This window comes from Rhinopithecus roxellana, chromosome 14 (genome assembly GCF_007565055.1).
Source record: "Rhinopithecus roxellana isolate Shanxi Qingling chromosome 14, ASM756505v1, whole genome shotgun sequence".
Taxonomy (NCBI): Eukaryota; Metazoa; Chordata; class Mammalia; order Primates; family Cercopithecidae; genus Rhinopithecus; species Rhinopithecus roxellana.
Window position 1 is genome coordinate 120,024,071 of NC_044562.1, and position 143,378 is coordinate 120,167,448.

The 143,378-nt window shown below is 50.7% G+C and overlaps 1 protein-coding gene and 1 pseudogene across 1 annotated transcript; both read right to left on the reverse strand.

The window, feature by feature from the left end:
• Positions 1 to 46,403: 46,403 nt before the first annotated feature.
• HS6ST1 (heparan sulfate 6-O-sulfotransferase 1) lies at positions 46,404 to 99,894 on the reverse strand. Its single transcript, XM_010363428.2, has 2 exons — positions 99,054 to 99,894; positions 46,404 to 49,755 (listed from the first exon to the last, which is right to left on the reverse strand). The coding sequence occupies exons 1-2, from the start codon at positions 99,578 to 99,580 to the stop codon at positions 49,047 to 49,049; spliced, it is 1,236 nt and encodes a 411-aa protein (XP_010361730.1). The 5' UTR covers positions 99,581 to 99,894; the 3' UTR covers positions 46,404 to 49,046.
• A 26,860-nt stretch (positions 99,895 to 126,754) lies between these two features.
• On the reverse strand, positions 126,755 to 127,147 carry LOC104662439 (annotated as a pseudogene).
• Positions 127,148 to 143,378: the final 16,231 nt, after the last annotated feature.

Consider the following 143,378-nt stretch of genomic DNA (forward strand, 5'->3'; position numbering starts at 1 on the left):
AAAACGCACCAATCAGTGCTCTGTAGCTAGCAAGAAGATTGTAAAATGCACCAATCAGTCCTCTGTGAAACACACCAATCAGCAGGATCCTAAAAGTAGCCAATCGCAGGGAGGGATTGAAAAAAGGGCATTCTGATAGGACAGAAACGGAACATGGGTGGGGACAAATAAGAGTAAAAGCTGGCCACCCCCCAAGCCAGCAGCAGCAACCTGCTCGGGTCCCCTTCCATGTTCTTTTGCTCTTCACAATAAATCTTGCTGCTGCTCACTTTTTGGGTCCATGCCACTTTTAAGAGCTGTGCTGTAACACTCACTGCGAATACTGTGAAGATCAAATACAAGATCAAATACGCGAATACAAGAATGCAGCTTCATTCTTGAAGTCAGCAAGACCATGAACCCCCAGCGGCAGGAACCAAAGCTCCGGATACCCTAGCTCCTCTGGAAGCTGAGGCGGGAGGATCACTTGAAACCAGAAGTTACAGCTTACCCTAAGTTTCTGTCACTGCAGTCTAGCCTGGGCCACACAGTAAGACCCTGTCTCTCAAAATGAAAATTAGCCTTTCTAGTGGAGATATAGTGGTATCTTATAGAAGTTTTTGTTTTCATTGAAGTTTTAATCTGCATTTCCTTAATGATAGTGAGATTATTTTTTCACGTCCTTATTTGTCACCTGTAGAGCATCTCTGGTGAAGTCTCTGTTCAAAACTGGCCGGGCTTGGTGGCTCACGTTTGTAATCCCAGGACTTTGGGAGGCCAAGGTGGGTGGATCACCTGAAGTCAGGAGTTTGAGACCAGCCTGGCCAACATGATGAAACCCTATCTCTACTAAAAATACAAAAATCGGCCAGGTGTGGTGACACGTACACGTAATTCCAGCTACTTGGGGTGGCTGAGGCAGGAGAATCGCTTGAACCTGGGAGGCAGAGAGGTTGCAGTGAGCTGAATTAGCACCACTGCACTCCAGCCTGGGTAACAGAGAGAAACTCTTTCAAAAAAAAAAAAAAAAAAAAAAAAAAAAAAAAAAAAAAATTGAACTGTTTGTCTTACTGTGTTGTAATAGCTGTATATATATATTCTAGATACAAGTATATGTTTTGGAAATAATTTCCATTTGTGGCTTGCTTTTTCATTTTTGTATTTTTTTTTTTTTTTTTTTTTTTTTGAGGCGGAGTCTCACTCTGTCGCCCAGGCTGGAGTGCAGTGGCACAATCTCTGCTCACTGCAAGCTCCGCCTCCCAGGTTCACGCCATTCTCCTGCCTCAGCCTCCCGAGTAGCTGGGACTACAGGTGCCCGCCACCATGCCTGGCTAATTTTTTGTATTTTTATAGAGATGGGGTTTCACTGTATTAGCGAGGGTGGTCTCGATCTCTTGACCTTGTGATCCGCCTGCCTTGGCCTCCCAAAGTGCTGGGATTACAGGTGTGAGCCACGGCGCCCGGCCAACTAGTTGTTGGTCTGTAATCCCAGCACTTTGGGAGACTGAGGTGAATGAATCACCTGAGGTCAGGAGTTCGAGACCAGCCTGACCAACGTGGTAAAACCCCGTCTCTACTAAAAATACAAAAATTAACCGGCCATGGTGGCGCATGCCTGTAATCCCAGCTACTAGGGAGGCTGAGACAAGAGAATCGCTTGACCCTGGGAGGTGGAGGTTGCAGTGAGCTGAGATCGTGCCATAGCACTCCAGCCTGGGCAACAAGAGTGAAACTCTGTCTCAAAAAGATAGAGTAACTGTAACTTTTTCGGCTGGCACCATCTTCCGGTGATTCGCCAAAATGACTAACACGGAAGGAAAGAAGAGAGGCCCCCGATATATTTTCTCTAGGCCTTTTGGAAAACATAGAGTTGTTCCTTTGGTCACATGTGTGTGAATCTATAAGAAAGGTGATATTGTAGACATCGAGGGAAGGTACTGTTCAAAAAGGAATGCCCACAAGTGTTACCATGGCAAAACTGGAAGAGTTTACAGTGTTACCCAGCATGCTCTTGGCATTGTTGTAAACGAACACATTCGGGGCAAGATTCTTGCCAAGAGAATTAATGTGCAGCCGAGATAACTTCCTGAAATGCGTGAAGGGAAATGATCAGAAAAAGAAAGAAGCCAAAGAGAAAGGTGCCTGGGTTCAACTGAAGTGCCAGCCTGTTCCACCCAGAGAAGCACACTGTGTGAGAACCAATGGCAAGGAGCCTGAGCCGCTGGAACCTATTCTCTATGGATTCAGGGCATCATAGGTGTTAACGAAACAAAAAGACCTCTGGACTGTGAAAATGTTTCTCTTCATCGAGTCAAAGTGTGGTATCCTTTCCCCCAAAGAAATATGTAAAGCAAATTTTAATTGGACCCTAATTCATTCTGTAATGTCTTTACTATCCAAATTTAATGTATTTCTTGCTGAAAGATGTGAGGTAGCTTATTGTGCAACAAATTACTCGACTGGTTAGAAAACGGTCAGACACTAGGCGCAGGGCACAGTGGCCCACGCCGGTAGTCCCAGCACTTTGGGAGGCTGAGGTGGGTGGACCACTGAAACCCCCATCTCTACAAAAAATACAAAATTAGCTGGGTGTGGTGGTGGGCGCCTGTAACCCCAGCTGCTTGGGAGGCTGAGGCAGGAGAATCACTTGAACTGGAGAGATGGAGGTTGCAGTGAGCTAAGACTGCACTGCAGCCTGGGTGACAGAGCAAGACTCTGTCTCAAAAACAAAAGAAAAAAAAAAGAAAATGGCCAGATATTATTTATGAAACATTTTTACTGGTTTGAAGATAGTCCCTCATGGGTTCTATCATGGAAGAAATAAAGTAATTTATAAAAATAAAATAACTATAGACTCACATGAAATTGCAAAATCAGTACATAGACTGCCATTACCCGTCCTCATCTTCCCTCAAGTATTACTACTTATGTAACTGTAGTATAATAGCTAACTCAGGAAACTGACAGGCTACCATCCTGGTAATTAGACTTCGGACCTCATTCAGCTTTCATCAGTTTTGATATGTACTCATATGTGTGTGTGGTTCTCTGTGATTTAATCTCATGTATAGAATGACCGGACCGCTGCCACAATCAATATGGAAGTATTTCATCACCATGAAGAAATTCCCTGGGCTACCCTTCATAGTTGCACTCACCTCCTGCACCCCGCCCCTGTCTCTCAGCAACTATTAATCTGTACTTTATTTCTATAGTTTGATCATTTTCAAAATGTTATCATACAATATATGAACTATACTAGAGTATGTAACCTTTTGCTACTGACTTTCTTCCTGTAAACACGGTTGCTTTGAGATCCGTCTAAGTGGTTGAGTGGATCAATAGTTGCTACTTCGTATTGCTGAGTAGCATTCCACTGTATGGATGTACACTCCATCCACAGTGTGTATCCAGAGTATCCAGGAGTGTTTTTTTTTTTTTTTTTTTTTTTTTTTTTGAGAGAGGGTCTCACTCTGTTGCTCAGGCTGGAGTGCAGTGGTACGATCTTTAGGTAGGCTCACTGCAGCCTCTACCTTCAGGCTCAAGGGATCCTCCCACTTCAGTCTCCTGAGTAGCGGGGACCACAGGGGCATGCCACTGTCACAGGTAGTTAGACAGGCATGGGTGGGGCAGGAGAGGACTCTTCCCCCACCCACTAGAAATGTCAGGTGATGGTTTGACAATATTCACATTGCCTTTCTCAAAATGGTAATTCGGCAGCCGGCACCAAAAAGAGACAAGCTCCCGCTGATCCACAGCTGTTAACATTAAAGTGTGAATTGAATGCAGGCACTAGGCAGAAGCAAAAAGGGCTTCCAAGGAAGTCTCAGGGATTGGGCGAGTGAGCCTGGGCATGCGTATTAAGAGACAAGATGGCTGAGTGTGATTTTCCAGGGGCCCTCCGCCAGAAAAGGGAAGAAGGCCTCAGATGGACACGCATGCAACTTGCTACTAAACCCACTGTGCGTGCTCGCCTCCCACGGGTGAGGAGGGCACTGCAGGCGGGCAGCCCACCCTGAGGGAAGAATCATGGGAAAGGAGCGCAGGATGCTGGAGGTGGGTCAGCCTATAGTCCCAGATGCAAGGTTCAGCACTGCACTTGTTCTTCAAGCTGCCTGCCTGGGTCCCTTCCAAGTGTACCTTCCTTTCTTTCCTGTTCTAAAGCCTTTTCAATAAGCTTCCACTCCTGCTCTGAAACTTGCCTCGGTCTCTTTTACTGCCTTATGCCCCTCAGTTGAATTCTTTCTTCTGAGGAGGCAAGAATTGAGGTTGCTGCAGACCCGTCAGGATTCGCCACTGGTAACTCAGCTGCCGGTCACCGGTAGCTAATTTTTGGTACACACCAAAATTACACCTGGCTAATTTTTGGTATTTTTTTGTAGAGTTGGGGCTTTGCATGTTGCCCAGGCTGGTCTCGAATCCCTGAGCTCAAGCGATCCTCCCGCCTCGGCCTCCCAAAGTGCTGGATTACAGGCATGAGCTACTGTGCCCAGCCTTATCCAGAGAGTTTTAAACCATTCACCCATTGAAGGAAATTTTGGGTTTTTTTTTTTTTTTTGGCTTCTGAATATTATTGTTGACAAAGAAAGTCGAACTCTGTAAAGTATTTGAAGACATTTATTCTGAGCCAAATGTGAGTGACCATGGTCTGCAACACAGCCGCAGGAGATCCTGAGAACATGGTCAGGCTACAGGTTGGTTTTATACGTTTTAGGGAGACTTAAGACATCAATCAGTACGTGTAAGATGTGTAAGATGTACATTGGTTGGGAAAGACGGGACAACTGGAAGTGGAGGTGGGTGTGATGGGGTGGGGTTCTAGGTCATAGGCCGATTGAAGGATTTTCTGATTGGCAATTGGTTGACAGTTTATCTAAAGCCTTGGAATCAGTAGAAGGGAGTGACCATCCCACTTCCAGGATGGCCTGAGCTAGTGTTTCAGGTTTATTTTAGAAAGCCCTTGGCTGATAGGAGGGGTCCATTCAGTTGGTTGAGGGGCTTAGAATTTTATTTTTGGTTTACATTATGAATAAGTTTGGAAGAACAGTTGTGCACAGGTTTTTTGTTTGTTTGTTTGAGACAGGTTCTGGCTCTGTGGCCCAGACTGGAGCACAACAGCACGATCACAACTCACTGCAACCTCCGCCTCCCGGGCTCAAGCAATCCTCCCACCTCAGCCTCCTAACAGCTGGGATTACAAGTGTGTGCCACCGAGCCTGGCTAATTTTTTTTTTTTTTTTTGTATTTTTAGTAGAGTTGGGGTTTCGCCATGTTGACCAGGCTGGTCTCAAACTCCTGAGCTCAAAGCTATCCGCCTGCCTCAGCCTCCCAAAGTGTTGGGATTACAGGTGTGAGCCAGCACACCTGGCCCTCTCTGTGCACAGGTTTTTGTGTGAGCATGAGTTTTCATTTCTTTAGGATAAATATCCAAGAGTGTTAGTGCTGGTTGTTTTATAGGTGCATGTGTAGTTTATAAGGTAAATCAAAAATAATATTCTAAGACCCCCAACCATGGAATAGACTTCCTCCTCAGCCAGAGTATCTAAAATTTAATCTGAGAGACTGGTTCAGGTCATGATAGGAAGTGGGGGTCAGACATGCTTCATTATACCTCTCTGGCATTCACATCAACACAGACCTTAAGTCTGATAAGAAACATTTACAATCTATTCTCTCTGAAGCCTGTTACCTAGAGACCTCATCTGTGTGATAAAACCTTGGTCTCCTCAACTCCTTATCTCAACCCAGGCATTCTTTTCTACTGATAACTCTTTCAACCAATTGCTAATTAGAAAAATTTTAAATTTACCTATAACCTGGAATTCCACTCTCACACTTCAATTTGTCCTGCCTTTCTGGATCGAACCAATGTTATTTCCTAAATTTATTTGATTGAAATTTCATGTCTCCCTAAAATGTATAAAACCAACCTACATCCCGACTCCCTTAGGCAACATGTTCGGGACCTCCTGAGACCCGTGTCATGGGCCATGGTCACTCATATTTGGCTCAGAATAAATCTCTTCAAATATTTTACAGTTTGACTCTTTGTCGACAATAAGAAACCGTTGAATTATTTTGCAGACTGGCTGTACCGTTTTCCATTCCAGTTTATTTGCTTCTGTGCCAGCATTTGGTATTATCCCAATTTTTTATTTGAACATTCTAATAAATGTGTAGTGACATTTTATTCTGGTCCCCATTTGCATTTTTCTTTCTTTCTTTGTTTTTTGAGAAGAATTTCACTCTATCATCCAGGCTGGAGTGCAGTGATTCGATCTCGGCTCACTGCAACCTCTGCCTCCCAGGTTCAAGTGATTCTCCTGTCTCAGCCTCCCGAGTAGCTGGGATTACAGGTATGCACCACCGTGCCTGGCTACTTTTTGTATTTTTAGTAGAGACAGGGTTTCACCATGTTGGCCAGGCTGGTCTTGAATTCCTGACCTCAGGTGATCTGCCTGCCTCTGCCTCCCAAAGTGCTGGGATTACAGGCAGGAGCCACCACGCTTGGCCCGTTTGTATTTTTCTAATGGCCAATGGTGTTGAACATCTTTTCCTGGGCTTATTTTCCATCTCTGTCTCCCAGACTGCCCATTTTCTGTTGCTTTAACAGTGTAGGGGAGCCCAGGGGAAACATCCCCTTTGCCTTCTGAAGGTTTGCTGAACAATCACTGAAATGAGGCAGATTCATAGGAGAAAAGGCACACACATTTAGGAGAACAGGCATACACATTGGTGTATCCATGGGAGCCTTCAGAACGAAGACTCCACCTCCCAATAAGGTATAGAAGCTTCCATACCATCTTGCAGTTACAATAAGAAAGGGAGCTTGGATCTTGGCAAAAACAGGTCCTGGGAGGGAGAAAGGAAGTGGCCTGGCTGGCAGAGGTGGGCTTGTTATGCAGATGAAGCCTTACAGGTAGCAGAACTCGGAGAGAATAGATGGTAAATAGCTCTGTTCAGACCTTTAAAGGTGTCAGAGTGAGTTAATCTCTCCGCGATCCAGGAAAGGGCTAGAAAGGGAAGGCCTGGCATTTAGTAAGATTTTATTCTTTTCTTTCCTTTTCTTTTGAGATGGAGTTTCGCTCTTGTTGCCCAGGCTGGAGTGCAATGGCGCAAACTCGGCTCACTGCAACCTCTGCCTCCCGGGTTTAAGCGATTCTCCTATCTCAGGAGTAGCTGAGATTACAGGTGCATGCCACCACGCCTGGCTAATTTTTGCATTTTTAGTAGAGATGGGATTTTATCATATTGGTCAGACTGGTCTCGAACTCCTGACCTCAGGTGATCCGCCCACCTCGGCCTCCCAAAGTGCTGGGATTATAGGCGTGAGTCACCGCACCCGGCCTTAGGGAGATTTTCTGCAGATGCAAGAGTTGCCCCCCAAAAGACAGTTTTGCAAGGCTACCTCAGCCTGCTGGCCCTGAGGGAGCCATTTCAAAATACGTCAAACAAATATATCTGGGGTAAAATATTTTGATTTCCTTTTACAGAATCCCTGAAACTGGGTAATTTATGAAGAAAAGGAACTTGTATCTTACGTTTATGGAGACTGAGAAGTCCAAGTTTGAGGGATTGCATTTGGTAAGAGTCTTCTGGCTGGTGGGGGAGTTTTGTGTCTTAGTTTATAAGATATTGGCCCATAGTTTTACTTTTATTTATTTATGTTTTAGTACTGTCTTTGTCTGTTTATGATTTCGAGGTTTCATAAAATGAGTTTGGAAGTGTTCCCAACTCTTCTGTTTTCTGGAAGAAATCATATAAAATTGGTGTTAATTCTTTAAATGTTTTGGAGAACATTCTAGTGAAACTATCTAACCATCTGGGCATGGAGACTTTTTTTTTTTTTTTTTTTTGGACAAGATTTTGCTCTGTCACCCAGGCTTGAGTGCTGTGGAATGATCTTGGCTCACTGCAGCCTTGACCTCCTGGGTTCAAGTGATCCTCCCTCCTCAGCCTCCCGAGTAGTTGGGACTACAGGCACATGCCATCATGTGCAGCTAATTTTTGTATTTTTTGTAGAGATGAGGTTTTTGCCATGTTGTCTAGCCTAGGCTGGTCTTGGACTCTTGGGCTCAAGTGATCCACCTGCCTTGGCCTTCCAAAGTGCTGGGATTATGAGCATAAGCTCTGGTGCCTGGCCCCCTTTTCAATTTCATTGAATTCTGGTTTTTTTTTTTTTTTTTTTTTTTTGAGACAGAGTCTCTCTCTGTCACTGAGGCTGGAGTACAATGGCATTATCTTGGCTCTGCCTTGGCCTCCCAAACTGCTGGGAATACGGGCAGAAGCCACCATGCCCCGCCTCAGCTCTTATTTTTATTTCCTTCTTTCTTCTTGCTTTGAGATTATTTTGCTCTTCTTCTCCTGGTTTCTTGAGGTCAGAGCTTAGATTATTGATATGAATCTTATCATGCTTTCTAATGTAAGCATTTAATGCTATAACTTTTCTTCTCAGCTGGGTGCAGTGGTTCATGCCTGTAATCCCAGCACTTTGGAGGCTGAGGCAGGCGGATTGCCTGGGCTCAGGAGTTTGAAACCAGAGTGGGCAACATTCTCTACTAAAAATACAAAAAATTCACTGGGCGTGGTGGTTGGAGCCTGTAGTCCCAGCTACTCAGGAGGCTGAGGCAGGAGAATCACTTGAACCCAACAGATGGAGGTTGCAGTGAGCCGAGATCACGCCACTGCACTCCAGCCTGGGAGACAGAGTGAGACTCCATGTAAAAAAATAAAAATAAAAATTTCTTCTCAGCAGTGCTTTAGAGGTATCCCACAAATTTTGACATGTTGTATTTTCATTTGAATTTAGCTGTATGTACTTTTTTTTTTTTTTTTTTGAGACACAGTCTTGCTCTGTCACCCAGGCTGGAGTGCAATGGCATGATCTTGGCTCACTGCAACCTCTGCCTCCTGGGTTGAAGTGATTCTCCTGCCTCAGCCTCCTGAGTAGCTGGGATTACAGGGGCTGCCACCACGCCCAGCTAATTTTTGTATTTTTAGTAGAGACAGGGTTTCACCATGTTGGCCAGGCTGGTCTCCAACTCCTGACCACAGGCGATCCACCTGCCTTGGCCTCCCAAAGTGTTGGGGTTACAGGCGTGAGCTACCGCGCCTGGCTATGTGTGTTTTATTTCATTTAAGGCTTTGTTTTTTGCTCACAAATTATTTAGAAGTGTGTTGGTTAATTCCCAAGCATTTGGAGATTTTTCCTGTTGTCTTTCTGTTATTGATTTCTAGTTTAAGTCCATTATAGTCAAGGAATATACTCTACATGATTTTAATTATTTTAAGTTTGTTAAGGTTTGCTTTATGACCCAAGATATGGTCCGTCTTGATTAATATTATATAGGCACTTGAAAAGACTGCATTCTGCTGTTGTTGGCTATAGGCTGTTTGATAAATATCAGTTAAATCCTGTTTGATAGTGTTGCTCAGTTCTTCCATGTCTGATATTGTTTGAATGTTTGTCCCCTCCAAATCTCATGCTGAAATGTAATTTCCAATGTTGGAAGTGGGGTCTGGTGGGAGGTGAATTGGATCATGGGAGCAGATCCCTCATGAATGGTTTAGCACCATCCCCTTGGTGATGAGTGAGTTCTCAGTTCACATGAAATCTAGTTATTTAAAAGTTTGTGGCATTGGCTGGACATGGTGGCTCATGCCTATAATCCCAGCACTTTGGGAGGCTTGGCAGCAGGATCACTTGAGCTCAGGAGTTTGAGACCAGCCTGGGCAACATGCTGAGACCTCATCTCCACTAGAAATCAAAAACATTTGCTGGGCGTGGTGGCGTGCGCTTATAGTCCCAGCCACTTGGGAGGCAAAGGTGGGAGAATTACTTGAGCCCAGGAGGTAGAGGCTGCAGTGATCTGTGAGCACGCCAGTGCACTCCAGCCTGGGCAACAGAATGAGACCCTGTCTCAAAAAAAAAAAAAAAAAAAGAAAGAAAAAGAAAAAAACCTATGTGTCATCTCCCTCCTCTCTCTCTTGCTCCTGCTCTGGCTGTGTGATACACTGGCTCCTCCTTTGCCTTCTGCCGTGATTGGAAGCCTCCTGAGGCCCTTACCACAAGTAGATGCTGGCACCATGTTTCCTGTACAGCCTGCAGAACTGTGAGCCAATTAAACCTTTTTTCTTTATAAATTACATAGTCTCAGCTATTTCTTTATAGCGATACAAAAATGGCCTAATACAATGTCCTTACTGATTTTCTATCTAATTTCTATGTATTTCCAACTGCAACTGTGGATTTGTCTACTTCTTTCAGCTCAGTTTTTGCTTCATGAATTTTGGGGCTCTGTTGTTTGGTGCATATATATTTGGGATTGTTTTCTTCCTGGTGGATTGATTCTTTTATCATTACACAATATCCCTCTTTTTTTCTAGTAATTTTTTTCTCTGAAGTCTACTTTATGTGATATTATGATAGTGACTCCTGATTTTTAAAAAATCAATGTTTGTTTGCTATTGTGATTTGAATGTCTCCTTCAAAACTGATGTTGAAATGTAATTCCCAATGTGGCAGTATTGAGTGGCGGGACCTTTCAGAGGTGACTGGCTCATGAGGCCTCTGCCCTAGTAAATGGATCAATGAGTTAATGGATTAATGGGTTATCATGGGAGGGAAACTGGTGGCTTTACAGGAAGAGGAAGAGAAACCTAAGCAAGCACATTCGCACTTCAGCCCCTCACCTTGTGATATACTGCATTGCCTTGGGGCTCTGTAGAGTGTCCCCACCAGCCAGAACACTCTCACCAGATGAGTCCTCTTGACCTTGGGCTTCCCAGCCTCCAGAGCTATAAGAAATAAGTTTTATTTTTTATAAATTAGTCAGTTTTAGATATCCCATTATAAGCAACAGAAAATGAACCAAGACGCATATATCTTTTTTCATCCTTTTTCAACCTACTTATGTTGTTATGTTTGAAGTCAGTGTTCTGTAGATAGCACATAGTTGGTTTGTGTTTTAAAAATCCCCTTTGCCAGTCTGTCTTAATTGGTGTATTTAAACTATTTACACTTAAAAAAATTACTAATATGATTTTTTTTTTTTTTTTTTTTGAGACAGAGTCTTGTTCTGTTGCCCAGGCTGGAGTGCAGTGGCACAATCTTGGCTCACTGCAACCTCCACCTCCCAGGTTCAGGCAATTCTCTTGCCTCAGCCTCCCGAGTAGCTGAGATTACAGGCGTGCACCACCTCACCAAGTTAATTTTTGTATTTTTAGTAGAGAAAGGGGTTTCACCATGTTGGCCAGGGTGGTCTCAAACTCCTGACCTCAGGTGATTCACCTGCTTTGGCCTCCCAAAGTGCTGAAATTCCAACTACTTGGGAGGCTGAGGCATGATAATCGCTTGAACCCAGGATACAGAGGTTGCAGTGAGCCGAGATCATGCCACTGCACTCCAGCCTAAGCAACAAAGCCAGATTCCTTCTCAAAAAAATAAAAAATAAAAATAAATAAAGTTTAGTGGTCAAGAAGCTTGTCCCAAAAGATATTATTATGTATATATTCAGATAAGAGAGTTAGGGATCATCTATATTTCTAATATTTCAATATTTCCAATATTTTTGAGTTTTTTTTTTCCTGTTTTTTTTTTCCTGTTTCCTTTTCTTGCTCGCCTCTGGGCTACTTAGAGGAGTGGTCTACATTACAATTTCCCTCTTTCTTTCTTTTTCTTTTCTTTCTTTTTTTTTTTTTAAAGGAGTTTGGGAGTGGAGGTTTAATAGGCAAGAGAGAGAGAAAGAAAGAGAAAGGAAAAAGAGGGAGGGGACTTCCAAGAGGAAAGGGCCATATAGTTTTTAAATTAGCTTTCTATGTATACTTTTTGTGTATGTGGTTGCTCTGGGTATGACAGTATACATATACAACTTATCACAGTCTATTGGTACTGATAGTTCACCACTGCAAGTAAAACATGGAAAACTTATTCCCATTTAGGTCCTTTTTTCCTCCCCACTTAAAAAATATAATTGTCTTAGTGTCACATAATGATACTTAGGTCAACAACGGACCACATATAAGATAGCTGTCCCATAGCTGTACCTCTTCTGTGTTTAGATATGTTTACATAAGCAAATACTGACCATTGTGCCACAATTGCCTATAATATTCAGTATAATCACATGCCATTACACTGTACGATGTTTGCACAATGACAAAATTGCCTAATGACTCATTTCTGAGAATGTATCCCTGTCATTAAGTGACACATGACTGTGTTTCCTGTACATATATTGAGCATCACATTAGATCGTTAAGTTTTGCTTCAGCCATCAAACATGGTATTAAAAACTATAAGGACAGCTTATTTTACTTAACCCTATTTTTTAAACCAACTTATTTGTTCTTTCTTTTCTTGTTCTTGTTCTTTTTTTTTTTTTGAGACAGGGTCTTACTCTGTCACCCAGTTTGGAGTACAGTGGTGCAATCTTGGCTCATTGTAACCTCTTGGGCTCAAGTGATCCTCCCACTTCAGCCTCCCGAGTAGCTGGGACTATAGGCATGTGCCACCACGTCTGGCTAACTTTTTTTTTTTTTTTTTGGAGATGGAGTCTCGCTCTGTTGCCTAGACTGGAGTGCAGTGGCACGATCTCAGACTACAACCTCTGCCTCCCAGGTTCAAGCAATTCTCCTGCCTCAGTCTCCCATGTAGCTGGGACTACAGGTGCCGGCTACCACACATGGCTAATTTTTGTATTTTTAGTAGAGACAGGGTTTCACCATGTTGGTCAGTCTGGTCTTGAACTCCCAACCTTAGATGACCCACCCGCCTCAACCTCCCAAAGTGCTGAGATTATAGGCGTGAGCCACCACGCCCGGCTACGTCTGGCTAACTTATGTATTTTTTGTAGAGGTAGGGTTTTGCCAAATTCCCCAGTCTGGTCTCAAATTCCTGACCTCAAGTGATCTGTCAGCCTTGACTTCCCAAAGTACTGGGATTACAGGTGTGAGCCACTATGCCCCACCTTTCTTTTCTTTTTGATGTTGCAGGATTCCTTTTGTTATCACTTCCTTTTTGTTCAGGGAATAACATTTTGTTGTTGTTGTTTTGAGGTGGAGCCTTGCTCTGTCACCCAGGCTGGAGTGCAGTGGCGCAATCTTGTCTCACTGCAAGCTCCGCCTCCCGGATTCATGCCATTCTCCTACCTCAGCCTCCCAAGTAGCTGGAACTACAGGCACTCGCCACCACACCCGGCTAATTTTTTTTTCTATTTTTTAGTAGAGACGGGGTTTCACCATGTTAGCCAGAATGGTCTCCATCTCATGACCTCGTGATCTGCCTGCCTCGGGCCTCTCAAAGTGCTGGGATTACAGGCTTGAGCCATCACACCCGGCTTGTGGTGTCTTTTTTTTTTGAAACGGAGTCTTGTTCTGTGGCCAGGCTGCAGTGCAGTGGCATGATCTTGGCTCACTGCCACCTCTGCCTCCCGGGTTCAAGATATTCTTCTGCCTCAGCCTCCCGAGTAGCTGGGACTACATGCGCGCGCCACCAAACCAGGCTAATTCTTGTATTTTTAACAGAGACCGGATTTCACCATATTGGCCAGGCTGGTCTCGAACTCCTAATCTAGTGATCCTCCCGCCTCAGCCTCCCTAAGTGCTGGGATTACAGGTGTGCGCCACCGCGCCCGGCCCTGTGGTGTCTTTTTAAAGAACAGAACTTGGGGCCAGGTGCGGTGGCTCACGCTTGTAATCTCAGCACTTTGTGGGGCCGGGGGCAGGAGGAGTGCTTGAGCCCAGGAGTTGGAGGCCACCCTAGGCGCTCTCACAGCTCACTGCAGCCTCGACCTCCTGGGCTCAATCAATCCTCCCGCCACAGCGCCTCCCAAAGTGCTGGGATTGCAGGCGTGGGCCACCCGCCCGACTAAAAATCAGTCTTTTCCTTTGGCTTCTGGTCTCTTCGCTCGTTTAAGAACCCCTAGCTGCGGCCGTCTGGACTTTCCCTGGTGCTGGTGGAAGTTTCTGGGGCGCACTCCCATACTGCTGCCTGGGGAGTTTTGCACCCCACAAGTGCGCCCCTCCCCTCCCCCGTGAGGCTGCGGGGCCGGCTTGGTTGTGCAGGGGAGAGGAGGCCCGAGGGGCCGCGCCCTGTCACCCGCGCGACCACCGCGGGCCGAGGCGGGAGCGCTGCGGCGGCTGTGGTGGAGTCACCTTGCGCTCCTCCTCCCTGCTCTTCCCTTCCAGGCTCGCCTGGGGACAAGGGCAGCCGAGCCCTGCGGCGCCGCCCAAGCGCCCGCTTCCTCGCCAGCGGCGGGTTCCCGGAGAGGCCGCCCCGCCCGCGCCCGCCTTGGCAGCCTCCAGCCCTCCCGGGTAGCACAGGGCGTCGCTGGGGGCTCCACTGCTTTAGGAGGCCGTTCTTGGGAGGGCCGCCCGGTTTAGAAGATGGGAAAGGTGCAGAAACAGAAGACCAGTAGACAATGTCCCCACTCGCACACAGCGCCAGGGGCCCTGCCCGCCCTGCACTTCGCGCTGCCGCGAGGCGACGGCTGCGCAACCTTTCCCGGGACGGTCTCGGGAGTGCCATGGGGTCCCTGGGGCTCGGATCCGGGCGCCCGCGCCTCCGCCAGGGGCGACCCCACAGCCAGGCTTCTGCTTCGGCACAAGACCCGCCTCGGCTGCCGGCCTCCAGCCCCCTTTGTAAATCCCTGAGGGCCTCGGGGTTCAGTGACAGGGCCCGGGGACTGGGGGGCGGGGAGAGAGGCCAGGCGGGGTGGCGCGGCTGCGCGAGGGGTTCTGTTTGGAGGGCAGGGCGGAGCCCTCTGCTGGTCGCGGTGGGGACGGCTGGCTCCCCTGCAGTCACCAGGCAGGCGACGCTGTAGCCTCGTCCTCCTTCCTCCCTGTGCAAAGGTGGGCTCAGTACCACGTGGAAATCACCGTGGGACAGGCACCAGGTGGGTGGATTTGAGAAGCTGCGCAGTGTCCAACATCCTGTTACGAAGGAATTGCAGGTATTTAAGAATGAAAGAAAAACGATTCTCTTTTCTGCTTATGTGGATCACTTTCTCAAACGCCAGCTAAGTAATTAGCATATACGTGCTTGTTGGGTGGCTTGACCTAATTACTTTTTTTTTTTTTTTTTTTTGAGACGGAGTCTGGCTCTGACTCCCAGGCTGGAGTGCAGTGGCCGGATCTCAGCTCACTGCAAGCTCCGCCTCCCGGGTTTACGCCATTCTCCTGCCTCAGCCTCCCAAGTAGCTGGGACTACAGGCGCCCGCCACCTCGCCCAGCTAATTTTTTATTTTATTTATTGTATTTTTTAGTAGAGACGGGGTTTCACCGAGTTAGCCAGGATGGTCTCGATCTCCTGACCTCGTGATCCGCCCGTCTCAGCCTCCCAAAGTGCTGGGATTACAGGCTTGAGCCACCGCGCCTGGCCGACCTAATTACTTAATAAACGCACCTGCCAGGTGTTGCCTGCCCCTAGGAGGCCCTGAACATTTTCAGATACTGAGGGCCCCATGAACTGAACTTGGGAACTGGAGGCTCCCAAATATAAAAATTAACATCTTCCGCAGGAGGGTGGCCACAGGTGTGTTTTGGCAGTTCCATTTTGTCAAGCAGGACACCAGAGGGGCCTGATGTCAGGCAGGAACTGGCAGGGGTGGATGTCTAAGCTACCCTTGCCCTGCTGAACCCTGATGGGCAGCATTTCTTTTCTGAAAGCAAAACTCAGAAGAATTCAGGCGGGGTGTGAGCTCACCCCTGTAATCCTAACACGTTGGGAGGCCAATGTGGGCAGATCATCTGAGGTCAGGAGTTCAAGACCAGCCTGGCCAACATGGTGAAACCCCATCTCTACAAAAATACAAAAATTAGCCAGGCATGATGGCGGGTGCCTGTAGTCCCAGCTACTCGGTAGGCTGTGGTGGGAGAATTGCTGGAACCCAGGAAGCGGAGGTGGCAGTGAGCTGAGGCCGTGCCATTGCCCTCCAGTCTGGGCAACAGAGACTCTGTCTCAAAAAAAAAAGAGAGAGAAATTCAGGTGTGCATTTTGTCTATACCCATGTGGTGTTGACCAGCCTGTGAAGTTTAGCTGGGCCTGAGAAAAATTGGAGAACCAACAGGACATGGATTTGCAGAAGGCTTCACACTGAGCTGTGTGGATTGTTTGGGGACTCCATGTGGCCAGTGATAGCCTGGCACAGCTGGAAGGCCCTGTGTCCACGGCACAAAAAAGCTTAGGTCTTCCCAGGGCTGGACATCAGGCCATGTAGAAAGCAGTTGGGCAGCATCTGTTAAAATTTAACATGCCTCTGTATTCCGGCCAGCAACCCAACTCTGAGCAACCAGATGTAGAAGTGAAGCACAAGTGGGTGGGGCTGTGTGCAGGGACATTACCATGGGGCCCCAAATTGGTAGCAAAGTGACTGCCTGTCACCCAGGGCTGGGTGAGTAAATTACAGTCACCCACAGCATGGAATATTATGCAGCCACAAAAAGGACCCAGTGAGCAGGCTGCGAGCAGTAGATTTCACAGGGATTTCTACAAGGCATCATTGACTGAGAACATCGTGATACAGAAAAATGTGTGAAACAGGATGCCACTGTGTAATGAATTACCTGAATACCTCTATGGATGCATATGTGTAGAGGTATATACACATCAATATGCACACGTGTGCTTGATTATTATATATAAGGATAAAGGAAAAATACAGAGAATAGATGGAATACAAATTAGGTTATTGATATAGGGTATGTGGGTGGTAAGACAGAGATGGGAGAGGAAAGGGAAGTATATGGCCAAGGAAAGAAGGAAAAGAAGACTAATTAAAGTAAATTGAAGCAAAATTCTTGCTTATGTATTTCTATAAGGTGTTACACACATACACACTTAAATGTGTATACAGATATGTTTATGACAGAGGGAGATTACACACAGTTCTGTGGCAAGACATAGTGGCATGAGAAAAAAACCATTATTTTTGTTTCAAAATAAATGTATGATGGCCATGGAGTCTGTGGGTCAGGCACTGGGGAAAGGTTCAGCTGGAGTTTCCACTTGGAGTCAGATGCCATCTAAAGGCTCATCTGTGCTGGGGACCCCCTTTCCAAGGTGGAGCCTCACACAGCTGGCAGCGTGGTGTTAACTGCTGGCCTCTTCGTGGGGCTACTTGATGTCTTCATGGCAGTGTCGGACAGCCGCAGGTGAACTGTGGTAAACAGATAGTAGCCATAGACAGGGCAGTCGAATGCATGTGGCTGTGGGCTGTAGTTTGCTGACCCCGGCGTAGCCTTGGAGCCATGGTTAAAGCTTTGACTTTTTCTCTGAGAGACATGGAGAGGCACTGGGGGACTTGAGCAAAGAAATAACCTAGCCTGGCTCAGTTTTTTTTTTTTTTTTTTTTTTGGAGACAGAGTTTTACTCTTGTTGCTTAGGCTGGAGTACAATAGCGTGATCTCGACTGACTGCAAACTCTGCCTCCTGGGTTCAAGCAATTCTCGTGCCTCAGCCTCCCAAGTAGCTGGGATTACAAGCATGCACCACCATGCCTGGATAATTTTGTATTTTTAGTAGAGACAGGGTTTCTTCATGTTGGTCAGGTTGGTCTCGAACTCCCAAGCTCAGGTGATTTACTTGCCTCAGCCTCCCAAAGTGCTGGGATTACAGGCGTGAGCCACTGCACCTAGGCCTGGCTCAGTTTTAAGACGGGCACTCTGGCTGCTGTGTGGGAGTCACACAGAGGGGTCAAGAGGGAAGCCAGAAGACTGGAGCAGGTGTGATCTTGGGGGACAAGGGTGGTGAATATGGGGTGAGAAGGGGCTCCTGGATGTACTTTGAGGGTAGACTCGGATTGGTTGATTAATTCATTTTCTCAGGAAGAAACACAAATCAAAATGCTCTGTTACAGTTGCCCCATGTGGTCATCCTGAGCTCAGCGCAGATGGCCAAGAAACTCAGGGGGTGAGTGTGAGGTGGCCGTTGGCGAGTGGGGCAGGACAGCTGCCGCCAGAGGAGATGGAGTTAGGTGGAGCAATTCTACCCAACAGGGAGGCCGGTGTCTGGAAAGAGGACCTGGGGCCAGGCTGCCCTAGTGCTGAGGGCTGGTTTGCCAGCTGTGTGGGGTCCAAGGAGCGGGCAGCCATTCTGGCAAGGGCTGGCCATCTGTGGCCCTGGAGTACAGTGGCAGGGCCGTCCAGCTTGGACAAGCCACAACTGGCCGATCCCTGGCTCTTGGGCACTGCTCTGTACAAAGAAATATGTAGATACATAAATTAAAATGAAGCTGTGGGTTTTGTGATTCAAGCTGGTGATTCATATTCTGCAACTGCTGGTCAGTGCTGTGTGTAAGTAAAAATGCAGGTCCAGCATTTTTCCCCAACTTCTTATCCTGACAATTTTCTGACATGGATAAAAGTTGAGAAAATAGTTTAACACCCATACACCCACCACCTGGATTCAGCACCTAACTTTTGCCATATTTGATTCATCTGTGTATTTTTTTTTACCCAATCCCAGATATAATGAGGAGGTTGAACAAGAACGATTGCTCAACAAATGTCAGCTTTTCTTCAGTTATCTAATAAAAAAAGTTATTGGTGAAAATAAGATGTGACATAGTTACTTTAGGATTTTGCTCTTGGTATTTATATAACAGTCTGAGGCCTTGATTTGAACCTTCCTGGTGAGAGATTAAATGAATATACAAACAGACAATAGCCAGAGCATGTATAAAACTAGAACTCAGGCCGGGCGCGGTGGCTCAAGCCTGTAATCCCAGCACTTTGGGAGGCCGAGACACGCGGATCATGAGGTCAGGAGATCGAGACGATCCTGGCTAACATGGTGAAACCCCGTCTCTACTAAAAATACAAAAAACTAGCCGGGCGACGTGGCGGGCGCCTGTAGTCCCAGCTACTAGGAAGGCTGAGGCAGGAGAATGGCGTGAACCCGGGAGGCGGAGCTTGCAGTGAGCTGAGATCTGGCCACTGCACTCCAGCCTGGGCGGCAGAGCGAGACTCCGTCTCAAAAAAAAAAAAAAAAAAAAAAAAACTAGAACTCAGACCCACAGTCTGCAGCAACCAGGCCAGGAAACTGACCTGTTACCTGCAGGAACCAGCCCAGGAAGCCAGCCTGCTGCCTATATATCAGGCTGATAGAAAGTTGGCCCACCATCTCCAGCAAACAGTCCAGGAAGCTAAACAATGACACCTGTGACAATCAGCCCCAAATGTCCAGGATTAATGGCTGCCTGCCTTTGTAATTTAAATTTTTTTTTTTTTTTGAGATGGAGTCTCATTCCAGCGCCCAGGCTATAGTGTGGTGGCATGATCTTGGCTTACTGTAACCTCGACCTCCTGGGTTCAAGCAGTTTTTCTGTCTCAGCCTTCCAAGTAGCTGGGATTACAGGCACGTGCCACCACACCCGGTGAATTTTTGTATTTTTATTTTTTATTTTATTTTATTTTATTTTTTTTTTTGAGACAGAGTCTTGCTCTGTCGCCCAGGCTGGAGTGCAGTGGCCGGATCTCAGCTCACTGCAAGCTCCGCCTCCCAGGTTCACGCCAGAATTTTTGTATTTTTAATAGAGACAGGGTTTCGCCATGTTGGCCAGGCTGGTCTTGAACTCCTGACCTCAAGTGATCCGCCCGTCTCGGCCTCCCAAAGTGCTGGGATTACAGGTGTGTGCCATCACACCTGGCTAATTTTTGTAGTTTTCGTAGAGACAGGGTTTTGCCATGTTGGCCAGGCTAGTCTTGAACTCCTGACCTCAAGTGATCCACCCGCCTCGGCTTCAGCCTCTGTAACTTTTGGACCAACCCTTTTAACTTAGGACCAACCAAAGAAAACCAAATATTTGCCCCTAACCAATCCCATAAAATGCTCTCTTCTAGTTAGCTGCTTCCAGTTTCTCCATGACAGCGGCCTCCATCAGGGCACCCCTGAAGCCTCCCGTTTTGCACCATGAGGCTTCCCCTCCTCAGGCTGCCTTTGAGTCTCTGCCAAACAAAAGTGAGGATGGCCGACTCCCTTGCTAGAGCAAGCTCTCAATCAATAGCTTTCCTGTTCTCATTTGGCTGGTCTTTGTTTATTTCCACAATGGGATCATAATTTTCTTCTGCATGAAATTTTCTGAGTAAATCTACCTTTTAAAAGTAAATTTCCCTTTTAAGGCCAGGGAAAAAAACGGTGGTTTCCAAATTGGATCCAGAAGCCTGGAAGATGAGCAGATGTTGTGGGCAGGGTGGGGTGGGAAGGAACTTGATTTGGAAGTGGGGGTTCAGGAGGGACCCCACTCTCCCAGGGCAGGGGCAGAGGGACGACCTCGCTAAGAGGAACATGGAACATAGAGCCAGGTGGGGGAGGCCGGGCCCCGTGGACGCAACACTGTCCTGCATTCCAGCATCCCACTCCCGATCCCAGCCGTTCAGAGCAAACCTCAGACTGAGTGGACACTGAGTCTGCTCAGGCTGCCAGAACTGAGACCATAGACTGGGTGGCTTCAACAACAGGAGTTTATTTCCCCAAAGTTCTGGCGTCTGGAAGTCCAAGATCAAGGTGTGAGCAGGTTGGTTTCTCCGGAGCCCTCCTTCCTTGGCTGGTAGACAGCCATGGGCCGCTGTGTCCGCACATGCGCACACGGTCTTTTCTCTGTGCGCACCCCTCCCTGCTGTCTCTTTCTCTTTTTATAAGGACATCAGTCCTGTTGAATTAGGGCCCCATCTTATGACTTCATTTAACCTTAATTACCTCTTTTCTTTTTTTTTTTTTTGAGACGGAGTCTCGCTCTGTCGCCCAGGCTGGAGTGCTGTGGCGCGATCTCAGCTCACCACAACCTCCGCCTCCCGGGTTCAAGCGTTTCTTCTGCCTCAGCCTCCCGAGTAGCTGGGATGACAGGCACCCACCACCACACCCGGCTAATTTTAATTATCTCTTTAAATGCCCTATCTTTGAATACTATTACCTTCTAAGATACTGTGGGGTAGAGCTTCACCACAGGAATTTGGGGGAACAGAATTCAGTCCATAACAGGTGGTCAGAGGCATATGCCCAAGGTGTCCATGAGCAATCCAGTTCCTTTTTTATTTTTTATTTTGAGACAGGGTCTCACTCTGTCACTCAAGTGGAGCGCCGTGGTTCAATCAGGGCTCACAGCAGCCTTTAATTCCTGGGTTCAAGTGATCCTCTAGCCTTAGTCTCCTGAGTAGCTGGGACTACAGGCACACGCCACCACACCTGGCTAATTTTCAAATTTTTTTTGTAGAGATAAGGCCTCTCTATGTTCCTCAGGCTGGTCTTGAATTCCTGGCCAAAAGTGATCCTCCCACCTTGGCCTCCCAAAGTGTCAGGATTACAAACGTGAGCTACCATGCCTAGCTAGCAGTCCCAGTTCTGAGGACTTGACACTCACGGGTTTATGCTCTGCCACAAAGTTAGCAGATTGTCCCACTGTCTGGAGTGGCTGCTCTCTCTCTGGTCCTAGTGGAGTGGTATACTATAGAACCAGTGTCCTTACTTTAGGTCCCTAGCGGGCTTCCTGACTATAGTGAACCCCAGGCTGTGGCATATTTTGTGGACAAGTGAGTCGATGCCTTTTGCACTTTTCAGGGAGAAGATGAATGACATTCACTTTATTCTCCAAGGGAAAATTGATAAGGACCATTGCTCCAGGTGGCTGGGGCCGGTGAGTCAACATGAAAGCCCGGAAGGAGTAAGGTTGTGTGTGTGGCCCTTTAGAACACTACGTGGAGGAGGATGGGATCTCTGACATGTCTGTGGTACAGAGATGTCAGAAATGTACCTGGGCGTTATACACAAGGCACTTTAAAAAGCGTTATTTTAGGCTGGGCACAGTGGCTCACACCTGTAATACCAGTACTTTGGTAGGCCAAGGTGGGCGGATCACTTGAGGTCAGGAGTTCAAGACCAGCCTGACCAACATGGTGAAACCCCGTCTCTACTAAAAATACAAAGATTAGCTGGGCGGGGCTGACTCAAGCCTATAGTCCCAGATACTTGGGAGGCTGAGGCTGGAGAATTGCTTGAAGCTGGGAGGTGGAGGTTGCAGCGAGGTGAGATGGTGCCATTGCACTCCAGCCTGGGTGACAAGAGCGAAACTCTGTCTCAAAAAAAAAAAAAAAAAATCCGTTACTTTATATGATCCTCACAACAATCCAGGGTGAGGCAGGCAGCTGTTGTTATTGATAGATCCCTGAGACCCCTATTTCAAAGGAGGAATTGGCTCGCAGAGGTTAAAATTGGCCCAGGGTCATCCCACCAGAAGCCTAGAGCTGCTGGCTCCCTATCCCGGGGCTCCACGGCCTCATACCGCCTGTGCACTCTAAGTAAGTTGTGCTTGTGTGGCTGCCTCACGCCTATATTTCAAGGCATAAGTTAGGACCCATGAATTCAGTTCTATTTGTATTTCATAAATCTCTGTATGTTGGTTCATTTCCCACCAGAGGCCAAAGCACAGCCACCTAGACCACTGTGCTCACACTTCCATGCCAAGAGCAAAGCCTTGACTCAAAGCGCCAGTTCTCAACCTTGATAATCCATGTAGGATCCCCTGGGGAGGCTTTGAAAACTAGGAAGCCTGGGCCTCCTCACTCAGGCCCAACCTGACTCAGGGTTTTCCCCCCATCATTTTTTTTTTCTTTTTTTGAGATGGAATTTCTCTCACAGGTGTGAGCCACTGCACCCGGCCACTTTTCCACTTTTTATAGGCTCACTAGGTAACTGTGATGGATATGGAGGATTGAGACCCACTGATCTAGAGAAAGTTTTGGAACTGAAGTGGAAACAGAAGGGTAACTAGTGAGTTTGCTAACTGATCTTTCTTTATACATCAGTTTATGATTAGGTTCAGCTGTGAAGAATAAAATCCTGAATAACAGAGGTTTACACAAGATAGAAGTTTATTCTGGAGGGGCACAGTGGCTCACACCTGTAATCCCAGCACTTTGGGAGACTGAGTCAGGCAGATCACCTGAGGTCGGGAGTTCCAGACCAGCTTGACCAATATGGTGAAACCCCATCTCTACTAAAAATAGAAAAATTAGCCGGGCATGGTGGTGGGCACCTGTAATTCCAGCTACTCAGGAGGTTGAGGCAGGAGAATCTCTTGAACCTGGGAGGCAGAGGTTGCATTGAGCTGAGATCGAGCCACTGCACTTCAGCTTGGGTGACAGAGGGAGACCTTGTCTCAAAAAAAAAAAATAAATAAAAATAAAAATAAAAAGAAAGAAGTTTATTGTGTCCCATATAAATGAAGTCTGGAAGTAGACAGTTTCAGGGCTACAATAGCATCTTCATGATGTCTTAGGCTTCTTTGGTCTTGTGACTTCTGTTCCCAAGATCACCTCATTCTCAAGGTCTAAATGGGAGCTAGTGCTCCAGTCATCACATGTGTGTTCCAGGCAGTAGGACAGGGGAAAGAAGGATGAAGGGCATGCCTTTTTTTTTTTTAAAGGAGGCTTCCTAGAAGTATTATATAACATTTATGTTTACATTTCTTCAGCCAAAAAGACACAAAAATCACTAACCACAAAACAAACAAAAATTAATAGACTATTAAAATGGAAAACTTCACTTTATCAGGAGTTCATGAAAAGAGTAGACAATCAAGTCAAAGACTAGGAGAAGACATTCAGAAAACATATATCTGACAAAGTATGCTTAATAAAAATGTTTAAAGAATTCCTACAAATGAATAAGAAAAAGCCAAATGATTCAATTTTTTAAAATGAGCAGAAGAGGAAATGCGGACTTCTAAGGAGCTTAGAAGCCACCACTCCATCCTAACAACAAGTACACAGTTGAACATACAGAAGAATCAAAGAACTCTTCTTGGATCCTTAAGAGAGGTGAGGACACAGGGTAGACCATCGTCCCCAGCACTGGAGGGACTGACAGGCAGACACAGGGAGTTGCAGCTGACTGAAGCAGAGGCCGTGGGCAGAAACCACCACAGGAGCCAATGCCGGGAGAAACCTGAACTGCCAGTGTCCAGTTGCTGGAGGCTAGTGGGGATGAGTCTGAGAGTTCGAAACTCCAGGGCACCCATTCACAGGGTGAGATATGAGGGGAAGAATATTGTGAGATTTACCTCCAGGACCTTGAACAGATTTCCACAGTGGATATTGGAGAAAAATCCTGTGTTTCTAGCAGGAGGAGGGGAAAAGGAACTATTTTGAAATAAGCCATAGCATTCTGTTCTTAATAGACCTGCCCTCAGGGGAACTAGTTAGTCAGAGTCTACCTGCAGGGATAGTTTATTTTCAAGTTTTTTTTGTGACAAGGTCTTGCTCTATTGTACAGGCTAGAGTGCAGTGGCATGATCATGGCTCACTGCAGCCTTGGCCTCCCAGACTCAAGCAATCCTTCCATCTCAGCCTCCCTCGTAGCTGTGACTACAGGTCACGCTTCCACACTGGACTAATTAAAAAACAAATTATTGTAGAGATATGGTCTCACTGTGTTGCCCAGGCTGGTCTCAAACTCCTGTGCTTGAGTGATCCTCCTGCCTTGACTTCCCGAAGTGCTAAGATTACAGGCATGAGGCACCACGCCCAGCCCTAATTTTTTCTTTTAATGATACCTTATATTTATACATATTTAAGTGGTATATGTGATGTTTTATTACATGCATAGAATGTGTAATGATCAAGTCAGGGTATTTGGGGTGCGCATCACCTGGAATATTTATCATTTCTTTGTGTTGGGAACATTTCTAGTTGTTTTGAAATATGCAACACACTGTTGTTGACTATAATCACTCTACTCTGCTATTGAACATTGAGACTTATTCCTTCTATGTAACTGTATGTTTGCATGCATTAATCAGCCTTTCTTCATCCCCCTCGCCCCCCGCCACACACACACCTTCACCTGCTGGAGTATTATTAGAGCTTAACTGACTTGGAGGAAGGGAAGTAGCAACTCCAGCCCACAGTAGCTATTCTGCTCCACCTAAGGGGGAAGACAAGAATCTGTGAAGTTCATGGTACAGAGCGATAGGCTCACAAGAAGTCCTCATCATAGCAGGACACGTCCTCTCCCCCCAGCATTACCACATCGCTAAAGGCTGAGCAGTTCCTTTTACTCAGCACACCATGTACACCATCAAGAAAACTATATACAAGGCAAAAAACACAATTTGAAGAGACAGAGCATTAGAATGAGATGCGGTAGGAATGTTAGAATTATCAGACCAGGAATTTAAAACAACTGTGATTAATATGCTAAGGGCTCTAATGGATAAAGCAGACAGCGTGCAAGAACAGATGAGTAATATAAGTAGAGAGATGAAAATCCTACATAAGAACCAAAAAGAAATGCTATAGATTAAAACAAAAAACAAAAAAACAGGCCGGGCGCGGTGGCTCAAGCCTGTAATCCCAGCACTTTGGGAGGCCGAGACGGGCGGATCACGAGGTCAGGAGATTGAGACCATCCTGGCTAACACGGTGAAACCCCGTCTCTACTAAAAAAATACAAAAATCTAGCCGGGCGAGGTGGTGGGCGCCTGTAGTCCCAGCTACTCCGGAGGCTGAGGCAGGAGAATGGCGTGAACCCGGGAGGCGGAGCTTGCAGTGAGCTGAGATCCGGTCACTGCACTGCAGCCCCGGCGACAGAGCTAGACTCCGTCTCAAAAAAAAAAAAAAAAAAAAAAAAAAAAACCAAACAAACAAAAACAAAAAACAAAACACCACTGTAACAGGAATGAAGAATGCCTTGATAAGCTCATTAGTAGACCGGACACAGCTGAGGGAAGAATCGCTCAGCTTAAGGATATATCAACAGAAACTTTCAAAACTGCGAAGCAAAGGGAACAGACTGAAAAAAAGAAAAAAAAAAAACAAAACAAAAAACACGCCCAAAACCAAATCAGAGCAGAATATCCAAGGACTATGAGGCCAACTATAGAAAGGTGTAACATATGTGTAATGAGAATACCAGAAAGAGAAGACAGAAGAAATATCTGAAACAATAATGACAGGATTTCCCCCAGATTAATATCAGACATCAAACCACAGATCCAGGAAGCTCCGAGAACGCCAGCCAGGATAAATGCCTCCTATACCCCCATACCTAGGCGTATCATTTAGAACCCACAGAAAATCAAAGATAGAGGAAAATTCTTGAAAGACGCCAGAGGAAAAAAGTGCCATACCTACAAGGAACAAAGATAATAATTACATCTGACTTTTCTTTAAAAACAGTGCAAGCAAGAAGAGAGTAGAGTGAAATATTTAAAATATTGGGAGAAAAAAAGCACCAACCTAGAATTCTACATGCTGTGAAATTATCCTTCAAAAGTGAAGGAAAAATGAAAACTTTCTCAGACAAACAAAAAGCGAAGGGCTATGTTGCTGGCAGAACTGCCTTGCAGAAATGTTAAAAGAAGTCTTAAGAAGAAAAATAATATAGGTCAGAAACTCAAGCTCTACATAAAGAAAGGAAGAGGGCTGGGCGCAGTGGCTCATGCCTGTAATCCCAGCACTTTGGGAGGCCGAGGCAGGCAGATCACCTGAGGTCAGGAGTTCGAGACCAGCCTGGCCAACATGGCAAAACCCAGCCTGGGTGACAGAGCGAGATTCCATCTTAAAACAAAAAACAAAAAACAAAAAAAAAAACCTTTAATTTTTCTTATTCTTAATGGATCTAACAGATCAATACAGCTACATACTGTAAGTTTATATCCATAAGTAAAATGAATGACAGCAATAAGACAAAGCACAGGAGAGAAGAGTTAAGTATTATTTTGTTACAAGGTACTCATCTCATGCTGACTGTGAGGTGGTATAGTGTTATTTGAAGGTAGACTTGGAGTAGTTGTAAATGTATATTGCAAACTCTAGGGCAACAACTAAAAAAGTTTAAAAAGGAGATAACTGATATGCTAATGGTCTAGAGAAAACAGAATCATATATGATCTCTTTTTTTTTTTTTAAATTTATTTATTTATTTTTTTTTTTACAGATTTTTTTTTTTTTTTTTTTTTTTTTTTTTTGAGACGGAGTCTCGCTCTGTCACCCAGGCTGGAGTGCAGTGGCCAGACCTCAGCTCACTGCAAGCTCCGCCTCCCGGGTTCACGCCATTCTCCTGCCTCAGCCTCCCGAGCAGCTGGGACTACAGGCGCCCACCACCACGCCCGGCTAGTTTTTTGTATTTTTTAGTAGAGACGGGGTTTCACCGTGTTAGCCAGGATGGTCTCGATCTCCTGACCTCGTGATCCACCCGTCTCGGCCTCCCAAAGTGCTGGGATTACAGGCTTGAGCCACCGCGCCCGGCCTCTCTTTTTTTTTTTTTGAGATGGAGTCTCACTCTGTTGCCCAGGCTGGAGTGCAATGGCGTAACCTTGGGTCACTGTAGCCTCTGCTTCCCGAGTTCAAGGGATTCTCCTGCCTCAGCCTCCTGAGTAGCTGGGATTACAGGCACCTGCCATCATGCCTGGCTAATTTTTGTATTTTTGTAGAGATGGGGTTTCAACATGTTGGCCAGGCTGGTCTTGAACTCCTGACCTCATGTGATCCACCCACCTTGGCCTCCCAAAGTGCTGGGATTATAGATGTGGGTCACTGCACTCGGTCTACAATCTCAATTAAAACTTCAAAAGGCAGAAAAAGAGTGGAAGACAAAATAGGAATAAAGAACAAGGGCAACTAATAGAAAATAGTAAAAAAATATGGCAAATATTGGCCGGGCGCGGTGGCTCAAGCCTGTAATCCCAGTACTTTGGGAGGCCGAGACGGGCGGATCACGAGGTCAGGAGATCGAGACCATCCTGGCTAACACGGTGAAACCCTGTCTCTACTAAAAAATACAAAAACTAGCCGGGCGTGGTGGCTGGCGCCTGTGGTCCCAGCTACTCTGGAGGCTGAGCCAGGAGAATGGCGGGAACCCGGGAGGCGAAGCTTGCAGTGAGCTGAGATTGTGCCACTGCACTCCAGCCTGGGTGACAGAGTGAGACTCCATCTCAAAACAAAACAAAGCTCTTCAAAAGGTACTACTGGCCAGGCACAATGCTGTAATCCCAGCACTTGGGGAGGCTGACAGGCTGAGGTAGGAGATTCCTTGAGAACCCCTGAGTTTGAGACCAGGTTGGGCAACATAGTGAGACCCCATCTCCACAAAAGAGAGATTGTGCCACTGCACTCCAGCCTGGGCGACAGAGCAAGACTCCGTCTCAAAAAAACAAAAAAAACAAAAAACAAAAAACAGAAGGGCAATACATAATGACAAAGGGGGTCATTTGTCCCTTGGTCATTATGTAATGCCCTCTTTTATCCACTGAGGTTCTCCAATCCTTAACATGTATACAACTGACAACAGAGCAAAAACGAGGCAGAAACTAATAAAACTGAAAGGAAAATTGATAAATCCATGAACATAGTTGAACACTTTAACCACATTTTATCACAAATGGTCAGATCCGGCAGGCAGAAAATCAGTAAAGGTGTAGTTGAACTCAAAACACCATCAATCATTAGATACGATTAACATCTCTAGGCCGGGCGCGGTGTCTCAAGCCTGTAATCCAAGCACTTTGGGAGGCCGAGACGGGTGGATCACGAGGTCAGGAGATCGAGACCATCCTGGCTAACACGGTGAAACCCCGTCTCTACTAAAAAAAACACAAAAACTAGCCGGGCGAGGTGGCGGGCACCTGTAGTCCCAGCTACTCGGGAGGCTGAGGCAGGAGAATGGCATAAACCCGGGAGGTGGAGCTTGCAGTGAGCTGAGATCCGGCCACTGCACTCCAGCCTGGGCGACAGAGCCAGACTCTGTCTCAAAAAAAAAAAAAAAAAAAAAATCTCTAAACTACTTCCTTCAACAACAGCAAAATACTCTCAAGCTCACACAGAACATTCACCAAGATAGACCACATTTCAGGCCGTAAAGCATTCCTTCACAACTTTAAAAGAATAGAAATCACACAGTATTTGCTTTCAGACCACAATGGGATCAAACTACAAATCTGTAACAGAAAGATAACTGGAAAATGCCAAAATACATGGAAATTAAATAAGACGCTTCCTTAGGAAAAAAACTAACAAACACGTGGATTAAAGGAGAAATCTCAAGATAAATTTGAAAATATTTGGAGCCAAATGAAAATGAAAATACAACTTGTCTTAGCTTGTTTTATGTTGCTATTGTAGAATACCACAGACTGGGTAATTTATAATGAACAGAAATGTATATGACTCACAATTCTGGAGGCTAAGAAATCCGAGAGTATGGTGATGGCATCTGGCAAAGGCCTTTGTGCTGTGTCATCCCATGGCAGAAGGTAGAAAGGCAAGAGAGGGTGAGAGCAAGAGGGGGGCGAAACTCACTTTCATGACAAACCTACTTTTGAGATAACTGCTAGCCCATGCCCGTGATCATGACATTAATCCATTAATGAGAGCAGAGCCCTCAGGACCGAATCACCTCTTATTAGGCCCCAGCTCCCAAAACTGTTACGTTGGGGATTGTTTCCGACACATGAACTTTGAGGGATATATTCCAACCATAGAACAATTTATCCAAGATCGTGGGATGCAGCAAAAGCAGTACATAAAGGGAATTTATCGCACTGAATGCATACATCAGAAAAGAAGAAAAATCTGAAATCGATAATCTAAATTTCCACAGTAGAAAACTAGAGAAAGAAGAGCAAATTAATTCCAAAGTAATCAGAGGAAAAGAAAGAAAATAATTAGAGCAGAAAGCAATGAAATTGAACACAGGAAATCAGTAGAGGAAATCCACAAAAGCAAAAGCAGTGCTTTGAAACGATTAATAATATCAATAAGTCTCCAGCAGGGCTAAGAAAAAAAGAGAGAATGTAAATTACTAACATCAGAAATGAAAGATACTATGGACATTGTAAGGCTAATAAAGGAATACCATGAAGAACTCTGTCCACAAATTTGATAACACAGATGAAACGAACCAATTTATTGAAAGACACAATCTGCCAAAACTCACCAAAGAAAAAAATAGACATTCTGAATAGGCCTATAGGTGTTCAAGTACTTAAATAAATAAGTAATAACCTTCTAAAAAATAAAGCACTAGGCCCAGATAAGTGCAACTTCTACCAAACTTTTTTTTTTTTTTTAAAGACAGAGTCTTGCTCTGTCACCCAGGCTGGAGTGCAGTGGCATGATCTCAGTTCACTGCAACCTCCACCTCCCGGATTCAAATGATTCTCATGCCTCAGCCTCCTGCTAGCTGGGACTACAGGCTTGTGCCACCACACCTGGTTAATATTTGGAATTTTTTTTTTAGATGGAGCTTTGCTCTTGTTGCCCAGGCTGGAGTGCAATAGTGCGATGTCGGCTCACTGCAACCTCTGCCTCCTGGGTTCAAGTGATTCTCCTGCCTCAGCCACGCAAGTAGCTGGGATTACAGGCATGTGCCACCATGCCCAGCAAAGTTTGTATTTTTAGTAGAGACGGGGTTTCTCCATGTTGGTCAGGCTAGTCTGTAACTCCTGACCTCAGGTAATCCACCGCCTCAGCCTCCCAAAGTGCTAGGATTACAGGTGTGAGCCACCGTGCCTGGACTTAATATTTGTATTTTTAGTAGAGATGGGGTTCTGCCATGTTGGCCAGGTTGGTCTCAAACTCCTGGCCTCAACTGATCTGCCCACTTCAGCCACCCAAAGTACTGGGACGACAGGCGTGAGCCACCTCACCCAGCCTCACACACATTTAAGGAAGTAATTCTACAAATTGTCTACAATGTCTTTCAAAGAGTAGAAACAGAGAGAATACTTCCTAACTCTTTCTATGAGGACAGCATTACCACAATATCAAAACCAGACAAAGATAACACAAGAAAAGAAAACTGATATCCCTCATTAGCAAAGAGGCAAAGACTCTCAACAAAATATTAGTAAATTAAATCCAGCAATGTATACAAAGAATTATTTATCAAGACCCACTGAGGTTTATCCTAGGTATACAAAGCTGGTTCAACATTTGAAATTTTTTTTTTTTTTTTTTTTTTTTTTTTTTTTTTTTTTTTTTTTTTTGAGACGGAGTCTCGCTCTGTCGCCCAGGCTGGAGTGCAGTGGCCGGATCTCAGCTCACTGCAAGCTCCGCCTCCCGGGTCCACGCCATTCTCCTGCCTCAGCCTCCCGAGTAGCTGGGACTACAGGCGCCGCCATCTCGCCCGGCTAATTTTTTTTTTTTGTATTTTTTAAGTGGAGACGGGGTTTCACTGTGTTAGCCAGGATGGTCTCGACCTCCTGACCTTGTGATCCGCCCGCCTCGGCCTCCCAAAGTGCTGGGATTACAGGCTTGAGCCACCGCGCCCGGCCAACATTTGAAAATTAATTAATGTAATCCATCATATCAATAGGCTAAGAAAAAAAATTATGATCATATCTATACAGAAAAAACATTTGACAAAATGCTGTTTGTAGTAGCTTTACCCATAATTACTAAAACTTGGAAGCAACCAAGATGTCTTTCAGTAGGTGATTGGATAACATGTATAATAATGGAATATTATTTAGCACTAAAAAGATTTTAGCTATCAAGCCACAAAAGCACATAGAGTATCCTTTTTTTTTTGTTTGTTTTTGAGATGGAGTCTGCCTCTGTCATTAAGGCTGGAATCTCAGCTCACTGCAACCTCTGCCTTCTAGGTTCAAGCGATTCTCCTGCCTCGGCCTCCCGAGTAGCTGCAATTATAGGCGCCCACCACCATGCTCAGCTCATTTTTGTATTATTAGTAGAGATGGGGGTTTCACCATGTTGGGCAGGCTAGTCTGGAACTCCTGACCTCAGGTGATCCACCCACCTCGGCCTCCCAAAGCGCTGGGATTACAGGCATGAGCCACCACGCTTGGCCGAGGATCCTTAAATGCATCTTACTAAGTGAAAGAAGCCAATTTGAAAAGGCTGCCTAGTGTATGATTCCAACACCCTGGAGAAGGCAGAGCCATGGAGACAGTGAAAAGAGCAGTGGTTGTCAGGCATTCGTGGGGAGGGAAGGATGAGTAGGCAGAGCAGAGAGGGTTTTTAGGGCAATGAAAATCCTCTGCGTGATGCTCTAATGGTGGATCCATGCCGTTATGCATTTGTCCAACCCATAGAATGTCCAACACCAAGAGTGAGCCCTCAGGTAAACCGTGAACTCTGGAGGATAATGATGTCACTGTAGGGTCATCAATGGTAACAAGTGTACCACACTGTTTGGAGATGTGGATAGTGGCCAGCGTGGTGGCAGGGGTTATATGAGAAATCTCTGTACCTCCCTCTTAATTTTGCTATGATATCCAAAGATATCCAGATGGCCCACAGCATATGAAAAAGTATTCAACATCATTACTTATTTGAGTAATAAAAATTAAAAACTAGAATGAAATTCCACTATGCAATTAGAATGACTAAAATGGAAAAGATTGGCATCAACAAAGGTTGGCAAGGATGTGGAGCAATGGAAACTCATCCGCTGTCGACACAGGTAAATCAGTTCCAACACTTTGGAAAACTGCAAATTTGGTATAAAGTTAAAATTCACTTTTAATGGCCCAGAAATTACACTCTCTGGTATTTACACAAGAGGAATAAAAAGATAGGTTTACAGAGAGAATTTAGTATCAACTTTATTTATAAATAGGTAAAAACTCAAAACAACCCTATGTCTAATAACAGGAGAATGGATAAACAAATTATGGTACATTCATATGACACATAAAAAAACAGCAAAGGCCCCTTGCCACTAGCCAGGCCTGGCCAGGTCCAGCTAGTAGCATCAGCTGTCCTGAACCCTGAAAGGCTCTGGGCCTGGCCTAGGATCTTGTAGCAGCATCTTGGCAGGCCTAGTTGAGCCCAGAGGGAGCTCAGAGTTGGAGATGGTACAGCCTGTAGCAGCCAGTGGCACCTCTTCTAGGGAGACTGGACTTAGCCAGCTAGCGTCTGTGAGGAGTCACATGTAACACACATGGTGTCCAACATGAATAGCATGAAACATATATAGCATGTAATATATACTGCATATAACATATATAGCATGCATACATGCATAGCTTATAACACATATATGTGTGCAACACCTAGTACACAATATGCACAGCATATATAACACAAGCTGCATGACATGTAACAGACAGCATGTGTACATGTATGGCATGCAACATGCATAGCAACATGTACACTACATAACTCATACATAAAGTGCATAACACACATGCATGTTTAACATATAACACACAAGCATATATGTATAGCAAGTAATATACATACTGGATAATAGGTATAACATGTAACATATATAGCATGCACCACATGCAGCAGATACCATGTATAGCATGTCGCAGATATAGCACGTATACATGCATGGCACCTACCATGCATAGCGTGGCACCTTGGCCTGTGGTTTGTTTTTCCATGAGGAATGTCCTCTCCCCTGGTTGAACTGGCCTGAGGGTGGGAATAGCTCTTCCCAGGAGGCATAATTAGGCTTGTTTTGCCTCACCCTTCACCCTCTACCCTTTATTTCCTTCTTGGGACATGGCCCAAATAAGCTGGGATAAACAAGGGGCCTTTTGTAATGTGGCTGTGAGTGGAGAACAGTCCAGGAGGCTCTTTTCTGTACTGGCCCCTGGAGTCACTAGAAGAGGTCACTTGGCTGCACCAGGACTCTGGCTGCCTTGCGACCGGGCCCCCAGGCTGAGGGTGTGAAGAAGGCTGACTTCCTTCTCCTCAGTCCCGCCATGCTTCTGTCAAGGGAGAAGTAACTTGCAAGAGGGCTTCTGGTGACTGCCCTGAAATCAGGGTGTCTTGGTTTGTTTTTCCCCAGGAGCAGACTCAGCAAGGCTTCAGTTGCAGGTGGCTTATTCAGGAGGTCATTTCAGGAACCTCCAGTATGCAAATGGGGAAGTGAGGGAGGACAAAGCGGGCGTCTTATCACGCAGGCTCCACCGGGCAAGTGGGGTCAATCCTTACGGGGATGCTGGAGACTTATCCTTGTCTGTTGTGGAACCACCAGTTCTCAAGGAGGATCTACTCCCAGCTCTCATTTTACAGTAGAAACTTCTGACGAAAAGAGCCAAATTCGGCTGGGCGCAGTGGCTCATGCCTGTAATCTCAGCACTTTGGGAGGCCAAGGCAGGTGGATCACCTGAGGACAGGAGTTCAAGACCAGCCTGGCCAACACGGTGAAACCTCATCTCTACTAAAAATACAAAAATTAGCCGGGCGTGGTGGTGGGCACCTGTAATCCCAGCTACTCGGGAGCCTGAGGCAGGAGAATCGCTTGAACCCAGGAGGCGGAAGTTGCAGTGAGCCAAGATCTTGCCATTGCACTCCAGCCCAAATGACAAGAGCAAAACTCCATCTCAAAAAAAAAAAAAAAAAAAAGTTAAACTAAAATATTTGAAGAGATTTATGCAGAGCCAAATATGAGTGACCACAGCCCATGACACAGCCCTCAGGAGGTCCTGAGAACACAGTTCTCCTTGCTGGGGAAAATCAGACATGCTCAGCATGTCAGGAGGGCCCAGCCAGACAGTGGGATGCTGCAGCCAATGGTTGTTGCACGTGCTGTCCTGAGGCAGGGTTTGTTGGCTGAAGGTGGGAGCAGCAAAGACCTGACATGGTCATTATTTATGGCCTCACAGCCACTTTCTCAGTGACCGTGAGAAAGGGCCTTCTGAGTGGAGCCTCCCTGAACTGACTGAAGGAAATGTGGATGCCTGTGCTGGGGTAAGAATAACCATGTCCCAGGCTGGGTGCGTTGGCTCATGCCTATAATCCCAGCACTTTGGGAGGCCAAGGTGGGCGGATCACCTGAGGCCAAGAGTTTGAGACCAGCCTGGCCAATGTGGTAACACCCCATCTCTACTAAAAATACAAAAAAATTAGCCAGATGCAGTAGCGCTTGCCTGTAATCCCAGCTACTTGGAGGCTGAGGCAGGAGAATCACTTGAACCAGGGAGACAGACGCTGCAGTGAGCTGAGATCACATTCCAGCCTGGGCAACAAGAGCGAGACTCCATCTCAAAAAAACAAAAAACAAACAAAAAAAACCCAGCCATGTCCTAAAGGTGAGTTGATTAAAATAAAAGTCTTCTAGATAGGAAACTTACACCTCTGGTAATATGGGAATGTGGAGTAGACATGCTTTTCCCTCCTCCTGCTAAGTAAAACTAAAAACTCTGTCCATCATACATATACTCTGAAAGGTGGAGAGAAGACAGACCAGCTAGGGACCTTGAGACCCAAGGAATGATGTATTGATCCATTGTCATGCTGCTAATAAAGACATACCCAAGATTTACAAAGGAAAGAGGTTTAATTGACTCAGTTCTTCAGGGCTCAGGAGGCCTCAGGAAACTTACAATCATGGCAGAAGGGGTAGCAAACACATCCTTCTTCACATGATGGCAGGAAGAAGTGCCGAGCAAAAGCGGAAAAGCCCCATATATCCATATATATGTACGTGTATATATATGTGTGTGTGTGTATATATATATATTATATATATATTTTTTTTTTGAGACGGAGTTTCACTCTTGTTGCCCAGGCTGCAGTGCAATGACGCAATCTTGGCTCACCGCAACCTCCGCCTCCCTTGTTCAAGCGATTCTCCTGCCTCAGCCACCCAAGTAGCTGGGATTACAGGCATGTGTCACCATGCCTGGTTAATTTTGTATTTTTAGTAGAGACGGGGTTTCTCCATGTTGGTCAGGCTGGTCTTGAACTCCCGACCTCAGGTGATCTGCCTGCCTAGGCCTCCCAAAGTGCTGGAATTACAGGCATGAGCCACCACGCCTGGCCAAGGAAAAGCCCCTTATATTAATAAAACCATCAGATCTCATGAGAACTCACTATCACAAGAACAGCATGATGGTAACTGCCCTCATGATTAAGTTACCTTCCACTGGGTCCCTCCCGTGACACATGGGGATTATGGGAACTACAATTCAAGGTGAGATTTGATGTGGACACAGAGTCAAATCATATCAAATGAAATAGTGGTGAGTCCCTGGGTTTTCTTTCTGGCCTCATGTGTCCCAGACTTGGAGGAGAAGCAGCGGCAACCCAGAAATGCTCATGGACATAGGAAAAAACAAAAGCCCCAAAAAAGTCTGCTATCTTAGTCCAAAGACCAGGGAAGGTGTAGCCTACCAGAACAGAAAACTCTCAGGCAATAACCATTCTAACCCAGCTGAACACCACAGAAAAATCTGTAGTCCCCCTAACCCCCACCAGCAAAGGCCAAGGTGAGATCCTAAACTATAACAAAGCACCCCAACATCTGCTGGGATGGTGTCAGAGAAGGCCAAGTAGGGGACTGGGACTTCTATCCCCAGTGGCTGGTTATGAGCCCCTCCCAGGTTTCAGTAACATTGAGCCCCTAACCTCAGGTGTCAGGAGAGCCAAGCGAGGAACCTGCATCTACACCTGGAACTGCTGGGACAGCATCACCACCTCCCCTGTTTCACCTCCAGAGCCATGCCAGTGACTGGAAGGTGAAACAGAAGGATTCAATAAGATCCAGAGTGTTATATAAAAAAAAGTCCATATTTCAACAGAAAATCACTCATCATATCAAGAACCAGGAAAATTTCAAGCTGAATGAAAAAAGACAATCAGTAGATGCCAATACCAAGATGACAGGGATGTCAGAATTATTTGAGAAGTTTGACAATAATTCTTAAAACAGCCATGATAAAAATGCTTCAGTGAATAATTATGAGCACTCTTGAAACACAGGATAAAATAGAATGTCTCAGCAAAGAAATAGAAGCTATAAAGAAGAACCAGGCTGGGTACAGTGGCTCACGTCTGTAATCCCAGTGCTTTGGGAGGCCAAGGCAGGTGGATCGCTTGAGGCCAGAAGTTCGAGACCAGCCTGGGAAATACAGCAAGACCCTGTCTCTTCTAAAAATACAAAAATGAACCAGGTGTTGTGGCACACGCCTGTAGTCCCAGCTACTTGGGAGGCATGAGAATTGCTTGAAGCTGGGAGACGGGTTGCAGGAGCCAAGATCATACCACTGCACTCCAGCTTGAGCAACAGAGCAAGACTGTCTTTCAAAAAGCAAAAACAAGAACCAAATGGAAATTTCAGAATTGAAAACACAATAACTGAAGTAAAAATCTCAGCAGACGGTCTCAATAGCAAATGGAGGGGACAGAAGAAAGAACTAATGAACTGATGAACTGGAAGACAGAACAAAAGGAATTACCCAATCTGAAAACAGGGATAAAAAGCAGAGTTTTAAAAAATGAGCAGAACCTTGTGGGCCTATAACAAGATCTTACATTAATGCCATCCAACTCCTGGAAGGAGAGAAGAAAGAGGGTGGAGTTGGCAAAGTATGTGATGAAATAATGGCTGAAAACTTCTCAAATTTGGCAAGAGACATAAACTTATGTATTCAAGAAGCTGAATGAACGCCCAACAGGATAAGTTCAGAGAAATCCACTCCAAGATACCTCATAATTAAACTTCTGAACACGTAAGATTAAAAAAAAAAATGTTAATAGCCAGAGAAAACAACACATTACCCCTAGAGGAAGAAAAAATTGAAATGACAGTGTATTTCTCATCAGAAATCATGGAAGCCAGGAGAAAGTGGCATAATTATTTTTCAAGTGCTGAAAGAAAGGAATTGTCAACCCAAAATCTCATTACTACCCCCGCTCCCCAAATCTTTCAGGAATAAACCAAGACATTCTCAGATGAAGGAAAACCAAGAGCACACCTACCCTAAAAGAGTGGCTAAAGGAAAGTCTCTAAACAGAAAGGAAACAATAAAGTAAGGAACCCCGAAACACCAGGAAGGAATAAAGAACATGGTAAGCAAAAATATGGGTGACTACAATAGGCTTTTCTCTTCTTGAGTTTTCCAAATTGTGTCTGATGGTTGAAGCAAAAATTGTAACATTGATGTGGTTCTAAGTGTATGTAGAAGAAGTATTTATTAAGATAATTATAAGTGGGGGAGAAAAAAGGGATATGAAAAAAGGGAGGTAAGGTTTCTATACTGTATGCAAACTGGTAAAATGATGACACTAGTAGACTGTGATAAATTGTGTATACTTATGTAATACTAGAGCAACCACTAAAAAAGCTATATCTAGAGATACACTCAAAAACACTACAGATAAATGAAAATAGAATTCTAAAGAATTGTTCAGCCAAGCCACACCAAGGCAAGAAAAAGAAAATAGAAAAATGAAAAAAGAGAACAAACAGAAAACAAAATATAAAATGTTAGACTTAAGCCCTACCTAACATATCAATACTTATATTAAGTGTAAGCAGTATAAATATACCAATTAAAAGACAAAGGAAATGTGGATGCAAAAACATCCCCCAATTCTGTGTTGCTTACAAGAAACTAACTTCAAATAAAACAATATAAGCTGGCCGGGTGTGGTAGCTTATACCTGTAATCACTGCATTTTGGGAGGCTGAGGCAGGAGGATTGTTTGAGGCCAGGAGTTTGAGACCAGCCTGGGCAACATGGTGAAACCCCATCTCTACAAAAAATGCAAAAATTAGCCAGGTGTAGCAGCATATGCCTGTGGTCCCATGTACTTGGGAGGCTGAGGTGGGAGGATCACTTGAGCCCTGGAGGTAGAGGCTGCAGTGAGCTATGATTGTGCCACTGCACTCCAGCCTGGGTGAGGAAACAAGACCATGTCTCAAAAAGCAAAAAACCAAACAAAACCAACCAACCAAACAAAAAACCCAAAAACAGCAACAACAAAACAATATAGGCAAGTTGAGAGTAAAAGGATGAAAAAAGATATATCATGTAAAGATTAATCAAAAGAAAGCAGGAGTGACAATATTAATATCAGAAGGCAAACTTCAGAGCAAAGACAATTACCAGAGATAGTGTGGGACAGTATATAATGCTAAACCGGTCAAAATCCACCAGGAAGGCGTTGTAATTTTAAATGTGTATGCACCAGACAAGACAGTTATAAAATACGTGAAACAAAACTGAGAAAAGAAAAATAGATAAATCCACAATTATAGTTAGAATCTTTAATGTCCCTCTCTCAAAACTTGATAGAACAGCTAGACAGAAATTGGCAAGGATGTAGAAGAATTCAACAACAAACAGACTTAATTGGCATTTATAAAACAACAGCAGTCAGCAGTATATAACTTCTTTTCTTTTCTTTTTTTTTTTTTTTTTTGAGACGGAGTCTTGCTCTGCTGCCCAGGCTGGAGTGCAGCGGCCGGATCTCAGCTCACTGCAAGCTCTGCCTCCCGGGTTCACGCCATTCTCCTGCCTCAGCCTCCCGAGTAGCTGGGACTACAGGCGCCCGCCTCGTCGCCCGGCTGGTTTTTTGTATTTTTTAGTAGAGACGGGGTTTCACCGTGTTAGCCAGGATGGTCTCGATCTCCTGACCTCGTGATCCGCCCGTCTCGGCCTCCCAAAGTGCTGGGATTACAGGCTTGAGCCACTGCGCCCGGCCAACAGTAAAATTTATAGAAGGCAGCTTAAGCAGTGTTGAGAGGCAAAAGTACGCAAGAAATGTTTCCATTAGAGAAGAGGAAAAGATTCAAATCAAGAATCTAAAGTCCCAGGTCAGGCGCAGTGGCTCATGCCTGTAATCCCAGCACTTTGGGAGGCCAAGGTGGGTGGATCACCTGAGGTCAGGGGTTCGAGACCAGCCTGGCCAACATAGCCAAACTTTACTAAAAATGCAAAAAAAAAAAAAAAAAAAAAAAAAAAAAAAAAAAATTAGCTGGGCTTGGTAGCGCACCTGTAATCCCAGCTACTTGGGAGGCTGAGGCATGAGAATTGCTTGAACCCAGGTGGTGGAGGTAGCAGTGAGCCGATATCACGCCACAGCACTCCAGCCTCGGGGCAGACCAAGACTCCATCTGAAAAAAATAAAAATCTTAATAAGAAATCCTGGGCAGTGATCCGATTGGTTCTGCTTGTGTCATGTGACCACAACAGGGCAAATCCCTGTGGCTGGGAGGCAGGGCCCTTTCCACCAAGGTGTCTGCCTCCGCGTTGCTGGCTCAGTGGACTTCCCCTCACCCAGGCAACGCTGTGTGGTGGGGCTGTGGCAGCCGGTGTTGGGGGCTCTTGTGAAAGGGACCAAAACAGGTGTGTGGGGGAAGGTGGGCCCACCCTGGGGGAACCAGGACCGGTGTCACCATTGCTCTATGATTAATCCAGCAACATGATGTGCAACGGCTTAAAGCCCGTGTCCCTTGTCTCCCCTGCCTTCATGGCACCTGGCCACCCAGGAGGTGCCAACCAGCCTGGTCCTCTGTCCATGTCCTGGGAGTGCTTGGACCTGGCTGTGGGTGCCAGATCCCTTTCTGTTTCGGGAACCGGTAGCTTGAGGTAGCCCAGGCTTCTGCACTGGCCTCACAGGCAGGCTTATCCAAATTATGACTTTATTTTGAGACACATAACCACACAGCAAAGTCCAAAGAACAACATGTATCCTTAGTACGTATTTATGCTTTATTATATGTATTTATATTGTTAATATATACTATTATATAAGATATATACATATTTATGATTCCAATATTTATACTTAATAGATTTATACATTTATAAATTTTTATAAATGTATAAAATCACTCAGAGGTGATGATTGCTGTCCTTATTTGTCTTGTTTTCTAATGAAAATATGTAAACTGTTACAGATAAAGTTGATGTTCCCTTATTCCTCCAAACTGAGAAGTCCCCATTTTGCAATTTTGAGACAATTCCTGTCACGAATTTAGTGTTTATCTTCCCTTCCATTTTGTATTTGCTTTTATTTCCAGCTATTTATGTTTTGAATGGGTAATTCAAACATAACGTCATTGTCTTCATCTTCTCTTTCCCTCCCTCCCTCCCTTCCTTCCTTCTTTCCTTTCTTTCTTTCTCTTTCTTTCTCTCTCTCTTTTCTTTTTTTCTTTTCTTTCTCCTCCCCCTCCCCTTCCCTCCCCTCCCGTTGCTTTCCCTTCCTTTCTTTTTTGTGAGACAGGGTCTCATTCTGTCGCCCAGGCTGGAATGAAGTGGCTCGATCTTGGCTCACGACAACCTCCAACTCCTCAGCTAAAGTGATCCTTCCGCCTCAGCTTCCCAAGTAGCTGGGATTACAGACATGCATCACCACTGCTGTCTAATTTTATTTTATTTTTTTTGTAGAGACGAGGTCTTGCTATGTTGCCCAGGTTGGTCTGGAACTCTTGGTCTCAGCAATCCTCTCAAGCCTCCCAAAGTGCAGGGATTATAGGTGTGGGCCACTCCATCCGGCCTCATTCACATGTTTCAAAAATCGAAAGGTACAAAAGGAAAAAGCTCCTTTCCCCTCTCTGGGGCTTTTAACACTTGCACATAAATGAAGCCAGGAACAGCAGCAGTGTCTTGAGTAGTTGGTGGAAAGAAGGTGTTATTACATGGGCTGCAGCCTCCAGCTATGCTCTTTGCAGGAATTTGATCTTTAGTGGCCGGACCATTGTTAGCATTAGGTTCAGCTGAGAGTGACAGAAACCCCAAGCGACACTGGCCTTAACAAGGTACACATTTCTTTCTTTCTTTCTTTTGTTTTTTCAGAGTCTCACTCTGTTACCCAGGCTGGAGTGCAGTGGCATGATCTCAGTTAACTGCAACCTTTGCCTCCTGAGTTCAAGTGATTCTCCTGCCTCAGCCTCCTGAGTAGCTGGGACTACAGGTGCGTGCCACCACGCCCAGCTAATTTTTGTATTTTTAGTAGAGACGGGGTTTCACTATATTGGTCAGGCTGGTCTTGAACTCCTGACCTCAGGTGATCCACCTGCCTTGGCATCCCAAAGTGCTGGGATTACAGATGTGAGCCACCGCACCTGGCCAGAACGCACATTTCTATTTTACAGGTAGGCATCCCACAGCTATTAGGGTGGTTCCACAATCATCAAGGACCTATCTTGTTGCTCAAGCACCCTCACCACATGGCATCTACTTCATGGTCCAACATGGCTGCTTGAGCTCCAGTCATCACATCCTCATTGTAGCCATTCAGTAGGAGAAAGGGAGGAAGTTACTTTTTTTTCAGGATTGTCTCCCAAAGTGGCAAGGAACATTTCCTCTTGCACACTGTTGGCCACAGAGTGTAGTGACAACACAGGCCATTGTAAAGGGGGCTGGGAAGTGGAGTCTTGATCCTGGCTGGCTGTGTCACCGCTGATACGTAGTGGTTCTACTGCTAAGAAAGGAGGGAAGAACAGCTACCAAGGCACAGCTAGCAGGCTCTGCCACCATGCCTGAGTTTCAGATATTCCAGGCTGAAAAACCCCTGCCTTCATGGAGTGCCCGCCAGAAAGGGACCGACTTCAGGCCACTTCCCAAGCGGCACCAGAAGCAGCAGCCAGGCTGCGCAGGGCCACTTCCTAAGCAAACGCATGAGTCACACAAGCGGCCTTTGTTAGCTCAGCCAGCTCTCCTGGAAGTCCTTCTCCCGGAGCCGAGGGCCCCTTCCAGCGCTTCCTGCGCCTGAGGCAGAGGACGCTGGCAGCAGTGAGCCCACCTGCTCAGCCCCCATGAACAACATTGCCTGGTGCTCCCTGGCCTGGGACCCGGCCTTCGCGGCTTCTGGGCTGGGCGGGCACCGTGGGGAACAAAGAAGCGTTCCTGAGCCTGAGCCACGCGGCTCCAGGCCGACTCCCTGGAGTCTTGGAGAGGCTTGTCTTGAATGCCTGGCTTTTTGTTTGAGAAAGAAAAGGGTTTTCCGAAGTCCCCAGGCTTCCTCTTGCATGGAAATCCCAGAGTTCTGAGGAGCCACAGAGTGGGGTGGGAGGACAGGGCAGTGAGGACGCCCTGTCGCAGGGGACAGTGAGGATGTGCAAGGGTTGGGGAAGTCTGGGGGCACAGGTGAAAGGGAAGACACCCCACCTCAGCCCTCCATGGCTGTGGCCTCTGCCGGGGCCGGGCGCTGGGAGGCGGGCCGTGGCACCCGCCTGGAATCCTGCGAGGGGCGTCTGGCAGGCCTGGCGGGGTGCAGTGCAGTAGACACGGCAGTGGGCGCTTAGACACGGCTGACGTGCAAGGGGGACCTGGGGCTGAGGTGGGGGCTCAGAGCAGGGCATCAGAGGGGACAGACTGGGTCCCAGAAGGGGTCTCTGTGTCTCGCCCGAGCCAAGAGACTAGACTCTGAGTTCCGGCTGCCCTGGACACCCCTGCAGTGGAGCTGCTGAGGGCAGAGGCTGGCGGTTCTGGTGAGACCAATGACCCCTCTTCAAGGCGGGGTGAGGGGGACCGTGTGTGAATGCCCTGTCCCTGCTAGGGGGATGACTGACCTAACAGGATGTAGGTAGTTTTTTTTTTTTTTTTGAGATGGAGTCTGGCTCTGTCGTCCAGGCTGGAGTGCAGTGGCGCGATCTTGGAGGCAAACTCTGCCTCCTGGGTTCACACCATTCTCCTGCCTCAGCCTCCCGAGTAGCTGGGACTACAGGTGCCCGCCACCACGCCCAGCTAAGTTTTTGTATTCAGTAGTGAATTTTAGTAGTGAATTCAGACCCTCTGGATCTGCCCCAGGAGCCCAGGTCCTACCTGAAGCCCGAGGCCCGGGGCTGAGCTGGGAGTGCAGACAGAGCTGGAGGCCAGTGAGAGGCAGCAGGGAGCAGGGCTGGCAGGAGGGAAGCAGACAGGCGTCCTCTCAGCGTGGGGCTGGGAGCAGGATGGCAGGGCCAGGCAGGGTTGCATGGAAAACTGTCATGGCCCTTTTGGGGAAAGAAAGGGGAGAGAGAGGGACAGTGCATGGGTGTGCCCACAGGAGAGGCTGGGCCCACCTGGTTTTGCTTGGCAGCTGCAAGGCAGTGGGTGGGGCCAGGATTCTGTGCTTTCAACAAGCCCCCCAGGTGGCTCATTTGTGGTCCGCGTTTCGTCTGCCTTTGTGGGCAGGTGTGGGGCCAGGCCGGCTCCCCCGATGCAGCGGGATCCTCACGGCAGCCTTCCTCCTTTTTTTTTTTTGAGATGAAGTCTGTTGCCTGGCTGGAGTGCAGTGGCATGATCTTGGCTCACTGCAACCTCTGCCTCCTGGGTTCAAGTGATTCTCCTGCCTCAGTCTCCCGAGTAGCGGGTATGACAGGTGCCCGCCACCACTCTTGGCTAATTTTTTATATTTTTAGTAGAGATGGGGTTTTGCCATGTTGGCCAGGCTGGTCTCAAACTCCTGGCCGCAGGTCACCCGCCTGCCTAGGCCTCCCAAAGTGCTGAGATTACAGGCGTGAGCCACTGCGCCTGGCCCAGCTTTCCCATTTCACAGAGAAGGAAATGGAGGCACAGGAGCGAACAGCAGCCAGCGGTCCACTTGGAACCCAAGACCTGATCTGACAAAGCGACTCCTGTAAGTTTCTCTGCTGCTGCCGCTACATGTCAGGGAGCCAGACCCAGGCTCTCCCTGCAGGGCTGTCCTTGGAGCCCTGAGGTGAGGCCCTCCTAGGAAGGTGTTCTCATATCATGAATACACTGTGTGCCCCCGAGTCCTCCTAGTCTGGAAGCTCCCCAAGTCCAGGTGTACACTCCCGGGAGAGGTCTTGGGGCTCCCACCTTTGCGAGGGTGGCCTGAGGATGGGCTTCTCTCTGTGCCACAATGAAGGGGACCAGGGGCCCCAAGCCAGGCACCTGGGAGACCATACCTAGGTAGGGGTCGTGGGGGCCCAGCTTCCCCGAGGAAGAGAACCCAGCGCTGTGTGCAGAGGTGCCCCCAGCTGAGCAGGGTGTGAGGACTGATACTGGCCTGATGGCTTTGGCATGAAGCCCAAGGGGAGCAGTGGGGAGCAGGCCCAGTAGGCCCATCCAGGAATGGGACCGTGGCTGGCCATGGCTGGAGCATCTTGTGTGAAGACGGAACGCTGGGGCAGGAGGGATGAGGCATGTGGTGCTGGCCACGAGGCTGGGTGGTGGAGGAGCTGCCTTTGTCCAAACCCAGAGGCCCAAGAGCAAGGACAGATGTGGGTTTCCCTGGCAGGATAGAAGGGGGTAGGGGACCTTGGAGGATCCGGTGAGTCTGACGCTCACAGGACTGTGTGGCAGTGGGCAGGAAGTGGGGATGAGGGCTGGGCAGGGGGCAGACCCGAGCCTCCTGGGTCTTTGGCTCAGGTGGACTTCCTTTATTTATTTATTTTTTGAGATGAAGCCTCGTTCTGTTGCCCAGGCTGGAGTGCAGTGGCACGATCTCGGCTCACTGCAACCTCCACCTCCCGGGTTCAAGCGATTCTCCTGCCTCAGCCTCCCAAGTAGCTAGGATTACAGGCATGTACCACCACGCCTGGATGATTTTCTATGTTTTTGGTAGAGACAGGGTTTTACCGTGTTGGCCAGGCTGGTCTTGAACTCCTGACCTCCAGTGATCTGCCTGCCTCAGCCTCCCAAAGTGCTGGGTGTGAGTCACTGCACCCAGCCTCCTTCTGGCTCGTTCTGACTCCCGCCCTGCTTGTGCTGTGACTCTCCCAGAAACACCCTGGTGACCTTTGTCACTGGGATGGTGGCGGGTATAAGCCTTGACCCTCCTAGAAACACCACGGTGACCTTTGTCACTGGGATGGTGGCAGATACGAGCTGGCAGGTGACCACTATGGCTGGTTTTCCCCAGGGCCCCAGCAGGGAGGCTGGACTTCCCCCATCCAGGGAACAGAGCCACAAGACACCTGGGCTGACGGAACGTGCCTCGCCCGAGGGCCTTCCTGCCCAATGTCACCAAATCTGACCACTAGGAAACTTGCATCTGCAGACCTTTTAAGACAACTGGCCCGTATTAGTCAAATAAGTCAATCCTAAGAAAGATTGGAAAAAAGAAGGGGTGGCCGAGACTCTCTCCTCCATTCAAGGAGACAGGAGAGGCACACAGAGGATCGTGTGGTCCTGGGGCTACGAAATGCTCCGAAGGCATCTCTAGAACAAGCGGAAGATCTGGATATTGGAAAATATTGTATTGTTATAAAATGTGGGGGCTGGGATAACAGGGTTTTGTGGCAGAACATCCTTAGGAGACACGAGCTGATGGATTTAGAAGTGCAGTATTCTGATGATCACAATCTACTTTCAGATGTTTCAGAAAGGCATGCGCATGTGTGCGTGTATGAGAAAGGCATGCGCATGTGTGCGTGTATGAGAAAGTGTGGGCACAGGATAAAAGAAGGTGAAGAATTTAGGCTAAGAGCATGTGGGTGTCCATGAACTATTCCTCCACCCTCTTTGTCATTTGAAATCTTCCAAAATTTCAAAAGACAGGGAGGGAGGAGGTTAATGAGAATGTAACTCAGTGGCGCCTGCCTCCCTCTCAACTGGGTGTCATCTTCCCAAATACTGTCACTGATGATGAATAAATGGTTACTCTTTATGGTGATGACAAAGTCCCATTTTTTTCTTTCAGAATGCCTTAATGTGACTGTCCTCACTGAGCCCCCTGCACCTGTGCAACACACCCCACCCTTGGGACTTGGTGTGAGACCCCCCCCCCCACTGGGAGGGGCAGCTATGCCGCAGAGACCACAGCACGCCCACCACTCCTTGTCAGAGTTTATTTCATCGGCTAACATTCATTCTCGACCTAGACAAAAACAATTAGATGATTATGACTTGCTTTTCCATCAACTCATGTTTTTTTTGTATGAATAACCAAAACATTTCTTCTCAACACTTTTTTTTAAGAAGAAGCTATAAATAAATAAAGCTTTAAACGATCCTGGGCTCAAGTTAAACAGTTCCAGTTCCCGAAAGTTCACAGCCTTGTTTCGTGGGCAGTTCTGCTATTCCTGGCTTCCCCCTCCAGGAAGGGACGTTTGCAGGTCTGGGGGTCCTGGTGACTAAGCTGTTAGCTCCACTGCCTGCCTGCTTCCGTCCTCGCAGCCCTGGGAGGGCCCTGGGTGGACAGAGTCCTTACAATTTAGGAGATGCTGCTGGCAAAGGAACCGTTGACCCAAAGCAGGTGGCCTGAACGGGAAGTGCCAGGCCGGACACTTGGGGGCTGAGGGCACTGCCAGTTGCCACCACCTCGGGACACCTCAGCCTGGCGCAGGCCCGAGAGGAGACTGCTTTCCAAATGCAGCGGAGAGACTGAGACGAGACCCGTGCTTCCGTGTGAGTTGGGATGCGGGGCATAAGTTAACACATACTCCAATATGTACAAAACAACCTGCGCTCGGGCTGGTGCACCCAGGAAGCCCATGGCCAGGTGAGGCCACCTTGAGCCAGGCCTCTGGCTGGGTGTCCACCTCCTGCCAGGAGGCCAAGGTGCCCCATGTGGCTTGTGCAAGACCCCAGGCTCCCCTGAACATGCTCCTCCTCCCTCCCAGGAGTGCACCCACCCCAGTGCTGAGTGTCCGAGCAGATTCCCATTGACCCTGACCTCCCTTTGAAAGAACCACACCACCACATCCCCTTGGCACTCACTTCCTTAGTGTGATGCATCCACCCAGGGAGGTGACCCTGGCTAGCACGCTGCCCACCCTACCCTGTTGACCGCCCTGTCCTTGGACCCCAAAGTAAAATGGGGCCAGTGTAGGAGGCCTGAGGGTGGGGCCGTATGCCACACCTCCAGGGGTAGCAACCTCATCTGACCACATCCTCACCTTCCTGTGCTGTAGCAGGCGCTTGCTCCCAAGCCCGTGGTAACCCATATCTCCACCCCACAGTGGGGCAGCTGCAGTGGCTGAGTGAAAGCTGGGGCAGGAGAGAGGGCCCCTGCCAACCCCAGCCAGGCAGCTTGCAGAGCCCACTGCCCTACATCTGAGTCAGCTTGCGGCCTGAGCACACCAGTCTGCCCTCTGGGGGACCCACGGCACCTGTGAGGGCCTTCCTAGAGACAGCAGCCTGGCCTCCTAGGGCATAAGGGATGGGGATAGGGCACGTGCTTACAACAGATATGCAACATGGCTTTTACTAGGGCCACTGCAGCCAGTGGGGAAACCTGCGGGGCTGCTGGGAACAGAGCTTGGCCAGCCTTTTGCCAGGGGTTGGGCAGCGCGGGGAAACGCAAGGAGAGCCAGGGTGGGGAGGGCTGAGGATCTGGTGTCAGGGAGGGCACCTACAGCTGTTTTGTCAAGGCTAGTTGAGAATCTGAACACTCAAGTCCTCATTCCTGGCCATCCAGAGCCACTGTGGTCCAAGGGTATGGCTCTTGGGCAGGGGCTATGGTCCCACGCTCCAGCCGATGGAAGCCTGATGAACTTAATCCACACGCTGGCGGCAGCAGTGGTATTTGAGCTCTTGAGTATGTGTCTCGGTGATGGGGCTGGGCAGCCTGCTAGCAAATCCCAGTGGGTCAGAAAGGAGAACAGAGGCAGGGGAGGGCTCGGTCCCCAGCCCTTCCAGTCTGAGCCAGGTCTGCCTGGGTCACCTCCAAAGGCCAGCCGGGGACTCAGGCACAAGTGGCAGCATCTCCGACCAAAGCCTCCCCACTCCTGGGCTGCCAGTCGGCCCACGGAAGGCCGGCAATGCAGCTTGGGCCCACTCCCCAAACCCCTCCTTGGTCTGAGGACTGTGGGGAGTGGGTGGGGCCTGAACATCAGCTTTGGCCTCCTGACCCAAAGCACGAAGCAGGACCATGGGCCAGAGTGGAGTGGGCCTCCTGGGGGCTGGACTCGAGTCTTCTCTGCCTCAGATGGGAGTGGGCCCCGACCTTGGGTGAGCTGGGGGCTCCCCAGGCCTTGGGGCTTTGGGGACAGCCAGAAGGGGAGGGCCTATGGGATGGCCTGGAACTGGGGCAGTTGCCAGAAGCTGGTCTCACTCCTAGTAGCCTGGACAGAGGAGCTAAGAGCGAGTGCCGTGTGCATAGTTGGTGAGGGACACGCTCCTGGCCTGGCAGGTCCACTTTCTGCTGTCCTTGTCTCTTGTGCAAACCTTCAGTTTTTGTGATAAATCCAAGGGGGCCAGGAAAGCAGGCACAACCCCTGCTCTGGAGGCCCTGCCCTGCCCATGGCATCCTCCGAGCATGCTTTCCTCTGACCCACTGGCTGCACCTGTTGATTCCTCAAGCCCCCATCCCCACCCAGCCCTACTATGTCCCTGTTCTGTTTATTTTCAGGACACAGCTCTCTCTGGGGGGCAGGTGTGGGACACTCTCCCCATGACAGTCTTGGGTGGACCTGTTGTCTGTCCTGTTTTAACCCCCACACCCCCCAAAAGGCCTCCCTGTGGCCACCACCGCCACTACCACTTCTCAATGATGTGGCTCATGTAGTCCTCGGTGGGCACGCGGCCCGGCTCCTCAGCGTCCTCCCGCGGCAGTGCCTCCTTGGCCCGGTGCAGCAGGCGCTCCTCGCGGCTCCTCAGGCGTTGCTCCCTGCGCTCCAGCTGCCGCTTGTACTGGTAGCGCTGCTGGAAGAGGTCCTTGGCGTAGTCATACAGCTGCATGTCCAGGTCGTTGAGCTCCTCGATGCGCCGGATGGTGTCCTCGTCCACCTCCACGCCGCCCGCCCGCGTGCTGTTGTACTGCATGAAGGGCCGGATGAACTTGAGGTTGAACGTCCGCTCGAACAGGTACTGCGTCTTGCGCTGGAACTCGGTCAGGCCGAAGAAGGCCATGCCCCGCAGGTTCTTCTTGGCGCTCTCAAGCAGCAGCTGGGCTCGCTTGCCCTCGGGGATGAAGGACAGGTTGTAGCAGCCCACCAGGCTCAGGTCGGCCAGCATGCGCACCTGGCGGTTGTTGGCCAGGTTGTACGGGCAGTCCATGAACTCCTGCAGCGTGCAGCCCGACCAGTCCGTGCCCTCGTAGCAGGGCGGCAGCTCCTCGGGCGTGGGCGTGCGCCCGTCACACATGTGCAACGACGTCTTCCACGTGGCACCCCTCTGCACATGCCGCCACTCACTCAGGTAGCGGGACACGGGGTCTCGTAGCAGGGTGATGTAGTAGAATTTCCTGCAAGGAGACGGGGAGAGGAGGTGAGGGCTGTGGCAGCATGAGGGGTGCTACCAGGGCTGCTCGGAGTCAAAGTCCCCACTACAGGGGTTTGGGCTTCACCTCTGAGGCCAACCAATGCCTGCATTTAGATCTCCAACAGCCGTTTCAAAACCCGGTATCAGAGATGCCAAGGAGCATGCCACGGTCACATGGCTACCCAGGGTGATCACCACAGTGCCCTGCAGTGCCTGGCCTGGCTCCTCTGGAGGGACAACCTGACTTTTTCCTGCTGGTGGGTGAAGCCGCCAATACCTCATCCAGGGAGGTCCCAGAGCCACAGCTGCCTGAGACCAGCAGTGTTCACCAGCTGTTTATAGCCTGGGCACGGTGCCACCCAAGGAGCCACTCAGCAGGAGCAGAGGGTGGGCAGGGGTCAGGGAGGGTCACCTCCAGTCCCAGTCCCAGGGTCCTACCAAGGCCTGGTGGTTGGACCCAGTGGACCATCCAGCCCAGGACCCCAGGGGAAGCCATGACTTATACAGTCTCCAACTCTACTTGGTGGGTTGTCTCCCAAGACGCCAATGCTTTGCACAGTACGTAAGGGTGCCTGCACAAGGGAGAAACGACCCAAGGAAGGCTCCACCTCCCACCGTCCCCTGCACGGCAGGAGCCCAGCATGGAGCATGTCTTTGCCAGGCTCGTGATGACGCCGGGCTGGAGGCGTCAGGACACTGGACAGGTGGGTAAAATGTGGCGGCAGCTGCAGGTGTGCCCAGTGTGTGTGTGGGGTCAGCCCCAGGGAGGCTGCAGTCATTCTTAGACGGTTCCTCCTCCTGGCTCCTGCCCGTGCCGGGGTGGGTGGGCCTCAGGTCAAGGAGAACCAGGGCCGGGCTGGCAGCCTAGGAGCCCACAGGGCCCCTCACTGCCCGGGGGAGCAGCTCTAGAAGGGCCCTGACCCACCGCCAGGACTCCCCAGATGGCAATATGGAAGTTACCCACACTGCCCTCCTCCTCCCCTCACACTGCCCTGGGCTGGAAGGGGATGGGGGGGGGGGCATGGGGGGACCCCAGGGAACACAAAGCGCTTCCTGGCGTCTGCTGGCAGCTGCCCTGATCTGACTGCACACCTCCCTATGGGGAGGGAGGCACAGTGCCTGGCAAGTGGTACGGTGCCACTGCAGGCCACCCCCGCCTAGGGGGACATGTCAGAAAGCCTCAGCGGGGGCAGCTCTAAAGCAGGTGGGGCTGCCAGTGATGGCTCCAGGGACAGACAGCAAGGCCAGCACTACTGCATGCAGACTGCCGAGGAAGGGACAGGCAGCTGTCATCCGCCCGGTGTTCTCTGTGGCCTGGCAGGCCCAGACCCTGCCCTTGAGGAGCTCCCAGCAGATGGGGTGGAGGGAGGACCCGGCAGGACTGAGCTGACAACCCCAGGGTCAGGCACGGCTGGTCTCCAGGGGCCAGACAAGCTGTGGTCAGCAGGGGCGAGAGCAGGCCTCAGCTTCCCTGCTCCAGGCTCCCTCTTCACATGCCCCAAGGCACACCTGGCCCTCCCTGAGCACCCTGCACCCATTGCCTGCCTGGTACCACCCTGCACCCATCGCCTGCCTGGTACCACCCTGCACACATCGCCTGCCTGGTACCACCCTGCACCCATCGCCTGCCTGGTACCACCCATCCGTGCTGATGGCAGCAGCTCCTGGGCACTCAGGGCCTCAAGGGCCAGAGGGTGGGACCTTCTTCAGGTAGCAGGTGAGATAAATGCTTTAGAACCAAAAATGACCACGGGCCAGGGAGTAAGGGCCCGAGGCGGCCGGGGCAGGCTTCTGTCTCCCGCCTCGGGCTCACAGGGCCCTGACTGCTCAGAAGAGAGGCCATCCATGCCTTCCTAGCTGACCCTGTGTCCAGGGGAGGCATCGGGCTGCATGGACTTCCGCTCCCCACGCCTGTGGGGCCTTGACCAAATGGATGGAGACAGGCCAGTGTGAGGGTTTCTTCTGAACACAGAAAACCACAGTGTGATGCGTCAACCAACAGAGAGGCTTGCCCTCCTAGCCCCAGCCAATGACCCTGTGAGTTACAGCCACACGGACCGCTGAGGGCTTTCCCCCTCCTGGGAGGAACTCATTCCTCGGCTGCACACGGTCTGACCATACCGTGGGTCTTGGCAGCCAAGCTCGAGCAGCTGCCACTAGGGCACGTAACTGCAAATGCCAGGTCAGCACCAGAGTGCGGAGGAACTGAGGTGAAGCCGGCACCATGGGAAGGGCCAGAACACGGTCGACACCAACCCCATACCCAGGTCCCCTGGGGGTTCAGATGGTCCCTGGCCACTCGAAGGCAGGAGCCTGGTGGTGAGGGCAGCATGGGCCACAGGCACAGGCTCCCTTCTCTGAGTCCCTTCTCCCTGGCAGCGACCTTTCTGAATGACAGCCTCCTCACCCCACGAAGCTTGGGGCCTCTGCGGTGGAGAGGCTGCAGCATCCACCTGCCGCCCTCCCGATGCGGCCTGGGCACCCCCTCCCCAGCCCCGTCATGGTCTGCAGGTAGGAGCACACAGGTACATCACCCCTGGTCTCTGCACGGGCCATGCCCTCCGTTGGAATGCCAGTGTGAGTGACCGCCCCTTGGTCAGACCTCTCCACCTTTAAGACCCAGCTCAAAAAGATAAGCGGTTACCAGTGGAGTACAGAAGGAGCCCAGAGCACCCAGCGGGCACGTGTGGTGTACACAGTGGGCCGGCTCTAGTAGCCCCAGATGGCACACGACCTACTGACCATCATGGGTTAGGGTGGCAGCCAGCTCAGTTATCACGTGTCCGACAGCGGCATCCTCTCTACAGGACACAGCTGAGGGGAACAAAGGCCTCTCTGCCTGCGCCTGCAGGGGCAGTGTCTTGAGGGAACAGTGAGACCCCGGTACAACTGCGGCAGAGCTGGGGGCCAGAGACAGGGAGGAGGAGAGGAGAGGGCTCGGTTTTCTGGGTCCAGCCATTGCAATGACTTAGGTTTTTCGTGTGCAAGCCACTTAGAAGAGCCATGAGCAATTTACTCTTTGGTTTCTGAAAAAGCTGGGAGGGTGAGCTGCTGAAGACAGACACTCATTTGAAAACCATCTAAGTCTGGAGCCCTCAGAGCACAGGAGGTGACACTTTCTCCTTTACCGCCCCAGGCCTGGCTCTCTCCTTTGCCAAGGACTTCTGTGCACAGAAGGCCCAGCAGGCACCAACAGGGGCAACGGGCACCTGAACCAGCCGAAACCCTCATGGTCCCTGGAATCACCAAGCCTGTCAGCCTCACCTGTCCTTCCTGCGTCCATTTCCCAAATAACCCTTCTGGACCAAGGCCTCCCGCTGCAGGGACAGCTGCTGGGGAACCACACCAGGGAGGCAGATGTGTGCAGAGACATGCATGTTCTCATTAGCAGTGCCGGTCCAGCGGCTCTGCATCTTGCAACAAAATGGCGCAACGGGCACTGCGCCTGGGGGACCCTGAGGAGCTGACCGAGGCCCCCGTCCTAAGGCCCAGGGGCTTACACTGCTCCCACGGCTCCCTGCGCACCTTCCCTGCTCAGAACATCGCCATGCCCTGGGTCCCCTGGTTCTGTCCCCTAGACACGGCCTGTGGTATAAAGGGCCAGGCAGACTCTAGAAGTTGCCTGTGAGGCCAGTAGCCAAATGTGTGTGTTCCTGTCCCTTTCTGCAGAAGTGACAGCTGAGCCAGGGAGGGTGACCTGCCCTTGGCCACCATCTAGTTCCTACCTACCCCTGCCTGAACGGCATGAAAGCCCCTCCCTGGCACACCCCTCCAGAGCTGGTGGCATTCTTTAGGAGCCAGAGGCATCCAGTCCTATGCCCACCACGCAGAGCCCTCCCCTCCCCTCTGCCTTCCCTCTGCCGAACACTGCAGGCACTGCTGGCCACAGGCACGTCCTGGCTATCCTCTGCCTCAGTGCCCCAGCTCCACCTCGCCCTGTCCCACCTCCCGTGCTCTGTCTTCTTTCCTCCACTGCATGCATTGCCAGACGCATCTGCTGTTTACTCTCCAGTCTGTCATCTGCCAAAAGGTGGGGTGGAGGTGTCGAACAGAAGTGGGAAGAGGGCGGGGTGTGGTGAGGTACAGAGGACTCCCCAAATGGCCCACCCTGGATCTAGTCAGCTCTCTGACATGTGCTCTCTGGAGGTGCCAGGGGGGCGACTCACAGCTCAGATGTTCGAGGAATGATCTGCACACTCAAGGTGGTCCCCCGCCTCTGCCCTCAGGAGCCCAGGCTCATCTAATCCCTGCCCTGCACCCCCTGCGGAAGGGTCTGCACCCCAGAGCAGCCTTCCCTGCACTGACACCTGGGACCCCACAAAGCAGGGGGCTTTGTGCCTACCACTATCCAGCAGGGTCTATCCATCCAAGTGCTCCAAGTGCCTGCCGGCAAGGCTTCCAGAAAGAGGGAAGAGAGAAAATAGAGGAGAGATGATGAGAGAAATAACCAGAATTGGAGTACATCATTCACTGAGACTGAAATGGCTCACCAAGTGCCGAGAAAATGAATGTGGGGACTGAACAGATGACTAAAAAGTTGACCCTTGAAGCATCTGAACAGAAAAAAATACATAAAGGGCATGCTTCTCCATCGCAGTGCCATATGTTAGAAACCAATGGAGCAAGGTCTTCAAAAGACAGAGGGAAAATGACCCATGCAGTCTCATACCCAGCCAAACTATCAATCAAGTGTGGGCAGTAGAGACATCTTTAGACATACAAAGACTTAGGAAATTTACCTTCTGTGAATCTTATTTTAGAAGATCCTGGAGTAGGCATCTCATTTAGCAAAAAAAGGAAAAGAAACAAAACAAAACAAAACAAAAAAAGCAAACTTGGGAGCCAGGAGCTCCAACCCAGGGGGCGGTTCCAGGATGTCAGCAACACATCCCACTGGGCCTGTCACGAGCAAGGGGACAGAAGCTCTAGTTAAGAAGGGCAAAGGCCGGGCGTGGTGGCTCACACCTGTAATCCCAACACTTTGGGAGGCCGAGGTGGGTGGGTCACTTGAGGTCAGGAGTTCGAGACTAGCCTGGCCAATGTGGCAAAACCATGTCTCTACTAAAAATACAAAAATTAGCTGGGTGTGGTGGCACATGTCTGTTTTCCCAGCTACTTGGGAGGTTGAGGCAGGAGAATCACTTGAATGCAGTAGGCGGAGACTACAGTGGGCCGAGATTGCACCTGGGTGACAGAGACTCAGTCTCAAAAAAGGGGGTGGGGTGGGGGGGATGGACAGATGGCCTGACACAACTGAGTAGTTGGTGGGAAAAAATGAACGGTAGGTGTGTGGCAGATTCTGGAATCATTTGGAAAAAATCCATGAAGATAGAAAATAAGGCAAGTAAAAATACAAGGCAATCATGAATTCCAGGAAAAACAAAAAGTTACATAGAAAAGAAAATAAGTATACTACTTGCCTCAGAGGTAAATGATGGTTTTGAAGGCATCATCATGTAAACAGTGATGACTGTAACAGTGAATACTGATTTAATAAAACGTGAGCTTTAACTGTATGTGGATGATGGGCGGGGTGAGGACAGACTGTGTGAGGGTGTAAGAATGCTTCACCATCTATCGAAACAAAGTAAACAGAGAATATCTAAATCAATAAATTAAGAAATGGCACTATGGGCCGGGCGCGGTGGCTCAAGCCTGTAATCCCAGCACTTTGGGAGGCCGAGACGGGTGGATCACGAGGTCAGGAGATCGAGACCATCCTGGCTAACACGGTGAAACCCCGTCTCTACTAAAAAAATACAAAAAACTAGCCGGGCGAGGTGGCGGGCGCCTGTAGTCCCAGCCACTTGGGAGGCTGAGGCAGGAGAATGGCGTAAACCCGGGAGGCGGAGCTTGCAGTGAGCTGAGATCCGGCCACTGCACTCCAGCCCGGGCGACAGAGCGAGACTCCGTCTCAAAAAAAAAAAAAAAGAAAGAAAGAAATGGCACTATACGTTATTTAGAAATATGAAAGTAAACACTAGAAGTATATTGAGAAAGCTGCAAACGGTTCTCTGGAGAGGCTGGAAAGAGAAAGCAGATCTGCTGGTTTTCATCATAAGCCAATTGGAACTGTTTTTAAGTACGTATATGAATTACTTAAAAAAAATTAAAAGTAAAAGAAAATGAGGAAACTGACCAACAAAGCGTATGGAAAGAGGCTCCAGTGTGTCAGTTACCAAGGCGGTGGCACAGGAAGCCACAGGCAATAGCAGGAGAGTGGTGGGAAGGCAAAGCCGGGCAGCAGCAAGAGTAGGCACGAATACAGGGCAACCCTCCTGCCATCTGCTTACGGATGTGAATGAGACAGTGAGAACAGTCATCTCCAAGTGTCTTCACTGGAAAGCAGAAGGTACATATACCCCAAGATGCAGCGAGTCCTCTCCCAGATGCACATCGCAGAGAAACCTGGCTGTGTACACAGGAGGTGTGGGGGAGACTGCAGTGGCATTCTGGTAACAGCTCCAAATGCCCACCACGGTGGCGTCCTTACCTCCATGGTGGCATACTGCACTCAGCAATAAAAATGAACAAACAGCAGCTACTCACACCACCATGGGAAACGTGACGAAGAAGGCTGTGCACATCAAGACTGGATTAGGATGGTAACGTGTATTTTATCAAGTTCTCAAAAATAAATCCCCAGAAAACACTATTCAGGGATATATATATATATGTATGTTGAAATTATGATTATTGAGACAGTCTCGCTCTGTTGCCCAGGCTGGAGTGCAGTGGCGTGATCTGGGCTCACTGCAACCTCCGTCTCCTGGGTTCAAGCAATTCTCCTGCCTCAGCCTCCTGAGTAGCTGGGATTACAGGTGTGTGCTAATTTTTTGGTATTTTTAGTAGAGATGGGATTTCGCCATGTTGCCCAGGCTGGTCTCGAACTCCTGACCTCAGGTGTTTAGCCTGCCTCGGCCTCCCAGAGTGCTGAGATGACAGGCGTGAGCCACTGAGCCCAGTTTTTTAAACAAGTGATGAGCTGAAACAGGAAAATTCAAGTCAGAGGCTAGCCCTGGGGTGTGGGGCTAGGGCGGCACTGGGTGCTCACGGTGCCTCACGTGGTGCCGATCATGTTTTCGCGCCTCCGGTGAGCAGCTGGGGGTACGGGTGTTCACTGTGACCATTTATTTCCTATGTACATTATGAAGTTCTTTTGTATGTCCCAAACACTTCGTGTGAATCAAAGTTTAAAGAAAGGAAGAAAGACAAAAGTGAGATCCTAGAAGGCAGCCTGAGAGGCCCAGCTGGCTTTCCAGGTGGACCAGTCTTGTCAAGCCAGAGCCTCCGTCCCCAGAGCTCCCCGCCCCGTCTCTACCCTTTGCTCTGCTTGCAACCCCCTGCTACCTCCATGCCCAGCAAATCCCAGGCGTCTTCAGCACTTCCTCTCCCCTCTCCTCTCCTCCTACGAACTACGCTGCTGTGGTGAGCAAGACAGGCTCCACAAAAGGGGTGGAGGGCCCCTGTGGGTATCAGTGAAGGCAGACCACCTCAAGGGTGGCCGGGTTCCAAGGCAGTGGGGGTTGCCCTGAGGTTTAGTAACCATGCATTAATGAGTCGGAATGCTCCGTGGCCACTCTGGGAAGGAACCACAGGTCCTGCCCAGCCCAAGCATCCGGCTGGTGGTTGGTTCACCGTCCATGAGTGCCTTGGGGATGCAAACAGGGCCACTTCTCTCCTACGGGATCTCCCTCATTGCTGCCAACCTGATGCAGGAGGCTGGGGACCCTGCCCAGTGACTTTGCTGGCAAATGATGTTCTTTCAGGGTGGCAAACCTCTGGCATCTTCTGTGAGCACAGCCCTAAGCTGTGGTCCGGCTGCATGGCACTCACAGCACCCTGACCTCCAGCGCAGATCTCTGTGAACACCTGTGCATGCCATGTACTGGGACAGACCCAGGGCTCCCAGCGTTCACTCCTGAATGGGGCACACACTGGTCACTCGAGGGTGATGCGGAGACCCTGTCCACACCGCTGGCTGTTCACTACCACCGTCCAGTCAGTGGGCAGCAGCTGTGATGTGTGGCCATCCCCAAGGCGCCACATCGGCAGCTGGGGTCACCTGTGTCTGTGCCGCCGGCCAACGTCCCTCCCTCTCACAAGGGGTGGGAGGGGCCAGCCCCTGAGACCCTCTGCGGGTAACAGGGCAGCTTCTCCGAGGCGGGTGAGGTGAGGGCATGGCCAGTGAGGCTAAGGCACACAGGCAGGGCCAGACCAAGGAGGGTCTGGTTCACTCTATAGGGAAAACAAGGTTGGATGAGTAATGGCCCTGAGTGCAAAACTCACATGGATTTCAAAGATGAAGCAGGAAACGTCAAAGAACTGGAAATGCACTATGAAATAATTCTAGTCTGCACAAACTGCTGCTTCTTGTGACAGAACACACAATGACCGCCTGGATCGTGCACTTTGGCATTTAATTATGCTTGGTTTAATGCCCTCTGCAACCTGAAGCTGTTCTGACATTTTTCTGGGCACTGGTTTAGTGCATCCCACAATCGGATAAGATCTGGGCCCTGCTGTCAGGGCGTGGCGAGTTCTAAAGTCCAGAGTCTGGATTCTTACAGGATAAACTTAGACCTGGCCTGATCTGGTCTGGGACAAACACAGAGCACCCCAGGGAAAATCCTACAGGTACAGCCCATGAGCTCCGAGTGTCTTCCAGGCAGGAGGGCGGGACAGGCAGGTAACCGGTGAGGCCAGTATCAGCCAGGCCGGGCCCTGCAGCCCACGGTACCTGTCCCTCGCTCCTCCAGTGGCTCACGCCCATGGCTGCAGGGAGCTTCATTTTGTCTCCTCTGCCTTTGAGTGCTGCTCTGACCCAAACTCATGCCTGCATCTTCTTATTGCTGACTCTGCCTTCCGGAAGCTCAGGACTCCAGCCAGAAATGAGACTTCAAACCTGGTTCAGGGCATGTGGGAAGTCCAGAGCTGGGGTGGGGAAGGAGGGGCACAGGAGACTCGAGCCTGGTGAGGGGCTGGTGCAGAAACTCCACCTCTAGGAAGGTGCTGGCCCTGGAGGGAAGGACTGAGACATGGCAGGGCCGCCTCAGAGGGTGTGCACTGGAGCGTGAGCCGTCACAGGGAGTCATGGTCATGCAGGTGGAGGCTGACGGTAGGCACACAGTGGATGGTCCTGCAGCCCACGGCGGGGGTGCCAACAAGACATGAAGACATGGAGAAATGCCTGCACCAACCCCTGGAGCTGACCATGGGGTTCCACGAGCAAGGGTCTATCCCCTTCCAATGTGTAGGACAACAGCACTCTGTGGTCATGGTTTTAAGATACATACATGCTCAGAAAAAACACCACCCAGACAGGAATGGACTATTCAGTGGCTGTCTCAGCAGTGAGATAATGAATTTTTTTCAGCATTTTACTATAAAAATGTTTAAACTGATAGGAGTTGAGAGCTCAGTGAAAACCCATAAGCCCAAATGTGACCATAACGTTTTCTTTATCTATTTCTATACTGTCTGTACTTAAATATTACATAAACAACCTAATAGGACATTTGGCCCAAGAAGGAATGATGTCTATGAAATAATGAAGATCACAAAAGCCTCCCTGCTGCCTGGGACAGGGTGTAGGGTGCAAAGGGGCCATCACACGGGGCCAGCCGCGCCAGTCCTGCTTGCATTGCATTTGTCCAGGGTGTGCCCTTCCCCTCCCATGCCCGAAGCTGATGGGGGTGCGGGGGTGGGATCCATGAAACAAGGGTCTAACCCGCACGTTTCTAAACTCAGATCCTGAAACAATGGCCATTTTTCTACCAGTGCCAGCAGAGGGGAAGCTCCCTAATTGTGGGTGAGGACGCTGCCATTTACAGTCAGAATGACAGAACTTTTTTTTTTTTCTAAGAAATACTGTTGCATTTCTTCTGACTCAGTTACTGGAAGAAAATGGTTTTCCGTGGCTCAGAGAAGAGTCCTTGGGGGGTCGGCTTCAGTGAAGCAACAACCATGCCTGTCACATTCCAGCCCCTGAGGACAAGGACATGGTGTGATGAGGGAAGCTCTGAGAGGGACTCCGAAAGTCCTCTCTTCCAACAGTGTGCTTGGATCTCCCAGGGACCAGGGGTCCCACGATGAGGACAGAGGCCATTACCACGAAGGTCGCATCTCAATGATTAGTTTTAAAAACCCTACTCCAGGCAAGGCATGGTGGTGCGCACCTCCGGGCAGTCCGAGCTGCCTGCAGGCTGAGGTGGGAGGATCACTTGAGCCCAGGAGTTCAAGGCTGCAGTGAGCTGTGATTGCCACTGCACTCCAGCCTGGGCAACAGAGCGAGACTCTGTCTCTAAACAAAACCAAACCTGGACTCCAAGGGGCATCAGAAATTCAGAGAGACAACCTGGGAGAACATTCCTCCGAGGGCTGCGTGAGCACCTGGCGGCACTCAGCAACGGCACCTGCTACCCCAGCCTGCCCTGACTGCCGGCCTTGCCCCAGGCCCATGGGACACCACAGGGCACCAGGATGGTTCTCTCTGGAAAGCGGCCGGGCCTCCCTGAGGCCTGGGTCCTCATCACAGGAAGGAAATGACAACCTTTAGGAGGATGCCAAAACGGGGAGCTCACGGCCTAACACACCACCGTCACCCTCATCAGCACTGCCTGCTGCCAACCCCACCAGGGGCCCCTGGTGCCTATGCCCCTGACAGCACCAAGCAGCCCAGCTTCTGCTCAGTTTGTTAGAAAAAGTGGAAGTCTGATTTTGGCTCCAAGTCCCACTGTGGGGTGGAAGCTGCTGAGCACCCCACGTGGGGCGGGTGGCCGCCTCCTCTTTCCTGTGGCAGGAAGGGGCCCTCAGGCGCGGCTCTCCAGGGCCACAAGGCCGGGCTGGCTGTCCATGGTGTCATTCCCTCTGAGAGGGGGCAGCTGCAGGCCCAGGAGGGTGAGGGTGGGGAGACAGCCCAGAGGAGACGAACCGCTCCCAGGAGGCACAGGCATGTGAGCCACTGCCTGAGAGGGAACGGCTTCCCCATCACTCTGGTGTGACCCTGTGCGGGTGTGCCTGCACCTGACCCAGTGCCGCAGCACAGGCCTGGCCTGGCCCGAGGGCAGGCAGCCCCTCCCCTCTGCCTGCAGAAAAACCCAGATCATCACGTTCTGAGCTGGCAGCAGCAGGCTGGGGAGCCCCTCTCCAAATGCAGCACAGAAAATGCTGGGCTGAGGCTGTCCCTTCTTGGTAACGTCTGCAGAAGAGTTGTGAGTTTTTTTTTTCATTAACTCAATCTGCTTCCAAACATACCCAGGTCTGGAGAGAGGCCCCATGACATCAGTGGTCAGGTGCTGTGTGGACACGGGGCAGTCCTCGCCCACGTGCTTCCTGGGAAGGCTGTGCTGCCCACACTCCTTCCAGAGAGCCCCCCCTCGCCTCAGGACACACACAGGGCAGGCAGAGCCTACAGCTGATGGGACCTTTGGCAGGACACCCGGATGGACAGGCGAGGCTGACCCAACCCCAGGGAGCCCCTCACCAGTGACCTGACAGCCTGGGCGTGTCCCAGCTGGAGAGATGAGGAAGCAACACCAGAGAGGCCAAGGCCACCCAGCCCCTCAAGCGTGGGCTGGGCTTGGAGCTGGGTCAGCTGAGGTCCAGCCTCAGCCTAGTCCCTTGGCAGGAAGGGAGCAGCAGGGCTGAGGCCCATCTCCGTGCCCTGCCCCCTCTGGCAGACAGAGGCACGGGGGTCTGGACAGGACTGGCCAGCTGGTGCCCGCTGGCCTCATGACGCTGCTCCTGCGCTGCCTACCTCCAGCAAAGTGTGGCATGGGGGGCGGGGGCGCCTTCTTGGCTCACCCAGGGGAGCTGAATTCTTACAGATGGGTGGGAAGGGAGTCCAGGTGGTACAGGGCTCTGTGCTCACGTGGCCCTCAAGAGACAGGCTTAGAAAACTGCAGAAAGTCCCTGAGGAGGAAGACGCCCAGGAGATCATGTGCAGCCAGGTTTGGCTGTGTGACTGGCCATCACGATGTCCTTAGAGACAGCCTTGTTTGCCCTGTTTTCCTCTTGCTGACTGGAAAGCAGATGTGACTGCTGAGCACCAGCAGTCACCTCGGACCACGAAGCAGGATCCTCACTTTGCAGAGCGAAGAGAAAGAGCCTGGGTTCCTGGTGCTTCCTTGGCTTTCCCCCAGCCTGGTCTGCTTATGCTGGGCTCCCTTCCAAAGGGAGGGAAATAAAAAATAAACTGCTGCCCCGTTTTGGCCTCTGAACCTAATCCATCTATTCAGGGAGATACACCAAGGACCTGAATGAGAGGAGAGGCTGGGCTCCCGGGCGAGGCCAGGGGGGCCTGGCAGCAGCCTGGGCTCAGGAGTAACTGAATTATTAATTTACTGAACTCTTGGTGCTTTACCCAGTCACCCCACAGGCATGAATTATTCTCATTTTGCAGATGAGGAAACTGAGACCTGGAGAGGTTCAGTAACTAGCCCAGGCCACATGGCTGGTCAGGGCGGCACTGGGATGGGAGCCCACACCCACCTGGACCCAGGCTGTGACTGACTGAAGAGAACTATTCCCTGCCTAGCCACAGCCTCCGGGCTGGGAAGGGCAGACTGACCTTGCCAGTTCCCGGCAGCTACGCAGATACGATGGTCCAGCAATGCTGCTCAGGACGCCCTGCTGACCAATGCCCAAACTGTGGCCAGAGTGGTGTTTTCTGACCAGGAACAAAAAACACAGCCCGTAGAGCACAGTGAATCAGTGAAGAGTCAGAGTGTTCGCATAAAGAAAAAACCACCTTCAGCCCTGCGGTGAAGACGTAGCAGGAGCGGGCCGAACCACTTTAAATAGGAGCTGCGGCTGTCTAGCGGCACCAGAGGGACAGAGCTGAAGCCCTGGACTCTGGCCCAACCTGGTGGCACCTCGCTGTGGCTCGCTGGGGGGGCCTCCCTCCAGCCTCCTGGACAGGGTCTCTCTGATCCCTCCCAGCCCCCCAGCCCCCACCGGCCCGGGGCAGATGGTTGAAAACACTGCCGGTGCAGAGCTGGGCTGTGGCCTGAGGAGCTGAGGGCAGCTCGGCCAGCGTCCTAACAGCACTGCCAGCCCCTGCTGCGAAGCCAGATGGGCAGAGACCCTGAGGCAGGAGGGCATGTGAGGGGCAGGTCTGTGTGACCCCGCAAGGCAGGATGTGGCAGGGCGGGGACAAGGCTGCTTGAACCCCACCTCTGTGCCTCTGCAACTGCCCTGGCCCCTTCCAACTCCCGCTAGTTGGAGGCCTGGAATCCAGGGGAGACACCTGTGCCTGCCAGGAGCTCCTACCCGGAGGGGAGCTGGGCACTGCGGAGGAGCAGAGGGCCTAGTCCGGAAGCCTGAGCGTGCCCAGGGCGCACAGCCCAGCCCTGCATGTTGGGCTCCAAGTGCTGCAGGCCACAGCTCCTAACGCAGGCGGTGCCGAATGCCCCACATCTGGGGCCTCTGGACCTCAGGGGACCAGACACCCTGGGGAGGGGCTCACTGACTCCGTCCTCACTGCCAGGGGGCTCTCATCTCCACTTTGACCCACTCAGTTCCACCTCCAAAGTCACCCCTCCAGCAAATAAAAACCAGCTGTCCTATCAGATTCCAAGCACCTGGCTCCAGGCCCACAGCTGTGTGTCCTGGGCAGGCCACCCCTGTGAGCCCACTTTCCTGCAGGTGAAAAACGCCAGGACTCTACGGCTCCCCAACACAGTGCTGGGACAGTGTGCCCAGAGCCCCCGGGTGACTGCTTAGGAGCTCTGGGGCACTGCATAGGAATCCGCTCACAGCTGGGGGCACTGTAGGCCTCTGTCACTGCAGCAGCTCCCTGTCTGGACGGAAGGGACCCTGGTAGGTTTCCAGCCCCAGGGCTTAGCAGTACTCACATCTCTGTCTCCCCACTGGCCTAGTTCTTCCTTGGTGGCAGGGACCCCACATGATGGGGAGCAGTCCCAGTGAGCCCTGGCAAAGGACGTGGTGGTTTAGGAGTTACTGTGCAGCTACGCTGTGAGACGGTCTACTCCACTCGGAGCGGCCAGCGAGGTGTCCGTGGAGGAGGTGACCCTGGGCCAGGTCTCTCAGGCGAGGTGGTGGCCTCCAGCAGTGCCACTTACACCTGGAACTGTGTGAGAGCTGGAGGGTATTGGGCCCCACGTCCTGGTCCTCACGAGCATGCCTTCTGCAGCCTCGGCCTCACCTCTCCCTCCCCCATTATAGGAGTGACAGGGGTGGGCTTTGGCCAGGCTGTCAGGGTGTGGGTCAACCCCTGTGTGTGAGGTGCCTGCTGGCAGGAAGACCTCAGCTCCTTCCTGAGGAAGATGCAGGGAGCTCTTGGTGGCTTCCTGAGTTCCAGAGCTGTCGTCACTCCTGCCGAAACACCTCTCCCACTGCAGGCCTGGGTTAAAATGCAACTGACTCCCGGGACTGTGGCGATTTGGATATAAAAATGGCAAAAACGAATGCCACAGCTGTAAACCCCACATTCTAGGTCAAGAAATGGAGGCTGGGTGGCCCTCTCACCTGCCGAGGGACACAGGCCTGGACGGAGCTGGAGCAGGACTGAGTTAGACCCATGGGGCAGCCCCACACCCTCGCCCCACTTCCAGGGCCCCGCAGCCATCCTCCTGCCTGCCCTGTTCCTGGGGGCTTTCCTGCAAGGATGTAGGCTTCCTGGCTGGACTCTGCTCTCAGGCTCCTGCAGCCATGTCTGCAACTAGGTGCTCAGCGAGGGCAGGGGCACCCGGCTTAGGCATCTCGGCTTCACCCTCCAATGGCCTCTGTGCCCAGGTTGCCAACACAGGCACTGGTCCCCTCATCCACAGGCAGCCCCCCACCCTAGGGGCCTTCTCTTGCCACCCTCCCACCTGTTGCCACCTGTCCTCAGTCACACAAGGCCCCAAGTCTCTGCCATCTCTCCCACATTACGCCCATGGGCACATACCAGCCTGTGCCCCAGTTACTCATCCCTGTGCCCCAGGTGCTGTGCACACAGCAGCACCTACCACACTGTGGAGGTGCCATCCCTCTTTTTTTTTTTGAAACGGAGTCTTACTCTGTCACCCAGGCTGGAGTGCAGTGGCGTGATCTTGGTCACTGCAACCTCTGCCTCCCAGGCTCAAGCGATTCTCCTGCCTCAGCCTTCCGAGTAGCTGGGACTACAAGCCCGTGCCACGACACCTGGCTAGTTTTTGTATTTTTAGTAGAGATGGGGTTTTGCCAAGTTGGCCCAGTTGGTCTTGAACTCCTGACTTCAGGTGATCCACCTGCCTTAGCCTCCCAAAGTGCTGGGATTACAGGCACGAGCCCCTGTGCCCGGCCCCACTGTCCCTCTTAACAATGGGGCTGACTGAGCCCCTGAGAGGTTGTGAGTTTCCCAGGGCCAGAGCCAAAAAGGGAGAGGCACCCCATGGCTGCAGTCTCCCATCCCCCACCTGGTGGTTTGGGCCTAAATGCTGAGCTCAGCTTTTCTGGACCTGCCAGTGCTCCTGGTAAGCACTCCTCCCTGGAGGCATCCACGATGCCACCACTGCGGCCCCGCTGGCAAGCCTGGTGCCTGGGCCTCACCAGAACACCCTGTGCTGTGACCCGACCTCTGGCCTCCAGGAAACAGGCGGCATGCCAGAGAACACGCACTGATGGAGTGCCTACTGCATGCTTTAGGTCACCGACCACCAGCCAGGCCCTGGGGCCGCAGTCCCCATCTAGCCTGTTTCCCGGAGTCAGGGAGATGCGTGTTCCACGCTCTCTGGGCTCTACCCTTCTTCTTTGTGGCCTCCCGGCCAGGGGTCTGGTAGAAGTCTGACCCCTCTGTCCCATGCCCTTGAATGTGGTATGGAGGTGGGGAGTACAAGGCAGCCCCCAGGTTCTGGGTGCTCCCCACTCCCCTCATGGGCAGGGCAGGTGGCTCCCTCTCTGGCCTGCCCTGGCGGCAGGGTCCACAGACCCCACTGGGGCCCAGCAGCGTGAGGCCCTGCCTTGCCCTGCACTGGGCGCCTGTGCACCCAGTCTCCCAAGGCCTCGTCCCACCTCACAGTCAAGCTGCTAACCTGGACGCCTGCTGCTAGGCCCAGCTCTGCTACCCTGAGGGCTCAGCTGCACTGTGCAGGGAAGGTTCCAGGACCGGGGCGGTCTTGGGGGATGGGCAGGACTGTCTGACCAGCACCTGGGCCAGTGAGGCTCGAGGGAAGGCCCATCTGCGGCACCCCTGCCTCTGCCTCCACCCTCCCAGGCTGACTCTTGCCTGGGGGTCCATACACTGTCTCCCCACCCGTGGTGGGTGTCCCTGCCTGCCAGTTACTGCTCCCCGCCGGCTTGGGCAACCATCCCCATGGGCCAGGGCCTTTTTCCACTGATGGGTGGTGCTGGGAGCTGAGGGCCTCCACCCCACCCTCAGGCCGGCAGTGGGACAGGTGCCGTCTGCCCCAAAATAGCTCTGTCCAGCGAGGGGGCTGAGGAAGTGGATGAGACAGTCAGAGGGGACACAGGTCCCAGTGTCAGATGGAGGAACAGGTGGGATTCCTGCTCTGCCAGCTATCCCGTGTGGCCTGGGGATAGTCACCTGGCCCCTCTGAGCCCCAGGAACTGCCTCCATAAAACAGGTAGACAGAAACCCACTTCCCAGGCTGGCAAGGATCTGGTGTGTCGCATATGTAGAGAGCATTATAGCCTACAACACCCTGCAGGGGTGAGGGCTCATCCAGCCCAGGACAGGCGTGGGGGCCCCCAGCAGGTACAGGTGTGAACTGTGTGACCTCACCTCGTCACAGTCCCTGTCCCCAGCAGGTGCAGCAGGTGTGAACTGTGTGACCTCACCACATCTGTCCCTGTCCCCAGCAGGTGCAGCAGGTGTGAACTGTGTGACCTCACTTCATCACAGTCCCTGTCCCAGTCCCATCCCATCTGCCATTCCTATTCCTCCCTCCCAGGGGGGTCTATCACGGCCGAGGTCTGCAGGCTGGAGCCAGGGTCCTGCCCTCACAGCATCCCGGAGGGACGGGAACATGGCCACTAAAGGCCCAGGCAAGCAAGCGCCAGGGAGAGGGGGGTCAGGGGCCTCATCAGACTCCAGGTCAGGAGACTGGAGGACGAGGAGTAGCAGGCCTGGCAAGGGGGCCGGGGGGTGAATTCAGACAAACCTGCAGAGTAGCAGAGGACATGCAGGAAGCCGGGGAGGGCCCCTGGGAGCTTGCACTGCACGCCCAGGCTTTGCAGGCCATGCAAGTGCACGGGTCGGTCAGAAGAGGAAATGAGTTCACGGTTTCAAGGACAGGACCCTGCTATTAAATGGTGGGAAAAAGGAAAACTTCTGACCTTGTTTAAAAATACTGACTCGTCAAAAAATAAAAAACAAAAGGCTTTATTAGTGTAGGTTTAGGAAATACCTTCTCAGCTCCTCCCTCACAATGTCTGCAGGCGGGTGAAAATCTGTGCAGGCTTTCCCAACAAGGTCAGCAAAGGTTTCAGAACACGGAGCAGGCTGCTGGCCAGGATACGCCCTGCCCCCTGTAAAGCTGTGCCCTCCCAGATAGAGAAACCAAAGCCCCACCTGGTGGCCTGGGGAACAGCATTCCCCAAGGCAGGAGGCCCCTCTGAATGCCTCCTAAGAGCCTGAAACACCCCATCTTCCCCTTGGGGAGCAAGGCACCAGGAAGCAGAGGCCCCACGCTGGGGGGAGCCCAAAGCTTTTCCTTCAAAGCCCCCTGACCTGCATGATCTCACTGGGCCCTGAGAAGGAACCCTCTGGGGCAGCGGGAGGCTGAGCCATGAGGCGGACACACACTGTGAGGTGCTGCGCAGGCCACACCCACCACACCTCCACAGAGGCACAGATGGGAAGGAAGCGCCCAACCCTCCTGGCCCCAGGAATGGTCACTGCCATTCCTGACCAGGGCAGTCCCCCTGCAAGAGCCACCTCCGTGGATATGCCCAGGGCCCAGGGCACTCCCCAGAGAAGGTGCAGGCGAGGCCTCTTCCCCTGAGATGTACTTCCCAACTACGGGCAGGGACAGCTGCCTCCCTACTCGGTGAGGGTGAACAAGACCCCAGCAGGCCCCCTGATGGGCTGCTTCTCCAACAGCACTGAAATGGGGGTGCACAGAGAACTGGGCAGAGGGCTGGGATGTGAGGCTTAGGACCGCCCCCACCTGGCAGGTGTCAGGTAAGGCTGTGACTGCTGGAGGTCCTAGAAGTCACCCCCAGCGTAAGGGCCACAAGAGGAGGTGCTGGCAACGTCCTCCCAGCAGGGCCAGCTAGAGACGCCGGGTCCAGGGGTGCTCTCCACCAGCCCTCTTCAATGAGGGGAGAACAGGCGGATGGCTTTCTGGGAGCTTGACCCCTGTGAAAAAGCCCAGAATGGCTGTGGGCAGTCTGGCCCCAGATGCTGCTGACTGGACACCTGGAATGGGGCTCTGCTGAGCTCGTCCATGAGGAGAAGGGGTGAGGACCACCTCCTCACCTGTGTCCCACTGCCCTTCAGATTCTCCTGCCTGCCGCTCCAAGGCAGGGCTTCAGCAAGGGCGTGAGGGCCCTGAGGGGCTGCTCGCCGGGCATGAAGGCTGCCCATTCATATTGCACGCCTGCCCGCCTGGCACTTTCTGGCTTCTGACACCGGCAGGCGAGATGTCCCTTTTGCCTGAACGCACACACTCATACCTCCGGGTCCGGGGAAGGTGACGGTGCCGGGCTTCTTCCCAGGGCACGCAGTCAAGTAGCAGGGCAGCCGGCTAGGGTGGGCTGGCTCGGCCTGAGACCTGTCTCCAGAGCTGTGGCCTCCTCTTGCCCTGGCCAAGAGCTCTGGGGCTCACTCCTCACTCCTTCTGCTTCCAGGCCTTTTGCTGAGGCTACTGCGGGGACTCACATGGCCCTTCCCCTTCCTCACAGGCTGTAACTACACACCCACCATGGCTGTTTGGGCCCAGAGAGAGAGACGTGGAGGCCCGAGACGGAGGCTGGAGGCAGTGTCAGGTCCTGCCGGGGTGTGTAGTATTCGTACCCAGCTATGAAACTGCCCCTCCCAGGTGAGAAAGTGCTCAGGGCCCTGAGACCAACCGGCACGACTTGATACCTATGCCCAGTGACTCCATGGCAGTAGAAAAGCACAGCCCTTTCTGGGGCGGGGACTCTGCATTAACACAGGAGCTCATTTCTGCACGTGCAGTGAGCAAAAGATCCACATCAAAGCTTGTGGGTACAGACTGTTGCCAACTCTGGAAAACACATGAACTGCAGAGACGGAGCAGAAATGCAACCTGCACCAGGTGTGAAGATGGCTTCTCCCTGGGCCTAGTGCCCTGGGCCATTTTTTCTTTGTCTGTATTTTTCCAGTTTTATATAACCAATCATGTATTAGAAAACAAACACACAAACAAAAGGATAATGTACACGATCGAACCTGACTTTCTCACAGGAGGCAGGAGAGTCAGGGAGGCCTGGGAGGCTCAGGGCCCCCCAGCAGCCTCTCAGGACATCTCCAAAGCCACAGGACCATCACCAGTCATCAGCCTTTCTTGGGGTCAGGAGGGCGAGAGCTCATCTAAGGATCACTGGGGGGGTCCCTGGGACCCTTCCAGGCTCCACCTCCTGCTGAGCCCACAGGTAGTGGCAGGTGCCATGTCCTACAGCAACTCATCTCAGGGTCCCAGGCAAAGCCCTCCTGGTTCTCACCCGCATGACCCCACAGAGCCTCTCTGCAGAGAAGAGGGGCCGACGACGCCTGCCCCCTCAACCCCCGAGTCCATATAAACACAGAGGGGGCTGGGGAGAGATGGCCTTGCACACTCTTTAATGTAGACTGTTTTTCCCCAGACAGAGAAATTCAGAGCCTAAACAGCATACCGCAGAGATAAGCCATTCTGTGCCCAAGCTAACTGCAGCATCCAACTCTACACTCCCATGGCCCTGCTGATCTGGCTCTGCTTACAGGAAGGGCGACAGCTCCGGGTGATGCACTGAGAAAGCTGTCACCTGAGTAGTGACCCTGGGGACTCGGGAATGCCAACTCTTCCAGAACCAGGACTCCCCCAGCCATTTTATGGCCCCCCATCAAGCACTTTGCTCATTTTGTTCCAGCAACCCCGGTATGGTCGCCACTATTAGATCCCCCCTGCAGATGGGCAAATGGAGACTCAGAGATCCTTCTGCAGCCAAAGCCTCCCAGATACCAGAGGTGTCTGACTTCATAGGCCACAAGGCATGTCTGCTGCTCACCCACATGCATGGTCCCTGAGATGAGCAGCACGCGGCTCCCAGGGGAACCCGGTGTGCCGTTGGCAGCACCAGGAAACAGGTCTCCCGCTTGCTAAGGGATCTGCCACCCAACAGCTGTGTGGCCCTGACGAGTTCCCCAAGGAATACATCTGGCATCTGTTTCCTCCTTGCACAAGACAAGACAATATGCCTCCTAGAGGCACAGCATGACGCCCGGTGTGAGGATGGGCCCACCCCAGCTGGCAGGGAAAGAGAGGAAGCTGCCGGAACAGACTTACCTGCTTTCACCAACCACAGGTCAGAGGCACCAGGAGAACATGTAAGAGACAAAGAGAGGATAACTGTCAAATTATTTGTGTAAAATGTCCAAATATAAAAGTCACAAATAGCCCAACAGTCTCAAAAAGCAAAAATCAAAGCAGTAGTTTAAAATCTTCCTAAAATATTGAGGAAATGTCTGCAGCTTACTTTCAAATGTTTCTACTAAAATGCAAAAGCATGTATATGACTACCTATATAAATACACATGTAAAGTACACATGTATCTACAGATACACATATATGTAAACAGCAAGCGAGAGCACCCACTCACAAGCACAAATATTGCAAAGTGTTAACAGGCAGTGGGTCTCCGTGAAAGGTATGAGGTTCATTTTGCTACTATTTCAATGACTTTGTAAGTCTGACATTTTTCAAGACAAAAAGTTAGGGGGAAAATTCCTACAAAGAAAATGCCAGGCTCTTTCTACCAAGTTTTAAAAGAACCAGATTTTTGTAAGCAAACCCTCCTAGACAACAGTAAAGCAGTGGACACCCCCAATTCATTCTATGAGGCCAACATAGTCCCAATACCAAAGTTGGAAAAACGCAAAAGAGAGGAAAATTGCAGCCTGGTGGACAGATCTGCTAAGCTCACTGAGTTCAAATATGATACAAAAATTCCTGAACAAAAATGTTATCAAATCCAACCCAACTGAGCACATAAAAGATATTACACTATGACCATACTTAGTAACCCCAGGTATGCAAGGATGGCTTAACAGGAGAAAATCCATACATGTGGCTCATCACAGCAACAGACTATAGATCTCAGTAAATGTCTAAGAAGCATCTGCTAAAAACACTATTCATAATAAAAACTCTCAGGAAACTAGGAATAGAAGTCCCTTAATTTGGCCGGGCGTGGTAGCTCACACCTGTAATCCCAGCACTTTGGGAGGCTGAGGGGGGCAGATCACTTGAGGTCAGGAGTTCGAGACCAGCCTGGCCAACATGGCAAAACACCATTTCTGCTAAAAATACAAAAAAAAAAAAAAAAAAAAAAAAAATTATCCATGCATGGTGGCACGCACCTATAAAGAGGTTGAGGCACAAGAATCGCTTGAACCCAGGAGGTGGAGGTTGCAGTGAGCGGAGATCACACCACTGCACTCCAGCCCGGGCAAAAGGGTGAAACTGTCTCGAAGAAAAAAAAATTCCTTAATTTGATAAAGCATCCCCAAAACCTAGAGCAAGCAAGGCCCCCATGAGGAAGAGTCAGATGCATTCCCTCTAAGATCACGAATAGGACAAAGATGTCCGCTCTCTCTGAGGCAACTCTGCATGCACTGGGAATCTCAGCTGACACAATAAAACAAGGAGGAACTAGGGACCTAACTCCCAGTAGAGTCCCCTTGCCTGTCCTTCTTGTCTTTACTGAGTACTCCAGGAAGGCATTACTAGGTTGGGGGCTTTACACACCCTCTCAGACAGCCGGAGTCCCGGCATGGGGGAGGGCTACTTTTCTTGCCCGCTGCCCTTGCCCTGGGTCCAGAGCACCCCATAGTTAGGGCTAAGGGTTTACGCTCAGTCAGGTGTGAGTCCCGGAGGTTTGGGGTGGCCATGGCACCAGAGTGGCAGGAGGAAGCAGTGGCCTCCTCAGTCTGGATCCTCACTGTGTCTCCTGGGGGCTAGACCTCTGGCAGGGAGGGCCCCAGGCACTGGGTGAGCTCAGCAGGTGCGTCAGCGGGAGCAGCTGGCTTCTAAATGGGCTCAGCAGGGCCTGAGGGAGAGCCCCTGAGGGAGAGCCCCTGGCTGCAGGACCTGGCCCTCCACAGGCTGACACTCTGCCTGGGCAAGGTGGACCTCGAGGGAGCCAGGGCACAGGCTGTGTGCCTCACCTGGCATGGCCTCTCCAGCCTGGGGCTCTTGCTGCCTCATACCAGTCCTGCTGCTTTCCATCACTTGGCCCCTCCTCCTTCCACGGGGAAGCCCTGGACAGACCTCATAGAGGCAACCCAGCAAGGATGTGGCTAACAGCTGTGCGGGGCGCCGGCCCTGTAGCCTGCCGGGTGTCTCTCCACAGGCTCTTCCCCAAGAGCCTACACATGCTTCCCCATAGGTGCTTCTTGTCCTCCGTTCCTTCCGTCCCACACCCTCCCTGCTCAGGGCTGGCAGGCTCCTCTGAATGCCCACTCTTCTCGAGGCCCACCCAGGGGAGACCCTGACAAGCTCCTCCATCCCAGGGTGGCTGTGTGGGGAAGGGTCCGGCTCAGGAGAAAGCCCCTGGATGCCAGAAGAGGGGCCTGGATGCAGCCGGCAGGGGAGGCGGCACAGGGCAACAGTGAGGAGGCTGAATTGAGGCCGGGGACAGGGCCCAGAGAGTGCCAGGGATTCCCGGCCCTGCCCAGCTCTAGGCCCTCCCAGTGCCAGAGACCACCTGGTGAAGGTGTGGGGAGAGGGGTGCCCAGAGGGTCCATGCCAGGCAGTCTGGGCCTACTCACACCATGTGTGCCCTTCCATGGCGCCCATGCCTGGCAGGATCCCAGCCTGGAGCGGCTCTAACTGTGGCTGGGCTCCTGAGGAGGTGAGGTGGGCCCTGTGCTCCAGGCCCAGCTATCTACCCAACACCTTCTCAGGGCAGCGATGCCCACACCAGTCTGGACATAGAACAACCCAGGCCGAGACACGTACTGGAGAAGACTGTGCTCCTCACCCCGGCGCTCTGGGACCTTGCTTTGCAGAAGCTGGAAGGGACCAGCCAGGCATCCCGGCGAGGATGTGGAGGGTGGTGGAGGACCCACCCCTGCCTCGGGGAGGGCGGCCAGGCTCACAGGGAGGCCGTGGCATGCGGGCATGTGAGTGGGTAGGGACAGCCCAGCAAGGGCTGCAGGAAGCAGGGAGGTCAGTGCCCCGTGCAGAGGCTCCAGATTGAGGGCATTCAGTGTGCCGCAGGCCAGGGCAAATGGCACGGGGGGAACGGGGCGGAGGGGAGAGGGCATGACTCACAAGGCCACGGGGGTGGGCAGAGGAACAAGGGCAGCAGGAAGGGCAGGCGGGGGTGCTATCAGCTGACGGGCTCCTGCTGGAAAAGGCGGCTCGACTCACAGGAGGGCACCTGAGACATGGGGCATGGGGGAGGGCAGCGGGCAGGGTGAGCCCAGGCGGGCCTCCCACTTGGCCGCCTCTCCAACTCTGTTGCCAGTCCTACTGCAAAAGGGCCCTGGAGACCATCCTGGGTCTGGGGTCCTTGGCATGGCTGCGGCCCCCACCTGCCCGCAGCCTGTGTGGTTCCACCCACGGGCCCGGTGGAGCTGGTCCCTGCTCTGCTCCTCCACACCGGGCCTCCCTCCCAAAGGCCAGGCCTTGCTCTGCACACAGTGGGACCCAAACCAGCCAGGAATTTCAGTGCCCCGCCCGCACACCCTAAACCAGCCAGGCACTCCAGTGCCCCACCCGCACACCCTAAACCAGCCAGGCACTCCAGTGCCCCGCCCGCACACCCTAAACCAGCCAGGCACTCCAGTGCCCCGCCCGCACACCCTGTCTCCTGCAGAAGCACACCGCTCCCAGGCACAGACTGCTCTGAGCCACCGGCGAGTCACACAATGTGACGCTTTTCTCCTTTTCTGGCCTGGCTCCCCATTAGCCTGCCCAAGGGCCAGCCTGGGCCCGGGCAGAGCAAGGCCTGGAATGAAGCATGACCGTCACTCCCTAAAGCCAGGAGTAAAGCTAGTCTGAGGGGTGGTGGTGGCTGCCACCATCTGCTGGGCACTTTCCTTTCGAACACTGGGGTGGCTCCAGATTTCCCAGAAACCACCGTTCCTCATATCCCAGGAGGGGAGGGGACCTCCGAAGTTGGAGGGAGAGCAGCAGCAGACCATGGTCCTGAGGGGTGCTTCCCGGGGCCACAGCCTTGGGGGATGTTTAGTAAAACCAGGGGGCTGGTGTGGATGGCATTCAGGCCTGGGGGGCCCCGAGCCAGAGGAGGAACATGCTCCCAGACTCTTTGGGGCCCACGGGGACAGAGGGCAAAGAGAGGCCATCAGGTGGCCTCAGGTCACCAGTGCTTTCACCGGAAGGCGAGTTACATTTATACCAAGCACCTGTTTTGGGGGTCCTCTGGGGGTTGAGGAAGGTGGGATTAACCACCAGCTTAAGAGGCCAGTGCTATGTGAGCAGGGTCTGTGGCCACATGGGATCCAGTTAGTCCTGTGGTCAGCCTCTAGGTGCGGAATGGCCATGCTGAGCCAGGCAGAAGCTGACCCAGGCCTGCTAAACATCCCAGGGCAATGGTTTGGCCACAGGTTGGGGGTCCATGCTGAGACCACACTGCAGGGACACAGACAGGGGCACCATGATGGTACTATTCCTGGGCCCTGAAGCCAGTAGGCTTGGCTCTGTGCCTCCTTGAGAGCAGGGCCCTGCCTTCTCCTCTTTGCACCTGCCCTGCTGGCCCAGACCCTCTGCTGGAAACCTGCCCCAAACTCCATGAAGCACTGTCCTTCACGTCACAGCCTCTGGGCCCATGGAACCTGAGCCTGGACTTGACAGCCTCCTTCTGAGACCCCACGTGGCTCTTCTGTCATACACGCCCTCTGCCCAGCCCTGGCACTGTGCTCTGGATGGCCTGCACCAGGCCAGTAACAACTCACTGACTCTACTGCATCAGAGGGGGCACAGGGCGGGATGGGCTGTGATTGAGGGCCCAGGGCCCCGCCCATGAAGTGCCACAGCCCCCGAGGGAGGGGAGGGCTCTCCCTAGCTAGTGCTCAGGTCCCCCTTTGTTCTCAGCCTGTCTACTGGGTGGGTGGGACCTGCCACCTTGTGTGTGTATGTATATATATATATATATATTTTTTTTTTTTTTTAGTAGAGACGGGGTTTCACCGTGTTAGCCAGGATGGTCTCGATCTCCTGACCTCGTGATCCGCCCATCTCGGCCTCCCAAAGTGCTGGGATTACAGGCTTGAGCCACTGTGCCCGGCTGGGACCTGCCACCTTTAAAAACTTGTTCACCCTGGGGCAGCCTGTTAGAGTCAACAGGTGCTGGCTGTCCTTAAGATAATACCAGTTTCAATAGGTTGGTGGCCCAGGCAGGACAGAGACACCGTCACACTCCCACCTGGGAGCTGCGGACCCTCTGAGGACAAGTGCTCTGGGGCCTGGAGAAATGGGAGAAGAGGGCGGGTTACTGGGCAGTAGAGAGGCTCCACCATGAAGAAGGGAGGCTTGTGGGTGTGCATGTATGTGTGTGGAGGGGGAGACAAAAGAGGTCTTCGGACCACCCTCCCATACTCAGGCTCTGGGATTCCCTGGCTGTGGCCCATAAGGTACAGGGGTGTCAGCCTGGGTGGGCAGGCCCTGGAGCCTCCTGCTTCCTGAAACTACTTCCTTCAGGCACATTTGTGCTGATTCTCCAAGGACACAGCCCTGGCCTCCCCAGACAGGCTCCAAGAGGAACAAGGAAAGTAAGAGGCAGTTGCCAGGATACCCAAGGCTCAGTGGGCCCCATGACCTACTCCAACCCACCTCCCCTTCTTGGCTTTCCTATGTGGCAAGGCAGAAATGCAGGATTCTGAAGGCAGAGGGGTCTGGATGTGCCCAGTGAGGAACCAGCAGCCGAGTGACCATGTGCAGATTCAGTGACCTCTGTCCTCAACGGCTACTGTGAACACCGTGAAATGTTGCCAGCTGATGGCACAGGCAGCATCCTTGCTACCTCCCCCGTCCTCATTTGGTCCTCTCCTCACTCCAGGGCAACGGGTACCATTCTTCTCTCCACTTTAGGGCAGGGGGTACCATTCCTCTCTGTTTACAGTTGAGGAATCAGGCACCGTGAGGCCTTGCTCAGGGCCACACAGCCAGGCAGCTGCCTGGGTGTCGACACCCTTGACTGCAAGGCATTGTGACTAGGCTCCCAGTACATACTGAGACCCGAGAGGCTCTCCTGGGACTAACACAAATCTTTCCCAAACTTTTCCAAAAAACTGAAGTGAAAAGAATACTTCCTAACTCATTCTATAAGATCAGCATTATCCTGATAGCAAAGTCAGACAAAGACAGGACAAGAAAACTATACACCAATGTCCCTTATAAATTCTGATGAAAACATCCTCAGTAAAATACTTGCAAATTGAATTGAACAGCATATAAAAATGATTATGCATCATGACCAAGTGAGATTTATCCCCAGAATGCAAGGATAGTTCAACGTATGAAAATCAATGTAGTATGCCACAATAACAGAACGAAGGAAAAAAACCATATGATCATCTCAAATGATGCAGAAACATCATTTGACAAAATTCAATGCACCTGCATAATAAAAACTTTCAACAAACTAGAACCAGAAGGAAACTACCTCAATGTAATAAAGGCCATTGCTATGGACTGAATGTGTGTGTGTTCCACCGACACTCATGTTGAAGTCCTAATCTCCAATGTGATGGCATTTGGAGGTGGGGACTCTGGGAGGTAATTAGGTCATGAGGGTGGAGTCATAATGAATGGGACGGGTGGCCTCATAAGAAAAGACATGAGAGATGATTTTCTCTCTCTTGGCCATGGGAAATACAGAGGAGACACAAGCCAGGAAACAAGCCCTCAACAGTTCCAAATCTTCTGGCTCCTTTATCTTGGACTTGGATCTCAAGAACTGTGAGAAATAAACACTTGCTGCTTGAGCCACCCAGGCTATAGTGTCTGTTATAGAGGCCAAACTAAGACAGCCAGATATGAAAAACGCACAGTTAACATATTCAATGGTGAACACCGAAAGCTTTCCTCTACATTGGGAACAAGGCAAAGAAGACTACTTTTGCCACAGCTATTCATCAGAGTACTGGAAGTTCTAGCTTGAGCAATTAGGTAAGAAAAATAAGTAAAAGGTATTTAGATTGGAAAGAAAAAAGGAAAGTTATCTCTCTTCTCAGATGACATAATCTTATATGTAGATAACCCTAAAGAATCCACCCCCACACACAAAAACCTGTTAGAGGTAATAAGCTAACTTAACAATGTTAAGAAAATAAAAATTAAAAGAAATCAATTGTATTTCTATTCACTAGCAACAAACAATACAAGAAGGAAATTAACAAAACAATTATGTTTTTGATGGCATCAAAAAGTATAAAATATTTAGGAGGAGACTTAACAAATGAAGTGAAATACTTGTATACTAAAAACTACAAAACTGATGGAAGAAATTAAAGACAACACCAATAAATGGAAAATCATCCCATGTCCATGAACTGAAAGATCTACTATCATTAAGATATAAATACCGCTCATGTAATCTATGGATTTAATGAAATCCCTATCACAACCCCAACAGTATTTGCTGCATAAATAGAATAACTTAATCTAAAATTCATATGAAATTTCAAGGGATCCTGAATAGCCAAAGTACCTGACAAAAAAGAGTGGCTCATGTCTGTAATCCCAGCACTTTGGGAGGCCGATGAGGGAGGACTGTGAGCCCAGGAGTTTGAGGCCAGCCTTGCAACCAGTGCGATGCTGTCTCTACAAAAAATTAAAAAATTACTCAGGCACGGTGGAGTGCCTGTGGTCCCAGCTGCTGTGGTGGCTGAAGTGGGAGGATTGCTTGAGCCCGGGAGGTCAAGGCTGCAGTGAGCCATGTTCACATCACTGCACTCCAGCCTGGATGACAAAGTGAGACCCTGTCTCAAAAACAAACAAAGAAACCCCCAAACCAAAACAAATACAAAACAAAGTTGGACTCCCATTTCCTGATTTCAAAACTTAACTACAAAGCTACACTAGTCAAATCAGTGTGGTACTGTCATAAAGACAGACATATAGACCAATGGAATACAATAAAGAGCCCTCAGAAATCAACCCTTGCATATATGGTCAAATGGTGTCAAGAACATTCAATGGGGAAACACAGTCTTTCCTTCAACAAATGGTGCTGGGGAAACTGGATTTCCACACGTAAAAGAATGAAATTGGACCCTTATCTAATAGTATACACAGAAATGAACTCAAAATGGATTAATGACTAATGATAAGACCTAAAACTGTCAACTCTTAGAACATAGGAGAAAAGCTTTATGATACTGGATTTGCCAATGATTTCTTGCATATGACAGCAAAACACAGGCAACAAAAGAAAAACTAGATTAACTGGGCTTCATCAAAATTAAAAACGTTTAGGCTGGGCGTGGTGGCTCATGCCTGTAATTCTAGCACTTTGGGAGGCTAAGGTGGGCGGATCATCTGTGGTCAGGAGTTCGAGACCAGCCTGACCAACATGGAGAAACCCCGTCTCTACTAAAAATACAAATATTAGCAGGGCATGGTGGCACATGCCTGTAACCCCAGCTACTCAGGAGGCTGAGGCAGGAGAATCACTTGAACCTGGGAGGCGGAGGTTGCGGTGAGCCGAGATCGTGCCATTGTACTCCAGTCTGAGCAACAAGAGTGAAACTGTTTCAAAAAACAACAACAACAAAAAAGCAAGTTAAAAACGTTTGTGCATTAAAGGATAGTATCAACAAAGTGAAAGGCAACCCACAGAATGGAAGAAAATATTTGTAAATCATGTATCTGATAAGAGATTAATATCCAGAATATATAAAGAACTCCAACCTAATTAAAAAATGTGCAACAGACATTTGAGTAGACATCTCCCCAAAGAAGACAGACCAATGGCCAATAAGCACATAAAAGATGAACATTGCTAGCCATTAGGGAAACGCAAATCAATACCACAATGAGATTCCACTTCACATCCATCAGACTGGCTATTACCAAAAAAACAGGAAGAAATGTTAGCCAGGACGTAGAGAAACTGGAATCCTTCTGCAGCGCTGGTGGGAAGGTAAAATGGTACAGCTACTGTGGAAAGCAGTATGGTGGTTTCTCAAGAGATATAGAATTACCATACGATCTAGAAATTCCTCTTTTAGATATATTCCCAAACCATCTAAAAGCAGGACTTAAACAGATATTTGTACACCCATGTTCCCAGTAGCATCATTCACAACAGCAAGAAGGGAGTTGCCCAAGTGTCTATCGACAGATGAAGGGATGATGAGCAAAATATGGTACATACAGACGATGGAATATTATTCAGCCCTAAAAAGGAAGGCGATTCTGACACAGGATAAAATATGGATGAACCTTAAAGACATTATGCTCAGCCAGTTGTGAAAAGACAGGATCACATAATTCCACTTAGATCTGCTATTTAGAGCAGCCAAATTCGTAGTCAGGAAGTAGGATGGAGGGCGTGAGGGGCTGGAGAGAGGGGAAGGGGAAGTTCGTGTTTAATGGGGTCAGAGCTCAGTTTGGGAAGATGAAAAAGTTCTGGAGACGGATGACGGTGATGACTGTACAGTGTGAATGTACTTCATATCACTGAACTGTACACTTAAAAATGGTTAGAATGGTAAATTTTATGTTATATATACTTCACCACAATAAAAAACAAAAAAAGCCTTTCCTACGATGAGTGTCCTCAAGAGCCAAGTCCCTGCAGCTTCTCAGGAAGGAAAAGAGCACTTCCCTGGGTGCTGCTACCCCAGGCCCACCAGTGGGGTTGGCCCAGGCCTAACCCACCCCTTACCTCCTCTCCTTCCTGCACCAAGTGCGTGGGGTACTCCTCGGCTCTCGGAATGAGAGGACCAGAGGCTAAGGACGCCAGAATCGGCCTCAGACGGGGCAGAAACACACCTGGATGTGGCCCAGGGTTCAGGTGGGACCTAGCCAAGGACCCAGGTTCTATTCTTTGGAGGGACAGAGCAGGCTCCGCAAGTGCCTGCCTCCTGCCATGCAGCATGGAGCTCATAGCTCCCTCCTTGCTCTGCACCATGCCTCCCAACGCACCCCAACAGCATGGGAGGTGGTGTCCTGCTCTCCTGTCCAGAGCAAACTGAGGCTGTGGCTGTGCCCTCGGCCGCAGGCCCACCAGCAGGAGCAAACCGTCCGCCCTGGCCGGCCCAATCTTAGCAAACTACAAGAGGTCACCACAACGCAGACTGCAAATTATGCTGCTGAGGCTCTGCTGGCCCCAGTCTCAGTGTGACATGTAGGGAGACTGAGTGGATGGCAGGCCGTGCCCTGTCCTCCAGACTCCTACCCTGGACACCCTAGGCCCAGCGAGGAAGAGCCACAGCAGCAGCGGAAGGCACGCTGAGGCCCAGCCCCACGTGGTGGATGAGGAAACTGCAGCAGAAGCTCACATGCCGGTGAGCAGCACAGTGGGGCTTGGGCTGGCTGTCTCTGTCTTTGAAGGCCACGCATGACCTGCACCAGAGCCCTGGCAAAGAGCTGGGGCACAGAGGGTAATCACAGTGGTCCAGGCCTCCCTGGAGGGAACCCAGTTGGTGGAGAGACAGAGGCACACAGGGTAGGAAGCTGTGGCCAGGAGGTTCATAACCCCTCACCCATCCCGGCCCTGCTAACACAGCCCATCTGCCAGGCGGAGGCTAGCGGTGCAGGTGAGCGCGGCAGACCCCTGGGCTCTGAGCAGATGGAGAAAACCCGGCTTGCAGCAGCACAAACACCCAGCAAGGTAGGGTGGCTCTGGGTGGGCAGAGGGCTACACCCCACCTCCAAGCTGGGGTCTCGCCAGCCCCTTCCCATCAGCACTCAGGTTGTCTTGTGAAGCCCAGGCTGGGGTAGCATGGGAGAGTCAGACCTCGGCCTGGGTAATGCTCTGCTTCTACTGCTGAATTCACCAAACCAAGGACCCCAGTGGCTTCCTCTGTAAAATGGGGGGCTTCTCCAAAGTCCCAAGCAGACTTCAAACTCCTGAAACCAGAGCTACAGGCCCAGCCCCAACCCATGGCATAAGCTGAAGGCAGAGCTGGCATGGACGAGGCTGTGCAGGAGGCCCACGCGGGGAAGCCTGCTGTCCGGAAAGGGCCTGCAGCCCCAGGACCCAGCTACCATCCCTACCTGGATCCCGGCAGGGATGAGACACTGGAGAAGACGGAGGGACCACCCACCCTCTCCCAAACCAGCGTCGCCTTGGGCCGTGCTGGTGACCAGGTGGGGCTTCCAGGGTATGCCTGCCCCTAGCCCTGCACCTGGGCCACACCAAGGGGGCCGTGTGTTCGCGGAGGTGTCTACTTGGGGTGCTGTGTACATGGACGGGGCTTTCTCTGGGTTCTTGGTCCCTGAAGCTGAGCAGCTCCAGTCCCTCTCCCAGCAGGTAGGGAAGGACAGCTGGGAACCCCACAGGACTGTCTAGCACCTGTTGGTAACGAATCTCTTCAGCTGAGACTGAAAAAACTGAGGGCAGGGTGGGCAGGCCACCTTGAGTGACGCAGGTGGAGGACGGGGATGCCCGGGACTGGGCCCAGCTCCTGCCTGACATCATCATCTGGCCACACCCAGGGCCCCTGCCATGCCAGCTGCCCCCATAGTCAATCCGTGAGTCCCGCAAAGTGGAGGTGCCCGGCGCAGACTCTCCTCCCAGTTGCTCGGGGTGTGTCTCACCCTCCAGAGCAGCTAGTCCCATATCCGTCCTAGCCTCAGCCAGAGAGAGCTGCCAGCGTGTGCTGTGTGCGGTGGGGGTGGGTGCAATAGCACGTGCCTGACAAGAAACGCGTGTCTCTGCCACTGTCATTAGCTGGGGAGGGCAAAAGAAAGGAATGGGAGCCCTGGATCACAACGTTCGAGAAGTCTGGGCTTTTGGGTGCTTGGACACACGCAGCGACAGCCTCCTGAGTGATCTATGGAAACCAGCCTCCCCTCCCTCTGTGTGGGGCAGGGGTCCCTGGGGGCTGCATGGTTCTAGCCACTCCTCTGTGTGGGGCAGGGCTGCAGGGCTCCTGCGCCCTGTGTGTCAGGCAGGGGTTCCCAGGGGCGTGTGGCTCCAGGACACCCTTCCTGTGTCCGCAGTGACAGCAGATCTTCTTTGGAAAAGAATCTCCTTTAATATCCTTGGACCATTCCAAAGACTTCTGAGGGCTCAGGATAGAAGAGCAGCCCAGCTCAGAGTGGAAAATCGCTCAGCTCTTCAAGGGACCAGTGGGAAGGAATTTCAAACACAAGGAAATGTCCCCAAGTGCCAACCACTTGTAAGGAAAAGAGGAATTCTTGTTCCAGAATGTTTCTGAGTCACCACTGGCACCAAAGCATGAGCAGCTGCCGGGGGTGTGTGTACATGAGTGTGTGCGTGCGTGTGTGTGTGACAGCATGCCTGCTTTGTCAGCCCTGGGAGTCCTCCGGCCTCTCACCCTCAGGGGTACATGTGTGCTGGTTTGAAGCCTGCAGCTGATCCTGCCTGCTGGGCCCAGCCTCCATGGGGTCTCCTGCACTCATGGACATCGGGCAGCATGCGTCCCTGGGCCCCACTGGCTCACGCAGGCATCAGGGCTCCCAGGCAGTCAGGGACACCATGCTGGCTGGTGTCTCCCTGATGGGAACAGCTCAGAGGCTCCAGCTTGGCCTGAGGGGAGGGAAGGCAGAGGACTGGGCTCTCCATGGTGCTGCCAGCTCTTCTCCCTGGATAAAGTCATACCCCAATCAGAAGATATTCCCGCCAGAGTCCTGAAGCCAGTCCCATCCCTTAGGACATCCTGAGGCAGTGGGTGTCACCACTCAGTGTGACCAGAGTGGAGGCTGTGCCTGGGGACTTCTGGCCAGGTGCTGTGCTCCGGGCTGGCGCTGCTGCCTCAGGGGGTCTGAGAGGCATAGCTAGGGGAGGACACCTGGTCTCAGGCCCCATGACTCATTGGCCACCTGCTAAACTGGGGACCCTCAGGTCAAAGAATGCCACTGGCAGCACACACGGGTCAGGCTGAGCCGGGGCTGTGCAGCCAAGGCTAGGGGCGTGTGTGTGTGTCTGCAAGTTTACTGATGTATGCTTGGTGTGTTCACTTGTGGGAGTGCGTGTGTGGGGCTCTCTCACTAAGCATCCAACTGAGGACACTCCCATCTGATCCACTCCCTCCCAGCCCCGGCCCTGTGACCATGTGCAGCTCCTCTAGGTGTAGGGCTAGCGGCTCCCCCAGGGTGCACCCAGTCCTCTCTTGGGGCCCAGGAATGGCTCTGCACACAGGTGCTGGTGACTGAGCGGCTCGTGGACACAGTGGCTCCCTCCCCAAACCCCCTGCTACTCCTGTGCCTGGTGGTTGGCTCCCCTCCCCTCACTCCTTCAAGCTGCACATGGGATCCTCTCCACCAAGCCCCTGCCACCATTGAGCTTCAAGGCATTTCCTGATTCCTGGCCCTGACAGCTAGCTCTCCCATTGCAACGGCTCTGTGGTGGGGCCTCTTCTGCATTGGCCCCCATCTGAGTTCACCCTCCCAAGGCCTCTTCTGGGAAGACAGCTGGCCAGGTCCCTGCTCTGCACAGGGCAAGGCCTGGCCTCTCACCAGCTCCAGCGTCTTCTCCCCTGACCACCTGCCCTTGAGGGCCTTGCTCACAGCACCTTCTGCCTGCAACACCCTCCTGTCCTCACCCCTCCCTGTGTGTTCCTCCAAAGTGCTGACCACAGGTTTCTCTAGTCCCCCACAGTCTAAACCCTGGGAGCTGGGCCCACACACATCCGACCTGCTGCCCATTCCTGGGAGGAAATGCCAGGCTTTTCTGGGACCTGGCCTGCCCCACCCCTGATGCTCAAGGGCGAGGCACACAGCCAGGACACCTCCACTCTCCATGTTCTCTGAAAGGACGCCCCAAGATGCAGACCAAACATGCAGCCAAGGGGTGCTTTGCAGCATCACAGAGAACAGTAAAGGCAGGGCCAGGAGGGTGTGTGAAGTGCCCAGGGACACGGGGCCATGTGGAGAAGTTGTGAGTGGGTTGACCTTGACCCTAACAGCACAGCACCCACGGGGCCGCCTGAGGGCTGGGGACAGCTCTGTGTAGTGCCTCTGTGCTGGAGAACAGGTTCTAGAATCAACATGCATTACTGTTACAGTAAGAACAAAACGGAAGAGAAGTATCTAAAACATAGTTTCCAGGTCTAGCACCCAATCACCCCAAACCCTGAGCTTCCAGTCCCACCTGCACATGCACCTGTCTGGCCCAGATGCTCCTGGGTCCACGGTGGGGGGACACCGTTGGGCAGCCCCGTCAGGTGGGCACGTGCCACCAGCTGGCCCTGCCAACGTCCTTCCGCTTCATGACATCCAGCCTGCCTGCTAAAGGGGACATCTGGGAGGTGCCTAGAAATAAACGGCTGAGGCTCCCTTGGGAGAATGCCACTGCAGCCCAGTGTGGGTGCTCAGGTCCTCACTCAAAGGCCACTGTGGTGGCTTTTAGGTGTCAACTTCACTGGGTTAAGAGACACCAAGATTGCTGGTAAAGCTTTGTTTCTGGGTGTGTCTGTGACTGGCATTTGAATCGGTGGATTGAGAAAGTTTGACCGCCTTCTCCAATGTGAGCAGGGATCTTCCCACCTACCACACGCCTCAGCAGAACAAGAGGGTGGAGGAAGGGCGAATCTCCTCTCTCTTCTGGAGCTGGGACACCCATCTTCTGCCCTTGGACATCAGAACTCCAGGTTCTCAGGCCTTTGGGCTCTGGGACCTAACACTGCAGCCCCCAGGTTCTCAGGCCTTTGGCCTTGGACTAAGCCTCCTTGCTGGCTTCCCTGGTTCTCGAGCTTGCAGATGGCAGATCTCGGGTCATCTCAGTCTCCCTAATTGCATAAGCCAATTCCCCTAATAAATCCTCTCTCACCTGCCTCTATATATCCTGTAAGTTCTGTCCCTCTGGAGAACCCTAATACAGCTCCCCTCCCTGACCCCTACCCCAGGGGATGCTGCCAGCCATGTTCATCCTCTGGAAGTGTGTCCGAGCCTTCAGAAGCTGGGTCTCCCCCGTGTGGGTGCTCCCCAGGGACGGAGATGGTGCGTGGTACAGGCCTGGTGAGAGTAGGGCCTCTAGCCCCTCAGGACAAGGACCACTGCCTGGGTGCTAAGTTGTCTTTGGTTAAGGGGCAGGAGGACGAAACAAGTGCCTGTCACAGACTGCATGGCCCTGGCATCCCTTGGAGGCTGCCTTGCTAACGGACAGCTGCAAAGGACTCCAGAAAGGTCCCTGGGCTGGCTGGTGACCTCTGCCCGCGGGTCCCCTCGGGAGAGGAGCCCAGCACTGCAGCAATGCACATAGTCACTGCAGGCAGATGCTGCCCAAAACCCTTCTGCCACTGGAAGATATGGAGGCACCCAGGTACCAGAGGACAGTGCCAGGGACACTGTCCCATCAGAGAGCTCACAGCAGTGCTGCACAGCAGTGGCAGCCCTCACTGGGTCAGTGAGAGGACCCACCCCGGAGCACTCAGCATCTCACGACACTCAGGAGCGGCTGCCTTCCTCTCCTGCACCTGGGCCGGGCTGGGCTGCACTGGGGAGGGCGGGTGACTGAGCAGCCACACACACTTGCAGGCCATCATCCCCTGGCTCTGTGGCAAACCATGGAACGTGGTCCCCAGGGTCTTCCTGGTGGCCCAGGGCCGCACCTGTGATCTGTGTGGAATGCACAGGGTCAATGTCAGGCAGGAGGCGGCTCCCTGCTATGAAGGCCTCCTAAGCTCTCCATTCTGGGATTCTCCAGCCTGTGCTGGCCTGACCCACTGCCTGCCTGGGTCCCCATCTGACCCACTTGCTTAAGGATGGGGGTTTGCTCCTGTCCTGGAACAGCCATACCAGTCCCACTACCTGCCTTTTACCCACTGGGTGAAAGCTGACACCCCTCTACTTTATAAGAACAATGTTCTCTGCTAGGAAGGTTGCCAGCCCAGCTTCCAGGAAAGCAGAGGAACAAACCCCTCCTTGCCGGGCTTGACTTCCCGACGGGCCTGCTTGGATGGTTAAAGCATGACTTGGGAGGCCTATACTTTTGCAGGGTTCAGGATGTGGGCCGACAAGCAGCCCTGTCTGGACTTGCGTGAGCAAAACCAACTGCTCAGACCTGCTCACCTTCCTCCCTGCCAGGAGGGAACAGAGGCAGGAGAGGAGGGGCCTGGAGCCCTGGGGGCTGCGGTGGGCGGGAAGGAAGGAGGCTGTGGCAAGGGTTGGAGCCTGGCCCATTGAGGCCCTTGTTCTTCAGGCACAGCTGGAACCCGCTCTCACTCTGGGGCCCACCTTCTCCCTGGCTTAGTGCCTGGGCAGGGCCTCTCCTTACAGGTGACATCACAACCCTCTCAACTCCCCGGGAGACCATCTGCTCTGCCTGCCCTTGATCCTCTCAGGGGAGCTGACGCATCACACCTGGTGACAGCTGCTTCCAGCAGGTGGCCACTCATTCTGCTGGACTTTGAGGAGGGTGGGCCGGCGGTCCCTTAGGACCTGCCCAGGGTCCCTGCACCATCCTGGGCTCCCTGGAGAGCCCACCACTCACAGAACAGCTGCGTTACCCTCCCAGAGGCAGGGACCGTGGTGGACATGAGCCCCATGCCTGGCTGACGCCTGGCTCCCCACTCTGGGGAGTGACCTGCCTGCACCTTGTCACTGGGAGGAGTTTGGGGGAAATCCTGGAGGCACAGGCCTGTGTGGGAATCCCAGCTCTGCCACCGGTGACCTTAGGTGATGAGTTAGTTAGGCTCTTTGAGTCTCAGTTTACTCATCTGCAAAACGGGGCCTCTGACAGTGAGGCCTGAATGAGACTGGCCTGGCCTGGAGTGGGTGGCAGTCGGTCACAGCCCCTCTCTGCTCCCAGACTGCACCCTTGGGACAGGAATGCCCTCCTTTGTGCCTCCGCTCCTCAGCAGTGCCACCACACTGGCATCACCCCACAGGAGAGCGCCTTCCCTGGCCTTCCCTCCGTCAGCTGTGGTTGGGCTGGAGGACGTGGCTGCACCGCTGCGAAGATTTCCCTGCCAGGGAATGTGGACCAGGATTCCAGGGAGAATGCAGCTGCACACTCCGCAGCCCGGCTCCCTGCTTCAGGACGACACCCCCACCCCACCCTGGCCATGATGACGTAAACACAAAACCTCAGTGCTTACAGATCCCAATCACCCAAGGTCATCAATGCTCCAGAGAGGTAAATATTTACACAGGAGCCTCCAAAGCTCATAACTCAGATGGGAGATGCTACCCCTGCTGCCTAGGGGCTGCAAACAGTTGTTCCTGCAAGCCCTACAGCAGAAGGCGCTTTCTAATTCTCAGGTGGACGGCGATGTGTAGGCCTTTCTGTCTGAGGCCAGAGGGGCACGACAGCAGGGGTGCCACAAATATGGGGCTGGGGCACATTCCAAGGCTGGGATGATGAAGGGGCTGCCACCTCCCCGCTCCTTTCCGAGGGGGTGCGAGAAGCTTCATCCACAGAGCAGTGTCCCACAAGGGCAGCCCTGGGTGCTCCCGCAGCAGACGGTGTCCAAGGGGCCTGGGGACTGAGGGCAGGGCCAGACACCAGGCTGGAGGCACAGACAGCAGTGTCGTCAGTGTCATGGGGGGAGGCTGAGGCACAGGGTGTGGACATCCAGCTCCCTGGCAGGGCTGGGGGGTGACACAGGCAGGCTTCACTCTGGGAAAGGCCCACCCAGATTTTCACTGGGAGTTGGGGTGGGGTGGCCCTGTGACTTCAGAGCTGTGGGTTCCAGGCTCTGGTTTTAGCTGGTTTTAGTTGGGTTTCCTTCCAACTCAATCTCAAAGGGACCCCAATACATGGGGCAAAATCGCTGTGAGGGGCCCTGGCACAGGGCCTGCTTGTCTGGTCTTCCTGGGCTCGGGGCCATGCAGGTGCCAATGTGGGCACTACTGAGGGTCTCCAGGGAAAGCCCTGGAGGGTGCGTGCTGCAGGGAGGATGCTACACAGCTGCCATCTGTCCACCCGCTCATACTAACAAGTCCCCGGCTGAGCTCTCACCGCCAGCAGGGTCCCATGGAGTTCAGAGGTCAGCAGGCATACCTCTTCTGGGCATCTGCCTCAGCTGGAGGATGGGATGTGCCTGGGCCAGCCTAGCCTTACCTGGTGCAGGCACTGGGATGCCACAGGCCCAACCCCACACACGGAGAAACGATGAGCAGGAGGAGAGAAGCCGGCAGCATGCTACCCATAGAAGCCGACACAGGACACATAAAGAACCCTTCCAGACCAATATGCAAAGAATAAACAACGCTGCAGGGAAAACAGGCCGAAGACATGGACAGGTCGGTGGAGGAGACCTCAGTGGCCAATAAACACATGGTGAGATGCCATCTCTCCGCCAGGGGGAAACATGCACTAAGACCACAGAGGTCCCATTTCCTGGCTCCTGGCCTGGCAGAAATGAGCCAAGTGTGCCCACCCAAACAACGGGGAACCACAGGCACAGCATGGTGGTGAGGAGAACCTCCCTCTGACACACTCCTAGGGACACACAAGGACGGTGAGCGAGCACCGTGGCCGCACCTGGACTGTGATAGCCAAAGTGAAACGCTCCCCGCAGCTGCATCGGAACCAAGCACAGATCCGTCTGGACTACCTTGATGTGAAGTCCAGCAGTCAATGAATTAAACATGCGTGTCAGGGACCAACAGGGATAGATCTCAAAACAAGGCTTAGTGAAGACAGCAAGGTGCAGAAGGTCAAGCAGAGTTTGATGAGGGTTCTGGAAAATTAGTAACATCAAAATGGCAGTGTGTATCGTTTAAGGAATACACACATCTACAGCGAAAGCATAAACACAAGGGCAGGAAACACGTGAAACGCAGGACAGCGGTGCTGAGCGAGGCTGCGGGGAGGCAGGGGAGGGGCGGAGCACAGGGCACGGGGTCTTCACCTGCGAGCCGCACCCAGCTCTGAGGCTGCAGTGGGAACAGAGGTGAAACTCCACAGGGCTCCCCAGTTACACCCCCGGAGATGCCCTGTAGGGGCGACAGCAGCTGGTGGGGTCCAGGGAAGGGAGGAACCACTGCATCTGAGGAACAAGGCCTGGGCCCTCAGCCAGGCGGGCCTCTGTGCAGGGCCAGCATCACGCGGCACCCACCCCTTCCTCCTCTTGACCCTGAGTTCCTCTTGGTTGGGTCTCGAGGTTCTCAGATGGCTGGGGGTGGGGTCGGGCTGCCACCCACAGGGTCTCACGACCTGGGCACCAGGAAAGACGTGCACAGTCTCTGAATCCTGGCTGCTGGCCAGGGAGGGCCACAGCTTTCTGGAGATCCTGGTAGAGAAAGCCTTTTGTCAAGTGGGCACAGTCAGGAAGGCACTGGGTGGTCCCAAGGCCATAGCCCAAGGTAAGCAGGAGACCCCCACAGCCAAAGGACAACATGCTCCAGGTTGGAAGGCCAGTGATGATGCTTGGTGATGTCCCAGATAACAGGACCCAACCTGCACAGACTTCAGCTGCTTTGCGGGAAGCTCCCTGCAAACCAACCGATTCATGGAGTGAGAACAAGAGCTGACTTCCTAGCTGGCTCTGGAGGTCTCTTCCCTGTCTCCAGGAGAGATGGGCCACATTATAGCCTCTTACAGTACAGAGGCCACAGTGGAACTGTGGGTGCAACTCCAAGTGCCTACGTACTGCACAGGCACTATCAGTATGCCCATTTTACAGATGGGGAGCCTGAGCTGCAGAAACCTGTGAGATGCAAAGCCAGGATTTGGCCCAGCTGGCCTGGCTGCAAGCCTGGGGCCTCTCTTTTGCTCTGCTGCCACCCCTGGTATGGTCCTGGGGTTCCCCAGCCCCGAGGTGGGTCCTGGCCAGCCTTGCCTGCCCTCCTTGTTGCTGGGTTATCCATAGAACCTTCTGCCCCTGTTTGCTGTGGAGGGTGAAGGATGGCGTGGAGCTTACAGAGTGGACTCTCATCTCCCACCAATCCATGAGGCAGGAAAAGAAAACAAGGCTGAGTATTCCCAACTTCTCTAGGCGGGAAAGGGGCCAGAGCTAGAATGCAAACTGGGCTGGCCCCAGAGATCGGACGTTCCAATGTCCACCTGACACAACTTCCGAGCAGCGGCCTGGGCTGACCAGTGGAGAGCCACTCCTAGGGAACAACTGGGATCCTGGACAAGGACCAGGCCTGCCTCAGCAGGAGGCCCTGTCACAGGGAGATAACAGGCCCCTGCCCCTGCCCATGACCAGCGGGGACGGTCACCCACGGCCACTGACCTCTGTGGCCTTCAAGGCTTCGTAAACAATTAACTCCAGAGCTTCAATCTCTCCAGTTTGTATCTTTCCAGACAATTAGTGGTTTGCTCTGACGGCCCTCCTGTTGGGCCTTTTACTGTTCTCTGTGTAAACAATCCTAGGCAGCTGCGCTGGTCACGTGTGGCCTTCAAAGGCAGGCCAGGTGCAGGCCGTCGGGAGCTGTCTCTCACTGAAGCCTTGGCCCCGCAGCCAGTCTCCCCATGGCGCGTGGACAGCTGCTGACGGCTCGCTCTCCAGATGAGGAACTGGGCCTGCACTAGGCTACGGAATGCCAAAGGGTTATGAGTGGCCATGGCTCCCATAAGGCACGGACACAGTCCGGGGCTGAGGGATCATGCGGTCACGGGGTCACGGGTTAACAAATCACTGGTTCCTCTACAGAACCAAATAGCAGACTGCCACCCCCTTTTAGAGATGGGAAGACTGAGGCTCAGACAGATATCTACCTGGGCCCATGAGACCCACGGGCTCCAGTCACAAGGTAGGAGGGGCCGCCCAGGGCACTCCTCTCTTCCTTGGACTCTCAGCAGAACTTTCCAGAAGAAGCCCACCCAACACACATCCCAGGGCCTGAGCAGACAGCTGAGTCCCTACGGATTCCCTGCCCTCCACCGCAGCCTCAGGGCCTGGTCTGCACAGAGAGGACCCAAGAGCTCCCGAGGTGGCCTTGTGGAACGTGGGGCATGTCACCCCCACAGGCACCCCCCCCCCACCCCAGGGAGCCAGGCCCCAGCCCCAGCCCCGGAGCACACACTGTGTGAGTCAAGGAATCAAGAACCAACAGTGGGGTGGGTGTGAGGCCCCAGAGGTCCTGCGCCCTGGAGGGAGTTCAGGGCAGGGGCACCATGGCAGCAGCAGGCCACAGGCTGGCAGGGACGGGTGCAAATCCTTAGCGCAGCTCCCAGCACCCACAGAGCTGGCTCAGGAGCAGCTGGTGGCGTGGAGGGGGAGAGCTGTCCTGGATGGTTTTCGCTCCATGGTCAAGGAAAACAGCCCCAGCTTCACACCACGGCTGGGGTAGGATGTGTGTGGTCTCTGGTGACTGGACAGCCTCCCTCCACCCATCTGCTGATCCTAAATGCCCTCTGACAGCCTCTACCCTGGGCTGGGTGGTCTGCGATCAGCACTTGAATGCTCCTGCGTGGGCATGTACCTGCCATGTTTTTCCAAAACGACAGCCCTTGCAAGCTGGGGACTTGGGACAATGCCCTATCAGGAAAGAGGCACTTTCAGGAAAGGAACAGAGAGATGAGGCCACAAGTCCCACAGTCAGAAAGCAACCGGCCTGCATGCAGGGGCCTGTCTCCACTCATGCCGTCCCATCTCCACTGCCCCCTCTTGCTGTGACTGGCCGGGACTCGGATGCTGTGTCTGAAACCCAACTGTGCTTTCCAAGTGCGGCTTCTATTGCACACCCCGCTCATCCTGCAAAACCCTGTGTGTGGTTTTGCCCTCATGGTACTGCAGCCCACACCTCTTGCTGCCACCAGCTTACTGTCATTTGGGTGGAGCAACTTTATCCCCTAGGTCTAGACCTATTTTTTCAGCATAACATACCCCACCCAAACCCAAAACACACAGCAAATCTTCATAGAAAGAGCCAACTGAGTCTCTGAAAAGGCAACAGAACAATGGCCTTAAGAGATGAAAACCTTTTTGCAAACAAAATGTCACCTCACCTATAAGTGCTGCCGTGTGGAGTGGGCCTCAAGGACAGGAGAGCAGGTGCCAGTGAGTGTCCAGGTGGCTGCAGAGAAGTGCCTGAAAAGCAGCTGGCAGGGGATGGCCCGAGTCTGCTTCCTGCCTGAATCATGCAGCCCTTCCAGTGGGGTTTCCCTCTGACGGGGCCCCGCATGCCACCACTCAGTAACTGCTCCCCAGAGCTCTGCTTCTCACGCTCTTCCTGCCTCAAACCCGAAAGACCCACCAGATGCTACCACCAAGTGGGGGTTGAGCCCAGTCCTGCTGCCTCCGTGATGCTCGAGGTCTGACCCAGAAACACCCCCCAGTCTTTCATAGGGGAATTCAGCCCCACAAAATGCTATGTGGGATGGTGATGGCACCCAGAGAGGGAAGCTGAGGGGTTGGGGAGACTCCTGGGCTTCCCACCTCCTCACCCTCCAGCACCCACTGGGGCAGAGCAAGGACATAGGAGCAGAGGGATGGCCTAGACCCAACTGCACCCACACACGCTCACAGCACTGCCTCCTGCACGGCTGAGCCTCCCTGGGCTGGTGGTGGCATCGGCGGTGCAGGACCAGAGGAGTACCTGAAAAGAGCCCGATCTTACGGGGAGGTGGCAGAAGAGGCTGGCCACACTGCGCCAGAAGTCAAGCACCGCCATGGGCAGTCTCTGCTGCCAGGGGGCCGACTCTCAGGCAGCCTCACCAGCACTACCTTTGCAGAGCCCAGAGCCCAGGCATGATGCCCGTCCTTCTGCTCTGAGCGAAGGCTGCCAGATGTCTTCCAGTCAACGCAACAACACAGGCCTACATGTGAAACTGCCCGTGTCTGCCCAGGTCTCAGAAGCCCCGGTGTTCTGCATCTGGCTGGCCTGGGCCGGTGGCAATCGTTACCGCCTGCAGACAGCCTTCCACAGGCATGCAGGGGTTGCCGGGAGCAGAGGGCTGGGTGCGGCATACAGCCTTCAGGACAGACAGACAGATGTCCACATGCTAGCTCCTGGCCCTCCAGGCTGAGGGGCTGACACGTTCTCCACCTTCTCTGGGGCCTGACTTCCTTGTGTGGAAAATGGGGCCGATCTTCATATACTTGTCTTGTGGGAGTCCCGGGTCCAAAGATGACCCATTCTAAGTGCCTGTTAAGCACTCATGGGACAAGAGTCACCCTGCCAGCCTCTCTACACGCCCCCATGGCTTGTCACGTCTGTTCCTCAGAGAGGCGGAATTCAGTCCCACAAAATGCCACGTGGGACAGTGATGGGCACCCAGAGAGGGTGCACCCCAGGTCCCTGGGAACTGCACAGGTGAAACTCAGTCACCTGTGAGCAGGTGAGGACATGTGGGTGACTGGGCACGGCTGCTCCCAAGCGCCCTACACAGATGGGCCACCCTGAGGGTGCACTCATGGGGCAAGGCTTTGCAATAAAAACCAGAGATTGGCACTTTTTGGTGATTGAAGAAAATAAATTAAAAAAGAAATTCACAATAGGCTAGCACGGTGGCTCACACCTGTCATCCCAGCACTCTCACAGGCGAAGGTGGGCAGATCACCTGAGGTCCCAAGTTCGAGACTAGCCTGGTCAACATGGTGAAATCCCGTCTCTACTAAAGATATAAAAAAATTAGCCAGGTGTGGTGACGGGCACTGTAATCCCAGCTACGTGGGAGGCTGAGGCAGGACAATTGCTTGAAACCGGTAGGCAGAGGTTGCAGTGAGCTGAGATCATGCCATGGTCCAGACTGCACTGGACAGAGTGGGACTCCATCTCAAAAAAAAATTTTCACATGCTATTCAGTACCAATGAGCGTGTCCCTGACGTGGGTGCTCACAGACCACAGGTGGGAGCACACCGGGAGTGGGTGTTCTGAAGAGGAAGGTAACATTTCCACCGACAGCAGTAAAACATTCAGACTATTCAACTCAGAAATTCCACTCCCAGGAATCACCAAAGGAAACCAGAGCTAAGCGGAATATTCACACACAAGGAGCAGTCCTGCAGCAGTCCCCACCGAGTACAGAATGGGCAACCTGCACGCTCACCCACTGGCAGCCAGCGGTGGCACACCCAGAGCGGAGCAGCTGCAGCCACTCAAATATTAAGTTTTTAATGACAACAGATGACATTTATGGTGTAATTTATACGATGGCTTCAATTACAGTGGAAAAACCATGCATGGCGAATGGAAGATTTTCCTTTTCTTCCTCTGCCTCCTACTTTCCTCCCACTCACCTACCAAACAATCATTAGAACCACAACAAAGGGGGCGTGAAAGAAAAAGCCTCCAAGTCCTGAAAGGACGACAAAACCAGGCCCTGGAGGACGCCAGACCCAATGTGGCCACTCCCCCCCCATGGCAGCCAGAACTCCCGCTGAGGAAGACACCTGGATTTCCAGGCCCTGGGGACCCAGGCGGGCACTGCACTCTCTGGGACCGGGGCTCTCTGACGCAGGAGCAGGAGTCCCCAGGGCTTTTATGGATGAAGTGCCTAGGACAGGAAACTCTGGCTTGAAGACCACCAGAGCAGCATGACGGAAATGATCTCCCAAGCCAGAGGACCACTGAAAATGATCCTGTCACCAGGCTGGGTGCGGTGGCTCACACCTGTAATCCCAGCACTTTGGGAGGCCGAGGCAGGCGGATCACAAGGTCAGGAGATCGAGACCATCCTGGCTAACACGGTGAAACCCCGTCTCTACTAAAAATACAAAAACTTAGCCAGGCCTGGTGGCGGTCGCCTGTAGTCCCAGCTACTTGGGAGGCTGAGGCAGGAGAATGGCGTGAACCCGGGAGGCGGAGCTTGCAGTGAGCCGAGATCGCGCCACTGCACTCCAGCCTGGGCGATAAAGCAAGACTCCATCTCAAAAAAAAAAAAAAAAAAAAAAAAAAAAAAAAGAAAATGATCCTGTCACCAAACCATTGGTAAGTTTGCCTTATCATGTGTCTGCTTTAAAAAAGGACTTTTTTTAAAAAAATGTTTTTAGTGAAAATCTAGGAGCATCTTAACCACAGATTCCCTTCTCATCTTAACCAAAGGACTCTCTAGGCAATGCAGGCGGCAGTGACACCCCCAGCCCGGTCCCCAGGTCCTGTTCATTGGCCCCAGTCACATGCTCTGGATAACATCTGTCCCCATCACGGCAGATGAGGGTTTGTCCCTTGATCTCAAAGAAGAAACAGATTATGAAGGCAGGGTGGGAACTGTCGTGTGCCACAGAAACAAAGGTTCTTATCTAAGCCCACCCCCACTGCTCTGCCTCACCAAAGAGCCCCCCAGGTTCTCCGGGAACAGCATGACACTCAAGGCTGACTCTGTGAACTTGAGTCACAGGGAAAGGGCAGGGACAGAGCCCAGATCCTGCAGAGCCCAGGAAGAAAAAACATCCTCACGGTGCCAGCAAGAGGGCAGTGCCTATTCAGCATCAGGCCACAGCAGTGCCAATGCACTGTGCAGGTGCCAGGGTGGCAGATGGGAGAGCAGTTGAGTCGCCTAAGGCAACAGGGGAGTCTAGGAACAGAAAGCCAGGGAAGGCTTCCTGGAGGAAGGGGCATCTGAGCAGAGACCGAAGGGAGGGGAGGAGCAGGCAGAGCAGTGGAAGAGGAGAGCAGGCACACTGGGTGAGGGGCACACAGGCCCAGCACCAGGCGGATTTCCGGAGTCTGAGAAGGCTTCAGGATCATGGAGGGCAGGTCAAAGGTGAGGCTGCAGGCACCGAGAGGGCACATCATGAACCTGCGGGCTCCTGCGCCATCCCTCCTGCAAGGAAGCATTGTCTCTGTAGGGCAATGTCACAGAGGCTTCGAGCCCACTGAGGGCTCCACAGAGGCCCTGGTGCAGAGAGGATGTGAGCTGGGCCCGGGACCCCGGCCAAGGTGGCCCAGACGCCACACTTGGGCTCCAGATGCCCTCCATGGCTCCAAATGAAGCCTACATGATCTCAGGGACATTTCCAGGGTGGCCCAGGCAAGACCTTGACCATGCCTCCCGCTGTGTTGCCTTCAGGCAGACGGGAAGAGGAAGGGGGGAGGTTCTGGCTCTGGAGCACCGTCCGGACCCTCTGAGCGACAGCAGAGCATGGGGTGCTGAGACATTCTAACCGAGTGGTCCCTAGAATGGTTGGCTATTTGGCTGCTGCCTGGGGATGGCCACACCTCTTCAAGGCCAGCCAGCAAACGTCCTTCCAGGACAGTCTTACAAGCACCCTGGCTGATGCTGGCAGATGAGGCAGCCGCCACAGTGAACACAGGACCAAAGAGGGACCCGCCAACGCTCTGCTCACAATCGTTTCTCTCTACCAAGGCAGCCAAGCACTAACAGCCACTAGAAGTTCCAAACCATATTCCAGGAAGATGTCAAAATCCTGTCCATCTCCATGTGTCACCTGAGTGTACGCCCAGCTCAGAGCAGCCCAGGCTGATGCTAAGCAATGGGGAGGCTGGCAGCCGGGAAGAGCCCCACCTCTCTTACGCGCACCACAGGCCCCACTGAGGTCCTCACAAACCGCGGCAGGGGATGGGAGGGGCTTGGCGGAGAGGTTCCAGGAGCCAGCCTTGGGCAGGGAGATGGGGAGACAGGAGGAAAAGAGAGTCTGTTCCCAGAGAACATGGAGAGGGCAGTGCAGAGTCAGAGTGAAGACATCGCAGGAGGGCCAGGGTGACACCTGAGTCTCCTGACACCAAGCCCACTTAACACCAGGCACCCCAGCAGGGACGGGCACTGCCCCTGACAGAGAGTTGCTGGGTCCCTGGGCAGATGGGGGAAGCGCATCCCAACTGCCACAGCACAGCAGCTTAGTCTAGCCTCAGCCTGGGCCAGAGGACTCAGGTGGCGGGGCAGCACTCAGCAGGTGGACCTCAGTGCAGCTCGGCCCTGCCAGCACAAAGCCAAGATTACCTTGGCCTCCTGAGGAAGCTCATTAAAAAAGCAATCTACCTAGTGCCTGCAACAGAAATGAAGGGAGTGGAGGTGGAGAAGAGGGACTCGGGGGGCAGGATGCTGTCACCTGCCTGGTAGCACAACCCACTTCCAGAGTGGGCGGCAGAGTGGGCATCCTGAAGGCCCTGGAAGCCCCTCCCAACCCTGCCACATGCTGCTGAGCTAGCAGTTTCCAGGCTGGCAGCCCACCTCCGCGAGAGGCATCTGTGTTTTCCATTCTTGCTCCACACATGCTCCCTGGGCAGGGGGAGCCGGGCTGCCCTGGTGCAGCACCTGGCACCCCATCAGCCCCATCTGGTCCTCCCACTCTCATGGACAAACTTCAGAGAAAGGAGGCCAAGGCCCTTCACCTTGGGGACCCAAAGGCATGCGGGGCTGCAGGAAGTGTCCTGGTTGCAATCTAGGGCTGAGGTGGCCTCTGCTGAGCAGGCTTGCTTCAAAGGCTCCGGCTTCTTGGCAGCCTGAAGCTTCCATGCACTCCTCTTAGGCTGCCGATCCAAGTCCCTCTGGCAAAGGGGGTGGCCCCCACCCTCTTACCCGCCACAGGTAGGGAGGCGCCTGTTGGTATTGGTCAGTGACCAATTCTGGAAGCCTACTGCTCCGGCTGGCAGAAAGGCGGTGGGGGCATGGCGGCAGTCCCAGGCACAGCTCAGTCTAGCATAGAGCGGCTGGACCAGGGCTGGGGGGCCCTGCAGCAGGAAGGCATCTGTGCAAAGCAGACCAAGTGCTGGGCCGGAAGTAATCCTTCACGGGCCCTAGACAGGCAGTTCTGTGACCACCAAGTGTAGAATGTCACCGTAAGGGGCTCAGAACATCACCTCCCAGGCTGGGAGCTGCTGTGCGTGCGTATGCATGTGCGTGTGTGTGTGTGTGTGTGTATACAGTGGGGGCTGGGGGGAGAAAGGAAAGTGGGAAGATGCCCCTCCAACTCTAGGACCCCCATTTCCTGACAGTCTGAGAAAGACCACAGAGCAAGGATTGAGGGCTGTGCAGGGGAGCAGTGACTTGGACTCTGCTCAGCTCCAGGCTGGCCGGACCTTCCAGGCTCCCCAAGCACACCTGAGAGCCTGCAGCCTCTGGACCCAAGAGTGCCAGCCAACAGGCCTACAACCACCCAGCCTCCTACCACCAGCCTGTCTGCAAACTCAACCCTAAGGCAAATTTGGAAGAGAAACAAAAGGCAGACAAGAAGCCCTGCTCCTGGCCCTTCCCAGCCCAGACTTTGGGGAGGAAGGCCCCGAATAACCCAACTTTAACTGCTGGGAACCCAGCAGCACCCCAGGTTCCCCTACAAACGGCTTCCCAGGAGAGCTGCCCCGGCACCCCTCCCATGCCCTGTGTTCTCCCGCAGTTCAGCTCTGTGCTCCCCACCTCCCGCAGACATGGGGCTGGGGGACCTCAAGAAAGAGGTGTGGCAGCACAGTTTCCCTGGACCAGCTCAGGTACCCCCATCCCGGCTGGTGGCTTCCTGGGGAAGGTGGTCCCCCATCGGCTGGCTTTTGTTCCTCTCTTCAGGCAAGCTTGTGCCTGGAAGAATTTGGCTGGAAGGCCCCACTGGGAGGACAGGCGGTACTGCCTCCTCCCCGCCCCCAGCCCCAGGTCAACAGGGCCTTTGTTCTACCTGCACACACCGGCAGGGAGGCGGGCAGAGCCAGCCCCCTTCCCTGGCAGCTCCCCCACCCTCTGAAGGCAGGCACTCCAGGCACAGGGGCGGCACCTCACTCCTCTCCCTTGCACTTTTGGGACCACAGCATCGAAGCGACACGGGGAAGCCAACACCCCAGGTGGGCCACGCACACACCCAGAAGCCCGCGTCCCCAAGACCGGCGGGCCAGACCTCACGGCGCACAGCAGGTAAGGTGGCCCGAGGGCAGCGGGCGGAGACCCTGGAGAAAACCCGGGCGCTGCGCAGCCAAGCCGGCAGTGGGGCAGCACCATGCAAGGAAAAGAGGGTGAGAACGAGGTCAGAAAGCGCGGTGACAGCCGGCCAAACCAGAGGAGCTGGGAGCCTCGGGCGCCCGGCAGGTCGGGAGGGGTGGCGGCGAGTGGGGGGCCCCAAGAGGGCAGAAGCGGGTGGGGAAGACAGGGTCGACCCAGCACTGCCCGGCGGGCATACGGCCCGGTCAAGGGGGGCGCAGCTGCGCGAGGATCCCGCCGCCCCGGCGCTCACCTGGGCGTGCGCAGCGCGGCGGAGTCGCGGCGGTCCAGCACGCCGGGCACGCAGTTGGTGAGCTCGGTCCAGTCGGCGTGCAGCCCGCAGCTCCAGCCGGTGGAGAAGCGGGAGAAGAGCCAAGTCTCGCGGCGGTTGGGCCGGTAGCAGGTGCACTTCTTCTGGCCGGGCCGGCAGTCGCAGGGCACCTCAAGGCGTACGTTCTGCACGAGGTGGCGGCCGAAGGTGGTGCCGCCCGTCTTCTGGATGTGCAGGAAGACGATCACGTCGTCGCCCTTCATGTCGAAGCGCAGCGAGCGCTCCAGCTCGCGGACCGGGAAGTAGTACTTCTTCTCGTAGTGGGGATCGGGCGTAGGGAACAGGTCCAGGTCGTCGGGCGGCGCGCGGCCGCCGGGCGCGCCCAGGCTCAGTCCCGGGCCCGCGTACTGGTACAAGATGAGCATGAAGCACACCGAGCCCGCCACCACCAGCACGAACTTGCTGGCGCGCTCAACCATGGTCCTGCCGCCGGCGCGCCGCCGCCGCATGTGTCACCATCGCCGGGGCCCGGGCGCGGGGCGCGGGGCCTGGGAGGGCGGGGGGCGCGGGCGCAGCTGCCTCCGCCGCCACCCGCGCTCCGGCCCGGCCCGGCTACTCGGCGCCCAGGCCGCCCGCAGCGGCTCGGGCCCCGACCCTCCACGGCGCCATGGCTGCTCCTCGCCCGGCCCCAGCTCCCCGGGCCCGACGCCCGACTCCGCTCCCGCTCGGCCCAGCTCCCGGCCCCGGCCCGCACGGCGCGACCCGCGCCCCCCGCACCGGCAAGCTCCCTTTCGCTCCGCGACGAGAACGCTCTGCGCCGCCCCGCGCGCCGCCGCGTCTCCGCAGTCCGCTGCCGCCCCGCCCCGGCCCGCCCCCGGCCCGCCCCCGTGGCGTCTCTTGACGTCGCCGCCCGCGCCGATCCTCGGCTCCGCCCCCGGAGTGCCGGGGGCCGCCGCGGGTGCTGGGCGCGGGACCAGGGTCTGCTGCGGTGGCAAGGCCGCTCGCAGGCGGGCAGCTGGGGACTGGGAAGTGATTCCGCCCGCAGGGGCGTGGGGGACCAACCGGCAGCGCGGAGCCCAGGCGTGGGAGGCTCTCCTGGCTGGGGCCGCGGCGGGGGGGCGCGGCGGCTGGCGCCTCTGGAGCCTGGGTCCTGGGTCCGTACCCCTCCTCCCCGAGTCCCGGCCGCCCGCGTCCCTGCAGCGCGCACGGGAGGAAAGGCCTTGACCTTGCACTCTGGGGCGCTGAAGTTAGACGCTAGCCGGCTGGGCTGCACTTTCAGGGACCAGGGCGACGGGGGCTGCGCACCGCGGGAGCCGAGAGGGAAAGCGAGGCTTTCCTTTCCTGCCCGACCCCCTCACCCTTGCGGCTGGCTTTGGGACAGTGCTCCGCAGCCCGGCATCGAAGAGATGTTGGGCTGTCTGCCGAGGCCTGCGGACCAGCTTTATGGCTCCGTCCTTGTTTGAAAGGAATTTCAGACACGGTGCGTTTTTCCTCTCTATGTTTATTATACTCCAATGAAAGAGTTATAAAACATTGAGCCAATTCTTAAGAATCGTGAATGCCCACCAAAGATTCTGGCTTTCGTGGGTCGGTTGGAGAGTCCGGCGGCCCGGGCCCATCCTGGCTGTGGAGGCCTCGCTCCCCTTTGGCTCACGTGTGGCCCCGGTGGCCAGCCTGGCAAGCACGCGGCATTCGTGGGGCGGGGGTTCCCGCCAGGTACCCACTCAACGCTGCTTGGGCTTTGGCAGTACTCGGAGGCTGCAGCCCATGGGAAGCGCAGGAGCGGGGCTGGGACCTGCCAGGATCTCACAGCTGCAGGGCCGGCCCCGGTGGGCCCTAGTGTGTTGGTTCAGGCCAGGCTGGGCTCCCAATGTCCACATCAAGTCCTGCCGGGGGCGGGGCAGGGGGGTGCCCTGCCTTCCGTTCTGTTAGGGGCTGGAAGCGATCATCGGGTGTCAATTATGCCTCAGTGAAGCTGTTAAACATAGACAGGATCACACCAGAAAGCCCTCCCGGAAGCAAACACAGAGAGCTGGAAAAACCAACACCCCAAACCCAGCTGGGCGGGCGGCGTGCATTTTCCAAAGGGACTGCAAGAATATCCGCTGTGGATGGGGGTGCAGTCCCCATCCCACACAGGTGGGGCCGCCCTGCAGTGTGGTTGGACCTGTCTGCTTCTGCCTGCAGCCCTTTAACACAGTCTGTGGCTGAGACCTGGGGAGCCTTCCTGTATGGCCTAGGGGACCACAGCTGCCCCGGGTCCACCCCCGAGATGTTCTTACCCAGATAAGAATCCTCTACCAAGTGCTACATCATAATTAAGACTGCTCTTTTGGAGACCTACTGGGTGCCAGGCGCTGTAGAGGTGTCATTTCCAATTCCATCAGCAAATCTGCGAGGGTAGGCTGTGATACCCATTTACAGAAGAGAAAACCGAGGTTCAAAGGGGTTAAGACCCTGGTTCCAGGGTCAACCACTGTCACCCCGTGAGAGTCAGCAGAGCTGGAATCCTGTTTCCTGCTGTGAGCCCCAGAGCCCTGCCCTTCCCCACCTCTGCACTTGCCCCAGCTCCCCAGGCCGGGAGTGAGGGCAGTGAGAGCGTCTACAGGGGCCACTCCTCAGTGCCTGGTGACTGTCACTGCCACCAAGGAGGAATGTGGACCCAGAGTGTTCAAGGGAAAGCTGGAGCAGCTCCGAAGGCCAACGAAGCCATCGGTGCTTGGGCCATGGCCCCACCCTGTGATGATCTCACTGTCCCAAGGGGGAACTGAGGCCCAGGCAGGGAAGAAGTGCCCGTGATAAGGTCCCACCCTTGAATGGGAGCCAGAGCAGCCTGACCCATGGAGCAACATCTCCGCGAAGGAGCTATTTAATCAAACTTCATACCTGCCACCCTGGCTGATGGGGAGCACCCACATTAGCCAGGAAGCCCTTTCTTTCTAGAATTCTCTTAAGAGGAGGGAAATCTGCCTGGCTGGCTACAGGACTTTGCTCAGTCTTCCACTTTGATTGAAGCTCTGTGCATGCACCTGAGACCCCAAAGCTGTAGGTGAGTTTCTGGGGTCTGAAAGTCAAGTCACATGAGCCACCCATCAGTGGACACTTGAGTCGAGTGGAAGGCAGCTCGAGCCCTCGTTGGCGGGGCAGCTTGCATCACGCTACTCCCCATCACTTCTTGCTACTCCCTGCGATGAGTCCTCAGTGTCATGTCTTGGAAAATGGACAGAAACGCAGAGTCCGGTGCTGGCCTGGGATTCCAGGAGGTCAGCGGACACAGCCAGACCCTCAGGAGGTGCGCTCTGCGCGCTGTTTCCTTTCTTCCCTGGGTGATCCCCTTGTTGGCCAAGGTTTGCCCCAGCCCTGAGAGGGCATATGAACAGCTTCTAGCCCTGACTGCTTGTGGAGTCCAGGGAAAAGCACTGGCAGCTCTTCTGCTCAGTGGCTTTGTCCCCTAAAGATCCACTTCACTAATTCTTTAATGTGTTATCTCTGACTTAATGGCAAAGAAAAGTAAAAGAACACGGCTAGTGGCAGGCTGTGATGATCTCAGAAAAGGCATTAACATTCAGCTTCAGGAGTGAAGCCTCATTCCCGGCCCACCATGCTGTCTCAGAGTCTGAGAACCACGAGATCAACCGCGGCGCCCCCTCCCGGCGCACAGTCCCGCGGGCGGCCGCGCGGGGGCAGCACGCGGCCCGGCCCCCGAGCGCCCGCAGTTGACTTTGCAAAATTGGGGGATTTTCCACACTTTCTTCCCTAGTCGTTGGTCCGGCGGTCGCCCATTGTTGTTTGCGAAGGGGTGGAGGAGGGCAGTTGCCTCTGTCCTCAGAGCCTCCCCTGGGGCCGGCCCTGCTGCCCACGCGGGGCGGAGAGAGGGGTTTTGTTTGGGGACAAACTTTTAGAGGGGACTCCGGGTCGCGCGGACCCGCGGGGCCCGGCTCCGGCCCCGACCCCGACCCAGCGGCAGGCCTGGGGCACCGGGCTGTGCGCCGTGGACGCCGCCTCCTCCAAGGTCGCCAATCCCCGTCCGCAGCCGCCTCCTCCAGGGAGCCCCGTGGCCCCTTTGCCGCCCAGTAACCCCGTGCCGGGCTCCTCCTCCAGCCCCGCGGGGCGCCTGGGCTCCCACGCAGCCCGCAGACGCGGCTGGTCTTCCCGGGGCCCGAGGGACGCGCTCCGGCCGCTGCCCGGGGACAGCAGGGGTCCTGCGGTTCGGTTCGAGGGCCACACTGTAAGAGGCCCCGGGCTTCGGAAGGGCCGCTCCCTTCCACGCACGCGCAGGGCCTCACTGTTCCCTGTGCCCTGTCTGCAGGACCTCCAGGCCCGCTTCAGTCCTTAGGGGAAGAGGGTGGGATAAACAGAGGAGGAGAACCTGAGCAACTCGGAGGGGCAGCGTGATCCTGGGCTTGCCCACCCGCCCTGCCGGCCCAGTGACCTTCCCCTGGCTGGCCCCCTGCCCTCGCGTGTGACGTGGGGTTGTTGGCAGGTGGGGGGCTTGGCCTGCTGCCTGGCCGGGATTCCGAGTCTGTCCAGTGGAGCCCACCCTCCTCCCCAGGTAGAGGGGCTGTGGGCAGGCCGGGCAGGTTCTGCCAGCTTGGGAGGCAGGACAGGGACCTGGTCATGTTGCCCAAGGGCATCGTCCTGGTTCTTCTGCTTGAAACTTCCCAAGGGACATGTCTTTAGACGGCCAGGGCGGAGGCGGACTGACAGCCTGGATGGGGTAGGGGGTGACTGCTGGCAGCTTCCAGTGGCCAGTGAGTCTCTTCCCAGATGGCTGTCATTCTCTACGCAAAGGGGTTCAGACCCAGCCAGGTCGGGGGAGCCACCAGAGAGGGCACTGAGCAGCTTGAAAAGCTCTGCTGGTGGGGATGTTCCCTGGGAGTGGGGTGGAGTGGATAGCGGCCCTCTTGAGGGTGAAATGGTCTAGTCCGAGAAAAGTCACTCCACCTTGGGGTGCTTGCTGCTCCCACCCCAGCTCCCTGAGCTACCAGGGGCCGGGGCATGGGTGGAAGGAGGCCTCGGTCCCGGGCCCTGATGTCCAGAAGGGCATGGTCAGTGCTCTCCAGGCAACCTTCCCTGACTGGTGGGGCTCAGGACCAGCTCCCGCTCCGCTCCGCTCTCCGTTGGCTGGACTGGCCACCCTCTGTCTGTGGAACTCACCTGGCGCCAGTGCCCTTCCTGGAGGATGATGGCTGGCCCCCATGCTCCTCAGCACCAGGTCCTGCTCTTTTTACCTCCATTCATCGCCACTGCCATTAAAGAGTCACCCTCCTGCTAGATTACAGTTGGCTTGACAAGTAAGTTGACTGTTCTGATGGAAGCTTCTTCTCGGCCAGCTTCCCTGGGTGGAGACACAGAGGTCAGACATAATAGTGGCTTTATGGAGAGGGCCTTGCCCGGCACTGTGGGGAGGGGACTCATCTGTCCCTAGGCCAGGCCTTGGCACGGCAGTGGTAAACCTGGCTGGCCCTGCCACTTCCTGGAAGCTCTCAGTGACCGTGTTTCTTTTTGCACCGAATAGCAATTGTTCTTGCTGTTCGTTTCTCTCCCTGCCCTCCTTTAAGGAGAGTTCATGGGGATTAGACACTCAGGGTGGGGGGGGGAACCTCGGCCCCTGGTGGGAGGAGGCCACATCCCTCTCTGGACCCAGGGCCTATGGGGCAGCAACAACATCTACTCTAACCTCACAGCATCCAGGGACAGGGTCCCACCATGGGCGTGCCGCGCAGCAGGCGGTCCTCCTGGCTGAAGGCCTCGGCTGGTGATGAGTGCTGTGGTGCTGTTCAGGCCAGTAGACAAGAGGGGGCACATTTCTGTCAGCAGACAGGATGGGGTGTGGCTCGCACCTGCTGGGCTGGAGGCTGCCCTCCACCCAGGGCCTCAGGCTGTGTCTGTGATAACAATAAGCACCCTGCGGTCAAGGTGTGTGTGCTGAGCCCTTGTCAGGCTGCATCTCCTATAATCCAGCGGCAGCTCTGTGGGCCTCTCTTTGTAGATGGGGAGGCTGAGCTCCAGGGAGATGATACCACTTGCCAACGTCACAGAGCCAGTGGGTGCTCAGTTGAGCCTGCGAGGGTGGGAGAGGCCGCCCCTCAGGTAAGGGGGCTGGAGAAGAGAGTCCACACCATGGCCACGCATGTCTGTACCGTTGCCACTGCCATGCTGTCTTGACCAGCCTTGGACCGGTGAGGGCCTCCTGGCAAGTGTTTTGCCCTTGACTTTGGCTTTTGGGTGACTGGGGTTGGGACGCTCCTGCTACCCTCAGGTTGGTCCTTGGAGGGACCACCTGGGCTGGGGGCCAAGGAGGAGGGTGTCAGCCTCAGTTGTAGGAAAACAAAGTAAGACATTATCATTAGGAGCAAAGGTGCTACGTTCACACCACAGCTCTGTCTAACCAGCTGTGTGGCCTTCAGCAAGCTACTTAACCTCTCTGAGCCTTGGTTTCCTCATCTGTGAAGTGAGGATAATAATGGGATCTACTTCACAGGGTCATGGTAAGGAATAAGCAAGCAAACGCTTGTTCCACAGCCCTGTCTGGGCCAAGGGCTAGGTATTCCTACTGTCGAGTTGTGGGAAGCACTGTATCAGCATCCGTATATTCAAAACCAGCTACGCGGCTTCTCCTGTGTGCCAGGCCCTTGTGTGCGCTGGCCTCCTCTGTGCACGATTGTCTTCGGTGCTCTCGGCTGCCCTATGGGCAGAATTCCCTCATTTCTCAGGTCAGGGAACTGAGGCTGAGCAGAGGATAGTGACTTGGCCAAGGGGACAGTGTCCCCTCCCTGGTGAGAGCCTTGGTTGAGGGTCCTCTCCACCTTCCCATTTCCTGACTGCCAGCCCTTGGGGAAGCCCAAGCCCTGGGCTCCTGGGCAGAGTCCAGCCCCCAGCCTGGCCTGGACCGCGTCCTCCTGCCAGGCGAGGTTGTCAGGTGCCCTGCTGCTGGGCTGTTCGTCCTGTCCTAGGGTCTCGACACGTTCCCCTTCCTCTTCCCCCTTTCCACGCCCTCCGTTGACTCTATCTCTAGTGCAATTTCCAGGGTTGTAGCTGAACTTAGAAGAGGGGAGCTGGAGAAATGAGTCTGTGCCTCCTTGTCCAGACCTGAACTCAATCACTGCTTTTTCTTTTTATCTGCTCCCATCTTCTTGAGAGCCCATCCCCCTGTGTGGCAGAGAAAACCTGTATTACTTCCATCCTGTAATCCCAGTCTGATCCGATAATTGTTAGGCTCTATTTGATTTCTTAACTTTTGTTTACGAAGAGTTTAAATTCACGCAAAGGTAAAGAGGGTAGCACAGTGAGCCAACTCCTGCCCTTCCCCGGCGTCCACGGCTGGCACTCGTGCCTGCCCCCACTGCACACTGCCCTCCCCAGCGGAGCACCGAAAGCCAACCCAGGACAACACGGGCTTTCCCCGCTAGTGCTGCCCTCTGCTCTCTTCAGGTCACCCTCGGGCCCTCTCTCAAGGCTGCTTGGTCCCTACTCACACACCCCAAGAGAGTGTGTGGTCTTCCGAGATCTGAATTCTTTGGGAGTCCCAGAGGGCCCCAAAGCAAGAGCACAGGGCGAGGTTCATAGGTAGCGGCTGGCCCCCGTGTCAGCTGGCCACTGTCCAGCTAGGGAGGTTGATGGAGCCTGCTTGGTGTGCCATGGGCACAGGCAGCAGGCCTGCAGCTGGCAGGACTCTGGGCCTTGCCACAACCCCTAGCCCTGGCAGTCATGGAAAAAGCCCAGCCCTGGTGGGCCATGGGGGGCAAGCCTGCCCCTGCCCGTACGTCAGTCTCGCTCTGCATCCCCATTTGAGGCACAAGAAGCCTCTGGGCTCTATCTCTGCCACAGAGAAACCCAGGACTGTTTGGGAGGACAAACTCAGCCCCTCCGCTCCACCACGCCTACCCTGCTGGGCCTGCAGAGCAGCCTACACCCAGAGGCCCCTAAGGGCAGACAGAGCCCCTCACAGACACCTCTGTGTTCCAGGACATCTACTCCTATCTTGAGATATTAAGAGATAAAAGGTTTACAGAATCCTCATCTCAACAAAGTCTGTCTTTCAAGCCCATGGGCCAGGTGCAAACTCAGAAAGCTTGGTTTTGGAGTGCTGAAGCCGAGTGTTCATTCTTGAGAGTCCAGGCCACCCGAGGCAAAAGGATGCCTCCTGCAGAAGAGGGAGGTGGCAGGACCAGGAGATGCAAATGAGATGGGTGTGTTCACATATTTCAAACCATGCGATCAAGTTGGACAGAACCAAACACACACACACCAATGGGAGCAAGCAGAACTGGGGAAATCTGAACAAGATTGCTGCTGTCTCCGTGTTATAGCCTACTTAAAATACTGTGCTGTATTTCCACAGGATGTTAGCCACTTGCCATTGGGGAAAACTGGTGTAGGAACTCAACTGCATGCAAACCCACAGTTATAATAAAAAGTTTAACGTGAAGAAAGGCACATCCGGCCAGGTGCAGTGGCTCCCGCCTGTAATCCCAGCACTTTGGGAGGCCGAGGCGGGCGGATCACCTGAGGTTGGGAGTTTGAGACCAGCCTGACCAACATAGAGAAACCCTGTCTCTACTAAAAATGCAAAATTATCCAGGCATGGTGGCACATTCCTGTAAGCTCAGCCACTTCGGAGGCTGAGGTAGGAGAATCGCTTGAACCTGGGAGGCGGAGGTGGTGGTGAGTCAAAATTGCGCCATTGCACTCCAGCCTGGGCAACAAGAGTGAAACTCCATCTCAAAAAAAAGAAAGAAGGGAAAGTACATCTGTGTCCGGAGTGAGTGGGCGTCACGGAGCCAGTCTCCTGGCCCTGGGAGGTCCTACAGGGTGTACCCTGCTGTCCTGTGTGCCCTGCCCACCTGCCATCTGATCAGTACTCATCAAAGGCGGGTATGAATGATGGAGGAGCAGTCCTGTCCAGACACCTGCTCTGTTCACCGGAGGCTCCCTGTGACTGCAGACCAGTGCTGGCCTGCTGCTTCTGGCCTTGGCCTGGGGGGCCTGGTCTGGCTTGCTGCCTTGGCTGGGACTGCCAGTGAGAGGGACAGTCCTGCTGCCAGGTTCAGGCAGGTGGCACAGGCCCAGTCCAAGCACCCTCTGACCATCCTCTGCCATCTCTAGCCCTCTGGTCTTTATGCCCCTTTTACCAGGATTTTACTTCCCCAGCAGGGCTAGGCCCTGGGCAAAGAGAATCAGATGGAGAACTTTGAAATGCTGGCTCCAGGGCCAGCCAGAATCTGTAGGGGGCCTCTTGTAGGGGGCCTGGGCACCAGGTTTGAAATGCTTGTGGGTGATTGTGACGTGGAGCTAGGGCTGAGAACACCCATTCTACCTGCCCACCTGTCCCTGGAACAGGGGTGGTGGTGGCTTGGGCCTGGCTATATTCTGGGCTGGAATCTGTAGGAACTAGTGGCCAAGTCTCCTTCCAGGAGCTAGGCTCAGGGGAGGAGAGTGGCCGTTTTATTCCTGCCCTGAGGGTGCATCACCCGCCCCCTTCAGGCACACCCATTTCCCACAGCAGCACCTGGGTCGGGGCTGGGGCAGAGCAGAATAACAAGCTGAAGCATATTCAGTTTCTGAAATTTTTAACAAGTGGATTTTTTTTTTTATGTTATCAACTCTGGAAAACATTTAAACTATAGGAAAGAAGAAAACTGTTGTAAGGAAACAATGCCAATCATCAATACTTTAATTATTTAGAATGAACTCCTAATCATGTTTTTATTTCTTTCTGGTCTTTTATCTTTTGCATGTTCATGTAGCAGTTGAGAGCACGCCACATGTGTGGTGTTGAATCCTGCTTTATTTCACTTAATATTTTATCCCACGCATTTTTGTAAATGACTAAGAATAACTCCATAAACATCATATTTGACTACTCAGTATTTCCAATTTTGGACATACCATAATTTACTTCACCATTTTCTTAGTGTTGAGTCTTTAGGCTTCTTTGGTATTTCCCTTTTTTTGTTTCTGATTGTTTATTTTTTTCCTCATTTAAAAGAATGCTGTAATGAACACTCTTTTTTTTTTTTGAGACGGAGTCTCGCTCTGTCACCCGGACTAGAGTGCAGTGGCCGGATCTCAGCTCACTGCAAGCTCCGCCTCCCGGGTTTACGCCATTCTCCTGCCTCAGCCTCCCAAGTAGCTGGGACTACAGGCGCCTGCCACCTCGCCCGGCTAGCTTTTTGTATTTTTAGTAGAGACGGGGTTTCACCGTGTTAGCCAGGATGGTCTCGATCTCCTGACCTCGTGATCCGCCCGTCTTGGCCTCCCAAAGTGCTGGGATTACAGGCTTGAGCCACCGCGCCCGGCCTACTATGAACACTCTTATGCACAAATTGTTGTCTGCATTTCAGGCTTTTTTTTGGATACTTTATTAAAGGAGCATTTGCTGGACCAAATGGGGGCTGCGGGGAGGAATCATCTGAAGAGTCTGAATTCATAATGCCAAGCTCTGTTCCAGGATGGTTCAAGTCTGACCTCCCATAAGCAGTAAATGGCAGTGCTGCCTCACCCCTCTTACAGCACAGAATATTGTCATTTCTTAAAATCTTTTTGAATTTGAAAGAGCAAAAATTTTAATTTTTTTTTTTTTGAAACAGAGTCTCATTCTGTCGCCCTGGCTAGAATGCAGTGGTGTGATCTTGACTCACCGCAACCTCTGCCTCCTAGGTGCAAGCAGTTCTCTGCCTCAGCCTCCCAAGTAGCTGGGATGATAGGCACCTGCCACCACGCCCTGCTAATTTTTTGTATTTTTAGTAGAGACGGGCTTTCACCATCTTGGCCACGCTGGTCTTGAACGCCTGACCTCATGATCCACCCACCTCATCCTCCCAAAGTGCTGGGATTACAGGCATGAGCCACCATACCCAGCCAAATTTAAAAATGTTTAAAAGAGTTTTCTGTTGTAGAATTCATTTTCTCAGAATCCTAATCATGGCATTTGCAGTTACTAATGTTTGTGCCAGAATAAAGGCATCCTAGAACGTGAGGCTTATAATAAGCTGTTTCTCCCTCTGCCCCACCATGGGTCTACAAAAAGAGAAACAGCAAGAAGCGGTAGATTCTACTTCTAACTCTTTTTTATAACTAAAAAAAAAAAAAAATTATCAACTAACTAATGTTCACTAATGACCATAAAATTAGGAGATTATGCCCATGCAGCTCAATCTTTCTTTCTTTCTTTCTTTTTTTTTCCTATGACAGAGTCTTGCTCTGTCACCCAGGCTAGAATCTCGCCTCACTGCAACCTCCGCCTTCTGTGTTCAAGCAGTTCTTCTGCCTCAGCCTTCCAAGTAGCTGGGATTACAGGCACATGCCACCACGTCTGGCTAATTTTTGTATTTTTAGTAGAGATGGGGTTTCACCATGTTGGCCAGGCTGGTCTCGAACTCCTGACCTCGTGATCCGCCTGCCTTGGCCTTCCAAAGTACTGGGATTACAGGTGTGAGCCACCACGCCCAGCTGACTTACCTTTTAAAAACATTTTTACCTATCATTTAAGAATGTCTCTTATTAGCAGTAGGTTAATGGACTTTGAAATAATGTTTCTAGATTATATAAATAATATATGGTTCACTTCTTGGCCTTTTGGCTAAGATCAAGTGTAGTAAATAATACATGGTGATGGCAAGAAAATTAAGCACATAGTTTATTTAAAAGATAAAAATTACTACAATCCTACAACCCAGTAGACTCTATGATTAATATTTTGATGTTTATACTTCCAGACTTTTTCTGTCTACACAAATGTATGTGAATAAACATTTTAGCAAAAGTAGAACAATAGTACACATTCTGTATAATCAATTTTTAATTTTTTTTTTTTTTTTGAGAGAGTCTGGCTCTATTGCCCAGACTGGAGTGCAATGGCGTGATCTTGGCTCACTGCAACCTCCGCCTCTCAGGTTTAAGTGATTCTCCTGCTTCAGCCTCCTGAGTACCTAGAATTACAGGTGCCCACGACCGCACCCAGCTAATTTTTGTATTTTTAATAGAGACAGGGTTTTGCCATGTTGGCCAGGCTGGTCTTGAACTCCTGACCTCAGGTCATCCGCCCACCTTAGCCTCCCAAAGTGCTGGGATTACAGGAGTAAGCCACCACTCCTGGCCTTTACTTTTTAATTTCATAACACGTTGTGAACATCTTTCCTTGTCTAGATATGCACCAGTATATCACTGTTTTTTTTTCTTTTTCTTTTTGAGACTGAGTCTTTCTCTGTTGCCCAGGCTGGAGTGCAGTGGTGCAATCTCAGTTCACTGCAAGCTCTGCCTCCCGGGTTCAAGTGATTCTCCTGCCTCAGCCTCCCAAGTAGCTGGAACTACAGGCACATGTTACTACGCCCGTCTGATTTTTTTTTTTTTTTGGTAGTTCTAGTAGAGACAGGGTTTCACCGTGTTAGCCAAGATAGTCTCCGTCTCTTGACCTCGTGATCTGCCCACCTTGGCCTCCCAGAGTGCTGGAATTACAGGCGTGAGCCACTGCGCCTGGCCCATTGTTCTTAATGGCTATATAGAATTGCGTTTCATGACTTATACCACAATTTAAATAGTCACAGATGTTGAACATTTAGGTTGTTTCCAATTGTAAATTCCTGCTATAATGAACATTCTTGTATGTACATCTTTGTGCACTGGTTATTGCATCAGAATAAATTCAGGAAATTTGAATTTTGGAGTCAAAGAATGTGTGTGGTTTAAAGCTTTGTGTAAATAGTGTTGAGTTGTCCTTCAAAAGGGATTGCCAGTGAATATTTCCACCAGCAGTCTATGAGAGTCCTCGTTTCCAGGAATAACACAGCTCTGACTCCATTGTACGTGCTCGCCAACTCTCTCAGTTTCAGCCAGGATGACTTTCCTACTGTTTCCTCAATGTGTCAGTCATGTTCTCACCTCAGCAGCCTTTGCACGTGCTAATCCCTCTGCCTGAAATATGTTTCCCAGGACATCCAAGTGGCCACACCCTCACTTTCTTCAGGTATCTGCTCAGATACCATTTTATCAGAATTGCCTCCCCTGTTCATCCTATGTGGAAGAATAAACACCTTTTTCTCCATTCTCCCCCACTCCCTTATTATTCCTTATCTTTCTTCCTAACACCTATCACCTTGTGTCTCTCCACACTAGAAGAGAAGGTCTTAAGGGCAGACACTGTCAATTCATTTCTGGAGTCCAGTGCCCAGGGATACATACGAATCTCCCACGTAGAATGTGCCCAACAAATATTTATTGGAGTCAAATGCTCTCTCTCTCTCTCTCTCTCTCTATATATATATATATATATTTTTTTTTTTTCTTTTTTTTTTTGAAATGGAGTTTCACTCTTGTTGCCCAGATTGGAGTGCAATGGCGTGATCTCGGCTCACTGCAACCTCCACGTCCCGGGTTCAAGCGATTCTCCTGTCTCAGCCTCCCGAGTAGCTGGGATTATAGGCACCCACTACTACACCCAGCTAATTTTTTGTATTTTTAGTAGAGACAGGGTTTCACTATTTTGGCCAGGCTGGTCTCAGATTCCTGACCTCAGGTGATCCACCTGCCTCGGCCTCCCAAAGTGCTGGGATTACAGGCGTGAGCCAACGCCCCCGGCCCCAAACAAATACTTATGGAATAAAGGATTATTCTCAAATTTCACTAGATCAATAAGTGAAAAATGGTATCCTACTATGGTTTCAATTCACATCAATTTAATTGCTAATTAAAATGAATTATTTTCATTATTTTTGGCCATTTATTTTTCTCCTTTTGCAAATTACTCATTCATTTCCTTAGTTCATTTTCTATGGAGGTGTTTGTCTTTTTATTTTTTATTTTGTTTGTTTATTTTTTGAGATGGAGTCTCACTCTGTCGCCAGGCTGGAGTACAGTGGCACAATCTCGACTCACTGCAACCTCTGCTTCCCAGCTTCAAGGGATTCTCCTGCTTCAGCTTCCCGAGTAGCTGGGACTACAGGCGCGCGCCACATCCGGCTAACTTTTGTATTTTTAGTAGAGATGGGATTTCACCATGTTGGCCAGGATGGTCTCAATCTCTTGACCTCATGATCCACCAGCCTTGGCCTCCCAAAGTGCTGGGATTGCAGATGTGAGCCACCATGCCCAGCCTCTTTTTATTTTTAATAGTTCTTTAAATGTTAATGGTATTAACCCCCCATCTCTCATAGATTTTGGAAATAATTTCTCACAAATTTTCATTTACATTTTAATTCTTTTGTATATTTTTGCCATATGTAAGTTCTAGTTTTCTGTTTAGTCAAATCCATCAATTTGCTTTGTTTTCTTATCTTGGGGTCATGTTTAAACAATCTCTTCATACCTGAAGACTATATGAAGGCCATCTTTATATTATTTTAATATCTTTAATGTATCTTTTTTTAATATTTAAAATTAAAACCTGTCTGGAATTTATTTTGTTGTAACATGTGAGGTAGAGATAACTTTAAAAATTATGAGTCTGTTTTCTCGATAACACTAATGAATTCATCCTAACAGTGAGAACAAGTAGATAAGCTGCAAAAGTCACAGTTTAAAAAACTCATCAGAGGCCGGGCGCGGTGGCTGAAGCCTGTAATCCCAGCACTTTGGGAGGCCAAGACGGGCGGATCACGAGGTCAGGAGATCGAGACCATCCTGGCTAACACGGTGAAACCCCGTCTCTACTAAAAAATGCAAAAAACTAGCCGGGCGAGGTGGCGGGCGCCTGTAGTCCCAGCTGCTCGGGAGGCTGAGGCAGGAGAATGGCGTGAACCCGGGAGGCAGAGCTTGCAGTGAGCTGAGATCCGGCCACTGCACTCCAGCCTGGGCGACAGAGCGAGACTCCGTCTCAAAAAACAAAACTAAACAAAAAAAAAACTCATCAGAGAGCTAAGGTTGTAAAGAAATGTAAATGACCTAAATTCCAGACAGCAGAATAGGCAGATGACTGCTTTTGTCCCCGGTACACTGGGGAGGGAAGGAAGAATATGCTATAGGGAAAGAGGAAACAGCCAACATTTTGATGAGCATTTAGTGGTCACATGTGGCCTGGCAGACCACATGTGTATCTTGTGCATCTTGGATACTCACATTAGTATCTTAAGACACCCAATCACATAATGAGTCTGGACCCACCTGCCAACTGAAGCCGCACTGAAGTCAAAACCTAACTCAACCCTCCACAGTAGTGGCTTGATAAAAGAAAGGGAATGTCCTGTATGGGGATGAACATCATTAACTTTAGTCTCAACTATTGTTTTACAGACAAAGTCTGATTTAAAAAAATGACCAGGCACACACACAAATAACCAAAATGTGCCCATGGTGAAGAGGAGAAATAATCAATAGAATCAGATCAGAGATGGCTCAGATGTTGGAATTATCAGACAGATATGTTAATATAGCTATAAAACATATGTTAAATGATCCATCCAAAAAGATAGACAACATATGTAAGTATATGGGGTTATTTCAACAAAGATATGAAATTACAACAAAGAACCAAATGCAAATTTTAGAAATGGAAAACATTAGAAATGCAAAATCTGCTGAGCTCCTCAGCAGACTGGGAACAACAAAGGGAACAACCAGTCAGTGAATTTGAAGACAGGTTAAGAGAAATTATTCAAACTGAAGCACAAAGAGAAAAGTATATAACAAAACAGAAGGGATCTCTGGGAGGATACCAAATGGTCCAATATATGTGTAAGTGGAGCACCAGAAAGGACAGGTGAGAGGATGGAGCAGAAGACATATTTAGCAGAAATAATATCAGATAATTGAACAAGATTGATGAAGGAAATCTGCAGATCTAAGACTCAGTGAATTTCAAATGGGGTAAACACAAATAAAACCACACCTAGGTACATCATATTCAAATGGCTAAAAGCCATGGATAAAGATAAATTTTGTTTTGTTTTGTTTTTTGAGATGTAGTCTTACCCTGTTGCCCGGCTGGAGTGCAGTGGCATGATATCGGCTCACTGCAACCTCTGCCTCCTGGGTTCAAGCGATTCTTGTGCCTCAGCCTCCTGAGTAGGTGGGATTACAGGGATGCACCACCACACCCAGCTAATTTTTTGTATTTTTAGTAGAGACAGGGTTTCACCATGTCCAGGATGGTCTGGATCTCCTGACCTCGTGATCCGCCCACCTTGGCCTCCCAAAGTGCTGGGATTACAGGCGAGAGCCACCATGCCCTGCCAAGATAAAAATCTTAAAATCAGCTAGAGAGAAAAAACACATTATACACAGAGGAATGATGATAAGAATCAATTTTCATTGATTATTTTTATTAGAATCAATGGAGGGCAGATGACAATGGGACAATATTAAATTTTGAATAAAAAAAAAAAGACAAAATTAAAAACCCTTTCCAGCAAGAAACATATATCCAGAAAAAAGTGTCTTTAAATAAAGAAAAATACAAATTTTCAAACAAAGACTGAGAGAATTAATCACAAGCAGATCTATACTTCAAGAAATGCTAAAAGAAGGTCTTCAAGCTGCAGAATAATGATGCCAGATGAAATCCCAGATCTGCAGGAAGGTACAAAGAGTATTAGAAAGATGTATGTAGACCTCTAGACCTATGTCTACTTATAAATGTTGACCAAAGCAAGAACAGTAACAAGGAATTGTGGAATTTATAGAATAAATAAAAATAAAATATGTGAAAACAAAAGCACAAGACAGGAGGGGGTAAATGATATATATTGCTCTAATATTTTAGGGGAAAATAGACAAATCCTTGATCATAGCTGTACATTTTAACACCACTCTCTGAGTAACAGAGAGAATTAGCAGACAAAACCAGTCAAATGTTTTATAAAAATGTGCCTTTTAATCTCTAGAGCAAGCCTGTCCACCCATGGCCACATGTATCCCAGGATGACTTTGAATGCGGCCCAACACAAATTTGTAAACTTTCTTAAAACCTTATGAGGTTTTTTTTTTTTTTTTTTTTTTTTTTTTTTTTTTTTTTTTTTTGAGACAGAGTCGCGCTATGTCACCCAGGCTGAAGTGCAGCAATGGCTGCTATCTTGGCTTACTGCAACCTCTGCCTCCCAGGCTCAAGTGATTCACCTGCCTCTCTCCCGAGTAGCTGGGATTACAGGCAAGTGGCATCAAGCTCAGCTAATTTTTGTATTTTTAGTAGAGACGGGGTTTCACCATGTTGGCCAGGCTGATCTTAAATCCTGGCCTCAAGTGATCTGCCCATCTCGGCTTCCTAAAGTGCTGGGATTACAGGCATGAGCCACTGTGCTCGGCACATTAGATTTTTTTGCAAATTTTTTTTTTTTTTTTTTGCTCATCAGCTAAAATGTTAGTATTAGTGTATTTTATGTTTAGCCCAAGGCAATTCTTCTTCTCCCAATGTGGCCCAGAGAAGACAGAAGATTGGACACCCCTGCCTAGAGCAACTAAAGTAAACCTCACTTAATGTTATCAGTAGGTTCTTGGAAAATGTGCCCGAGTAAAATGACATATAATAAAACCATTCTTTTCATCGTTACAATGAAATAATGTTGAACACAACGACATTATTTGAGAACCTGCTGTACATTGTTTCACTTAAAGTCAGTTTCCAAGAACCTATTGATGACATTAAGTGAGAGCTTACTTTACTAAAAAACGTGAAGAGTTATATCTAAAAGTTCAACAGATGACATTAAAATACACAAAGAAATACTTGATTGACCCCTAAAAACGTCAAGAAAAGTGGAGCAGAGGCACAAAACAAAACATAACAAATGTGACAAATAGAAAACATACCAAGATGGTAGACTCAAACCAAAGCATAATAGTTACTACATTTGGTATAAATAGAAAAACTCTCCAATTAAAATGCAGAGACTGCCAGGCTGGATAAAGAAGCAAGATCCAACTGTACGTTGTTTATATAATAAGAAACAACTTAAATACAAAGACAGGTTGAATGTAAAAGGGTGGAACAAGACATACCATGAAAACCCTAACCACAAGAAAGCTGGGGTGGCTATATCACTGTCAGAAGAGGTAACCTTCTAGATAAAGATATAAATGCCAAAAGGGACATTTCAGAAACATAAAAGGGAAATTCATGAAGCCATAAAAATCCCAATTATGTATTCAACTAATAACAGAGCCCCAAAATACATGAAGCAAAAGCTGACAGAATTAAAGGGGAAAATGACAAATCCATTATCATACTTAGTCACTTTAACACCACTCTCTGAGTAACTGATAGAATGAGCAGACAAAACCAGTAAGGTTACAGAATATTTGAATGACATCATCAAAACGACTTTGACATTTTGAACACTATATCCAACAATAGTAGCATACTTGTTCTTTTTGAATGCACATGGAACATTCATTGAGAAATGAAATGATGTTGGGCTGGGTGCGGTGGCTCATGCCTGTAATCTCAGTACTTTGGGAGGCCGAGGTGGGCGGATAACCTGAGGTCAGGAGTTCAAGACCAGCCTGGCCAACATGGTGAAACCCTGTCTCTACAGAGGTTGAGGCAGGAGAATTGCTTGAACATGGGAAGCAGAGGTTGCAGTGAACTGAGATTGCACAATTGCACTCCAGCCTGGGTGACAAGAGTGAAACTCCATCTCAAAAAAAAAAAAAAAAAAGAAATGATGTTGAACAAAATGACATTATTGGAGAACCTACTGTACATTGTTTCACTTAAAGTCACAGTTTCCAAAAACCTACTGAAGACATTAAGTGAGAGCTTACTGTATTAAAAAGCAATGTGAAGAGTTATATCTAAAAGTTCAATAGATGACATTAAAACACACAAAAAATACTTGATTGACCCCTAAAAAATGTAAAGATGCCACAAAATAAGTTTCAGTAAATTTAAATGTTTTGATTTTTATATAGAATCTGTTCTCTGACCACAACATTACTAAAACCAGAAATTAATGACAAAAGGTTATCTAGAAAATTCGTAAATATTTGGAAATTAAACAATATACTTTTAAATAACCTATGGGTCAACAGGAAATCATAAAATAACTTAGCAAATATTTTCACCTGAATAATAATGAGAAGATACTATATTAAAATTTGTGGCTGAGAATGGTTGCCCCCAGCACTTTGGGAGGCCAAGGTGGGCAGATCACTTGAGCCCAGGAGTTCAATACCAGCCTAGGCAACATGGCAAGACTCTGTCTCTATAAAAACGCAAAAATTAGCCAGGTATGGTGGTATGTGCCTATAGTCCCAGCCAATTGGGAGGCAGAGGTGAAAGGATCACCTGAGCCTGGGAGGTCGAGCTTGCAGTGAGCCAAAATTGCTCCCCTGCACTCCAGCCTGGGCAACAGAGTGAGACATTGTCTCGGAAAAAAAAAAAAAAAAAAATGAGATGCAGCTAAAAGCAGTCTTTAGAGGAACCTTTACAGCTTTAAACACTTATATTAGGGAAAAAAAGGTTCAAATTCACTGATCTAAACTTCCACATTAAGAAGCTAAAAAACAAGAGTACACGAAACCCAAGGTAGAAAAGAGAGTGAAAAGTAATGAACTAGAAAACAGTAGAGAAAAACCTATTAAACCAATAGCTGCTTCTTTGAAAATATTTTTAAAAAATGCCCTAGAAACACTAATAAAGAAAAATAGAAAAAAAAAATAAATTATCAATATCAGGAATTAAAGAGAGGCCACCACTTCAGATTATATAGGCATTAAAGTGATAATGAGGAGATATTATGGATGACTTCACGACGGTAAGTTCAACAACTTTGATGAAATCAACAAATTTCTTGAAAATTGCAAATTACCAAAACTTACACAAGAATAGAAAGTCTAAATAGCCCTATGTCTATTGAAGACATTAAACTTATAATAAGAAGTCTTCTTACAAAAAATCTTCAGGCTCAAATGGCTTCTCCAGAAAATTCTATCAGATTTCTAAGGAAGGAATAATACCACAAAATAATCCTACAAAACTCTGGAGGAAACAGAGGAGGAGGGAATACTTCTCAATTTATTTTATGAAGTCAACATAATCCTGATATGAAAACCTGACAAGAAAATTATGGACTAATATCCCTTAATAACATATTTGCAGAAATTCTTAATAAAATATTAGCCAATTGAATCCAGCAATACATAGAAACAATAGTATATAATGACCAAGTGCGATTTATCCCAGGCATAATGAATTACATTGATTTCTACTGGAGTAGTACATGAACAGAAAAAGCATCTGATAAAATTCAAACACGTATATGATTAAACACTTTCAACTAACTAGAAATAAAAAGGAACTTCTTCGATCTGATAAAGAAGGTATCCAAAAACCTACAAAAGTGAGATTAAAAATACATTTAAAAATAGCATTAAAACCCACCGAATGCCTAGGAATATGTCTGAAGAAAGATGCACAAGACCTCCATGCTGACCGCTGCACAAACATCGTTGAGAGAAATGAAATAACACCTATGTTAATTAAGAAATATACCATGATCATAGATTAGAGTTCTTGGATATTGAAAAGAGGTTGATTTTCTCCAAATTGGTTTGTAGATTCAACAGTCTCAAGAAAAAATGTCAGCAGTCTTTTTGAAGAAAGCTGATTCTAAGTTTTTAAAAGTGGAGAACTTACACTAACTGCTTTTCAGATTTCCTGTAAGGCTACAGTAATCAAGATGGTATCATACTGACATAAGGATAGACAAATGGATCCACGGAACAGAACAGAGAGGCAATAAACCTCCACAATGTGGTTAATTGATTTTTCAACAAGGAATCAAATTAATTCAAAGCAGAAAAGAAAACCTTTTAAACAAATGGTGCTAAATCAAACTGGATATTTATATAAAAAATAAACTTAACCCCCACGGAAAATAATTTAAGATGAATCATTGACCTAAAATGTAAACTTAGAACCCTGAGTCTTTTAGAAAAAAAATGTAGCAAGATATTTGCAAATTTGGGGAATACAAAGATACCAACCAAATTAGCACAAAAATCTTTATAAATAAAAAAATAAGAATTGGACATCATCAAGATGAACATTTCTACTCATCAAAAGATACAATTAAGAAAATGAACAAGTAAGCCACAGATGAGGAAATATTCACAGTGATAAAGAATCCATATTCATGATATGGAAAGAATTACTAAAAATAATAAAAAGGCAGACAGCCCAGTTAAAATGGTAATAAGACTCATAGACACTTTATAATGCAAGATATGTAAATGGCCAATAAACACATGAAAAGATGTTCAACATTGTTTGTTATCAGGCAAAAGCAAGTGAAAATCATGATGAATTCCCGTTAGACAAATATTAGAATGACTAAAAGTAAAATAACTGACAATATCAGATATCGGTGAGAGTGTGGAGGAACTGGAACTCATACTTCGTTGGTGGGCCTGTAAAATGGGACGGTAACTTTGGAGGACTCTCTGACAGTTCCTTATAAAGCTAAAACATACACCTCCCCATGACCCAGCAATTTGACTTCTAGGGATTCACCCAGGAATCCTTAAAAAGATCTGTACATGAATGTGCATTGCAGCTTTATTCAAATAATCATATGCTAAAAACGTCTCAGATCCATCCGTAGGTGAATGAATGAATTACACAATTTTTGATACAGTCAAACAATGGCATACTACTTAGCAATGAAACAGAATCACTTATTGATATGCACAGCTATGTGGTTGAATCACAAAATTATGCTGTGTGAAAGAAACCAGACACAAAAGAGTTCAAACAGTATGTTTCCATTTATATAAATTTTTAAGAGAAGCAAAACTAATCTCTGGTGATAGAAATCAGAGCAGCGGTTGATTCTGGATGTGTGTGGGGTATCAACAGCAAAAGAACATGAGGAAAGCTTCTGGGTGACAGACATATTCTAGATCTTGATTTGGCTATTTGCAACTGTCACAATTCATTGAACTGCACAGTAAGGATCTACATATTTTGTTGTATGTAAATTGTACATCAATTTATACATACAAATGAAAAAGAACAGTACTATGGAGGGAAATTTATATCTAAATATTTATTTTGATTCCTGTTATAAATATAATACTTTTTTCTATTACCTTTTCTCACTTGTCCAAGCAATTTTATAGTCAAAGTCTGTCAAACTTTTAATAAATAATTCCCTTCAAATTTCCTTGATATCAAAATTTGATAAAGACACAAAACTGTAGACCAAGTTCATTTTTGAAAATAAATATAAAAACATGAAATAGCAGAAAATTAAATTGGATAACATTACACCATGACAAACCAGGATTTATTCTGGGAATAGCAGGAGGAAAAGCATGTGATTAGTTGAAAATATGCAAGAAAAGCTTTGGAAAAGGCTGGGACACAGGACAGGACAGAGGTTCGCCGGACAAGTTGAGGCTGAATGTCACACTGTGTGGGGATGTTGGCACCTCAGGGAAGAGCCTCTCTGTGCCCCTGACCTCCCTGTGCACTATAGAGAACAGGGCCAGTGCATCCTAGATGCTCACGAGGCACTGATGGGGTAGAGGAATGAAGTCAGCAATCAGTCTCATTGGGGCCACCAGACACATGTGACCACTGCAGCCTGTCCACCCACAAACTCCTCTACACAGCCACGTGCTCCCTTGTACCTTTCTTTTTAAAAACTCTCCTGGTGGCCGGACGTGGTTGCTCACACCTGTAATCCTAGCACTCTGGCAGGCTGAGGTGGGTGGATCTCCTGAGGTCAGGAGTTCGAGACCAGCCTGGCCAGCATGGTGAAACCCTGTCTCTATTAAAAATACAAAATTAGCTGGGCGTGGTGGCGTGCACCTGTAATTCCAGTTACTCAGGAGGTGGAGGCAGGAGAATTGCTTGAACCAGGTGTGGGGGCGGAGTTTGCAGTGAGCTGAGATCGTGCTACTGCATTCCAGCCTGGGCAACAAGAGTGAAACTCTGCCTTAAAAAAATAATAACAATCAAAAATCAAAAATAAAAACTGTCCTAGCAACAGCCAACAATGTTTGAACTCTTGCTCTGGGCCAGGTCCTGCTGCCAGGGTTTTGTGTGGTTCAGCTCATGAAATCCACAGAGCTGCCTGCCTGGGGTGCTGTCCCTCTCTGGACCCCTGGCCGTTGGGAAGTGGGGGTAATGTTTCTAGGGTGATGGGTGTTGTGGTCACCCGCTTGGCTGCTTCCTTTTCACTGGCTGGAGGCATTTGGTGGCAACACCACTGTGCTAGGCAAGAATTCCTGGGAGCACCCTGCTCGGAGGAACACTGGGAAAGCCTCTAAATACTTCAGATGGAGACACGGGAAGGAAGGGAGAGGAGAGGGGAATGCGCATTGACTACGCCAGCCTGGGCGGCTGCGCTGGGCAGTCCTAGGCGCATTTGCTGATGTTGTCCTCACAGCAGCTCACTAAGGTGGCGCTTCTGTTTTCCTGTTTCCAGAGTCCCCCGAGTGATGGGCCCCATGCACGGCGGGTGACCGGGGTGTTGTTGCAAGGTGTTGGTCTGGGACCGTCTGGTCTGCGGTGGCTTTGTGCGAGGATTTGGGCTGCCGACGGTTGAAGACCTTGGTATGAGGGGAGTCACGGAGAAGTGGGTGCCTGCCGCTGCCCCCTTGGGGCCCTCTGCCCAGCCCCAGGGCTGGCTGCAGTGAGCGCCAGGGTTCAGGGCTCAGGATGCGTGGGACCACTCACCCAGGCCTGTATGCCCCTCTGCACCCCCTGCTGGGACAGAGCCCGAGGCAGCAGGGACACAAGCTTCCGATGTCCAAGAAGGCCCCGCCTGCACTCTGCTGACAGGGAAGGCAGCAGCCTGGTTTGACTGTTGGCCCACCCCTTATAGCTGTGTGGCTTTGAACAAATCACTCAACCTCTACCTGCCTCCGTTTCCTCCTTGGCAGTCAAGGATAACAATAATTGTGCTAGCTAACACTTTTTGAGCTTTGCATGCCCAGGTCATGTGGTAAGGAGTTACTCTACTACTTTACATATAAGGAAACAGAGGCTCAGAGAAGTCAGGTGCCTTGGCCAAGGTTACCCAGCCAAGCCACGCCAGAGCCGTCTGTGCTCCTTATACTGCATTAACTGCCTGAAAGCCCATCCGCAGGGTGGGTGGGAGTGCAGGGAGAACAGGCTCCACGGAAAGAAGGGCAGGCTGCCTAGGGAAAGAGGGGTGGGCATGGAGGCGGATGCTCTTATTCCACCTTCCATTCTCTCTCTTTTTTTTTTTTTTTTTGAGATGGAGTCTTGTTCTGTGGCCCAGGCTGGAGTGCTGTGGCGCGATCTTGGGTCACTGAAATCTCCGCCTGGCAGGTTCAAGCAATTCTCCCGCCTCAGCCTCTCGAGTAGCTGGGGCTACTGGCACCCACCATCATGCCTGCCTATTTTTGTGGAGACAGCCTTTCACCATGTTGGCCAAGCTGGTCTTGAACTCCTGACCTCAAGTGATCCGCCCACCTCGGCCTCCCAAAGTGCTGGGATTACAGGTGTGAGCCACCACGCCTGGCCCTCCCTCCATTCTCATGGCCGTCGGGGTTACTGCACCAAGCTGCTTTTCCCAGACCAAACCCTTGAGGCCTTTGCATGATTACCTGTGCACCGGAGGGCCATATCTGAGACCCACTCCCACTCCAGGAAACAGCAGTCCCCCGTTCACCCGACACAGGTCCCTCTGTCCTTGCCGCTTCTGTTTCCCTCTGTTCACCCATCCCAGCCTCCTTCTGGGGCTGCCTCTGCATCTCTCACTCCTCCCATGGTGGGCAGGGCTCCTCTGTGCCCACCAGCCCTGGAACCACTGCAATGGAGGAAAACCCTCAGCCTCCAAATTCCCCAGGCATCCGGACTTGTAGCCCTGGCCGTAAACAACTGGCTTTAATTGCTCCCAGTGGTGGGAAGTAAATTCAATTCATCACTACGGGGAGTATCAGGAAACTTTACATTACAAATGGAAACCGTGAGGATTTGGAATGTTAGTGGACTTCAGCATGCAAATCTGCAAGTTGTCATGTCTTTCCTCAAACAGGCTTTTAGCATTTTCAGCAAGTGAATTTTTCTCCTTGAACGTCATTTGCTTTGTCCTGCCTTTGACAGAGTTTGTTCTGTGCTTTGTAAAAAAGATACAACTCCGTTTAGTGACCCAACGGCTCATGGTTTAATTCCAGGCAGATTTTGTTCCCCTGTACACCTTGAAGTAGTCTTAGTTTCATAGTTAAATTCCACTAAGGTCTGTGGTCTGGCACAGGTTAGCATGGACAGCTCTTCCTACCACCAGGGATGCTATGGGCCAGCTTGGGGAACTTTCTCATGGTGGTTTTTATTTATTTTTTATTTATTTATTTATTTTTTTGTTTTTTTTTGTTTTGTTTTGTTTTTTTTTTTTTGAGATGGAGTCTCGCTCTGTGGCCCAGGCTGGAGTGCAGTGGCCGGATCTCGGCTCACTGCAAGCTCCACCTCCCGGGTTTACGCCATTCTCCTGCCTCAGCCTCCCGCGTAGCTGGGACTACAGGCACCCGCCACCTCGCCTGGCTAGTTTTTTGTATTTTTTAGTAGAGACGGGGTTTCACCGTGTTAGCCAGGATGGTCTCGATCTCCTGACCTCGTGATCCGCCCGTCTTGGCCTCCCAAAGTGCTGGGATTACAGGCTTGAGCCACCGCGCCCGGCCCATGGTGGTTTTTAATATCATCCCCAGAATCATCAAAACCTTGATTTAGAACCACTTCTAGTAAAACTGGTGACAAGTCTGAAGTCTGAACTCTTTTTTAAAAAAATGAAATCTTTTTTTTTTCTCCTTCCAGTTTATTTGTTTTTCTCTCTAGGACCAATTTACATTCTATCAGCCGTGCGTGAGCACCTGTTTCACCACATATACAAACCCCTCCAAGACTATAAGGATATCATTAAGCTTTACATCACTGTCAGTTAGGTGGTAAACATAGTTTTGTACATACGTTGCATTTTTGTTTCTCACGAGGTTCAATGTTTTACATGGGTATGTTGTTAGAACATATTTATTCAGGATGAGGCGTTTGTCTCCTGGTGAGACGTCTTGGTCTAATGCTGACTCTGGGGACATTCGGCTATTGACTGTGAGGTGGCTATCTACATTGGAGTGGAGGAATCCTGGCCTTGGATTGAGGAGAACAAAGTCAACTTCTCACCTCACTTGTTTCTGACTTTTGTGACCTTGGACAAGTTTAACTTTTATCTCTCCCAGTCTTAGTTTTCTTGTCTGTAAGTGACAGCAGTGATGCTGTCTTGGTTGGCTTGGGCTCCCATAACAAAATACTGTAGATTGTGCAGTTGAAACAACAAAGTGTATTTTCTCACAGTTTTGGAGGCTGGAAGTCTTAGAGCAGGCTATAGCATGGCTGGGTTCTGGTGAGGGCTCTCTTGCTGGCTTGTAGAGTGCTACCTTCTCACTGTGGGCTCACGTAGCCTTTCCTCAGTATATGTGCAGAGCTCTCTCTCTTCCTCTTCTTTTTTTCTAAATAAATTATATAATTTGGAAGACCGAGTGCAGAATCTTCCTCTTCTTATAAGGCCACCAATCCTATCCAATTAGGAACCCATCCTAATGACCTCATTTAACCTTAATTACCTCTTATAAGTCCTGTCTAGGAATAGAGTCATACTGGGGTTTATGGCTTCAATATATGAGTTTGGGGGGATGGGGAGACAATTCAGTCCATAGTAAACACTTTCTCAAAGAGTAGTTACAATGTTTATAAGAGACAATGTAGGTAAAAGTAGTTTCAGATGCATGCGGCTAAATGCAGTTTAGTAAGCCTTCAGAGTCCTCTGCAGAAGAGGCACCTGATAAATATTATTTATTTGGCCTTAACCTAAGGTATTATTCGTTATATAGCGCTTTCCCATGGAATGATTGATATCATGTTTATCATTTTGCAGCACAGTTTATTTCTTATAGGGTCACGGCTAACAAGCAACATGGGAAAAATGACCCTCACTAATACAGTCATTAAAATCAGGAAATGTAATTTCAATTTTTTTTTCTTTTTGGGGGCCTATCAGGTTAACAATGCTTTTAAAAATATATTGTAAATATGAGTGCTCTAAGACAGGAATTTCCATATTATGTTGGGATTATAAACTGGCATGACCCTGAACAGCAATTTAGCAATGTGTATGTTAAGAATCTTAGAAAATGTTTTTCACTTTTGATTTAGTATTTCCACTTCATGAAGTCTATCCTTAGGAAATAATATTTGAGCAAAGATTTATGTACAAAGGTGTGTGAGCTGCATGATCTATAATGCATAAAATGAAAATGGGAATCAATTGAAATAGTCAATAACGAATTACTACATAATTATCAATATATCCATAAATTATACATCCATAAAATGTTTCTAGGATATTTACCTAAATATGTATATAATCATATGAAACCTAAATTTATTTTATATATGATACATGATGTGAGATATAGGTATGAATATGAATGTATGATCTACATCCAAAAAGAACAGGAGATACTAGGAGCTATTTTAATTTTGTCTTTATATTTCTCATTTCATAAATTTCTATGAAGAACATTTTAATAGTTTTATACATAGGAAAAAATGAGCTAATTTTTCTTAGCCAGGTGTTCATTGGTCCTTCTCTGATTGTTCAAAATGCCTCCATTTATCTTCTTCTAGGATCACTCATTTTCATTGGTTTATTTGCAAGATGAAACAGTGTCCAGCCCTGAAGACTCCTGGAAAAGATATGTCTAAAAGCTGTTGTCTCCCCTTGGAAAGTTTACTTGGAGCTGGCATACTTGGTGATGGCCTAGGTGCCCTCCGACACGGCGTGCTTGGCCCGCTCTCCGGGCAGCAGCAGGTGCACGGCCGTCTGGATCTGCCTGGAGGTGATGGTCCACCTGGTGGTGTAATGCGCCAGGTGGAAAGCCTCACCCGCGATGCGCTTTATGTCGACATCTTTATGCCGTTAACGAAAGAATTCATGATGCCCATGGCCTTGGAAGAGATGCTGGTGTTGGGGTGGACCTGCTTCAGCACCTTGTGCGCATACACAGAGTAACTCTCCTTGCGGCTGCGCTTGCGCTTCTTGCCATCTTTCTTCTGCGTCTTGGTCACTGCCTTCTTGGAGCCCTTCCCCGGGGCGGGAGCAGACTTGGCTGGCTCAGGCATCTTAAAACAACAGAAATGTGTCAAAGAAAAAAATGAAATCGTATTACTTTCAAATAAGGACAGCTTCAGCTAATAGCTGACAGTGGACTTCTGACCAGAAATTTTATTGTAAGATCTCTTTGATATACTAATTGAATAAATATCACATATGGTTGTTGGTGCTTTACTAGCGATTTTGAACACGATTGATGAGTGTGCTTTCTTGAGCTGGTGAAACATGACTTTCTGCTGTTTTATTTTTGTTTTTTTTTTTTGGTGTGTGTGTTTTTAGATGGGGTCTTGCTCTGTTGCCCAGGTTGGAGGGCAGTGGCGCGATCTCAGCTCACTGCAATGTCCGCCTCCTGGATTCAAGTGATTCTCCTGCCTCAGCCTCCCAAGTAGTTGGGATTACAGGCGCACGTTGCCACACCCGGCTATTTTTTTGTATTTTTAGTAGAGACGGGGTTTCACTGTGTTGTCCAGGCTGGTCTAGAACTCCTGAGTTCAGGCAATTCACCTGTCTTGACCTCCCAAAGTGCTGGGATTACAGGCATGAGCCACCATGCCCAGCCTGCTGTTTTACTTTTAATAACACTTTTTTAGCAAGCCCCTTAATTCACCTTTAGTCAAAAAACTTCCTGTCAAACCCTTATTGCCACACTGGAATCTTCCAGAAAAAAAGTGTCCTTGGGAGAAGAAGAGGGGTACGTATAAGAGTCAGAGGGAGTGAAGCATGGTGATAATGATGGTGGTGATGGTGGTGGTGGTGGTGATAGTGGTGATGATGGTGGTGGTGGAGATGATGATAGTGATGTTGATGGTGGTGGGGGTGGTAGTGATGATAGTTGTGGTGGTCCTGATGGTGGTGGTGATGGTGATGGTGGTGGTGATAGTGATGGTGGTGATGATGGTGATGGTGGTGGTGGTGGTGGTGTGTTGGTGATGGTGATGGTGGTGGTATGGTCTTGGTGGTGGTGATAGTGGTGGTGGTGGTGATGGTGGTGGGGATGATGATGATGGTGATGGTGGCGATGTGGTGGTGGTGATGGTGGTGGTGGTAGTAATGGTGGTGTTGTTGGTGATGATCATCATGATGGTAGTGGTGTGGTAATGGTAGTGGAGATGATGATTATGGTGATGGTGATAGGGATAATGATGGTGTTGCTGATGGTTGTGGTGGTAGTGGTGATGGTGCTGGTGGTGGATGTGATGATGGTGATGGTGGTGGTGGTGGTGTTGGTGGTGGTGATGATGGTGGTGGTGATGGAAATGATGGTGCTGGTGCTGGTGGTGGTGATAGTGGTAGTAGCAGTGGTGGTAGTGGTGGTGGTGGTGGAAATAACGATGATAGTGCTGGTGATGGTGGTGTTGGTAGTGGTGGTGGTGGGGATGATGCTGGTGGTGGTGATGATGGTAGTGGTGGTAGTTTGTTATAAGCAGGGGCATATGTAGCTGGTTCTTCATCCTTCACCTCTTCCCTTCCCACTTTTGCAGCTACATGGTATCTGGGGAGGCAGCAGTCATCCTGAAATCTTGAAGTAGCAAGGACAATACTAAAATATGATTTGCTAAAGGAGGCCAAGTGCAGTGATGACAGCCTGGGCCCCAGATGGCACAGATGAATGGTTGAGCCTATGCCAACAGAAGCCCACCTCTAAACTAGTAGGTTTTGGAGAAAACCTGCTCGTTTTAGACACTGTTGGTCAGTAGGTTTTCCATTACTTGCAGTCAGACACGATACTGATAGGGGCATCCTCTTGGGATGTGAGTAATGCCTGATATCATCACGCATAGCCATGGATGTTTGCTGAGCTCCTGCTCCTCTCTTTTTTCACAACACTCTGTTCTTCTATGATTTGCATTTCTTTTTTTTTTTTTCTTTTTTGAGACGGAGTCTCGCTCTGTCGCCCAGGCTGGAATGCAGTGGCCAGATCTCAGCTCACTGCAAGCTCTGCCTCCCGGGTTCACGCTATTCTCCTGCCTCAGCCTCCCGAGTAGCTGGGACTACAAGCGCCGCCACCTTGCCCGGCTAGTCTTTTTGTATTTTTTTAGTAGAGACGGGGTTTCACAGTGTTAGCCAGGATGATCTTGATCTCCTGACCTCGTGATCCGCCCGTCTCGGCCTCCCAAAGTGCTGGGATTACAGGCTTGAGCCACCGCGCCCGGCCCTATTTGCATTTCTTTACTTATGTATTTCATAGTTTTAGACACGTCATAGTACTTATCAGATAATCTCATTATGTGAAGTATTTGAAGGCCTAATTCTCTATTTGTTGTTTCTTTTGACTGCTCTCCTTATGGCTCACTTCCTCAACAGCTTTCTAATTTTGATGAGCGAGCTCATCTGCACTGAGGCTTTGTCTGTAGGACTTCCTTGTGGCCTGGATTAAGAGGATGACTATTACTTCTGCCAGGCGTCCAGGGGGTGTTACCAACCCAGGAATATTTCTCATGTTAATTTATTTGTTTTGCAGTACCTGGGCCATGAGGTACAATACATTGGACCCCAAACCCTGAACTCTAAACGATGTGGACATTGTTTGCAGAGTTTACAGCGTCTCAGGAATCATTTTTCTTTTTTTTCAGTGCTCAAGCTAAAATGGACAAGCATCCTTCTCTCTCTTTGTTAGGGTGCAATCTGCTCTTTTACCAAATATGGAGCTTCTTGTGGGTGTCACCTTCTGCAGGGATCTCAGACACAGCTCCCCATCCTGATCCGGCCTATGAGACTTCTTCTCCTATATTTGTACAGCTATAAACCCGAGCCCCAGGGTACATAAATGGACTCCCATCTTCTTTCCACCTCCACCAGGTATCTGAAATGGCCACACCTATTTAGTCTACTGGTGTCCATGTTTCTTTCTGTTTTTGGCCCCTGATACCCTAATTTCTTTTTGAACTCAGTTTTGCATTTAAGAAGGCATTTATTATATTTTGTCTAGCACCAATCAGAATCACAAGTCAGGCAGATTCGGCACAAAGAGGTAGATTTAAGGATGTTCTTTGCATCACTACATCACTGTTGATAATAGCCCTGCACCCCTCCCCCAAGGGCAACAATCTGAGTATCCCCTGGGAGACAGTGAAGGGTTAGCTCCCGAATGCTGGGCTAGCCCTGATTTTGTCATCAACTTATCACCAGCACTAGCTCAGTGTGTGGCATGTAGTAAATGCTCGGTACTTTTGTGGTTGGATTTTGAACTAGGAATTAGTAATTTAATTGCTGCACATTCATATGTGCCTTACTAAGCTGCATTAAAATCATTTTGTAGGAAAACATTTAATAAAGTAGGAAAATGTTCTTGACATATTTTTAGTTAAAAGAAAAAAATAATAAGAAAGGCAAACACAGGTTGCCTGACAGCTATGTGCTGTACAAGTTCTACTTGGAGAAATAAAATGGTGCAAGAAAAATAAATGAGAAGAATACATACAAAAATATTAAAAGAGGTTATCTTTGGAGTGGGATTACAGATCATTTTTGTTATTTTCTTTATACTTTTATATGTTTTCTGATTTTTCATGGACAATATGCGTGACTTTTACAATATCATTTGTTTTAAAGAAGGCAGATAGGGCAATTGCCATCAAAGAGAGACTGCTGCAACCAAGTCACCTCCAGAGCTGACTGCTCCTCAGAAGACCTGGCCTCACTTTTGCCCTCCACACAGTTACTTCTACTGGGGAAGTCCCAACACCTTCCCTTACCACTGGCCTAGGCACTGGGGCTTCTGCAGGAAACATTTTAAAAAAGAAACAACAGCAAGGACAACATTCATAATAATAGTTAACATAGAAGAAGAACAGCATTAATGATCATAGTTAACACATACAAAGTATACTATGTGTCGGGCACATATGTAATCATTTATATGTATTTATTCAGTTAATCCTCATGACATATTACCCTATTTTATAGATGAGAAGAGTGAGGCAAATACATATTGTAGCATATGTATATAGAAAGTACACTGTTCTCAAATATGTTACTGTATCAGTCAGCATAGGCTAGAATTTGCTGCTGTAACAAGCATCTTCAAGTCTCTGCAACTAGAAGCAACGTATTTCTCCCTTATACCAATGCCCATTGTAGATCAGCTGGGGGCTGACCTTCCTGACTAAGGGAAAACCCAGGCTCTATCTCTTTGTCTCTGCTTTTGCGAAGGCAAGGCAAAAGAGACTATGAAACTATTATGAATTGGCTCTTATGATTTTCTCCAGGAAGTAGCATAAGTCACTTCCACTAACTGGGAAAAGTGAGTCACATGACCATACCTACTCCAAGAGGCCCAGGGCATGGCCTCTTATCACATGTCAGCAAAAGAGACCCAGACTATTTGGAAAACAGCACAAATGACTACCATAGATATCTAAATTGACCCTCATAAAATCTTATCCTATTTTAGTTTAGAATGGTTGGTTAGTGGACTCTCCAGAGATCCAGCCAGAAAAGAGGGTGGAGTGTGGCACCAGTGCCTGGGTTCCAAGGCCTTAGGATGGCTGCTGTTCTAGTGTAGGAGTCATCATGAGACAGTCCCTAACATTTTTTCCTTCATTCCTTTCACTGTATTTTATTCATTCCAAGAAAAAGGTTCTTACTGGTCTTATCACAGAGGTAACACTTCCCCTAGTAAAGGAGCAGTGATGTTTCACAGTTCAAAGGGGGATGAAAGGGCTTAGCGATGTGATAAGCCAAACCATGGTTCAGCTCCATTCTCTAGCTGTGTGACCTGGGCAAGCACTGAACACTCAGAGCCTCACTTTCCTTATCTGTAAATGGGCCGTGGTGCCCACCTCCACTTCTCAGGGTTCTTATGAGTATAAAATTAGAGTAGATTACAAGTGCTTGATGCGAGTGGTCACTCACCAGTATGTTTCTTTTGTTTACCCACTAACTCAAGTTATTTGACAATGTAACCCTCAGTTTTCTCATTTATATAATGGAGATTTTTTGTTTGTTTGTTTTGTTTTGTTTTGTTTTTTTTTGAGACCGAGTCTCCTTCTGTTGCCCAGGCTGGAGTGTGCTGGTGCGATCTTGCCTCACTGCAGCCTCCACCTCCTGGGTTCAAGCGATTCTCCTGTCTCAGCCTCCCCAGTAGCTGGGATTACAATGCACCACCCCTCCTGGCTAAGTTTTGTGTTTTTAGTAGAGGCGGGGTTTCACCATGTTGGCCAGGATAGTCTCGAACTCCTGACCTCAAGAGATCCGGCCACTTCGGGCTCCCAAAGACCTGGGATTACAGGTGTGAGCTACCATGCCCAGCCTTATAATGAAGTTCTTAATAGTGGCTACACTTCTCTCAGGCCAGTTGTATGAAGTGATGTAGGTGTGAACATTTTTAAAAGCTAAAAGCACTTTAGAAAATGCAAATTAAAGGCCAGGCATGGTGGCTCACGCCAGTAATCCTAGCACTTTGGAAAGCCGAGGCGGGCGGATCATGAGGTCAAGAGATCGAGACCATCCTGGCCAACATGGTGAAACCCTGTCTCTGCTAAAAATATAAAAACTAGCTGGGTGTGGTGGCATGCGCCTGTAGTCCCAGCTACTTGGGAGGCTGAGACAGGAGAATCACTTGAACCCGGGAGCGGGAGGTTGCAGTGAGCCGAGATTGTGCCACTGCACTCCAGCCTGGCAACAGAGTGAGACTCCCATCTCAAAAAAAAAAAAAAAAAAAGAAGAAAATGCAAATTAAAAAAAAGTGCTCATGATAAATGTAAACATGCTGAACTTTTAGAAGGTATATTTTAATCAATGGACTACTGCTTTTAAAACAGGGAGTCACATTTGGCTGGTATTTTCACCTCAAGTACAAAATCCAGGCTGGGGGCCATCCCCCCATGCAGTGAAGGTGAGGGGCTCTTCTACCTGACTTGCGCTCATTGTTCACGCTGTGGTGGGCGAGGCTGGCTTTCAGGATCACCATTCAGTAGCAGCTCTGACTTCCAGATTCCGTGGCTAAGCAGCGAGTCCCCGCGGAGGGTGCACAGGAAGGCGGCACGTTTTCAGGATGCTCCGCCACCCGAGCGCAGGAGGGAAGAGAAAGGCGGAGGGCCATCGGGAAGGGGTGGGTGGTGTGGCCGGTGGCTCTGTCTTACTTTTCTCTTCCTGGAAGGGAACCTGTGGGGCGGCGAGGGTCCCCAACCCTGGCCCTGAGGCCACTCTGTGGGTCCTGCAGGCCGCGAGGTGGCCTCTTTTTACCCAGGGACTCGCGCGGGGATCATCGTCTCCCGGGGGCGCGCATATAGGACGGACCCTGCCCCAGACCCCTTGCGTTCCTCCACAGGGGAATGGGAGCTAGGGCTGGAAGTGCTGGGGTGGAGGTCTGCACACTGGCTTGACGGCCCCCTCTGGCGGGGACAGTGAAGGCTTGGGGGCCTTCGAGACAGGTGCCCGCGTTGCCCAAAGCACGTGTTGGTGCCACGTGGCCGTGAAGGTTTTAAAATTGGGGTTGGGGCTGTGAGGCTGGGCAGGAGGGGTGAGATGGGGCTTGGGCGTCTGGCCTTTCCCTGGGGGGGCGAGGCTCCTGAGGAGGAGGCTTAACCGGTTGTTGGGGTGGCCCATGGGGAGGAAGGCGCCCAGGCCCAGGAACAGCCTGGGAGGCCCCAGGGGCAGGGGCAGGTGGGCTGGAAGAAGGTCGTCCGTCATGGTGGAGACAGGAAAGGGCTGGAAAGGTGAGGACCCGCCCTGTGCAGGGCGTGGGGCCCCGCTCCCGCCCTGTCCCTGCTTTTCCGAGTCCTGCAGACCCTGGGCCAGGTGGGAATCAGCCTGCTCGTGGCGCTCGGACGGGGGGGCTCCTCCGTGAGAAGCTGGCCCCTGAGGTGCCAGGAGGACCGGGCCCCCCGCTTGGCACCCATCCATTTGTTCTAATGAGAGAAGGAAAGAACGGGTTGACTCTACAGGGCTGCGCCAAGGCGGTCTCCCCTGCGAGGCTGCGGAGCGGTTGGGGTCTGTGCGCTGAGCCCCGTGAGGGTCTCGTCTAGATGAAGGCCTTCTCCCCTGCGCGCGCGTCCCACAGCAGCCAGGAGTGCGAGGTCCTCACGGCCCAGCCCTGTCCCTCCCTTCACCGGGAGCGCATTGCCCCATGGGCAGAGAGGGCCGAAGGAGGGCAGAGGCAGGCTTGCCCCTGGGGCGGGTCAGGGAGGTCTCTCTAAGGAAGTGAGCTGTCTGTCAGGCGAGCCTAGAATGATGAGGACCAGCAGCAGAGAGCAGCCTTGGAAGATCCCCCGCCCCACACCAGGCCAGGGAGCGGCTGGAGCAAAGGTTCTGGGGCACAGATCAATGTGGGCTGCCCATGTGGAGCCCCTGAGCAGAGGGAAGCAGCGGGGGGAGGGGGGCGGGTGCCAGGGCTTGGATCCGGGAACAGGTCTTCCAGGCGGTGGAGAGGGGTTTGGCTTTATCCCAAGCCTGAGAGGAAGCTGCAGCGCGGGGCTAAGCAGAGGGAGAACTCCTGTACTGTCTTCTCCTGTTTTTCCCCTCTGGAAGCTGGGTGGGGTGGGAAGGACAGCCGTGTGGTTCGTCCTCCAGGCAGGAGTGGGCCTGGTGGGTGAGGGCAGACGTGGTGGGTGAGGAGGGCAGGGCTGGTGGTTGCTGCGGCTCAGTGGGGCCTCCTGGAGGGTGAGGATCCTGTGGACTGGACACACACAGGCGGCCACCAGGGCACCTCAGCTGGGCTGTCACCTCTCACCCTGGGCCTCTCTGCCTGCCCCAAGCCAAGCGCTGTATGGGGCACTGGGCCACAAGCCCTGCCCTCCTGGTCAGCCCTTGGGGGAAAGTCATGCACTTTTAGGACCATCAGCAAGTCCAGAGTCGAAGCCAGAAAAGAAGGCACAGACTCCAGCGGGTGCGGCCCACTCCCTGGCATCGCCCTGCCACGGAGCTGCTGCCTCTCTGCTTGGTGTTTTCAGTGACTCCTCGCCATAACCTTGTGTCACACATAAAGTGACTAAAGTTAAAGGACTAACAGAATTTTCTAGAGACCCAGCTAACAAATGACAAAGCAGGGTTGGCCAAACAGGGGTTGGAATCCACAGAAGAATCACATGCCTGCTCCCAGCACCCCTTGAGGCCTGGAGCCCCAGACACAGGCCTGCTGCACAGCCAGGCATCTCCCACACGCACCGGGGGGCCTGTTCCACATATGCACATGTACCCAAATGCACACACACATGCGCACACACACACCCGCTCACCCCAACCCTCCTGTACGCATCCACTCAGGTGCACATCCACGGTTCCCCTACGTCTGTCTGATCCTGCATCACAGGGCTGTGTTTTCTGAGCGCACATCTGCACTCCCAGCCACAACTCCAGCCACAGGTATTTGCCAGGAAGCTGGATGTGCTCTTCTCTGCAGTCTTCCTTTCTCTGCTCCTCGTTGCCTGGCTTGGCTGCCATAGGGAGAGAGGATTTGCAGTGCAGAGGTAAAGAGGTTTTTCCTAATTCGACCCATGTCCAAACCATTGTCTGCAGGTGCAGCCTCACGGCCACCACATTTTTTCACAGATGGTGGCTTGCCAAGAAAAAGAGCCTCCTCTGCCAGTCACCAAGGGGGAGAAGAAATTACGGGGAAGCTGCACAGTGCAGTGGGCCTGGCTCCTGCAGGCCTTCTGTGAGGGCTCCTGCCAGGGCGGCCTTAGGAAGGCAGGGACTGGGAGGCAGGCTGGCCTCCTGCCCAGGATGGGCACAGCCCCCTCTTCATGCTCCCGGGTTCTCCCGATCCTGGTCCAGCTGGGGAGATGTGCTCCTTCAGGCCATCTGCATCTTGTTCTTTCTTTTCTTTTTTTGGTTTTGTGAACAGGCAGGATGTTCACATGGCTCCAAAGCTAAAAGCTGCCGGAAGCCCCCAGGGAAGGGTTTCTCCTGCCCTGCACCTCCACCTGGCCTTCCTCCCTGCTATGGCCAATATCACACAGTTTTTGCGTGTCCTTTTAGAGAGATTTTTCTGTACATTCAAGTAAATATGTGCATAAATTTCTCTTTCCCTCCAATTTTGTAGAAAAGATGACACCTAGCACATGCTTGTTTCACGTGGCTTTTTTCACTCGATGTTGTGACAGTGGGATCCACTCTAGGCCAGGATATAAGGAGGTTCCTTAGGAATTTGAGAGGCATAGTTCATGGTGTGGAGGAGTCATAATTTATCTAAACTGTAATGCATCCAGTTGTTCAGAACTCCTTTGGGCAGCACCCACTGCGTGCTCAGCTCTGTGCCCAGGTCCTGGGGGCTGCTGTTGGTTGTAATGTTTCATGGAAAGAACCGGGCTTGCTGCTGTACAGCAGCTCAGATGATGCTGGGCCAAATACCCCAAGTTTGTGCGGGTGAGGTCCAGCTGGACACAGGCAACATGGTAACTAACAGCGGCTTAGATCAGGGGCACGTTTCTTACCCACTCTTGCAGGAGTGACTGTTGCAGTTGTGCTGAGGGAGAGTTATTATAGGATGTTTATAGTTTTAACACATTACATTGTTTCCCTTTTATTTTTAAAGTTTTTGCGGGTACAGAGTAAATATTTATGGGTTACATGAGATATTTTGATACAGGCGAGCAATGCATAATAATTATATCAGGGTAAATGGGATATCCATCACCTCAAGTATATTTTGTGTGTGTGTGTTGCAAACAATCCAATTATACTCTTTTAGTTATTTTGAAATGTACAATAAATTATTGTTGACTGTAGCCACTCTATTGTGCCATCAAATACTCGATATTATTCACTCTTTCTAACCATATTTTTATACCCTTTAACCATTCTCACTCCGCCTCCACGACCCTTCCCAGCATCTGGTAACCATCCTTCTACTCTCTAGCTCCATAAGTTCATTGTTTTAATTTTTAGCTCCCACAGATGAGTGAGAACATGTGAAGTTTGTCTTTCTGTGCCTGGCTTATTTCACTTAACATGACAACCTCCAGTTCCATTCATGTTGCTACATAAAGCTCTCCCTCTTGACCCCTCTGCCCCTATGGGATTGGGACTATCTCTGTTCTCCTCCTCCATGCCGGTGTCTATGTGGTATGCAGAGTTCAGGTGAACATCACGTGGCCTGCGCAGTCCAGATAGTGATAGGCTTCCCAACCCACCATGTTCTGATGATCAATCCCCCTACCCATCCCTCTCCAACAAAGTTGCCAGGGGCTGGGTGCGGTGGCTCACCCTGTATTCCCAGCACTTTGGGAGGCCAAAGTGGGTGGATCACCTGAGGTCAGGAGTTCAAGACCAGCCTGGTCAACACGATGCAACCCTGTCTCTAATTAAGATACAAAAATTAGTCAAGTTTGGTGGTGGGCACCTGTAATCCCAGCTACTCGGATGGCTGAGGCAGGAGAATCACTTGAACCTGGGAGGTGGAGGTTGCAGTGAGCCAAGATAGCACTGTTGCACTCCAGCCTAAGCAATAAGAACAAAACTCCATCTCAAAAACGAAAACAAAAACAAAACAAAATGAAACCAAAGTCACCAGGGCTTCTGGGGACCACTTCACTACCTCCTATCTCCCCCAGCAGCCCTCCTGTAGCTCAATTCTAGGACTCTCTCTGTTTTCCAAAGCAGAGGAAAGGGAAGACACCAATATTTCATGAACAGCCACTCTGTGTGCCATAGTGGAGGGAGAACATGGGCTGGGCCATTGGGCAAGGCCACTGGTAAACTGGTGTTCAGAAATCATGTCATAAAGTCCAACACAATTGTTGAAAGTGGGAAGCAAATTTGAAAACTAATTTCTTGGTGGCCAAAGCAGATCAGCTCAAAACACTCAGACCTGTGAATACCTGCACTCTTGATTTATGACAAAACTGGCCAAGCAGTAGGAAAGGAAAGGTTTTTTAATAAATGGTGCTGGGATTATTGAGCATCTAAATGGAAGAAAACAAAACAAAATCCTTGACCCCTACCTCACACCATCCACAAAAAAAGCAACTCCAGGTGGGTTTGGATTTAAATGAGAAAGACAAAACAATGTAGCTTTAGAAGATAATATAGGAGTATCAGTAAGGACTCAACCAGAGAAGCAGGGCCGGCAGTGATCCTGTGTGTGTGTGTTTACATGGAATTGGCTCATACAATTGTGGGGGCAGGCTAAGGACATCTGAAGTCTGATGGGCAGGTTGTCAGGGGCTGTTTGGAGTGTGGCTCAGGGAATGCCTAAACCCTTTTAACAAGGCCTTTCAATGAACTGAGTCAGGCCCATCCAGGATAATCTCTATCCACTTTTTTTTTAGATTAATCAAGTGCAGTAGTGAGAAGTGGAGGATGAGTGGAAAGAGGAGTTCGATCTGTAACTGACTGTGAGCAATAATCTCCCTTTTGATTATCTTAATGTCAACTGACTTGGGACTTTAATCACATTGCAAAATCTCTTTGCAGCAGCATGAAGGCCAGGGCTTGAGTGAGAAAGTGGAGAAAGCGTGTGCAGGCTTGAAAGGCCACTGCTTCCCTGTGTCCTCCTGCTCTCAGGAGAGAATACCCCTTATTGCCCATCCTAGCCTAACTGAAAGCACCCTAGAAAGGGCATTCCAGAGAAATATAGTTCAGCCTAGGCAAGGTCACACATCAGAAAGCCACCCAAATAGGAAAACAGCTTTAGGACTTTGCTTCTTCAGCAAGATATAAAAAGCACAGTCCATAAAGAAAAAGACTGATAATTTAGGCTACACTAAAATTAAGAAAGTTTGTTTATCAAAGAGACCATTAAGAAGGTATAAAAGCAATCTAGGTGTGGGAGAATGTATTTGCAGCACATATAACTGACAAGAGACTCATATCTAGAATGTAGAAAGAACTCTTATAAATCAATGAGAAAAACTAAAAAAACAAAAACAAAACAAAACAAAACAAAACCAGAAAATTGTGGAAGACACTTGAATAGGTACTGTGTGAAAAAGTTAATGGCCAATAAACACATGAAAAAGTATTCAACCTCATTTAATCAGAGAAATACAAATTAAAACCATAGAGATTCCTGTGGTAGTGTTAAAATATGTCCAAAAATTCTTTAGTACTCTTCATTTCAAGAGGTGGAACTTAATTCCCCTCTCCTTGAGTGTGACTGGACTTGAGTGATTCACCTTAATAAATAGGATATGGCAAAAGCAATGGTGTATCACTTGCAACACTAGGTCATGAGACAATGTGGCCTCTCTTTCTCTTTCTCGCTCTTCCCCACACCCCTCTCTCTCAGAGCACTTGCTGATGCCATGAGGCATGACTGTCAAGAGGAGAGTCAAGCAGACCTGCTAAGAGGTGCATACAGCAAGGAACTGAGGCCTCTTCCTATCACGTCCTGTGAGTGAGCCATCTTAGAAGTGAATCCTATAGCCCCAGTTGAGCCTTCAGATGACAGCAGCCCTGGCTAACATCTTGACTGAAACCTTGTGAGAGACCAGAACCACACAGACAAGCCACTCCTGGCTTTCTGACCCACACAAACCTTGAAATAATAAGTGTATATTGTTTTGGGCTACTATACTTTGAGAATAATTTGTTATGCAACACTAGATAACTAACACACTACCTTTACCCACCAGAATGGCTAATATTAAGAAGATTGATAGTAACAAGTGTTGATGAGAATGTGGAGCTACTGGAACTCTCAGAGACTGCTGCTGGAAATGTAAATTGGAACAACCATTTTGGGAAACAATTTGGTATTATTTCTATTACTTTCTAAATAATTGAAGGTATGCATTTCTGATGACCCATCCCTGATGACCCGGCAATCACACTTATGGGAATATACCCAATGGAAAGGTGTATGTGTAAATGTGCGTATCAGGATACATATATAGAACATTCCTAACAGCATTATTTATAATAGCCCCAAGCAAAAAAAGGACCAAAATTTCATTCACAGTTCATTCATACAATGGAATACTGTAAGCTATGAAAATTAATGAATTATGACTACACACAATACCAGGAAGAGGTCTCAGAAGCATAATTTGAGCAAAAGCAGAGTCCATGTTATATAATTCTATTTAAATAAAGTTACTTTTGGTGAGGTGGACACAGAAGAGTCCATGTTATATAATTCTATTTAAATAAAGTTACTTTTGGTGAGGTGGAGGGGCCCCAGGGAGTTGGTCTCCCACCTCACCAAATAAGACTTCATGTTGTATTTTTTACCTGGCTGGTGGTTACATGGCTGTTTACTACATGGTCTGCAAATTTTTGTTTTGTGTCTTTTTGTGTAAATTTATACCTTTAAAATGATTTTTTATAATCATTTTAAAATGACTATAAAAAAATTTACACTTTTACAAAATCACACAACCCAACAGCATAACACCAAACACCACAGTCCCGTGAGTCTGTCTTAACAGCCCTCAGAGTGGGCTCAGCAGATCATCCTGGTATGAGTTCAGTGGGTGCTGTTTTATCAGGGCCACACCATGCAGTTGACCTGTGGTGCTCTAGAGGGCATGACCTTCAGGAGTCCATGGAATGTGTGTTTCCTGGGTAATTCTCCATGAAAAATATTGCTTTAATTAAAACTGGGGAACAGAGAGTTTGAGGTAACGTTCTCTGGTGATAGCCTTACGTCCTGTTCCTCAGCTTGGCTGACTCAAGGCCAGTTGCTACTGTTTGAGTGTTTGTCCCCTCTAAAACTCATGTTGAGGCTGGGTGTGGTGGCCCATGCCTATAATTCCAGCACTTTGGGAGGCTGAGGCAGGAAGATCACTTGAGGCCAGGAGTTTGAGACCAACCTGGCCAACATGGTGAAACCCTGTCTCTGCAAAAATAGAAAAATTAGCCGGGCATGATGGCAGGTGCCTGTAATCCCAGCTACTTGGGAGGCTGAAGCAGGAGAATCACTTGAACCCAGGAGGTGAAATCTACAGTGAGCTGAGATCGTGCCACTGTACTCCAACCTGGGTGGCAGAGTGAGACTCCACCTCAAAACAAACGAACAAACAAACAAACAAAAAAAAACAAAAAAAATTCATGTTGAAACTTTGATCCCCACTGTGACAATATTGAAAGGTGGAGTCTTTAAGATGTGATTGGGTCAGGAGGGTTCTGCCCTCATGAATGGATTAACCCATTCGTGCATTAATGGATTAATGGGTTAATGGATTAATAGTTATCATGAGAGTGGGACTGGTGGCTTTACAACAAGAGGAAGGGAGGCCTGAGTTAGCACCTCGGTCCCCTCACCATGCGATGCCCTGCATTGCCTCAGAACGTTATAGAGTCCCCACCAGCAAGAAGGCTCTCACCATGTGCTCCCTTGGCCTTGGAGTTTCCAGCCTCCATAACTGTAGGAAATACATTTCTTTTCTTTATAAGTTACTTAGTTTCAGATATTCTGTTATAGGCAACAGAAAATAAACTGAGATGCCAATCTGCCCACTTGAGAGAAGGAATGGTGTGATGGTAGAGCTGACACCCTTGAAAGAAGGCCAGGGAGTCTCAGCCTGATTCTCACCTGAACACGTAACAACATCCCGCCCTGGACACTGGATGCCTGCAATGTCTGCCGATGGGGCCCTGTGCGCCTGGATTGTGTGCTCCCCATTGTGGATGAGGGGATCTGAAAGCTGGCCACCACGGGACGTAGGTGGTGGGGATTTAGGCTGGATGTTTCCAAAGCTGGAGTTACCAATTGCCTCAAGGCCCAAGAAACATCTCAACACACAGTTCTCATCATGTCTTTAATTTTAAATAGTGTAATTGGCTCTCTTCAGGATACTGCTGTGGAGAGACTGAGGTGACTCTATGGGGTCATGGCTCCAGTCATGTTTGTCCCCTCCAAATCTCATGTTGAAATGTAATCCCCAGTATTGGAGAGGAGGCCTGGTGGGAGGTGTGTGGCTCATGGGGTCAGATCCCTCATGAATGGCTTAGTGCCATCCCCATGGTGATGAGTGAGTTGGTGAGATCTCGCTGTTTAAAATTGTGTGACACCCACCCTCTGTCTTGCTCCCGTTATCACCATGTGATGCACCTGCTCCCCCTTCACCTTCCACCATGATTGTAAGCTTCCTGAGGCCCTCATTAGAAGCATATGCTGGAGCTATGCTGGTACAGCCTGCAGAACCATGAGTCAAATAAACCTCTTTTCTTTATAAATTATCCAGCCTCAAGTATTTCTTGATTTTTTTTTTGAGTTTGAGTGTCACTCTGTTGCCCAGACTGGAGTGCAGTGGTGCGATCTCGGCTCACTGCAACCTCCGCCTCCCAGGTTCAAGCAATTCTTCTGCCTCAGCCTCCTTAGTAGCTGGGATTACAGGTGCGTGCCACCATGCCTGGCTAATTTTTGTATTTTGAGTAGAGACGGGAGCTCACCAGGTTGGCCAGGATGGTCTCGAACTCCTGACCTCAAGTGATCCACCTGCCTTGACATCCCAAAGTGTTGGGATTACAGGCGTGAGCCAACGTGCCCAGTCCCGCCTCAGATATTTCTTTATAGCTATGCAAGAATGGTCTAACACAATGTACTTGCTGTTTCTTTTGATGCGCCTATACTGCATGCTTTATGTAAAATTGACAACTCTGTGCCTGACTTCTTTCAGTTAGCATTATAGGGTCTCAAGATTCATCTGTGTTGTTGCATGTATCAGGATTTCATTTCTTTATATGAATAGGATTCTATTGCATAAATATACCTCATTTTCTTTATCCATTCATCAGCTGATGACCATTTGGGTTGTTTCCTCTTCTTGGTTATTATGAATAATGCTGCTATTGTGCAGACAAGCTTTCATTATTCTTGGGTTTATACCACAGAATGGAATTGCTTGGCTAAATTGTAACTCTATGGTTATTTTTTTGAGAAACTGCTAGACTGTTTTCCAAAGTGGCTGCATCATTTTACATTCCCGCCAGTAGTGCATGAAGGTTCCAGTTTCTCTACATCTTCACCAACACTTGTGAATTTTTATCTGTTTGATTAGCGCCATCTTAGTGTGTGTGAAGTGACGTTTCACTGGGGTGTTGATTTTCACTTTTTTAATAACTGGTGACATTGAGTATCATCCAGTGTGTTCATAGGTCATTTGCATATCTTCTTTGGAGAAATGTTTATTCAAATACTTTGCCTGTTTTAAAAATAGATTACTTGTCTTTTTATATTCTGGTTATAGGCCCTTATCAGTTACATGAGTTAAAAACATTTTTTTCCCATTCTGTGGGTTGTTTTTTTCACTTTCTTGATAGTGTCCCTTGATGAACAAAGTTAAATTTTGATGAAGTCCAATTTATCTATTTTTTTCTTTGGTTACTTGTATTTTAGACATCAATCTAAGAAACC

Coding starts and splice junctions, on each gene's coding strand:
- HS6ST1 (XM_010363428.2), bottom strand. CDS start 99,580: ATGCGGCGGCGGCGCGCCGGCGGCAGGACCATGGTTGAGCGCGCCAGC. Junction 49,756..99,053: donor GCCGCGCTGCGCACGCCCAG/GTGAGCGCCGGG, acceptor GTCTCCTTGCAG/GAAATTCTACTACATCACCC.